The sequence below is a fragment of the Kogia breviceps genome, chromosome 14 (genome assembly GCF_026419965.1).
Source record: "Kogia breviceps isolate mKogBre1 chromosome 14, mKogBre1 haplotype 1, whole genome shotgun sequence".
In the NCBI taxonomy this organism is placed as follows: domain Eukaryota; kingdom Metazoa; phylum Chordata; class Mammalia; order Artiodactyla; family Physeteridae; genus Kogia; species Kogia breviceps.
In genome coordinates this window covers 52,023,004-52,167,182 of record NC_081323.1, presented here as the reverse complement: position 1 = coordinate 52,167,182, position 144,179 = coordinate 52,023,004, and the positions used below count along the sequence as shown (strand labels likewise).

Here is a 144,179-nt window from a genome sequence, read left to right as displayed (position 1 = left end):
CTAGTCTCTTCATGACATTTTTTTTTGCTTAGATTCCATATATATGTGTTAGCATACGGTATTTGTTTTTCTCCTTCTGACTTACTTCACTCTGTATGACAGACTCCAGATCTATCCACCTCATTACAAATAACTCAGTTTCATTTCTTGTTATGGCTGAGTAATATTCCATTGCATATATGTGCCACATCTTCTTTATCCATTCATCTGTTGATGGACACGTAGGTTGCTTCCATGTCCTGGCGATTGTAAATAGAGCTGCAATGAACATTGTGGTACATGACTCTTTTTGAATTATGGTTTTGTCCAGTAGTGGGATTGCGGGGTCGTATGGTAGTTCTAGTTGTAGTTTTTTAAGGAACCTCCATACTGTTCTACAGCCTTCTGTACTCTTTTCTCCTTCTTTTCTAACTTGTCTTGCTCTTCCCTTGCCTAGCTACATTCCTGAGTCAGTTTTAAGCTCTGTTCTCCTCTTTCCGCCTCCGGGGGGCTCCCAAACCCCTTCCCCAGCTGTGACATGAGGCTCCATCCTCCTGGCTGGTCCCCTCCACTTGAAGCCCTGTGGGCACGTCAAACTTGGGGTGTCTGGAACCTGACTCAGCCTCCTCCCCTCCTGGCTTCCGACCCTGGGAAGGGCTGATCCACCTCTTCACTGGGTCTGTGGGGCCAGGCCGGGTCCTCGGTACCCCCTCCTCCATCCCCGGCCCCAGCAGGGTTGGGCTGCAGTGTCTGCTGCGGCCACTTCCCTGGGCCTCAGTCTCTGACTTCCTCCTGTCAGTGCCTGCCTGCCTTCCACATCTGTTCAATTACTCTTTCTAACGACTTTGCGTGTGTCACCCCACCTATATCACATGCCGTTATTGTCCCTTTGGTGTCAGTGTCCCCTTGGTGCTCACCTTTCCACGTCCAAGGAGCTTCCCAAAACATCTGCAACTCTCTGCCCGAGGCCAGAGGTGCTGGGGAATCAAGGGTCCCCCAGCACCTTTGGCCAATGACTAATAGTATTTGATGGGTAAATACCCAGCTCTCAGCCCTCAGTTGGGATCTCTTTGTTATGTCTCTCACTGTCTCCCAGAGGTCCCCAGCTGAGGTCCAGTTGGGGTCAAGCTCTCACAGCCCACACCAGCAACCTGCCTGATTATTTTGGTTGCCTTTCCTTCCAGGCCTCACTTCCCTCTCTTTACAGTGTTTCCTGGAATCACCTCCCAAATTAACCATTTGCTTGGTTCCTCATCTCCGTGTCTGCTTCATGGGGAACCCCAAACAACTCACCCTCTTCTGTTTAAAAGTAAAACATCCATCTTCAGTGGCTTCAGTGGCTTACCCCAGTGGACCCATTGTCTCTGGGTCACAGAATTTTATGAAAGTGACAGCCTCTCTCCCCGGAGCCCATCTGTGGAGCCCCTATTTGAGAAGCCCTGGTCTCCAGGATGACATCCAAGCCTGGCCTTTAAGGCCCTCAATGCACTGACCCCACCACATGTGTCTGCCCTTCCACACTTTGCTCATGCTGTCCCCTCTGGTCTGAAATGATTGTCCTTTGCTTAATGAGTTGTACCCACCCTCAAGATTCAGCTCAAATCACCTCCTCCAGGAAGCCTTGCAGACTACATTAATCCCTGGAGTGTTCCCACAGCCCTCAGTGTCCGCTTCCTACTTGTGGCATAAATAGTGTCTTGAGTTTTACATGGTTTGTTTCTCCAGCAAATAGTTAGTTTAGCACTTTCTCTGAGAGCTGGGAGAGCCAAGACATGGAAGTGAATCAGCACAGACCCTCCCTTGAGGTCTGAACAATCCAGTGGAGAGGATGTACAGGAGATGGCATTCCAGGTAAGACCATCAACTCTAAGAAGAAAGGGACCATTTTTATACACCGTGAGAAATGCATGAATCATTTATTTTAGTGGCTTAAAGCAGGGGTTGGCAAACTATGGATCAGAGACTGAAACCAACCCACTACTTGTTATTATAAATAAAGTGTTATTGGAAAACAGCCACATTTATCTATGGCTGATTTTGCTCTCGAATGACAGAGTAGTAATGACAGTGACCACGTGGCCCACAAAGACTAAAATATTTACTATCTGGACTTTTCCGGAAAAAGTTCACTGACCCCTGGCTTAAAACACCAATAATTATTTATTATTTCACACAGTTCCTAAGGGCCAGGAACTTGCAAATGGCTTGGCTGGGTGGTTCTGGCTCAGGGTCTCTCAGGAGGTTGTTGTCCAGATGTCAGCTGGGACAGCACTCACCTGAGGATTTGGCTGGGACCAGAGGGTCTGCCTCCAAGGTGGCTCACTCACATAGCCAGCAAGCTGGTGCTGGCTGTCGGCTGGGCATCTCAGTTCCTCTCCACGTGGGCCCCTCTGCAGGGCTGCTTGAGTCTCCTTACTACATTGCAGCTGATTTCCCCGGTGAAGGGTTCCATGCTAAGCACTTTACACACAGTCTCGTTTAATCCCCACAACATCCTTAAGGGCCAAAAATGATTACTATCTACATTTCTCAGATGAGGAAACCAGAGTTCAGAGAGAGGAAGCAACTTCCTCAAGTCAAGGACAGAGCTAGGGCTCAACTTCAGGTCCCTCTGGCTCCAAAGCGCTACTCCTAACTACTGGGCTGCCTCTCTGAATCATCACAAAGTTCCAACAAATAATCCGTGGCTGGGGATCCAGGATCATTTTGGTTTGATTTAGATCTCCCCTTGCTGGGAGCATGGTCCCACTCTCCCTCCAGTTTCCAGCTCCGTTGTGGGCTCCACCCTTTATCAGACCTTCTGTTAAGTGAATCGCTGGTTCTACCCATCCTTCCTTCCCAATATTTTTGCCATATACTTCTCCTCTTTTCCAGCCCCACAACTTCATTCTTATCGTGGGTCATCTGGTCTCCCACGTGGAGACAAAGTCAGAAGAGACAATACTTTCTGCCGATGTTCCTTGCTTTTACCGACCCGATCCACCCTCAGCTCTCCTCTGCCCATTCTCTTAGAAGATAGAGGTCCAAAGGATGACCCCATAAGGCAGGATTCATTCTGTGTATTTTGCAGATACGGAAATAGAGGGTCAGCAGGCATGAGTAACTCAGCTAAGGTAACATAAGGAATGGGGAGAGGATTGGAACAAAACCCCAGGTCTGTCTTCTTCCAAACCCAGTGCTCTTTCCAATCTACTTATTGACCCATCAGCTCATCAACCCACCCTCCCATCCTCTCATTCATCCATTTCCTCATCCACCTATCAATCAATCAACCTACCCTCCCATCCTCTCATCCATCCATTTCCCCATCCACCTATCAATCAATCAACCCACCCTCCCATTCTCTCAGCCATCCATCCTCCCAGCCACCAATCCACCCGATAATCCCTATTTATTCGATAGTTACTGAGAGCCTACCATCCCGCAATCACTGTTCTAGGGTCTGAGGTTGACTTGGAGCTAGATAAAGTCCTGCCCCCTTGGACCTCATATTCTGGTTGTGGGAGGCAGACAAGAAACAAATCAATACACACTGTACATGAGGCATAAGTGCTGCAAAGAGAAGTAAAGCCGAGGAGCAATGTTGGGAGTAACTAAGGCAAGATGGAGGTCAGGGAAGTCCTCTCTGACAAGGTGACACTTGAGCAGAAGAAGCCTGAAGGAAGTGAGGAAGCGAGCCCTTGTGACAACTTTGGAGAAGAGCATTCCAGGCAGAGGGAACAATTGGGCAAAGCCCCTGAGGTGGGAACAAGCTTGATGGGGCTGAAGATCAGTGAGGCTGGTGTAGATGAAGCAGAACAAGGGAAGGAGAGAGAGAAGGTGAAGAGGCCTGTTGGGCTCGATGACATCAGCCTTTGTTGGTCACTATGAACACAGGTTTCCTCTGCTTTCTGAAAGTAGAGGGTTCCTATGAAAACTTTTGTATGCCAAAATGGTGTAGGGTGAAAAAACGATTGCCTTAGGACACATCTTGCTAATGGATATGCATGAAATAAATTGAGATGAAGCACAGATGCTCACAGCCACAGTTCAAAGCTAGGGCAGCTTGATGCTGAGATGCTGAGTGTAGTTCTGCGGAGGGGGGGGCGACGAGCTGGGTGGAGCCATTCTCACTGCTCAGGGGGTGCACTGCCTCTCTAAGGGCTCGCTGCAAAACAAACGCTGAATGCTATTTTCTGTCTTTGCTTTTCACCTTTTTAAATAAAAGTGTAAATCCTCTTCAAATTTCTTTTGGTTAGTGAAAACAGGTACTAATGTAGATGCTTCATAAAAGCAGAGTAGCGTAAAGCAAACTTTCAAAAAGAGGGGGATGCCGGTAAATACATTTTATTTGAGGTGAGTTAGCCAACAGAGTCTCCTCAAGAGCAGAGTGATTCCTCATCTGCCAGGGAAGGGGCCACAGAGCTGTGGGCCTCATTACTTCCTGATGTCTCCCTCAACCAACCAGCCAGTGCCTTTCACAACTGCCATTGGAGCTGGTGCCAGAGATGGGGGCCTACGAGGCTGAGACCTGTGCATTAGCTTCCACAGGAGACGAGTCTGTCCTTTGCCGGGTAATGAGAGGGAGGGGCCAACCATTCCTAAGCACTGTTCACATCCTTTAACCTGTTCCATCTTCACCACTTTCTGAAGCTGGCATCATCGAATCCATTTTACAGAAGAGGAAGTCGAGGCTCAGAGAGGTCATGAGCTTGCTTGAGGTCACATGGCCAGGAGGTGGCACCAAACTCGCCCATATTCTACCTTTTCAACTCTACTCAGTTAATTCTTTCAAAAAATTAGTTTGAGTTCTTACTGGGTGCTGGACTCAGCGTGAGAGACACTTGTAGGCTTACGGCCAATTCTGGAGGCGAACTCCACAACCACACGGCACAACCCACCATTCTCTTGATGGGGAAACAAGAGGCTCTGTGAAGGTACATCCTGCAGGTCACACAGCATAGAGAGGAGGGAGCTGGGATAGTAACATTCAGCTTATTTTACTACATCTCTGCATGGTAGGAAAGGGAAAGAGCCCATATTTTCCTCCACAATTTTAGTAACTTGACTTGGAGCTTGACAACAGATGTGTTCTCAGACTGTTGGCTGTAAAATGAACCAGCTTTACCCCCTGATTGTCATTGTGTTTTGGGAATAGAGCCTAGGACTTTGCTGTGTCCATACTGGATCAATAACTCTCCCAAATAAGCACATCTGGTAAAAATGGGAATTAATTCATCAATAAGTTTCTTAATTGATTGATCAATTGATTTCTATGTCTCTATTGTAGAAAGGGTTGGAGGCAGCTTAGGAAGAAAGCCAAGGGTGGAAATTGGTCATCTTCCGTGCTTCTTACATTCCACTCATCAAGGAATTAAAAAAAAAAAATCCAGCTGCTACATAGCTGGGGAACAAATTCTTGGTATGGAAGTAATTCTGCTAAGGCTAGCCTCCTCAGAGGACATTCCAAATACTTTTCCTATTTTCAAATTTAATGAGAAGACGTTTCTGTAGTGTGAGTCATCACTTAATAATGGGCGGTATTTATTAGGGAATGGGGGGGGGAGGGGACACGACCGTTGGACAAGTCAGATTCGAGCTCTGCGAGTCGCTCACTGGCTGTGTGATCTTGGGTGAACTACTTCACCTCTCTGAGCACCAGTTCCTTTTGTCTGTAAATTAAGATTTAAGTGGCAGAGATTTGGGGAGCTCTAAACTAGATGATACACATGAAAAATTCACTGTCTTCTCTTCCCATTTCTTTTCTCACTTAGTCTCCTAAACAATCTTGGGGACCACGGGAGGAGTGTTGTTTGCTTTCTTCAGCATGGACTACAGCCTTCCAGAGACCATTCAGCCAACCCTCTGAAATGGCATTTCAGGTCAAACTGGATGCACCTTCTTACACTGGTACATCTTTATCTCTCCCCAAAGAGCCAAGCACATAGTCATTGCTATAAAAATGTCTTTGGATGGGGTGGGAAGCTCAGAAAAGGGAGACATCTCCTGGGTTGGGGTCTTCAAGGAAGGATTCCTAGAAAAGAATTGCTAGGATTTGGTTAGGGGGTAAGAAGGGGGCATCTGGGAGGTGCAAACATCAAAAGCAAGCGTGTAGAGGCAGGACTGAGCTGAATGATGTTGTCGCTGATGGTGATGGTGGTAGATTACCATCAAAGAGAAAGAGCTCAAGAGCAGAAGGGGAAAATATGAGTTTCCCCTTTTAAAGAAAAACCAAAGGCATTCATTGGCTGATTCGTTCTTGGGGTGAGCATCTCTTTTCTCCATGCTGGGGAGATCTCTGTTTCTCTGGGACAATAGGCATTGGTCAGTGCAGAGTTTGCCCATCATACTTTCTTTCCCCCTTTCCTCTGTCTCTGGGGGAACTCCTCCCCAATTGCAGGAGTCTGGATGGAGCTGTCAATCAAGATGCCTGTCACTCTGGCTACAAGAGTTAGGCTTTCCACTTAGAATGGAACTGGAGCCAGTTAGAATCTCTTCTTTCTTTAGGAGCTGTAGGGGAGTGTCTCCCTCTTCAGGCTATCAGGATGCAGTCTTGGGACTGTGGTGTCATATTTATGCTACATGGAGTGAAGCTTGTCTAAAGCAGAAAAAGATGATGCTATCCAATAGAGATATAGAGAGAAGCAAAGCTAAGTGTGGCGGGAGGCCTGCCAATATTGCCCATGTGTCTGGATCCCACTACACCTGCAGCCAGTTGAATTTGACCTTTATGTGAATCAATAAATTCTCTTTGTTTGTTTAATGGGATTCTGTCATAGGCAACTGAAACAATTCTGATTAATATAGTAGGCAAATTGAGACAGGCCTCCTCTTTAGAAACAGCTAGAGCAGGGATGGAGCACACCAGACATGGGGAAGCTGAGTGAAAGTCTAAAGTTCTCTGCTGACTCACTGCAGCCTTGGCTCAAGTCACTGCCCCTCTCTGGGCCTCAGTTTCTTCATCTGTGAAACGGGCTGCTGTGAGCAGGAAATAAAATCATTTATTTATGCTTCACCTTGTTGCAAAAATGATTTAAGGCAGCTTACAGATATTATAAAACCAGAGGATAGGAAAAGAAATGGGTAATGAAATTGTGAGAAGAAAGGGAAAGAATGTGAACTCAAAGATGAGGTCTGGTTCCTAAATGCCAGCCGTGAGGTTCTGAAGCAATGTCAGAAGTGACCAAAAAAGTTTGTTCTGAGCTTTCCTGCAGCCAAAGCAAAGAGGGAGAAACACGGTTACATGGTTTTATGGGGGAAAAACCCCAAACCAGTTCCTGAGAAGAAGCCCAACTTTTCCTGGGATGAAAGCCTAGACTAAATTTTCTGTGGTCCGCATTATAAGGACTTTGTGAAACACCATGATCAGAGATAAAAGACAAGTAACAGGATGGAGAAAACAGTTGCAACATATATAAACCAGAAGATTAAAATCCATAATAAATCAAGAGCTCCTACAAGTCAGTAAGAAGACAAAGCACACCACCCTAAAACAGGCAAAGGAGAATAAAGACACAATTCACAACAGAAGAAACAGCTATCAAATCAGCAAAAACATCAAAAGAATGGACAACGCCAGTGTTGGTGAAAGTATGAGGAAATGGGCCTGCTCAGACACCTCTGTTTTCTTTTAGCACTTCTCATCATCTGAAATTTTACGTATTTATGTGTTTCTTTGGGGCTGTTTCCCCAACCAGACTCTTGAGTTCTATGAGAATAAGGATTATTGCCTTTTCACTGTTAAATCCCCAGCACCTAGAACAATATCCCAGCACAGAGTAGGTGCTCAATAAATATTTATCAAGGGCATGAGCGAGTGACATGAGTGAATGGACAGCATGTAAGTTGGCGTAACGTTTTTTGGTAGGTGATCTGGCAATATCCGCTCGAATTTTCAACCCACTCACTGATTCAGAAATTCCTTCTTTAGCCATCTGCTCAAGAGAAACATACAAATTCTCAAAGGAATGGGTAGAAGAATGTTCCTTATGGCATTGTTTAAATGGCAAAAGTTGGAAATAATCTAAATGCCCAAGAGCAAGGCACTGATTAAGTAAGTTATGGTACATCCCCACTATGGAATACTATGTGTACTTATTACAAAGACCAAGAACAGATCTATGATGCTCATGTAGCCTGATCTCTAAGACATATTACTAAAAGAAAATAGCCAGTCACAGAGCAACAGTATGTAATACCTATGGGAAAAACAAAAACTCTATCCAGCATCTATCTGTCTAGCATCTATCTATCTTCTGTCTATGTATCTATATATCTATTCATCCATCCACCCATTTATCATCTATCAATCTATCAATATAAACAAATAGAAAAGTATCTTGGAAGGAAACACCAAACTGTTCACAGTGGTAGCTTCTGGAGAAGAGAATAAAATGAGGAGGTGTGCAAAGGGCTATTTTTACTTTAAAATTTTATTTAAGTACAAAATACATTTAAAATGTGCACAGATAGGTATGAAAGTTGGTAACATTTCACAAACTCTACACACCCCTCTAACCAGAGCTCGGATAAAGAAAGAGAATATTGCCAGGACCCCAGGGGCCCTGCTCCTTAGCCTCTCGAGGATTATCACTATCCTTCTGTCACCTTTGCCACCTTAGATTCGTTTTGCCAATCTTTGAGCTTTATATAAATGGAATCATAAGGTGGATACAATTTTGTTTGGGCACACAACATTCTGTTTATGTGTTTCATTACTCTCACTTTTTAATTGATATATTTGTGTGCATTTCAACTATTTTCAAAGAGAATGTTCACCTGTACTCTACATATGTGAGTTGGATGATTATAATTTATTAATTAAAATGCATCAACACAGACAGGGTGCCAGCACCAACGATTTGCCTTCACCGTGTACAACAGGGAGTTACCCAAGGTAAAAAGAGAGAACTACCAGGTCACAGGCTGCTGTTTCAGACCCCTCCTCCCAGAGCAGGCAGCTGGGGTCCTGGAACCTGTTTTGTAGGCTTCCCTTGACTGTGGCTGAGGCTTTCATGGGAGTTAGAGGTTTGGCGGACGGTGCTCAAGTTCCATGATAACGCAGCTTCCCTGTGGCGATCCCACCTCATTGAGCAACAGCAGGGTCTGCTTAGGCTCGTACAAACCAGAAAGGAGATGGACCTTGGTGCGGTGCAGGCTGAACCCAGGTCTGCCTGGCTTCACATTCTGAACCAATATTTTACAGTTTGGTAGCGAAATAGGCAGCCAAGAAAACGATGAAGACGTGCTAACCAAGAGGCACGTGGCTGCACAGAAATCGACACCTCGGGAGGCTGGGTGGGCGTGGTGCTGTAGAGAATGGGATGCTGGGAGTTCTGGTACCCTGATGCAAAACGCAAAAGAAAAGCCTGCACGCTGGGTGGTGGCAGCTCGCGTGGGCGGAGGGCGTCTGTAGGCTGGGCGTTCCTCTGAGACCTTCTCGGCCTCTCTGGGTGCGAAAGGGCCAAAGCCTCCACCTTTGATCAGTGGGAAACAGATTGAATAGTCTCCTTTCGTCTGTCGTCTGTGATTCCTTATACGCATTTCCAACGTTGCAACCGGACAGCAGGTATAAGCGGACAATATTTGAAAAAAAATTTTTTAAATAATTTTTATTAACCATTCCCCTCCCTCCCTTCCTTCCTTCCTTCTCCTTTCCCTTCTTCCTCCTCTTCTTTCTTCTCTTCCTCTTCCTCCTTCTCCTTCTTTCTTCTTTTCTGACTAGGTAATAGACATATGCTGTACAAACACAGACAGTACAAAAGTGTATACTGGGGAAAGTGTACACCTGCCCCCGACCTGTCCCCCAGCCACCCAGTTCCCCTTCTAGGAAGTGGCAACTGTTTTCAGCTTCTTTCTTGTGTTTCCGCTCAGAAGTGGCTTATGCACTTGTGAGCATATGCCCATACATTCCCTCCTCCTTTCTTCTTTACCAAGTGGTACTGCGACACACCCTGGCCAGCATTCTTTAGCAGTACTTAGAGATCCGCCTTTTTTCTTTTTCACAGCTGCATGAATTCCATGGTTTAGATGTGCCATCACTTATTTAATTGGATGAATGTTTAAGTTGTTTCTTGTCGTTTGTTATTACCACAAGGCTGCAATGCCTGTCCTTATGCAGACATCATTTTGCAAATATCAGTATGTGCAGCATAAACTCCTAGAACTGGAATCAGTGGGGCAAAGGGGATATGTGTTTGTAACCTGCTAAATGTTGCCAAAAGGCCTGACACTCCATCCAGTGTAGCAGAATTCCTGTTCCCCACTGGCCAGTCTGTCACCCAGTACTTTTCATCTAATCTGCAGTCTGTATTCCAACTTTGTGAACTGTTCCGATAATGTCCTTTATAAATTTTTTTTTTCCGGTGCAAGGTGCAGCCATTACCCATTGGATTAGTTGTTGCGCCTCTTTAGTCTCCTTTAATCTGGAACAGTTTCTAACCTTTCTTAGTGTTTTATGACTTTGACATTTTTGAAGAATATAAATATGTTGTTTTATAGAATGTCACATCTCTCACTTTGGGTTTGTGCACTGTTCCTCATGACTAGACTCAGGTTATACCTTTGTGGCAGAATTGCCTTAGAAGTGGTGCTGTATCCCTTCCCGTGTATTACATCAGCAGACACATGGTGTCAATTTGTCCCCTTATTAGTGTTAACTTTGATCACTGGGTTAAGGTGGTATCATTTCTCCACCATAAAGGTATTACTTTTCCTTTTGTAATTAACTTTTAGGGATGTACTTTAATATCTTTATTAAATAGCTGTCCTTGTCAAATCCATTGTACATTTCAAATGTAAATTTCTTCATTGGGAGTGATGGGGAGTATTTGCTCCTGTATTTAGGAACCACTGGGTTTCCTTTTTATTAAATTTTGATGACGATTTTCTTTTCTTAAATTTAGATTTTATTTAATGTAAAATTTACTTTATTTATTCTATTTTATTTTTAAAAACTTCATGGTTTGAGCTTAGCCCTATAGCTCTTGATTCACGATGATAATAATAATTTATTTTATTTTTTTTGCAGTACGCGGGCCTCCCACTGTCGCGGCCTCTCCCGTTGCGGAGCCCAGGCTCCAGATGCGCAGGCCCAGCGGCCACAGCCCACGGACCCAGCCGCTCCGCGGCATGTGGGATCTTACCGGACCGGGGCACAAACCTGTGTCCCCTGCATCGGCAGGCGGACTCTCAACTACTGCGCCACCAGGGAAGCCCAATAATAATAATTTTTAAAAAATCCTTATTTCTCTAGCACATCCAAGTAGGATTGCTTTCCAAAATTCATCTGAGTCTCAGGCCAAGGGATGGGCCTGGCATGCCTTGCCCTTCCTGATGACAGCCAGAGGCAATCTTTGCTGCAGGAAGGGGCAGAGAAATGCCTCCTGCTGTTCCCAGGGACTGCAGCTGTCATAGGCTATAGGTCAGAGGTGGCCCCCGCCAAGGTTACAGCCTGCCCTGAGAGCCAGCCCTAGTCCTACAGTTATCACCCCCTAACCATCCTGTGATCCCCAGTCCAGGGAAAGTCCCTTTACCCATTGCATCCTCTGGATGCTGAACCTTGCTCCAGAATGGTGCCCCCCCCCCCAATGTTGTGCTGGCCTCAGGCTCCCAGTACTGTCCCTACTACTCCAGACTGTCCCATACCACCTTTCCCACCCAGGAGAAAGCCCAGGAGTGGCCCCAGGAGAGGAAAGTTTCCAAGACATTTTAGCCACAGATCTCTGCTCACATAAAATCCTACTCAAAACTCCAGCTCATTCAACATCTCAGGGTGGAGTTGAAAATCCTTTGTAGGTTCTGATTTTTTTCACTTTGCAAGCATTCCCAGGGGTGCATGCCAACTGCCATAAAGTCTAGACAATTGCGAATGAAATAACTTATTCATAGCCAGTAAAAGGTAAAAGATTTAAACTCTTTCAAGTTATGTTATGGCTAAAAATATATTTAGTGTAGGTACATTTTAGAATATTTGATTCAATTTGATTAAAAAAAAAGGATGCCAGGGGCCCATAGTGAGCCACCCTCTCTCTCACACCTCCCCCCTGCCAAATAAATCTGGTTTTGTCTGTCTCTACACTGTTCCCTTTAGTGTTATCCTCATTTCGCATGTTATTGATGGGACTAAGTTCTCTCCCCTTTGACTGTTAGCTCTGTGAGGCAGCCTGGTCCACCCTCGTCTCCCCAGCTCCAAGAATAGGGCCCTATCATAAAAGAAGAGATTGACACATTGGGCTACATTAAATTAAGAAGCTCCTTGAGGTAAGGTGCTCAAAAAATAGCTGTTGGATAGATGAGGGAATGAATGAATGAGTAAATGAATGAGTGAGTGAATCCGTGCTAGTTCCTCGTGAGGTCTGAGGGGTGTGACGCCTCATTTGTGCGGTGATTACAGAGTGTTTTCAGTGATTGGATCTGGAGGGAGAGGGGCTGCCCTTTGTCCCCACTTCTCATACCCCAGTGATGTGGGGAGCCACTCCCACGACTCTGTGGACACCCTGAAGCCACCTCATCCTTCCCTGGGGGGTGTTTATTTTGATGCTGTCTGGCAAAGTGACCAGTCACATCAGTGACTCTGCCAGACCCCACGGGACTGCACTGCCCTCTCTCCACCATAGCTCTGAGAGGGAGAGGAGGACGCCCTGTTTTTAAGGGGGCTAACCTGGGCTCCAGGGGTGGGGATGGGGGAGGCCTTCCTTGTGGCCGGCTGGTGTTTAATGGGAAGGTCCTGGGACCATGTCTGGACATCGGCTCCCATCACCTCTAGGGGTGCTCCTGCCGGGGACACTGCACAGCTCTGGGAGGGACCTGTCACGAGGAGATCTGACCTCTTCTCCCAAGCACTAGGGCAACCTCGGCCCTGGCTGCAGGCGGGCAGCTGGAGGGAATGGAGCTGAGTTGACACGCCCACTTTGTAGCCCTGTGACCTTGGGCAGGTGACTCCTCCTCTCTGGGTCACCCTGAATTTCCTCCTCAATAAAATGAGGATAATCATCCTTGCAGCCCTGCACCCACATAATGCCAACGTGAAGTTCAAACAAGAGTGGGTGTGAAAGGGCTTCGCAGGGAGCTCTGCACACACAGGGTAAACATTCTTATTAAGACGGAAATATACTTTTATTAAAGGAAAAATAAAATTCTAAAGAATGAGCTGCCCAGCATCTTTAAAAGAAGTGGCAAACAGGACAGTGCTTTTATTCCTGGCTCATTCCTGACCTCTTCACTCCTCCTCCACCTGGCAGGCTCCGGCACCTCTCTGAGGGGCAGTGTCTCCCCGAGAAAGCCCTGCCAGACTGCGCTGTCCTCCCATCATGCCTCCTCCATCACCGCCCTAACTTATGACTGTTTACCTGACAGTCTCCCCTACTGGCCTGGGAGTTTCTCTGAGTAAGATCTGCATCTGATTCATTTCAGAATTTCCAGCACTTAGCACAGAGCCTGGTGCATAGTAGGTACTCATAAATGGTTTAAGTCAGAGTGACTGGCTAGAATATAGCCAATGGTGGAATATCGGGGGCTGGAGTCTAAGGTTGGTGGAAATTTAAAGCAGGCAAGTTGACACTTCCTTCCTAGCAACTTATCTGGATGACTTTCTCCATCCAGGTTTGAGACAAGGTCTAGTCTACCCCTGACTTCAGGCCAAGTGAAAGCTCCTTGGCATAGGGTGACTGACATGTCCTGGTTTGCCCAGGACTTTCTCAGTTTTAGTTCTAAAAGTCTCATTTCCCAGGCGAACCAGGGCAATTGGTCACCCTACTTTGAGTTAACGGTCTGGGCCCTGTTTGCCACTGAATCTCTGTGGCAGATATTGTATTTGCTCACAGATCAGATATTAGAGAGCGATCAGAGAGATCAGAATCAGAAGTTCTCTCCTTCTCCCATGCTGGCAGAGCCCACCTCTCATGGTAGAGGCCAAAAATGCCAGATACTTTCCTAGCCTCCCTTGTAGTGAGGGTTGGTCATGTGACCCAGTGCCAATAAGGAAAAAGAAAGAGTCAGCTGAGAGCTTCTGGGAAAGGGTTTCTTCCCTCTACCTATACTTATCTCCCCCACTCCCCTTCTTCCTGCTTTTGGTTATTGTCATGTGAGAATAAGTTGCCTAGAGCTGTGGCAGCCATCTTGTGGCCATGAGGGAACATCCACACAATATACTGAAGGATCAAAGGAGCCCAAGACTTTGGTGATGAATCAACCCTGGGATCAGAGATTTCTTATTGTGTGTGATAATAATAAATCCCTTTCGGTCTAATGTATGTTTTCTAGAAGAAAACTTATTATAAAAATATTTTAATAATCTTGGCAATTGTCATGTACCTTACACAGAACACAAAAAGCATGATCACAAGAAAATTGACAAATTGGACTACACTAAAATTAAGAATTTTGTTTATCAGAATAATCATTAAGAGAACAAAAAGACAACCCATGTGCTTGGAGAAGATATTTGAAATATCTTTCCAACAAAGAACTCATCTGTATAATATATCAATGATAGATGAACAACCCAATTTTTAAAAAGTGGGGCAAAACTTGAATAAGAACCCCACAAAAGAGGAGATCCAAATTCCAATAAGCACATAAAAATGTGCTTAACTTCATTATTCATCAGGGGAATGCAAATTAAAACTACAATGTGATATAACCTCATACCCACCAGAATGGCTAAAATTGAAAAGACTGACAATACAAAGTATTGGTGAGGACATGGAATAACTGGAACTCTCATATTCTTGTGGTAGGAGTGTAAATTTGTACAATCACTTTTGAAAGTGTTGACCAGTAGTTACTAAAACTGAACACAAACTTACCCAGTGACCAGGTAACTTCATTCCTTGGTATTTTCCCAAGAGAAATGAATACATGTCCACCAAATGATTGTGTACATGTAGTTTTGTTCATAATAAAGATGTTCACAGTAGCTTTATTCATAATAGCAGAACACAAGAAACACCAATCAATGTCCATCAACAAGAGACTAGACAAATAAGTTGTGATATATCCATACTATTCCATACATAATGGAATATTACATAGCAGTAAAAAAGAATAAACTACTGATATATGCAGTAACAGGGATGAATCTTAAAATCATTACCTTGAGCAAAAGAAACTAGACATTAAAAAGTACATACTGTATGATTCTGTTTCTATGAAGCTCAAGAACTGGCAAAACTAATCTATGCTGTTAGAAGTCAGGTTAGTGGTTACCCTTTGCAGTGGTGGCAGATGGAGGGAGAATTAGCCATGAAAGGGAAATAAGGTTGGCTTCCTCTTTATGGGGTTCCAATAATGTTCTATATCTTGATCTGGGTGGTAGATACATCTGCAAAAATCACTGAACTGTATGGCTCAAGATTTATGCACTTTATTTATGCAATACACCAGTCTAAAAAGTTAAAAATAATAACATTTATGGTTTAAGTCACTTTAAATCAGGTATTCTGTTACTTGCAGCCAAAAGCACTCCAAGTAACACATTTCTTTAACACACCCTGGAGGCTCAGAAGATGTTTGTTGGGTGAGTGATGATAATGGGCATGCAGAGCTTTCTTACAGGGAATAGAGCACAGAGCACATTCACATCCAATGCCCATCATCCTCACCTCAATCCTAACAGGGAGAGTTTATTAATCCCATTTTACATATGTGGAAACTGAGGTCTAGAAAACTGAGGTCCAGAAAATGGACCTGCCCAAAGTCACACAGTGAGCTGGTCACTCTGAAATTTGGGCTCAAGATTGTTTCATTCTAAACCCACTGTTCTTTCTTCTACTTTTCTCTCACCCCTGGGCACATCCATCAACAAGCATTTATTAAGCTCCTATTGTGTACACTTCAGGGAAACCTTCTCTGGTCTCTACTTCCACTGAACTTATAGTCTAGTGTAAGATTTTCTCTTAGAGCAAGGATTTTCTCTAACAATAATAACTATGTATTTTTTAAGTAATAGCATTAAAACGACTTCCATTGGGCTTCCCTGGTGGCGCAGTGGTTGAGAGTCCGCCTGCCGATGTAGGGGACGCGCGTTCATGCCCGGATCCGGGAGGATCCCACGTGCCACGGAGCGGCTGGGCCCGCGAGCTGTGGCCACTGGGCCTGCGCGTCTGGAGCCTGTGCTCCGCAGCGCGAGAAGCCACAGTGGTGAGAGGCCCGCGTACCGCAAAAAAAACCAAAACAAACTACTTCCATTTAATAAGCACCTGCTGTGTCCAATGTCCAAGATCAGTGGTTTCCAAAGTGGAGGTCAATCACTGCAGTATACGTCATAGTGGGTTGCAGGAAAATAATTAGTAATTCTATGTGCATATTTTTATGTCATTAAAAATTTTTTTCATTATGGTGTATATCATATAATAAAGTAATGATATACTGGGACAGTGATACATGTTTTCACTTTATAAATAAGTAAAATATACGGGGGTGGGTCACCTGATGACATATACTGGGGTGGGTCACCTGATGACATATTGGGTCACCTGATGACATTTAAACCTCACAATACCCACAAGGACCAGCTGTGTTACCCCATGTTACAGATGAAGAAACTGAGTCTCAAAGAGGTCAGGGATCAAGGCCACACAGCCATGTAAGCAACAAAGCAGGGACTGGAATCAAGGTTGGTGGGCCCAGTACTCCTCTCTGTCAACTGCCCTGACGCCAAGGCCTCACTGTCCCCTTGATCAAATCCCTTCTCAGAGTTCCAGTCCCTTTGTGTAAAACTGAGGGGCAGACTAGATTCAATTTAGATGTACCCCAAAATATAGTCATGAGGATGTGACTGTCCTCCAGAAAACCCATGTGGGGGGCCATTGGGAGCCCAGGGGATGCCCCGAACTCCACTGGCCGGGGTGTCAGTGAAACTCTAGCACATGCCCTTCGGGTGGCTTGAAAAGTACGAGTGCTACACACAGAGGCGCAACCAGGAGCCTAGCGTCGTTACTGCCCTTGAGTGATGTAGTGAAATTCTAAGTTTACCTCCCCACCTTTCAGGGATGTAACCATTACCTCACCTGATCCAAAATGCATCTCCATATCTTTCAGTTGCGTCTTCTGGTATTGACTTCCATATTTCTGAATCTCACAAATGGATAGCTATTTCCTGATGCAGCAGTCTGCAACATTTTTGGCACCAGGGATTGGTTTCGTGGAAGACAATTTTTTCACGGAAGAAGTGGGGATGGTTCAGGCAGTAACGCGAGCGATGGGGAGCATCAGATGAAGCTTTGCTCGCTTGCCCGCCACTCACCTCCTTGTGGCCTGACTCCTAACAGCTGGTAGCGGTCCACAGCTGGGGGGTTGGGGACCCCTGTCTTGATGTACTCATTTTAGACATTAAATGTTGGTTTCCTGTTATAAAAGAGGAGGGATTTTAGCTCAATTACACCTGCTTCTTCTCTCACCTCTTCCCAATATCCATTTTTTGTTAATTTCAGATCAGTGTCTTCATTATTATGGTTATGAAAATATTGTTTCCTGCTGAATAAGTGCTGTATTATAATGACATATTCTCTTAAACTCCCAGCACTTTCGCCTTGAATTAATAATTGCTTATATTTATCTGTTTAGTTTTCTCTGAACATTTGACCCAAGCCTTCCCACATGCTGAAAACAGCTCTGTAAAACACCTCTCAGTGTAACTTCCTCGAAGTCAAACCCCTCCGATAATATAATGCTGCCATCTTTTTTCCAGGCTCTTTGACCCTTAGTACCCAGCTGGACTCATTTAGCTCAAGGCCTGGGGCAGCAGATACCCATGAGGAATTCCCTTGCCTCTCTCTGCAGTTCCCTATACCTCATATTGTCTAGGAGATTTATCAAATAAATCCCACAATTCCCCTCCTCCATTTGAACCCTGGCCCAAGCTCTACCCACACTGACACTGGGCTTAGTCATGTGACTTGCTTTGACGAATAGTATAATAGCAAATATGACACAAACAGAGGCTCCAAAAGTACTTGTACATGTGGGGTTTTGACCTCTTGCAGCTCTGAGGAACCCTGTAGCACCACCAGGCTGGTTTGCTGGAAGATGAGAGACCCGCGGCTACATCATCTCCATTACCCCAGCTGATGTCTGCGAGTATTGACCACGAGCTGACAGCAGACATAAGAGGGCACCCAGCCCATACTATTGAACCATAGGTTCATGAACAAATCAATGGTGACTGTTTTGAGCCGCTAAGTTTTGAGGCAGTTTGTTCCCCGGGAAAAGCTAAGTGATACAGGTTTTCCCAGTTCTTGGTTTGGTCCCTCTTTTTTTTTTTTTTTTTTTTTTTTTTTTGTGGTATGCGGGCCTCTCACTGTTGTGGCCTCTCCCGTTGCAGAGCACAGGCTCCGGACGCGCAGGCTCAGTGGCCATGGCTCACGGGCCCAGTTGCTCGGCGGCATGTGGGATCTTCCCGGACCAGGGCACAAACCCGTGTCCCCTGCATCGGCAGGTGGATTCTCAATCACTGCGCCACCAGGGAAGCCCTGGTCCCTCTTTTTGATGAAACATATCCTCCAGTAGCATGGCAGTTTTAAAATATGTCCAAAAATTATTTGATATCTGTCCCATCAGGAGATGGGATTTGGGACACACCTATATACCCACTTGAGTCTGGACTAGCTTTAGTAACACCACAAAAGTGATGCTACATAACTTCTGAGGCTAGGTCAGAAAAGTCATGCAGTTTCAATCTGGTTCTTTTGAGACACACACTCTAGGGGAAGCCAGCCCCCACAAGAGGTCCAGTTATCTCAGACCACCATGCTGGAAAGGCCACATGTAGCCATTCTAGGCAACAGTGCCAGCCGAACCCAGCTTTCCAGCCATTCCTGCCAAAGGCCGTTGACATGGAGCTGCCACCATCTTGGACCCCCAGAACAGCCCACCCACCAGCTGAAAACCACTGAGTGACCTCCATCAACACAAGGTAGAGGAAAATAATCATCCAACCCAGCCCTTGCTGAGTTTCTAACCCACAGAATTAGCCCACTAATTTTTGGGGTAGTTTGTTACACAGAAATAAATAACCAGAACAGACTCCATCTCCTGAGAGGCAAAGGGGCAGGCTTTCTGGGATGGAAGGAACTTGCAGCCACTTGTGCAGACTATCACACATTTAAAATTCTACTGTCTTACTCTGTTCTTTTTTAATAGCTTCCTGTTCGTGTTTTATGGATGCAATATCTTCATCTCTCAAAGGCTATGACTCTGGGATTTAAGTTTTCTCCTTTTCTCTGTCTTGTCTCTTTCTCTAAGTCCTTTTTCTCCACACCCTTATTTGCTTTGATCTCTTTCATGTTGGAAATTCCTTTAAATATGTAATTATCCTTAGCGGTCCATTCATATGAACAATCTGATTGGAAACTGTGGGTGGAGATGGTAGACTGGAGGGCTCCCCCCCCACCCCCGCAAATTGTCATCCATGTAGGTCTTAGTCTTAGAAGTGGTTTTCCAGATAATTTTCTGCCTGGAGTGTGAGGGGAGGGCATAAGGCCACCAATGACATTCTGGAACTAGACAGATGAATGGGACTGAGGATTTCATCTTCTCTGGACCTGGTGTCCCTACTTTTAGAATGTCTTTGGTTCCCTTTCTCCAAAGAATAAACCTCCCTTTGCTGGTCTGGATGTCAGAGGGGCAATTGGTTGGCTGGGCCGGGTGGGGTTCAGGGATGCAGGAGTTCAGGTTTCAGAAAGTACAGACTTCCAAACCACGACCCCCCCCCGCCCCAGCTTTCAACCCCCAGCTCATTAGCACCTTCTGGGATACCTAGCATCTCCAATTTGGGAGACTTTCAGGCAAACCAGCTTGTTTCTCTGCAGCAGTCCACCCACATAGCAACCACCCACCCCAGGCATTTAGCATGACGTTATTCCTCTTTGCTAAGTCACTGGCCATTTCTTCATCTACTTCCCTTCTCTGTATATTGTTGTTCAGGGTTACAGTGTCTTCCAGTTTTCTCAAAGACAGAGTTTGTGTTTCTGTTTATTGTTCTCCTCTTGGGGAGATTTTTTTTAACAAGAGAAGGAGAGTAGAAATGCCTTTTGTTCACCATCTTAAAATACCATTTCATTAGAGTTTTAAATATTAAAAGGACCATTATTCTGAGAAGTGTGTCAGCAATGTGGGTTTCAAGACTCTGGTTGGACAGCCTGTATTATAGCTCAGCTGGCTTCGTGTTCAGCTTTTACAAATGCATTTGATACAGTTAGTAAAATAGCAAATTATATGTTAAGGAAGATACAGATAAGTCATTGCTGGCCAGGCAGAAGGCAGTCCAGGAAGCCTTGGCAAAAGCCCAGAGGTAGAAAAGAGGGGTCGAGGTATGAGGCCAGTCTGTCCCTGCTATGGCAGAAGTGCCACTGTCCCCACAGCCCACCCCTTCCTCCCTGCTGGTCTCTGCTTAGACATCCCCTCAAAGAGAACTTCTGCCCACCATAATTTTTACCTACTACCTCTGCTTTATTTGTCCTTACCTCACTGCCTGGCAATGGATTAAATATTGCCTTATTCATCTTTAATGTCTCTCTAACCCACTAGAATGTGAGCTCCATGATGGCAGTTGTTTGCACTTCTGTATGCCCAGTGCCTAGCACAGGGCCTGGTATATTTAGTAGATGCTCAATAAAGAGCTGTTGAATGAACCAATGAATGAGTGACTGCATGAGTTCCAGGTTTCTATGAGAAGGTTGAAGCTCCGAGGACAGAGACAGAGGCCAAGGGGCAATGAGAGAGGCTTGTGGCCCAAGCAGTGAGGCTTGAGCTGGCTACCATGGTGGCCCCTGCTCTTGGGAAGCCACGGCTACCTCCTCTCTCTAGTAACTCCCTCCTTGGAAGCCAGGGGGTTATGAGAAAGAACACAAAGTCCCTTTATTCAAGGGAGTGGATTCCATCTTGAGACAAATTGTTACCTCCGAGGCCACCAGCCGCCCAGCCAGCCCAGCACCATGGCCTCCCTCTCAAGGATGTGGGCACAGGCTGGGCCAGAGCTGAAATTGCCCTGGAAAATAGTTTTCTCTTTAATTAACAGGGAGAGGGACCAAGCCTGCTAATGGGGTGGGGTATGGAGTGGGGGTAAGGGCAGGTTCATAAACTCCCCAAAGGATCAAGGCTTCCTTGTTTATTTTTCTGAAAATGTTCCCCTTTACCCAGAACAGGGTGGGGACCCGGCGGGCCGCAGGCAGGGAAAACGCTTTAACCTCCTGCCTGCTCAGCTCAGCACGTCACAATTTGACTTGCATTTTTGTAATAACTGCAAACTTAATGAAAAAATAACCTAACCCCCAGACACAGCAGGGACTCATGGCAGTTGGCGGGAGCCCCCGGCAGCTGTGAGGACAAGACGCAAAGGGTACAGAGGAGCCACTGGAAGATAGGGGACGCCCTTCATCTGGAGACTCCCTCTTTCCATAGCCAGCCTTGGCTCCCTATTGCCTTTTGTATCATGTCCAAATGTCTCAGCCTATTCTTAGAGCTGATTTTCCTTAGGCCCTACGTGGAGGACATGGAACCCAGAAGGGAAAGTTGTCAGGTGTGTGCATGTGAGAGCTGCAGCAGGTAGTGAAGTTGGTTGGGCTGACTTCACAGAAAGAGCTGGAGGGAAGTGAGAATACATCCGTGTTACAATCTGCGCCCCGGCTGGCTATGCCCAACATACCGGGCAGCTAGTCCTGGGAAGCAGGCAGTAGGATTACCCGTTTTTACATCCCAGGACTTGAGCCCAGGCCTGCCTGGTTTTACCCACAAATTAAGCGCTCTGAAGCGAGCAGGGGGTAGAAATCAAACAACAACAGCAGCAGCAGCAGCTTCAGTGGATTGCGGACTTGCTCAGTGCCAGACACTGAGCTGAGTTTTCACCATCACTGTCTTTGTTTCATCTTAACAGCAATCTTACATGGTAGGTGGTGCTATTGGCCCATTTTACAAATGCGGTACGGAGTGTTGATCCACAGTTCTGCAGTCAGGAAGTGTCCTATGCTCTTACCCCCCTGAGCTCAATGCTCTACAATGAGTGGGGCCAGAAATGAGTTTCATGATCTCCCAAGAGCAGACACCTTATCTGTTTTATTCATTTTGTGTCCCCAGGGCCGAGAACAGAGTTTAGCATATGGTAAATGCTTAATAAATATTTGTGGAGTGAACAAACGAATGAAGGTATGTGGACCTAGAAGTAACTTCCAAAAGAACCGTCTCGAATCTCCTGTCTCCACTGCAGATGACCTCAACTTACCTTGAACTGGACAAGGTAAAGAGGGGCTCCAAAAGCCAGGCTGAGTTACAGAACTTGATTTGAAAGGCATTGGGGAGCTATAGCAGGTTTTTGAGAGAAGAAGTTCCAAGTTATGGAGAGGGGGTAGATAGCTGTCTTCCTGTGTCCCATGGATTTCAGGAATTAGTCAAGGTCAGTGAACCTTTGGCCAGAAGGTCAAGTAATCTCCAGGGCCATGTGTGCGTTGAGGGCAGAAGAGGACACTCCTCAGAGTTTGCAGATCCCAAGCTCGTCATTCTCTTTGGGTTGGTGGCTGAGAGTGCCAGGTTCAAGCCAATCAGCCAGGCTCCTCAGCTTGCCCTGGTAAATCCTGATCCTGGGGCAGGGACATCAAAACACATACGCCCACAGCCAGCCTCCAGAATCAGTGCATCACTGAATTTTTGAACAATGAATTCTTTTTTTTTTTTTTTTTGCGGTACGCGGGCCTCGCACTGTTGTGGCCTCTCCCGTTGCGGAGCACAGGCTCCGGACGCGCAGGCCTAGCGGCCATGGCTCACGGACCCAGCCGCTCCGCGGCACGCGGGATCCTCCCGGACCTGGGCACGAACCCGTGTCTCCTGCATCGGCAGGCGGATTCTCAAGCACTGAGCCACCAGGGAAGCCCACAATGAATTCTTTAAAACGTTCAAACTTGGAAGCTTGGAGACAGAAGCAGCCATCTCAGACTCTGAGGCTGTAGAAACTTTCCAGTCTAGAAAAATGGCAGGAGCAAAACACTGAGTTCTTACTGTGATCCAGGCACTCTTTACAAATATTAACTCATTTCGTCCTCACAACCCCTCCATGAGGTCATAACTACTGTGCTCCTTACTTTACAGATATGGAAACTGAAGCATCAGAAGGTCAAGGATTTTGCCCAAAGTCACCCAGTTAGTGGGAGTGGGGCTGGCCGTAGATGAACCCAGGCCATCTGGCTGTAGAGTCCACTGCACTGCCTCAGGTACTTAAAATCACTGAGACTCAGAATCTCAGGTTTTTAGAATCATAGAAATTTTCATGGGCAGGGACTTATAGCCACTGAAATTTAAAATCGTAGCATTTTAGAACTACCATTGTTGACTTGTCAAATTCTGCAGTCAAAAAATCTGGGCATTTTATAATCCTGGAATTCTAGGCTCTTGGGGGCTTTGAGTTGGCGAGGTTTGGATTCTGGTGTATTAGACCGACAGAAAGGAACTTGGGTTACAGGCCCTCTCCCATGGCAGACAGGGATACTGAGGACCACAGAGGGGAAGGGAGGTGTCCAAGAGAGGCAGAGTCTGGCGGACTGGGTGTTGGTGTTTAGAGAGAGAAATCCGAGTGAACAAAGCAAGGCCCTGGGCGGGCAGGGATCTGTTTGTGATTAGCTGTGGGTTTTAATGCTGCAGAGGAATGTGCCCACAGTACCACTACCCTGCAGGTTGCTGCCTCCTTTCTTCCCCATCAGATGTTTTCCTCGGAGCCTGCCTTCACCAGCCTCAATATCCTGTTTATACTGCTGACAAATTGAATTTTCAGAAGTTGGCCTCCTAGAAGCGTTGGAGGTTTTCTTTGCCTGCATGCTGTTTCTTGGTGAGATGCCTACTCTCCAGAAGCCCAGAGGGAGCCCATAGAGATTTTGAACACTCAAATCAGCAGCCCAGGATAGAGGCGGGGCAGGAACCATGGGGCAGGTGATACGGGACATGGAAAGACAGGGCAGGAGGAGAGAGGGAGTGTCCCCAGGCAGGGGGTGATAGGCCTTCACAGACTCCATGCTGCTCAGGCCACACCTGGGAAAGTAGTTCCTAACTAGAGGCCCTTGATCTTTCAATGACATCAACCAAATGGGGCTTGTCCAGTGGAGGGATGGGGAGAGGTGAGTGGGAAGCCCATGCACTGGGAGGTCTTTAGCCTGGAGCAGTGTCCTGAATTCTAAAGCTTAGCCTCCCAGGTGCTGCCTCCTTGAAGTCAGGGGAGAGACAGGTGGAGTTCTCTGGGGCAGACCTAACACCAAAGTATAGAAACCATCTGGATATTTTGGTTCCATCAAAAGCAATGGTTCCCAAAGTACAGTCTGGAATCTCTGGGGTCCTGAGACCATTCCAGGGGGTCCATAACGTCAAAATTATTTTTACAACACTGAGACATCATTTGCCCTTATCACTCTTAGTGGAATTTTCCAAAGTTGATGTGACACATGATAGCACTATCGTTTCAAAAACAATGAAAAAAAATTAATGCAAAAAAAATTCATGAGCAAAATATCAATTTTCAATAAAGATCAGTATTACTGATTTTTTCTTTTCCTTTTGCCTCAGGCTCCAATGTGGATTTTTCAAAATATTGCATTAAAATATTTATCGTGATTATTGAGATTTTTGGCACCCTTTAAATTTTATGCTTATTTAACTCCCTGTGGTCCTGGCTCTAGATATAATCCACATGAACAGAAGCTCTTTGGAGTCTTCAACTTTTAAGGGTATAAAGGGAGCTCAAGACGAAAATGTTTGAGAGTCACTGATCAAAGAGACCATGTTCCTTTAGCTCAAACTACCCTACAATGAAAGGGATTATGTTCCAAGGTACTGAGTTTCCAGTACAAGGTGTATGCAAACAAAGTGATTAAAGCATCAGGTGTGGGGAAAAGAGACAAGTGTCCAGCATCTCTTGTCCAGATGCCTAGGGCAGCTGCCCCTCTGGCTATCCCATGGCCCCCGGCAGCCAAAGGATCTTCTCATTTTCCCACTTCACAATTCCCAATAGTTTCCCATCACACTCAAAGTGAAAACCAAACTCTTGACTATGGCCTGCAAGGCCCTGTTTGCCCTGACCCCATCTCCCGCTTTTAACCCCTAGCTGGCTCCACTGTCACCACACTGGCCTCTTTCCAGTTCCAGACATGTCAAATCCTTTCCCACCTCAAGGCTTTGCACATAATGTTCCCTCTGCCTGGAACACCCTTCTCTTCACTCTTCCTCACAGCCGTTCCTTCATCTTCTTCAGCTTGATGGTCACTTCCTCTAGGGAGCCTTCCCTGACTACCCCAAAGAAATCAGGATTCCTCTAACATCATCTCTCACCCTCTTGTTTGCTCTCTTCACAGATGTCACACCATCTATTTTACCTTTATTGTCAGCATGGATTGTTTTCATCTGATCGCTGTGGAGCTGTGGACCGTGAGCTCCTCCAGTGCAGGAAGCCTGTCCTGATGTTGGGTACCAGCATCTGACCTGGCATGGAGGAGGCCCTTGAGAAATATTTGTTGAGCAAATAAACAAATTCATTATGAAAGAACAGATGAACAGATTAAATAAGTAAGTGGTGAAAACAGTTGCCTGCTGATGCCTTGGCACTCACCAGGAAGCCCAAGGCAACACAGATTGCTGGAAACATAAGTAACTAATGCTGAATGGTGTGTGTTAAAGTAATAAGTGTTATGTGTTTGCCCCTCAGCATTAATCAAGTGGGAGGAGAGAGAGATCAGCCTGCCTGGAGAAATCAGCTAGAACTTGGATGAGTTGGGGCTTGAATACAAACCTCTAGGCCTTTGCTAAGGCAGTTGCCCCTGTCTGGAATGCCTTCCTATCTTTCTCTGATGATTCATATTCTATTCACTGTCAGGGCTCAGCTCAAACAGCCCTGCCTCATAAATCCCTCCTCTGACTCTCCTTGGGTCAGAACGAATCACTCTTTGCTCCGAGCATTCTTTTATTAGGACAACAAACCTTGTCTATTGCACTGACTTGAAAACATTAGCTAATAGAAATGTCCAGACAGCCTAGATGTCATTGTCCCATTTTAGAGACAAGTAAAGGCCCAAGAAACATTTACATTCCATGGAAGAGACTCATCCGAGGCAAAATAAACAGATCCATATTATATGGGGAGTGATAAGAGCTATGGTGAAAATATTGCAGGGGAAGGGGATGAGGGAGGCCTCTCTGAGGGCTCAAATAGATGTGGGTTCAAATTCTAGCTCAGAATATCAGCTAAAATTCAGTTAGCTGTTATTCTAGTTAGCCTTTACTTCCAGGACATCTGCCCCATGGGGACAGGAACTGTGTCTGTTTATTCACTGCTCTGCTCCCAGCACCTAGACCAGTACCTAGCCCATGGTAGGTGCTCAGAGTATGGTGTAGGGTGAATAAAAAATATGCACCAGGCATTATACGTGTATTATCTTATTTAATCTCAATGGTCAGTGAAATAGGGTTGGGTACCAACCTATTATTATCATCCCCATTTTATAAATAAAGAAACTGGGGCACAGCAAAGTTAAAGACTAATTTACCCAAGAACACACCGCTAATAAAGGTGGAGCCAGAGACCATGGATTCTACTCCAGTCCGGTCTGCCTTGCATCTTAGCCATTACCCAACATGGCCTTACTCTACTTGCTTGCTGTGTGATCATATTGCCTAATCTCTCTGAGCCTCAGTTTCTTTATCTTTTAATATAATACCCATATCACAAGGTTACTGTGAAAGTTCAATTCCTACAGAGCTCTTAGACCCCTGCCTGGCACACAGTAACACCTCAGTTCCAGCGAGCCATTCTCATTTGATATTCTATCAGCTATTATGGAACAAAAGGGCATAGAATGAAACTTTCCAAATGGACAAACCATCTGTGATTTCTGGAAAGCCTTAAGAAACTTGGTCAGTTATGGAGGTTTCAGAGAAGAAAGGCTTAGGGGGGAAATGTGAAAATGGCGAACCTGCCCAGGCAGGTTGATTTGTAAACTGCCTTCGGAGGGATTGCATAGGAGGTAGCATTTATGCTCTCTGCCCCCCAGGCACTGTGCTAAGAGCTCTGTAGTGCCCCTTGTTGATTTTCCTCCCCAGACCCATTATACACTTGGCACCACTGAGGCCTGAAGAAGTGAAAGGACTTGCCCAAAGTTCCACAGAGGGTCAGAAACAGCATTGGGACTCAAACTCAAACTCAAGAGAGGGCCCCAAAGCCAGCACCCCCAACCACTGTGATCAGCCAGCAAGGAACAAGGCGGACCATGAAGACAAGGGCAGGAGGAAGGTTGGAATGTTCCAGAGACCCAGGACGGGGCCACCTGGCTTTTCCCGGCCAGGGCCCTACCCTCTTCTTCTGGCCTTCCTTTCCGTCTCCACCCTCCCGGGTTCCTGCCCTGGAACTCCTGCCACACCTGTGCTCTTCCATTGGTTCCCGAGATGGAGGTCAGTGTTCAGGGGTTTATTCACGAGAGCTCTCAGGACTACCTGTGAGACAGCGGGGAAGACAGGACTGCGGGGACAGAAAGCTGACACATGGTGGAGTTGCGACAGAAATCTCCACCGATCCCACAAGGAGCTCTGGAGTTGAGATGGCCCTTCAGGGGTGCCCCCAGCTGAGGGGTGTAGCTGAGTATTTGCGATACAAATCACCAAATACAAATTTGGTGATTTGTATTCTACATCACCGGGGGCCGCGCCCCGGAAAGGATATGTCCTTGGGCAGGGCAGTTCCCAGCTGGGAGCCATCAGCAGCCGATATTCCCATCAGCCGGAATGGGTGGCTGAGGGGATACGGGCAGAGACCCCAGCGACCACTCCACCTGCCCAGTTGTTACGTAACCATGACTGTGATACAGAGGCTCCCGCTGACCAGGCACCGTCTACCTCTCAGGAGCCTCCCTCCATGTGTCATGTGGACTCCCTCATTTCATCCTTGAAGTGGACACGATTATCTCCCGCTTCACAGATGTGTTAACTGAAGCTCCATGAGATGAAGAGCTTGCTCGGAGTTATATGACTGGAAAATGCTGCAGCTGGGATTCTACCCCAAGCTGTGGGACCTCAGGATCCTACTTTTGTCCCTTATAAGAACTCCTTCCTTTAATCCAACTCAGCACTGGGTCTCTGGAATCAAAGTTTCTGCCTTCAAGGAACTTACAGTCCAGACAACTGATGTCTTGTAATAAATGTTGTGATGAGATGCAATCTGAGGGTGAGGGATGGGGGCATCCTGCCCAGGAAGCCAGGGAAGAGAAGCAAGGTCAGCCAGATGGAGAGGCTCCAGCCACAGGGCGCTCCATGACACAGTCTCTGCCCCTCGGGAATATTTGCTGAGTGAACGAGTGCATGAACGGTCAGATGGGTGAATGGATGGCTGCTGGTGGCGCGTGGACTGGAAGATCAGACAGGAGGCAGGGAGACCAGTGAGGCATCTAGAGCAAATGTCCAAGTGGGAGAGAGTGGGCCCTAACCCTGCAAGGAATACGGGGATTGGCAATAAGAGAGATAGGAGGTGGACCCTACAGGATTCTGTGCCTTAGAGCCTCTATCACTCAAAACCCCACCCATGTTCCCATCTCCACGTCCTGCACTGTGCCGGATCCCTTTCCTTTCCTCTCTGCATCGCCAAGTGCTGCCCATTTTCCCCAGCTGTCCCAGCTCTGCTTCCTCTGGGAAGGCTTCCCGTCACTGCATCTCTCCCTCAGTCACCCTGTGGCGACGCTTCTCATTCCCCTCACAGTTTAACCTTCCATTTGTAGAGGCCTGTGTTCAAATCCCAACTCTGCATCCCTTGAATGCCAGGCCAATAAGGAACTACTGAATGCCCCTGGGCAGGGGTGGAACAGGAGTGTGGAGCCACATACCCAGCACAGTGGGATCTCTCTGCCCCCGTATCACCTGCTCACCAGCCCTCTAGAGGCAGCACCTGAAGGTAGAAGTCAGAGCTTGGAATATGGATCATTGAAAAGAGGACCATCTCTGGGGATGGTCCCTAAATTCTCATGGAGCAAAAAGCACAACTCTTCGCAGAGGGGCTTGCAAAAGCCCTTAATTAAAAGGTGCCATGAGAGCAAAACCTCTCCAAAGCAAAAGAGTTTGGATCCAATCAGAGCCCTTAGTCCAGGGAACCAGGCCTGTCCGAGTGTGCAGCACAAACCAAATGAAGCCTGAGGAAGAAAAAGCACGTTGCCCATGTGAGGGACCCTCATGTCTATATCTGTATGAGTTGACTCCTTTGGTTGCCAGCAAACTGGCTCACTCAGAAGGGGATCTACTGGACTGGAAAGCCCAGGCATGAGCTCCAGGTGGGAAGGGTCTAACAGTTCCAATGATGTCATCAGGGTGAGTTTCCATTTTTTTGCCCAGCATCCTTTAGAGTTGGCTTCATGCCCAGGTCCCTGTGGAGGCATAATGGCATTAGGAGTGTCTGCTTGGACCGGTTTGGTCATACACCCGGAACCAATAGCTGTGGCCAAAGAGTGCAACACTCTGATTGGCCAAGGCCTGGGGGATGCCCCACATTACACAGACTAAAGAGCAGGAAAGGGTTCCCGAAACAGAAATCAGAAGAAGGGGGGATGGACTCTGGGGAGGTAAGTAACCAACGTTTACCATAAGGACCTACTATACACCAGGTAGCTGTTGTTTGCTCTGCTATCTATAGATGAGGAAACAGCCTCAGAGAGACGAAGCCACGTTCACAGTTCAGAAGGGCCAATGGCAGGCTTCCATCTGGCACCAGAGCCTGAACTCTTAAGGACTCCAGCATCCTGTTCCTAGGCAACATCTGCCAGAACTTGGGCTTGGGGCAGGGTGATTAGGAGGAGGATGACACTCCCAGGAGGCCTTCCTGGACACCCTCTCAGACAGCCTGACACCTGACAGTATTGGCTTTAATTAAAACCACACTCAGAGCAAACCCATCTGGGACTATCTTGGGGGATAGAAGAGCTGGGAGGCAGCAGCCACAGCCTGTGTGTATGACCTTGGACTCGCCAGGCTTGGAGGAAGAAAAGGCTCCATCCTCACAGGGTTCTGTGGGGTTATTCTGAATAATGGTAAGTAACATTTTTTGAGCACTTTTTTCGTGACAGGCACAATTCTAGATCCTTTGCATGTCTTAACTTCTATAATCTTTTCAGCAACTCTGTGAAGTTGATGCTGTTATTGATTCCCATTGTTGAATTATGGAAACTGAGTCACCATGTGGCCTCAGCTTGGAGGAAGTGCTCAGTAAGTGCCACTGTTTATTGGTATATCAGAGGATCTTTAAATCTTGGATCCTGTGGGTTTCTCTAGGACTCAGTTTCCCCATCTGCAGCTCTTGCCATCTCTCAAAGACTGAGTTTCTACCAAATCATGAAACCAGTATGTCTATTCCCTTTCTCTCCTGCCCTCTCTCCACTCAAAGCACCGAGTCATTCTAAGGGTCATTCTGCCCTTAGACTTGAGAGAATGCACCCCAGTCACCAGGGGGAAGGTCCAGTTAGGTGCCAAAGAACAGAATTGTTCTAGAAAGATTGCTGACTTTGGAGCCAGCCAGATCTGAATCCAATTCTGATACTGTTTCCATAGACTATGGTGTAAAAGATGCCTCCAAGAGCTGTGCAGTGTGCGACCTTCACAGCCTCGTGTGGCAGCCCAGCAAGATGTCTGTGTCTATAAAGTAAGTAGGGAGCTGCCTCAAAGAGCCGCTGAAAGAACTGAATGGGCCAACATTTGTAAAGTGTTGAGCATGAGGCCTACATATAGCAGCTGCTCAAAAATAATGTTGGCATGAAATTGTCTAAGGTCACTAAGTCTGTAAAAGCAGAGCTCAGATTCAATCCCAAGTCTGCTAGCCAGCAAAGTAATACTTTTCACTATGTACTTTTCATCATGTGACATAAAGGCTGGGGGGAATGGAATGAATGATTTGCTCATCTCTATTTTAGTCGAAGGCACAAAATTAATGCTAGTTAGATCTTGGATCACCCTGCCTTGGAAGGACAGATAGATGGGTGTGTGTGTAGATGGATGAAGGGATAGACAGAGGATTGAATGAATGGGGAGTAGATGAGTGGGTAGGTAGAAGGACGGATGGAAAAGGTGGAAGGTTGCATGGATGCTGGATTATTGGCTGGGTGGAAGAGTAACTTGGTAGATGGTTAGGTGGAAGGATGGACATGTGAACAGGTGGGCAGATACTTGAATTCCTGGGTGGGTAAATGAATGGGTAAGTGGAAGGACAGATGGAAGGCCAAGTAGGTAGCTAGATGGGAAGACAAATAGAATAATCCTGACAAAAGCACAGGTGAGCGTCTCTGGCCTCCTGGCTACCTCTTCCTGGCTGCCTTTTCCAGTGGAAAATTGAAAATCATGGGCCCTGAGAAGACATTTCCCTGTGTGGTCTGTTAACAGAGGCCCAGAAAGGCCAGATGAGGCTGAAAGCTCACCCCCCAACCAGGACCCTGTCATTAGCCATGCTCCCCTACCCTGCCCTTGGGTGAAAGTATGAGCTGGTGGCCACTGAGGGTCTGGGCCCAGCCAGGGCCCCTCATTAAGCCTTATTAAGCCTGTAGACAGGGAGGAAGAAGAGGAGGAGACCTTTATCCCAAAGGTCAGCTGTTGGAAAAAGAAGGTACAGATGGACTCTGGGGGTGGTTGTCTACTCTCAAGACCTGAGGAATGTGGAAGTTTGCCTGACCCAACTTGCTCCACCCCAATCTTGCAAGCTGGGAAACCAAGGCCCAGACAGGAGAGAAGAAGGGCACACACAGAAGTCAGCACAGACTCAGACTCAAACCCAAGCCTCTTGACTCACAGACCACAGCCTAGCCTTTCCTTGAAATCTGCAGCCTCAAGATTGACATTGGAGAAGGAAAAGAATTAACATGAACAGGGCCCCTACATAGGCCGAGCCCTGGGGACAAGCATTTTCTGCCCTTGAAGTCACTGGTTTCCTCGTGTCCCCACTGGTAAAATGGAAATTATTTGTCCTTTCATTGATTCAACACCTATTTACTAAATATCTACTGTGGACAAAGCACTGATCGAGGTGCTAGGAATATGGCATTAACTAGCTAAACAAGGTTTTCACCCTAGAGCTTACCTTCTAGAAGGGGATAGAAACAATAAACTAGCAGGTAAATAAAATGTACTATGAAGAAAATCAAATAGGGATATGAGATGTATGGTAATGGAAGGGACATTCTTTGGGTGGGATGATTGGGGTGGGAGTGCCTCTCTGAGAAGGTGACCGTGGCCAAGGTAGTCAATTTTCCATCAGATCCATGCTCCACTTTGTGGGTATATGGCTGGAGCTGACAAGTGCTTCCCAAGCAGGGGCAATGTTTCCCAGCCCTCTCTCACCTCTCCAGGTGTGGCCATGTGAGCAGCTCTTGCCAATGGGATGGGAGTGCCACTTCTAAAGCTAGGCTTTCAGAAGTGGGTGAGCTTCCTTCATGCTCTTTCTTTGCCCCTGGTGGAGTGCAAGTGACAGCAAGGATGGAAAATCCTGGATCCCTGCATCACCACGTGGAGGAGAGCTACCTACTGCATCAGCACATCCATTACATGAGTGAGAGACACACTTCTGCTGCGTTTGAGCCATTGCACATTCCAGGGCCTTTTTGTTTCAGTGCTTTAGCAGAGTTGAGGCATACCATGATGTTTGAACGGAGACCTGAAAGACATGTGATGAGCTGGGTTAGGGCATCGCAGACAGAGGAAATAGAAAGTGAAAAGGCCTCAAGGCAGGACTAAGGAACAGTGGCATATCAGAGGGACAGAAAGGATACCAGTGTGGCCAGAATGAATGGCACAAAAGGTGAAACACACAGACAGGGCCTCAGTCAGGAGTCCAGACTTTAGGGGAGGCCACTGTGGGTTTGGGCCACAAGCAGTGGAAAAAATACAGACTGATTCACATTTTGTAAAGGTCCCTCCAGCTGCTGTGCAGAGATGAGCCGGAGGAGGTGGGAGTGGATGTGGGACCAGGAAGAGCTGGTGCAGACATCCTGGCTGGAGGTGATGGTGGCCTGGATGAGGCTAGGGGGTTAAAGGGAGTAAAGTGAATCAATTCAGGGTATATTTTGGAGGACTTGCTAACGGGTTGTTTGTGGAGGGCAGGAGAAACTAAACGAGCCAAACAAAATCTAATGCAGGAGCCAATACATATTAATAGACAGTTTGGGGGTATCTTTCCAGCTCATAACTGGAGAACCTCCCACCAATGGAAACTCTGCTTAGCTCACAACCTGGGCCCTCCCCTGTTGCTGAATGGACCAGGAATGGGCTCCTGATTGGAGCTCAGCCAGTCAGATCATCCTGTCTGTCAGAGGTGAGGCTGAAGTGGGAATGGGACCAGGTCCAGGGCTCTCTCCTTGATAGAGACCCCAAGGAGATGGGCCTAGAAGCAGAGGAAGAATGAATCCTGCCAGGGTCATTCACCCATCCCTTAGGAGAGGAAGCTTGTAGCTGCAAATGGAGTCAATCCCCTTCAACCACAGCTGGAAACGCCACCAGCCAAGCAAGGAGAGCCCTCCTGGATGGCAGGGCAGGAGTGGGTCTCCCAGGGCAGAGGACAGATGAGGCGGGCTAGACCTTGTGCCCCAGGCTGGGAGGCCTGACCACTGGGGTCTGTCCATGTGTGACCTCCCCGTCTGTCAGGTGGCTGAGTGGAGTAGATTGTGCTTTCTAAAAATGGCCACATTTTCATTCCCATGCTCTTCAAGAACCTTGGCACTCTCTTTCATCAAGAGGGGAGTCTATTTCACCTACCCTGGGTCCTGGGCAGAACTTGGGACTGACATTGAACACAGTGCAGCAGAGGTGACACTGTGGAGCTTTCAAGGCTGGGATAGCAAAGATGATACAGCTTCACCCTGCCTCTGTCTTGGGACACACCCTTGGAACCCAGTTTCCACATTGTAAGGAAGCCCAGGCTCCAAGGAGAAGTCAGATATAGATGATCAGGCTAACAGCCCAGCAAGGTTAAGTGTGCAGGTCCTGGAGTCTAACTGGGTTCAAATCCATGACCCTCAGGAGTTCTTTCACCTCATTTCTTCATCCGTAAAACGAGGATGACAATAATAGTACCTCCCTCCAATTGTTTTGTCAGGATCACAAGAGTTAATCAATTTAAGCACTTAGAACAATGGCAGGTAAGGTGAGCTAGTTATAAAGTGGTATCAACAGCTGCAGAGTCCTCCACCAGTGCATGGGCGTGGCACATGGTAGGTACTCAGTAAATGGAAGGGACCTTTCTTCCATTTCTCTTACTCTGTATCATGGATCACCACCCAGCATGGTATTTATCTGCTTACTGGATTTTTTTTTTTTTTTTTTTTTTGTGGTACGCGGGCCTCTCACTGTTGTGGCCTCTCCCATTGCGGAGCGTAGGCTCCGGACGCGCAGGCTCAGCGGCCATGGCTCACAGGCCCAGACGCTCTGCGGCATGTGGGATCTTCCCGGACCGGGGCACGAACCCGTGTCCCCTGCACCGGCAGGCGGATTCTCAACCACTGCGCCACCAGGGAAGCCCTGCTTACTGGATTTTTGTCCCTGTTCTCCACCAGCATGTGAACACCATGAGGGCAGGGATTCTCTTCTATTCTCTGCTTCATCCCCAGAGCCCAGAACAGTGGCTAGCACATTGTAGGTGCTCAATAAATTTTTGTTAAATGAATGCATTTTTATTCTAGTTTTTAGTTCCATGCTTAGCAAGTACTCAATAAATGCTGATCCTCATCACCCCTACCACCTTCTCCATCCTGCCAGCCCTGTGTCAACCTGCTCCAGGAAACCCTCCTGGGCTTTGCAGCATCCACAGGTGGTCCTAGGGTCTTAGCCGCCCCAGGCCAAGTTCCCCACTGACCACCTGAGCCCACCTCGCACATGCTTCACCTTCCTGTTGAGCAAACACTCATCTTGTTTCCCCAGCCCTCCTGCCTGGCATGTGTGTCATGCCAGGACTTGGGGACCAGAACCAGCCCAGAGAGGAACCCCTACTTCCCTGTCCACCTCTAATCCCAGCCCAGACACACTCCTGTCCCCAGACAGACCACAGAGATTTTCCACATTGCTGAGGGCCCCATGGTCAGATGCCACCAGGCCCTCCCCTCTGCCACCCCTTCTGGCTGCAAGAACTGCAGTCCCAGGGCGGGCCATAGCCATCCCCCATGCATGACTCCAATATCTGTAATACTTTCCCTTCTCCTCGTAGACCTCCTCCTCCAAATTCCTCCCACTTCATTATTAGTATATATAAAAATTTTAAAAATTAAGCTGTCTTATCATTTTCCACGGTAGCTGACAGCCGGCTCCCATATGCCTGGGAGTGAGACCCTTCCTCCTGTGCTCCCATCTGCTTTTCCAAAATAACTAACACCAAAAAAAACCCCAGTTGTCAAAACTCCTCAGTCTTGGAGCCTCCACAGCCCTGTCTCCTCAGAGTCCCGTCTGGCTGGCGTGGCCTGAGTCAGAAGCAAAGGGTGGAGGTTCTCTTATGTCCCCAGCAAGCACAGAGCTCAGGCCTGGGCTGATAATGGTTCAAATCCCATCATCATCACTCACATTTTTCCTTTGTCTGTTTTGTCTAGCCCAGGCCCAGAAAAGTAAAAGGTACGAATTCTAGAGCAAACAGATCTGAATTCAAACTCCAGTTCTGTCATTTACCAGCTGTGCAACCTTGGGCCAGTCACTTAACCTCTCTGAGCCTCAGTTTCCTCAACTGTAAAATGGCAGAAACAATAGCACCAACTTCTCAGTGCTGCGATGAGGTGTCAGGAACACCATGAACAATATCCAGTGAGCCCTGCTGCATGCCAGGCACTGAGCCAGGCCCCTACCTTCATCCTCTCATTTAATCTACACTACAAGCAGCTTTACAGAGAACAGAGGGCCTAAGAGATTGGAAATCTCCCCTGAGGACAAGCAGCAGGGAGGTAGAGGAGTTGGATTCTAACCTAGGTTTCTTGACCCCAGCCTCCACGTGTTCAGGACCCACCCTGGTGCTGGCCTTCTAGAAGTAATCTGTAAGTGCTGGCCTCCCTCCCACTCAGGCTTCACCTTGGTCTTTCCTTCTCTCTTGGCCTTGAACCTGGGCACCAGGAATTGGCAGCTCTGCTGTGTCTGCCCCCACTACCCCCACCCCCTCATTGCTAGGCTGTGGGCATGAGGAGGTAGGAAAGGGCCTGTGGCCCATGCATGGCTGACTCAGGCCGGCCCAGCTCCACTCTGGTTGTTCATCAGAATCACCTGGGGCACCTGTGTTCCATCCCTGGGGTTGAAGAAACAGAGGCTCTGGACTGAATTTGAACGGAATGTGAAGTCCCAAGCCAGGAGATACATTATTTCTCTAGACCTCAAACTTAAAGACTATTTTTGTTTTTGCTTAATTGACTTTTTTTGCAAACTAATTTTTTTCTTTACCAAAAAAGTGAGTCAGTTCATAATAGAAGCCCCCAATATATCTCCTAGAATTTCCCAAATAGAGCTTGGCTAAAATAGCCACCGCTTCTTAGAATATTTATATTGATATTGATATGTCATAGAGACTTTTTTTTTTTCCCATTACGTGGGCCTCTCACTGTTGTGGCCTCTCCCGTTGCGGAACACAGGCTCCGGAAGCGCAGGCTCAGGGGCCATGGCTCACGGGCCCAGCCGCTCCGCAGCATGTGGAATCTTCCCGGACCAGGGCACGAACCCATGTCCCCTACATCGGCAGGCGGACTCTCAACCACTGCGCCACCAGGGAAGCCCCATAGAGACTTCTAATACTTCCTATACACCCTTGATCCAAACCCCAGTGGTTTTAGTTCTCTATGTTAAGTATTCTTTGTGAGCCATGCACTTTCTTTATACAATAATTTCTCATCCTTCCTACAGCCCTTTGAGGGTGGTATCATTTATCTCCATTTTAAAGATGAGGAAATTGAGGCTCAAAGTGGTTAAATGATCTGTAAGAACCATGAGCTGGATTTGAACCCAAGTTCCAGCTGCAGAGCCATGTTAGTGTTAACAGGGCCTCCACATGATTCTCCAGGAAGCCCCTGGCCCCACCAAGAAACAACCCCTTCCCACAGCCCTGACCCCATAGTCCACGAACCTCCCTCCTTAGACCAGACTGGCCTCTGCCCTGCGAGGCAGCATCAAGTCCAGCTGCCTGGGCTCAAATCCCAGCTCAGCCTCTTACTAACCATGACCAAGGGGACAAGTCCTTTACCTCCTCAGCTTCTATAGTCCTCCTGTATTCAGCAGAAATATGATCCCTCACCTTTTAGGGCTGTAGTATGGAATGAGCAATCACGTACCTAAAGTGCTAGCCCAGAGTAGCTAGAATGCTTACTTGACTTCTAAGTCCGTAAGTGGGGTGTGTAGAATAGGTGCTTGAGAATTACTCATTGATAGTGAAAGGAAGACTTAGAACAACAAAAACAAGGGACTAGGAATATTACAAGGTGCTGGCAATAGATCCCTCTGGGAATGAGATTATGGGTGATTTTGTTGTCATCTTTGTGATTTTTTTCCCCCCATACTCTCAGCTTGAAGAATATTACACCATGTTTCTCTAATTCTATGACATTGTAAACTGTGAGATGTACCACCAACTTAACAGCATTTTTTCCGAGGAAAAAAGGAAATCTGACCGGATGTTATGGTAAGACTTCTCCCAATTTTAGAAAAGTTAAAATCTATGGGGGAAGGTGTCTTAGAGTCAAGGAAATATGTTTGTAATCAAGTAACCAAGGTGGTGGTCTGCAGGGGAGAATGATATTTATTTATTTATTCATTTTTGATTTTGCATTTTTATTTTATTTATTTATTATTGAGGCATAGTTGATTTACAATATTGTGTTAGTTTCAGGTATGCAGCAAAGTGATTCAGAATAAATAAATAAATAAATATATATATACACACATATATATTCTTTTTCAGATTCTTTTCCATTATAGGTTATTACAAGATAATGAATATAGTTCCCTGTGCTGTACAGTAAATCCTTGCTGTTTATTTTATATACAGTACCGTGTAACTGTTAATCCCATACTCCTAATTTATCTCCCTCCACCTTTTCCTTTGGTAACCATAGGTTTGTTTTCTATGTCTGTGAGCCTGTTTCTGCTTTGCAAATAAGTTCATTTGTATTAGATAAAATTTATTTTTTTAAAAAAAGAAGAGCATACAATGAAAGTTTCATCGCTTTGTAGAACCCTGGAACATCAATTTAACCCTGCTGCACACACCTGAATGACCCGGAGCACTTGAAAGTAAATACGGTATCCAGGGTGGCCCAGGTCCTAATAACCCAGCATCTCTGGGCTGGGACCTGCGGGTCTGGGTTTTAAGCTGACCGGGAAGATGCTGGGAACCGTGTTGGAAACAAACCTCCTCCTCCACTTTGTCTCCGTCTTACAGATGAGAAGTCTGAGGTCTCCGAGGCAGGTCACTAGGACCGTCCTGCTTGAGTGGTATAAGCAGCAATCTCCTCCTTCAGCCCAAGGGTCTTTCTCACCCTCAGCCCCAGTCCTTCTCCTCCTCCCTGCTCTGTCCGCCTGGAGGTGTTTTTTCCCTAAGGGAGTGTCCCCTGTTCTTCATTAAGAAGTCTCTGGGTACTTCCACTTCCTACCCCCCATCCTAATTGGAAGTCAGGTGCAGAGAGTTAAGTTAATCATATGCTTTCCTCCAGCCACATTTTGTTACTAGTCAGAGGGAAACCCTTCCTTGTTTTATTATTTGTCCCTTTCACACCTCCTTTCACACCCCAGTCTGGCTGCCATCCTTCCTCCACCTCGTCATCCCCTCAGACACATCTGGTATGTGTCTTTAAACATGCACATGCCCTTGGAAAATGTACAATGTTGTTTTCTGTGTGCATGTTTTAAATTTACATAAATGCTATTAATATCGTTTCCTACCTTTTTCACTCAACACTGTTTTAAGATCTAGGCTCTGTGTGAATGCACAACCACCATTTCTAACTCCTGAGTAGTTCACAATGGGCATCCTCCATGCTTTACCTGCCTATTCCCTGGTGTTGGAGGCCTAGGTTGCCTCTAATCGCCCACAAGAAACCTCTAGACCACTTGTCATGCAAGAGGACTTAACAGCTTCTGATTATTGCATAAGCCCTTCATTGTTTAATGATAAGTGGCAGGTGCCTAACTCAAGCTGGTTTACACAAAGGATAGAGTGTAGATTTGGATGTTCAGTAGTGGCCGCTGCTAATTAAATGCCACTCTCTCTCCATCTTGGCAATTCCACACTCCCAGCCTCCCACCTTTAGCAGCTGCAGGGTAAGGAGAGCTCCTGCAGAGTGGCAGCAGGTGACTGCCAGGACCACAGTCTCTGCCCACCTCCTTGATGATGGGGCCTGGTTTTGTCCTGTCTTCAGCTCCCTCCCCAGATGCATATGTTTCAGAGGAGGCAGTCTCCAGGCTCAGGAAGTGAACCTTGGTCTAAGGCAGTGATTCCTCAACCTCTTTTTCCCCATTATCATCTCCCTAAGGAGCCCTTTAAGACATTCTTTCTCCTAATTGTACCCCCATGAAATTTTAACGCCGCAGATACATACCTGTTTATATGCTATGGCCCTTTGGAGAGCCACAGATTGTTGTAATATCTAAGATTTTTTTTCCATCACCCTCCACTAAACAAATTTTTATCTCCTTGGGGGAGATATTGCTCCCATTGAGAATGCATCAACAGAGGCAATTTCTCTGGCCTGTGATTGGTTAGAATATGGGCTGGTGAGACCAATGTAGATGATAGATGTGAGAACCACAAAGGAGGAAACAGTCCCTTTTCCACTTTTGGTCTTTAACATGGCTGGACGTGATACCTGGAACTGCAGCAGCCATCTTGTGACTGTAAGGACAAGGTTGATGTGCTTCTGGTGGCCAAACAGGAGATAGAACCTAAGCCACTGATCATATTGTTGAATAACTAAACTAACCATTCCTGAAGGTGCCCTGACCATAAACTTCTCATTATGTGAAATAATGCATTTTCTATTTTTAAGCCTGTTCAGCTGTTTTATTGGTATTTGTAATTGCAGCTGAAGGCATCCTAACAGATTTTGTTCTTTTTCCTAAACGTTCTAGCAAATGTACCAAAGCAGAGGTTCATGGGCATTGATGGGCCTGTAGGCCAAGAGCCCATCCCCAAACCAATCATGTGGGAGGCTTGTGGCTTAGGGGTACAAAGGGGTCAACTCCACCTGGACTGAGAGTGGGGGCCTCTCCTCAGAAGACGACCAGGGAAGTATTTCCCAGAGGGATCCTGAATGCTGGGAAGGTAGAAATTACAGCTGGGCTCCACACTCACACTGTCCCTTCTGCATGAAGCATCTCGGCCCGCATCCCCAACCCTACATACTCAGCCTAGTGCAGCATACATCTTCCTCCACTGGAAGCTCTCCCCAGGGACCAGCTGAAGTTTATCCTTCTCCTTTGGTGGTGCCCAGGAAGTATATACAGTCTACCCACGCTCCTGAGTGGCCAATCTTCATGGTGTGAACCACCTACCCACCCATCATTAACTAGCACTTTTCTGTGGCCATCCCCAGGCCTTGGGGTACCAAGAAAGAATAAGACATAATTCCCATCCTCAAGGATTTCACAGTCCAGGGAAAGAAGCAAGACTTATAGGCATTCATTCAATACACATTTTTTAGAGCCTTCTCCAAGCCAGTTCCCAGGTTACAGGGGTGAGATATCCTTATCCTCAGAGAAAGCAGGAGCTCTTTAGCTAATGGGGTAAGCAGACTCAGAACAAATAAGTAAAATGTATAATGAGGTCACAGAAGCCACTCTCCATCACTCCGACTAGGAAGAAACAATGAGATGCCTTAGACAGCACTGGCTGTGAAGATGCCGGGCAAGTTGGCACCATTTCCAGGGGTTGGTACAGTGGATGCCTTTGTGGCCTGACCTAGGTGACCCTTCACCTCAATCCCAGGTTTGCCAAGCTCATGCCTGGGGCACCTGCTTGTGTAAAGGCACCTGGATCTTATGGGAAGAAGAGGTGGAGGAGACAACGCCTGACCTCTGGGAATCAGAACTAGCGCTGTAGGAGATGAGGTCTATGCAGGCAGAGGCTAAGAGCTTGGAATGGAAGGTGATTTTTTAAGGAATCAACATCTATGGAAGGAAAGGGGAGGAAGTAGGGCTGAGCAGCAGGTTTAGTAGAGCTTTGAGCAACCTGGCGAGGAAGTTGGGAGCAAGAATAGCCCTTCAAACTGTCTCAAATGAGGACCAGGTTTCTGGACCTTTACCTCTGTCCCTGCTCATTCATCAGATAGAGGCTGCCCCGGGAAAGCACGACCTCCATCCAAGCAGACACCCTGATGGGGCTGACACTGAGATGCTCTGCCTTCAGTAGTCCTTCAGGATTAGCCTCAGTGACTACCATTTAGTCAGGAGGAGTTGGGGTGGCCCAAATTAAGGTCTAGAGGGAAGGACCCCCTGAAAAAAACAAGTTGTTTTGCACGATTAGCTTTTTGAAGCATGGAGCTAAATCTTCAAGTTTGAGGCTGCCCGAGAGACCTTTGATAGAAAACTTCATAGACAAGGAAAGCAGAGGGGGTGCACGTAATGACTGCTAATGCCCCACCGCCATCAAAAAGAATGAGGAGGAACTACGTGTGCTGATGTGAAAGGTTCCGACATTTTTTGGTCTCATGGCAAAGGGCATGGATACTGGAAAAGGTGAGAAATTTGGAAGAATAATGTAATCTACCATGGTATTTCTGGTGAATGACAACCCCTCCAACTTCATCCCATCATGACCCTTACTTACCTCACTGGCCCACCATGCTCAAGGTCAATTCCTCTAACCTTCAGTCCTTTGCAGCCTTTCTGTCTTTTGGACACACTGTACCTTTTGCCTAAAATACTCCTTCCTCCCCCGCGTCCCCATCCAGATCTCAGCTGAAAAGTCGCTTCCTTAAAGAGTCCTTGGGTCTGTGCCAAGAGATTTGCATGGACACCAGCTTTGCCTCGGGGAGGTAGTAATCCCAGGAACAGGCATGAATGGGTGAGCCCAGAAGTCCAAATCTAACCGGAGCCCCACCTCTCATGGCCGTGAAACCCTGGGAAAGCCTCGTCTCCTTTCTGTACCTCCATTTTCCCTTCTGCTGAAAGTAGACAAGAATACCTTCCTATATCAGGTAAGAAGGCTCTCAGCTGCAAATAGCAGAAACCCCAAGTAATAGTTGCTTAAACAATATCTGACAAACAAGAAGCCCAGAAGCAGGAAGCACCAGGGCTGGTTTACCTGCACAGTGATGTGATTAAGGACCCAAGTGCTCACTCACACTCTCTCCCCTCTTCCCTCCCCTTCTCACTCTTTCCATTCTATTTGCACTCTGCCATCTATCAATCATTTGCCCTTTGTCTGCAAGCTGTTGCCTCATGGTTACAAGATGTCTGCCACAGCGCCAAGCATCTAGAAGAAAGCTTTGAAAGGAGGGCTGGCATCTATGAATTCTGCTCACATGCCTGTCTCTTTTACCAGGAAAGAAAATATCTTTCCCAGAACCCACCCAGCAGCTTACCCTAACAACCCGCTGGGCAGACATGGGCCACATGGCCACTCTAGTAGGTAAGGAAAATGGGAATGCCAGTATTAGGCTTTTACCTTCAGCCTCCCTAGTGGGAGGCAGCAAAGGAAGAGAAGGTAAGACTTGGCTCCTGCAACCAAGCCACAGAGTCTATCTTTCTACCTCAGAGTTTTTGTGAAAACTTGGATTTGCTGGTAGCACTCTGAAGGGTACAGTCTACTTTTATTGTTATTCACGACCTATTAAGAGAAATCAATATTGGAAGAGAAACATAATACTTTGCATTTGTTCAACAACAGACTTTTCAAAGGTGGAGAGAAAAGCTATTACTGACTAAGCACAGCCCAGGTCCCCAAGACCATGCTGAGTGCCTGACCTGCAAGCCCATTTCCTCCCCCGGTGACCTCTTCAGTCAGACTGAAGCAGCCTCTGCTAAACCACCCAGGGTCTCCATGCTGCGAAATCCTGTGTTCATTTTCCTGCTGTTACATTGATTTGAATCCCCCTAAACATTCATGTTATTTTATTGACCAGTTCATTGCTCTCCCCTTGATACATGATCCTATTTGGGCTTCTGTAGTCTCACAGGCCTGCCTGCTTCTCCTCCACCAGGTCTCTCAATTCAGACCGACTCAGGACTCACATGTGCGCTCTTCTCCTTTTACTCCCCAACTCCACCCCATCTATCCCAGGGCTTCTCAGATCCTAGCTTGGATCAGCCTCACCTGGAGGGCTTGTTAACACACAGGGCACTGGGTGTCAGCCCCGCAGTGTCTGATTCCATAGGTCTGTGGTGAAACCCGGACGTTTGTATTTCTAACCAGTTCCAGGTGATGGTGCTGATGGTGGTGCTGGGACTACACCTGGAGAACCACTCACTGTCTCAGCCAGGATTCAGAGCCATGGTTCTCAGCCTCGGCTACATATTGGAATCACCTGGGGAGCCTGAAAATTCTGATGCCTGGGTCCCAATCGCACAGAGATTCTGATTTTAATAGACTGTGTTGTATCTTGAGCACCTGGAGTTTATAAACCTCCCTTTGGTGATCCCACTGTGCAGCCAAAGTTGAGAACCACTGGTTCGGATACTACCTAAATGCTGATGATTCCCAGCTTTATTTCCGCTTCCCAGACTTGCCCTTGAGTTTCAGCCCCGCATACCCAACTAACTCACGCAAAACCTCCACTTGGATGACTCACAAATGTCTCAGCATTAACACATCCAAAGTGGAAGTCTGAATCTTTACTTCCAAACATGCTACTTCTCTATCTTCTCCATCTCAGCAGACAGCAATTACATCCCTCTTATTGCTCAGGCTAAAAATCTTGGAGTTATCCTTGATTTATCTCACCCCTTTAGGTCCCGAAGTGCAATCTTTCAGCATACCCTGCTGGTTTCACCTCCACAGCATCTCCCCCAGTTCTCCTCCTCCTCCACCTGCACTGCTAACACCTGGGTGAGGATATTGTCAACTCTTTCTTGGGTTGTCTTTGCAGCATCCTGGCCATACCCCTACTTCCTCTCTTCACTCCCTCACCAATGCATCCTCCACATAGCAATCAGAATGATCTCTGAAAATCATAAACCAGACCATGACATACCCCCTATTTAAAGTCCTACAACACATCTTCCCCTTGACATAAAATATCAGCTCTTGTCCCCCTCTCAAACTGATTTATTCCACTCTTTCCCTGGCTTACAGGCTCCAACCGTACTGGCCTTCCTTCTGTTCCTTAAACACATGCAGTCATTTCTTGCATTTGCTGTTCCATTTGTATTTGTTGTTCTGTTCACCTGGACTTCTATTTCCCTGGGTCTCTGCTTGGCCAGCTTCTTCTCATCATTCAGGTCGAAGCATCATATATCCGGAAAGAATAACCCTGAGCCATCTGTTATTCTTTTTCTTTTTAAAGTCTTTTTTCAGCTTTATTGAGGTATAAATGACAAAAATTGTATATATTTAAGGTACACAATGTGATGATTTCATATAAATATACACTGTAACATGATCACCGCAATCAAGCTAATTGCCATTCATTACCTCACATAATTACCTTTTTCCACCTTTTAATCCTCCCTCCCTACTCTCCTCTGGCAGCCGCATTTGTCCTCTATGAGTCTATTTCTGTTTTTTTGTGTGTTTGTTCATTTGTTCTGTTTTTTAGATTCCACATATAAGTGAAATCATATAGTATTTGTCTTTCTCCGTCTCATCATGCTATTTCAGTTAGCATGATGCCCTCGAGGTCCATCTGTTTTGTTGCATATGACAAGATTTCATTATTTTTTATGGCTGAGTAATATTACATTGTGTATATATAGCACATCTTTATCCGTTCATCTGTTGATGGACACTTATGTTGCTTCCATATCTTGACTATTGTAAATAATGCTGCAATGAACATAGGGGTGCACGTATCTTTTTGCATTAGTGTTTTGGTTTTCTTTCATCAGTGCCTTACAGTTTTCCAAGTACAGGTCTTTTACCTCCTTTGTTATATTTATTCCTAGGTATTTTATTCTTTTTGATGCAATCATAAATGAATTGGTTTTCTTAATTTCTCTTTCTGGTAGTATATTGTTAGTGTATAGAAACAAAACAGGTTTCTGTATATTAACTTTGTATCCTGAAACTTTACTGAATTCATTTATTAATTCTAATAGGTTTTTGGTGGTATCTTTAGGATTTTCTATATATAGTCTTATGTTATCTGCAGACAGTGACAGTTTTACTTCTTCCTTTGCAATTTGGATTCCTTTTATTTCTTCTTCTTGTCTAATTGTTCTGGCTGGGACTTCCAATACTATGTTGAATAAAATTGGCAACAGTGGATATCCTTGTCTTGTCTTGTTCCTGATCTTAGAAGAAGTGCTTTCAGCTTTTCACTGTTGAGTATGTATGGGCTTGCCATACATGGCCTTTATTACATTGAGGCATGTTCCCTCTATAACCACTTTATTGAGAGTTTTTTTAAAGCATAAATCGATGTTGAACATTGTCAAAAGCTTTTTCTGCATCTATCGAGGTGATCATATAATTTTTATTCTTCAATTTGTTAATGTGGTGTATCACATTGATTGATTTTTGGATATTGAAACTCCTTACATCCCTGGGATAAATCCCACTGGTCATGGTGTATGATCCTTTTATGGTATTCTTGAATTTGGTTTGCTAATATTTTGTTGAGGATTTTTGCATCTATGCTCATCCCTGATGTTGATATTTTTTGTTGTTCATTTTCTTTTTTGTGGTATCCTTGTCAGGTTTTGGTATCAGAGTAATGCTGGCCTCATAGAATGAGTTAGGAAGCATTCCTCATTTTGCAGTTTTTTGGAATAGTTTGAGAAGGATGGGTATTAACTCTTCTTTAAATGTTTGGTGGTATTCACCTGTGAAGCCATCTAGTCCTGGACTTTTGTTTGTTGGGAGTTTTTAAAAAAATTACTGATTCGATTTCATTATTGTTAATTGGTCTATTCATATTTTATCTTTCTTTCTGATTCAGTCTTGTGAGATTATACATTTCTAGAAATTTGTCCATTTCTTCTAGGCTATCCATTTTATTGGCATTTAAATGTTCATAGTAATCTCTTATGATTCTTCTATGATATTTCTATGGTGTCAGTTGTAACTTCTCCTCCTTCATTTCTGATTTTATTAATTTGGGTCCTCTCTCTTTTTTTCATGATGAGCCTGGCTAAAGATTAATCAACTTTTTAAAGATTTTCAAAGAATCAGCTCTTAGTTTCGATTTTTCTTTTTTCTTGAGGCAGGCTTGTATTGCTATAAACTTTCCTCTTACAACTGCTTTTGCTGCATCCCATAGATTTTGGATTGTTGTGTTTTAATTTTCACCTGTCTCCAGGTATTTTTTAATTTCCTCTTTGATTTATTCAGTGACTCACTGGTTGTTTAGTAGCATATTGTTTAGCCATCACATGTTTGTGTGTTCTGCAATTTTTTTCTTGTAGTTGATTTATAGTCTCATACCACTGTGGTCAGAAAAGATCTTGATATGATTTCAATCTTCTTAAATTTGTTGAGACTTGTTTTATGGTCTAACATGTGATCTGTCCTGGAGAATGTTCCATGTGCACTTGAAAATAATATGTATTCTGCTGTTTTTGGATGGAATGTTCTATAGATATCTATTAAGTCCATTTGACCTAATATGTCATTTAAGGCCAGTGTTTCCTTGTTGATTTTCTGTCTGGATGATCTGTCCAATGATGTCAGTGAGGTGTTAAAGACCCCTAATTTTATTGTGTTACTGTCATTTTCTCCCTTCATGTTTGATAGTATTTACTTTATGTATTTAGGTGCTCCTATGTTGGGTGCATATATATTTACAATTGTTATATCGTCTTGTTGGATCAATCCCTTTATCATTATGTAATGTCTTTCTTTGTCTCTTGTTACAGTCTTTGTTTGAAAGTCTATTTTGTCTTATGTAAGTATGCTACCCTAGCTTACTTTTCACTTCCATTTGCATAGAATATCTTTTTCCATCCCCTCACTTTCAGTTTGTGTATGTCTTTAAACCTGAATGAAGCATATATATGCATCTTGTTTTTATCCATTCAGCCACTCTGTCTTTTTTTTTTAACACCTTTATTGGAGTATAATTGCTTTACAATGGTGTGTTAGTTTCTGCTCTATAACAAAGTGAATCAGTTATACATATACATATGTCCTCATATCTCTTCCCTCTTGTATCTCCCTCCCTCCCACCCTCCCTATCTCACCCCTCTAGGTGGTCACAAAGCACAGAGCTGATCTCCCTGTGCTATGCGGCTGCTTCCCACTAGCTATCTATTATATGTTTGGTAGTGTATATTTGTCCATGCGACTCTCTCACTTTGTCACAGCTTACCCTTCCCCCTCCCCATATCCTCAAGTCCATTCTCTAGTAGGTCTGTGTCTTTATTCCAGTCTTACCCCTAGGTTCTTCATGACATTATTTTTTCTTATATTCCATATATATGTGTTAGAATACGGTATTTGTCTTTCTTTTTCTGACTTACTTCACTCTGTATGACAGACTCTAGGTCCATCCACCTCACTACAAATAACTCAATTTCGTTTCTTTTTATGGCTGAGTAATATTCCATTGTATATATGTGCCACATCTTCTTTATCCATTCATCTGATGTTGGACACTTAGGTTGCTTCCATTTCCGAGCTATTGTAAATAGAGCTGCAATGAACATTTTGGTACATGACTCTTTTTGAATTCTGATTTTCTCAGGGTATATGCCCAGTAGCAGGATTGCTGGGTCATTTGGTAGTTCTATTTGTAGTTTTTTAAGGAACCTCCATACTCTTCTCCATAATGGCTGTACCAATTCACATTCCCAGCAGCAGTGCAAGAGTGTTCCTTTTCTCCACACCCTCTCCAGCATTTATTGTTTCGAGATTTTTTGATGATGGTCATTCTGACCAGTGTGAGATGATATCTCATTGTAGTTTTGATTTGCATTTCTCTAATGATTAATGATGTTGAGCGTTCTTTCATGTGTTTGTTGGCAATCTGTATATCTTCTTTGGAGAAATGTCTATTTAGGTCTTCTGCCCATTTTTGGATTGGGTTGTTTGTTTTTTTGTTATTGAGCTGCATGAGCTGCTTGTAAATTTTGGAGATTAATCCTTTGTCAGTTGCTTCATTTGCAAATATTTTCTCCCATTCTGAGGGTTGTCTTTTGGTCTTGTTTATGGTTTCCTTTTCTGTGCAAAAGCTTTTAAGTTTCATTAGGTCCCATTTGTTTATTTTTGTTTTTACTTCCATTTCTCTAGGAGATGGGTCAAAAAGGATCTTGCTGTGATTTATGTCGTAGTGTTCTGCCTATGTTTTCCTCTAAGAGTTTGATAGTTTCTGGCCTTACATTTAGGTCTTTAATCCATTTGGAGCTTATTTTTGTGTATGGTGATAGGGAGTGTTCTAATCTCATACTTTTACATGTACCTGTCCAGTTTTCCCAGCACCACTTATTGAAGAGGCTCTCCTTTCTCCACTGTACATTCCTGCCTCCTTTATCAAAGATAAGGTGACCATATGTGAGTGGGTTTTTCTCTGGGCTTTCTATCCTGTTCCATTGATCTATATTTCTGTTTTTATGCCAGTACCATACTGTCTTGATTACTGTAGCTTTGTAGTATAGTCTGCCACTCTGTCTTTTTATTGGAGCATTTAATCCATTTACATTTAAAGTAATTATCAATAGACATGTACTTATTGCCATTTTGTTCATTGTTTTCTGGTTGTTTTTATATTTCTTCTTTGTTCCTTTTTCTTCTTTTACTCTTTTCCCTTGTGACTTGATGACTATCTTACTGTTATGTTTGGATTCCTTTCTCTTTGGGATGTGTGTGTGTGTGTGTGTGTGTGTGTGTGTGTGTGTGTGTGTGTTTGTGTGTGTGTGTTATAGATTTTTGATTTGTGCTTACCATGAGGTTCATATATAGCAACCTGTATATATGGGATTCTGTTAAGTTGATGACCTCTTAAGTATGAACACATTCTAACAACCCTGCATTTTTCTCCTTCCCCCAATGTTTAATGTTTTTGAGATCATATATTATATCTTTTTGTTTTGTGTATCCCTTAACTGCTTATTGTGGATAAGATGATTTTACTACTTTTGTCTTTTAACCTTCCTATGAGCTTTATAAGTCATTGATCTACTACCTTTACTATATATTTGCCTTTACCAATTAGATTTTTGTTTTCATAATTTTCGTATTTCTAGTTTTGGTCTTTTCTTTTCCACTTAGAGAGTCCCTTTAACATTACTTGTAAAGCTGGCTATTGGTGCTGAATTCTTCTAGCTTTTGTTTATCTGTAAAACTCTTTATCTCTCCTTCAAATCTGAATGATAGCCTTGCCAGGTAGAGTATTCTTGGTTGTAGGTTTTTTCCTTTCACCACTTAAAATATATTATGCCCCCCTTTCTGGCACACAAAATTTCTGCTAAAAACTCCCTGATAGTCTTATGAGAGTTTCCATGTATATAAATAATTTCTTTCCCCTTGTTGCTTTTAGAGTCTCTCTTTAACTTTTGCCATTTTAATTACAATGTGTCTTGGCGTGGATCTTTTTGGGTTCATCTTGAGCTTCCTGGACTTGGATGTCTGTTTCCTTTCCAGGTTGGGGAGGTTTTCTGCTATTGTTTCTTCAAATAAGTTCTCTGCACCTTCCTCTTTCTCTTCTCCTTCTAGGGCCCCTATAATGCAAATGTTAGTATGCTTGATATTGCCCCAGAGCTCTCTTAAACTAATCTCATTTTTAAAAATTCTTTTTCCTTTTTTCTTTTCAGCTTGGCTGTTTTCCACTACTCTGTCTTCCAGTTTGCTGATCTGTTCCTCTGTATCATCTAATCTACTGTTGATTACTTCTAGTGTATTTTAAAATTTCAGTTATTGTATTCTTCAGCTCTGTTGATTCTTTATATTTTCTAGCTCTTTGTTAATCTTCTCACTGTGTTCATCCATTCTACTCCTGAGTTCATTAAGCATCTTTATGATCATTAGCTTGAACTCTTTATCAGGTAGATTGCTTAGGTACTCTGCACTTAGCTCTTCTTCTGGGGTTTTGTCTTGTTCCTTCATTTGGAACATATTCTTCTGTTGCTTCATTTTGCCTTATTCTCTGGTTTTATTGCTATGCATTAGGTAGGTTGGTTACATTTCCCAATCTTGGAAAAGTGGCCTTGTTTGGGAGATATCCTATGGGGTGCAGCAGCATTCTCCCCCTGCTCACCAGAGCTATATGCTCTAGAGGTGCCCCCCTATGTGGGCTGTGTGGGCCCTTCTGTTGTGGCAGGGCCAACTACTGTGGTCATGCTGGTAGGTGGGGCTATCCATTGGTCTTGTTGGCTGCCAGGCCTTGCCTCATGTGGAGGCTACTGGCTTACTGGTGGGCAGGGCCAAGTCCCTGGGTAGCTGGCTGGGTTACCCATGGGGGCCTTGGGGCTGTTGCCAGGTGCTTATGAGCAGATCAGTGTTCCTGAATGGCTGGATGGTCACCCTGGGGGGCAGGTAAGTCCCTGGCACTAGTCAGCTAGAGGGAGGACTCCAAAATGGTGCTTCTAAGCACCAGTGTCCTCATGGTAGAATGGGCTCCCCAAAATGACTGCCACCAGTGTCTATGTCCCCAGGGGGAGTCTAAGATGCCTCCTGCCTCTCCAGGAGTCTCTCCAAGATCAGCTAGTGGGTCTGGCCTAGGCTGCTTCCAAATTACTGCCTCCACACTGGGTCTCAGAGCAAGTGAGATTTTGCATGCACCCTCTAAGGATGGAGTCTCTGTTTCCTACAACCCTCCAGCTTTCCTGTACACTATCCCTGCTGGCCTTCAAATCAAGACATTATGGGGGGCTCACCTTCCCAGTATAGGACCCCCAGGCTGGGGAGCCCAATGAGGGGCTTGGACCCCTTGCTCCTCAGGAAAACCCTTACAATTGTGATTATCCTCCCAGTTTTGAGTTGCCTACCCAGAATTGTGGGTATTTACTATACCACATCTCTGCCTCTCTTACCTGTCTTGTTGTGGTTCCTTCTTTTTGTCTTTAGTTGTGGAAAATTTTTTCTGCTAGTCTTCAGGTCATTCTCATCAATAGTTGCTCTGTAAACAGTTGTAATATTGGTGCGCCTGTTGGAGGAGGTAAGCTCAGCATCTTCCTACTCCACCATCTTGGCCACCTGTTATTCTTTATCATTACACTTTATATCCTTCTCAGCCCCTAAGAGTCTGCAATTATTTGATTTGTAAATTTACTGGTTCATTGTCTTTTCAGCTAGACTATGAGCTCCTTGAGGGCAGGAACCATGTCTGTCTTGTTCAAGGCTAGAGCCTCAGTACCCAGAAGAGGGAATGAGACTTATCAAAAAATATTTGGGGAGGGAGGAAGGGAGGGGAAAAAAGGGAGGGCAGAGAAGGAGAGAGAGAGAAATGGGGGGAAGGAGAAAGGAAGGTCTGGCAATTCTCAGAGCCCATGAACTACCCACTACACCTCCCTTGCTTCCACCCAAGAGATGGTTCAGATCAGAGATTAGATCTCAAGTCTCCAACTTGGTAGCTCAGAACTGCTTTTACTAGAGAAACAGAATATACAGGTAGCAGAGGCAAAATGTGTAAATGCCTGTAAGTTCTCTGAAAGCAGTGACCACAGTTTGTCTTTTTTCACTGGTATGCTGGTGTTTGCACAGACCCTGACCCTGAGTGGGTGTTCAATACATGTTCCATGAATGATTTGAATGGCTTTTACCTGAAGGAACTCTAAGATGGTCTTGTCTTGGTTTCCCCATTAAATGAGGCAAGCAGTTCTGATATCCACTTCCACAGGACTGTTGCCAACCTTAGAAATTCATCCTGGAATAAAGGACTGGCAGTCACTTCCAGCTGATGGGGATTCTCAGCTGCCCTGGCTACACCTGCAGCCCTGACCTTCCTAGGTGACCCCAGTGGGCTGGCCTCTCCCAGAAGCTGGAGCATATCCTTAGTTATGAGCACTCTGCAGGAAGATGTCTAACTGCCCTTGCTAGCACATAGTTAATCCTCCAGGGGGCTTCCTCTAATTAAAACCCAAACTGCAATTATAGCTGTGCTAAAGCATATGTACATGGTGCTGCTTAAAAGGGACAGATTTACAAGGTGTTAACAACTCCAGAGGCAGCCCTGTCCCAGCACCGGGTGCTACAAATCATCAAAATTGGAACCAAATGAGTCACTGGGGCTCAAGATACAATATGCTAAATATACTCCTGCCACAGGGCCTTTGCACTTATGATATATACTTAAATCATGGATTTAAGTATGATTTGTGATTTTTAATCCATTGCATTTTTATCTTAATTGACCCTCAAATTGTCTCATCTTTGGCCAGTAGGAACCTCTTGGCTCCTGTGTCCTTTTGACATATCTCCATTAGTTTTATATGTAGTAAAACATTTATGTAGTAAAACATCTATGTAGTATGACCAAATATTCCAGGCATTTGATGTCCTCACTTCTTACCTCAGACCCAGAATAGCCATTTCTCCAAGGAGTCCTGGTTTCTTTCAATGGGAAATGGTAGTTCAAGACCACAATCTGAATGCTGGGAATGCTCATTGCTACTGGGCTGGTCATTATTTCTAGACCTTGTCAGTGGACAGAGCTATAATAGCTCATGAGTTCATACTGGTACTTTCAATTCTAACTTAAAACTCAGGTTGTTTATTCAACTTCTTTATATTTGTATCTTTTTTCTTATGGACTGAGAATTCTAGTTCTTAATGTCACAGAGGATGATAGCAATAGTCCGTAATTAGTCATTTTCTTGATCCCATGCTATACACACAGCAATATTAGATTAATAATACTAACACTATTACCATTAATTATAATTACTGAGAAGAGATTTAAAATTTTTGCATAGGTGATCCCATTCCCTTCCCCATTTTAACTTTACATTATTAGATAATAAATGTTTTAATACTACATTCTCTTCTTCTCAACCATCACCTATCTTGAGTCTACAAGTAAATATATATTAATGTTCACCACCAGTCTTTATTTTGACATCTCTCCACCATGTTCATTTTTTTTTCCGTATTAAAGTTTTCTTTATTTAAAAAAAGAAAACCAGGATTGCAAAGACAAGGCCTTAGGGAAATTGGCTACCAATAAAAGTTGAAAAGAAAACTTAAATAATCATTTCAGAAATGGTTAACAATCTAAGTCTGGCAATGGTGTAGAAAATGAGCCGTTTCATAACTTGTTAACGGGAATGAAAATTGTTACAGCATCTCTGAAGAAAAATGTGGCAACACATTACTAGTGTATTTGAACTTGCATACCTCTTGACTCAGCAGTTCTCCCTCCGGAATCAATCAAAGGGGAAGGGGCCTTTAGGCATACAAAGATATACCATGTTCATATTTGTTGTCTGAAGCTCATTTTCTAATAGATTCTTCAGGAAAGACTCATGGAAACAATATTCTCCAAGTTCCTGTGTGTGGAAAATAGTTTGTGTCCTTTGCATTTGAAAGTCAGTTTTGATGGATACAAAATCCTTGGTTATCATTTTCTTTCCTCCAGTACCTTAAATATGTTGCTCTGTTTCATTTGACCATAAAGCAGTGCTTTCAAAAAAAATATGATGACAACCTTATGTTTTTTCTTTATGTAAGGACTCTTTTTGCCTGATACCCAATTTTTCTTTATTTTTCTTTAAAGTCTAGGAATTTTATTGCAACATGTCTTTGTCAGTTGAGGTCAATATTGTCAAGTATGTAATGTTCTCTTTCAATATATAATTTCAAATAAAAATTTTTTTTGCTTCAGGAAAGTTTTCTTGAATTGTAGTTTTTAGTATTTATTCTCTTTAGGCTTTCTTTTTCTTTTTTCACTTGATTTTCTCTTTTAGTTACTCCTATTATCCATATGATGTATCATCTTTGCCTACCAATATATGTCATTTTCTCTTGAAATGTTTTATGCTTTTCTTCATATCTTTTTTTTGCGGTACGCGGGCCTCTCACTGTTGTGGCCTCTCCCGTTGTGGAGCACAGGCTCCGGACGCGCAGGCTCAGTGGCCATGGCTCACGGGCCTACATGCTCCTCGGCATGTGGGATCTTCCCGGACCGGGGCACGAACTCGTGTCCCCTGCATCGCTAGGCGGACTCTCAACCACTGCACCACCAGGGAAGCCCTTCATATTTTTTTGATTGTTTAGGAACTTTCTCCCTTCTCTCAAGGTATTATTTATTGTGTTGATTCACTCTATTCCTTCTGGTTAAGACTTTATTTTTTAATGGTGTTTCTTTTACTTCTAAATATAATTTCTGAGTTTTTCCTAATTCTTTTAGGTCATTTGGAAATAGTACATTGCATTTCTAATCTACTTTATAAATATGTTTCTCTGGAATGCTTTCATTATCTGTAGGGATGTTATTGTCCATATTCCTTTTTATTTTAAAAAAATTATTAATTTTTTTCTAAACAATAATTTTCTATGGGATTTGACCTTCACCTTGATAGTTTTCTGAGGCTCATTTTTATGTTAAATGAGTTTACCTGAACATTTGGAAGGAGGCCATTTAGAATATACTCACAGTTCAGGGGCACTTTTCTAAATCCTTAGAGCTCCCTTTTTTGTTGTTTTTAATGTCCAGAAACATGGTTGCTTTCTGAGATATTCTGGCTCGATTGCCCTCTCCTGCTTTAGTCAGGGCCTTCTTTTTCCTTCATCTCAATCATCTCTGTCCTGCTCAATTGTGAATACCTGTTGGTTCTGGGGTTTATCCCCTTTTCAGGTCTGTCAGACACAGGCTGCCTAATTTGGCTTCCTCTGGCACAGACTTGATATCCATAAATTTTGTGACTGTTGATGGTTTCCCCACAGTGTACTTAGAGTTAAAGGGAACACTTTGTTACTTAGTTTTGCTCTACATGTTGTCCATGGGTTTTGGCTTGCTATCTATCTGCTCTATTTTCAGGTGGGAGTTTAGGAAAATCCAAAGATGAACTGTGCTTCTATCATTACTGCCATCTTCCCAGAATTTTCCAAGAAACTTTCAATTTAGATTGGATCGAATTCACTAGGCTGTAAGGTAAGCACAAAAAACAGGAGGCAGAGGAGGAGGTGGTGGTGGTGTTTGCTATTGCTGCTGTTGTTGCTATTGTTTTTAAATATAGAATTTTAAATGTTTTCAAGTTGTCAACATTTAACAATGGCAAGATTTCAACTACATGTTCAGATTTCTGACTTCTCTAGAAAAACCAAAGTTCTGGATACAGTGGGCCTACATTTCAACATGGCAACACTGGACTGGATGGCACAATGCTGACCCCATTCAGAGGGTATGTGTGCTCTCCAGCTTGCTGCAGCCCCATTCCAGCTTGCTTCACTTACTTATGTTATGTGTTTGGCCCCATAGGCTTTTGAGTTTACAACCTCTGTACTATGGGGACTCTGGGTGTATTCATTTCTTACAGCTGCTTGTAACAAAGTACTACAAACTGGGTGGCTTAGAACAACAGAAGTTTATTGTCTCACATTCTGGAGACCAGAGGTCTGAAAGCAATGTGTCAGCAGAGTCATGCTCCCTTTGAAGGTGCTAAGGAAAAATCTGTTCTAGTCTTCTCTTGTAGATTCTGGCAGTTCCTTGGCTTGTGACAGCAAACTCCAATCTTCACATGGTGTTCTACCTGTGTGCATGTTCTACCTTTGTCCAAATTGCCATTTTTGTAAGAACACTTACATATTGGATAGGGGCCCACCCTACTCTAGCAATTCTCTTAGAACAGGTTTGCTGGCTATGAGTCCTCTTAGTTTTCTTTCACTTGAGACTGACTTTATTTCACCTTCATTCCTGAAGTGTATTTTTGCTACATACAGAATTCTGAGTTGACAGTTCTTTTCCTTCAGCATTTTAAACATGTTACCCCACTTCCTTCTCATCTTCATGGCTTCTGCTGTCAAATCTTCAGCCAAAATGTAGGGGAAAAGTATTATAGGGGGTGTCAGTTAATAAAAATAGTGTGCTATTTTTCTGGATCTTGTATTGCTTATGGTATTTGTCAGCTTTTAAAAATGTGTGGTTTGGGCTTCCCTGGTGGCGCAGTGGTTGAGAGTCCGCCTGCTGACGCAGGGGACACAGGTTCGTGCTCCGGTCGGGGAAGATCCCACATGCTGCGGAGCGGCTAGGCCCTTGATCCATGGCCGCTGACCCTGCGCATTGGGAGCCTGTGCATCGCAACGGGAGAGGCCACGATGGTGAGAGGCCCGCATACTGCAAAAACAAAGAAAAAATTGTGGTTTATTTTCATTTTCTTCTCTCATTCTAAATAAATATTCACATTTATGCCTAAATGTATATTCATAATTTTTTCTTTTTCTTAAAGAGGGTCATCTTTATACCATCTTTCTTAAAGATGGTATAAACTTTAGACTTCACAAAAACTAGATCCTGTCCTGCTTCCACCCTCCATCTTTGCCCTTGATCCCTTCAAGGAGATGTCAAGGTGAAAAAAAGGCACTGGCTGAGTCCCAGCTAGATTCCTCCTTCTTGGCCCAGTTCAGGAACTGAAAAATTCTGCAGGAGGTGCCTAGGCAGACAGGTCTGAGTAGCCTCCTGCAGATTTCTGCAGGTCAGAGAATCAAGGTGAGACAGACACCTGACGCTGGCACAGGTGAGGCATCAAAAGCCAACAGTCTCAGCTGAAAATCAAAATGAGGAGGTCATAGCAGGAGCAGCCAGTGTGGCTGCAGGACTAGATATGTGAGATGTAGGACTAGATGCTCCCTCCATCTTGGGATTGTGTGATGCCCCTCTAGATTTAAACATAACCCAGCAGGGAAGAAGAATATTAAACTGAGATTTCAATCTCAGTCTCTGCGCCTCCTCCCTTCTCCCATCTCTGCCCAGCCATCCAGGTATCCCTACTGTTTCTCCCAGGACAGGCCAAGCACACTCCAGCCCAGCCTCAGGGCCTTTGGACTTCCCATTCCCTCATTCAGATGGACCCTTCTATCTGAGTCTTCACGGGCCTCACTCCTTCACATCTTCTAGGTCTCCGTATGAAGGTTACCTCATCAGGACACTTTCTCTGATCACCCTCTATAAAATAACACTCCTTCTCCATCACTACCTATCCCTTCCCTCTGCTGGATTTTTCATCAGAGCACTTATCACCACTTATGACATTCTATCATATATTTGTTTTTTTGTTTTTAATCCATCTCTTACCCTGGAATGCAAATTAAACTTAATGGTGGCAGAAGTTTTTATCCGACATAGCATGGTAATATTCCTACCCCCTAATAAAAAGGAAAATACCTAGTACATAGAGGACTTTGATGAACACTTGTTGAATAAATTAATTAAGTGTCTCCTACCTGTGTGAATGGAAGCTAATAAATTCAGTTTGTGCAAGGAAAAATAAAGTTATAGTTCCTGGAATTTGTACCTGGCTCGTCTATGCTTGGTGCTAAGATAGATTGACTTTTAAGAGTCTTGTTGGGTATAAGAGTCTATAATCTGCCCTGTTTTTGTTTCTGAGTTTCTATAATGTTATGATTCTCTGTGTCTCTGTCAAGGATCTTGGAAATCCTGGCCTCAGTGGCTCTGGACACCTCACCCTGAAATATAGAGCCATATCTTAATGACTCCAAGATGTACAGGATAAGCCAAGGGCACCCAGCTTGATTTCACATAGCATTTCCAGCTTGGAGGGATAATTGGAAAGATTATCACCAGGAAATTGTTTACAGGACAAGCAAACTCCAGACACAGTCATCACCACCTCCAGCCCCTGCCTGGTTTTAATTTCACATAAATGGTTTTCTGAGCAGACAATAGGGTAGAACCCTGCATGATTTGGTGGGTTTATGGGACAAAAAGAGGGTTCCCACAGACATCAGGGATGTCCCAGCCATCAAGGGAAAGGAAAAGGTTCTGAGACAATGGGCATGCCCCAAGGCAATAGGATGGTTCAGTCCCAGGGCCAGCCCACCCACATGCCCACTGAGACCAGGCAGGTGACCTAAACAAGCAAAGACAGCCAGATGGAGGCCAAGGTAGACAGGACATCTGTATCACTTCTCAAGAGCGCGACTCTGACTAATTTTTACCAATCAGGCATGCCAGTGTGGCCAGATTTTCTGATTTCTCTTTAAAAGCCCAAAACCCAATTTTGTACATGGAATCTCCCAATTTTAAATGTTGGTAACAGAATCAAAAATGTTGAAAGCACGATTTTCTAGTTAATATTTCCACCTAACAAGTAACTCCAAATTCAGTGACGTAAAGCAACCATTTCATTACTTCCATGTATCCTTTGTGTCAAAAGTCTGGACAGGGCACTGTGGGGACAACTTGACTTTGCTCCACGGTGTCTGGGGGTTCAGCTAGGAAGATTCAAATGGTTGGGGCTAGAATCATCTGGAGGCTTCTCTGCTGGTGCCTGGGCTGGGATAACTCAAAGGCTGGGACTGTCCACTGGAGCGAGTGCCTACGTGTGGCTTCTCCATATGGCCCGGGCTTCTCACAGCATGTGGTTGGGTTCCAAGACAGAGTATCCGGAGAGTGAGCACTGCAGGAGAGCCAGGTGGAAGCTGCATGACCTTGTATGATTTAGCCTCTAGTCCCATAGCGTTATTTCCAAGATACTCTACTGGACTGGTCAAAGCAGCCACAGACCCACCTGGATTCAAGGGAAGGGGTATACAGACCCTACCTCTTGAGGGAAGGAGTATCAAAGAATTTGCAGCCATTTATAAAAACACCATACACCTGTGGTCTTGCCAAATGGGTCTGCAGGCTGGGTTTGGACAGCCAAAGGGCAGAAGTGAATAAAAGATCCAGCTCACACAGTGAGGTGAAGACCAGCAGTGACATCCCAGGGCACAGATGTGAGCGTGGAGTCAAGAGCAGAGGGGTGCCTGCCTGGGTGGGCTTCCCCTGCAAAGCACAGCCACCTGAGACCTCTGCTCCAGACCCCAATCCATGCACCATCATAGTGTCTGCTTACGGCCACCCTTTCCCCTGTCCACAGACTTGGGCTGATCTCAAGCCACTGCCTGACCCCAGAACGCACCCTTGGCATGACCAAGGCGTCCACTTCCTCATGGACCCAGAACCCCAAACCTTTCCCCTTCCTCTTCCTCTCTAGGAGGATCTTTCTTTAAGCCCTTGGACATAAAAGACTGATCCTACCCTTTTCCTGAGCAATCTGACTTAAGTGCCTGCTGTGGGCCCAAGTTCTCCCGAGGGGAAATACCTTCATTACCATCCTCTCAAAGGCAGTCCCCAGAGGGGTGCATGGAAGTGGGTGTGCAAGGGAGGAGGGAGCATGGACTTTCTGCCAAGCACTGTGCTGGCCTCTTTACACCAGTTCTTTCCTGTAATACTCACAATGACCTTGTGAAGCAATTGTTCCCATTTAAGAGATGAGCAAACCAAGGTTCACAGAAAGTACATAACATGTCCAGGGTCACCTAGGCAAGTGGGTGGGTTCATACCAGTTGGAACCATGGGATTGACTCTGAAGCACAGGAATGCAGGACAAGAGAAGACCAGCCTATTTAGAATGGAGGAGGTGGGTTAGGGAGGAATGAGGTAGGCCAGGTGGGACCAGACTATGAAGAGCCTTGGAAGCCCCACAAAGAATCCTCAACTTGATGAATCAGGCAGCAGGGAACCATTCAAAGTTCTTGAGCTGAGGGGTGACTCTACTAATTAAGGCCAATGATGACGCAAGCAATTCCTTACAAAGTGTTTTATTTTGCAGATCTTTTTTCTGTGCATTTCCTCATTTGATTCCCACCCATGTGGTTGGGCTCCCCATTTGCCATTTAAGCAAAGTAAGAGTCCTAGAAATTATAATATGCCAGAAGTGCTAGTGGCAAAGCCAAAACCAGAATGTAGGTCTCCTGTCTCCATACCCTAGTCAGTGAGGGGCAGTGGGGACTGTGTTGTACTGTGGAACATCTGCCATTCTGGCCACCTAGCATCACTTCCCCTTAGCCGCTCCTTCCCTTTTGGAATCTCTCCCTTCCACCTCTCACTCCAAGTGATTCTAGTGGGGCTGTCAATAGTGTGGTCCTATAGTGGGTGGGCACAAGGTCAGGCTGACCAATCAGAATCCTTCCCAAGGATTAGCATAGATGCTAAGGGAGGGATAGTTTCAATGTTTTCTCTAGGGCTGGCAACAGTAAGGATCACAAAAGTCAGGAGTCTCTGGCAACTGTCTTTACTGTCATCTGGGGAATGCCTGCTTGAGAAGGAAGACAGCAGAGAGGACAGCTGGGCTGAGATGTAGAGGGTTGGAGACGGCCCCAGTGACACCAGTGAGAGCCCCCAGGTTCAGCCATGCCTGGCCTCTCAATTGTCAGAGCTACTCTGACTACTTTTCTTTCACTTGTACCTGAAGCAGCCCTGACACACAGATTTAGGAGTAAGACAGACTTGGGTTCTCTCTGAACCTCATTTTCTCCATCTGTAAAATGGGAATAATCAAACTAACAGACTTCCTGGAGAATGAAATATACTTCATAAACTATAAGGTTAAAAAAAGGAAAGAAAACAGAAGGAGAGAAAGGCATAAAGGAAAAGTATAATAGGAATGAAAGAAGTTACTGCCATTTGCAAGTAATATAATTATCCTCAAAGAAATTTTAATCTGCAGACATTATAATAGAACTCGATAATCCATATTCAGAAGCCAATAGTGTTTCTATATTCCAGCAATGACAAATTTTAAAATATAATTTGTTAAAACAACTCGTTCACTCTAGCCACAAAAATCTATGATTCCCAGGAATAAATCTAACAGGAGATGTGCCAAACCACTATGGAGAAACCTGTAAGTCTATATTGAAGGACATGAAAGAGGGCCTAAATAAATGGTGGAATATGCCAAATTCACAGATGGGAAGGCCCAATATTATAAATATGGCAGGTGTTCCCCCAATTTAATTTATAGATATAATACAATTTTTGCCAAAGTCCTAATAGGGTTTTTCATTGAATTTGAAAATTTGAATCCTAAAATTTATGTTGGAGAATAAGTGATCAGAAATACAAACCCTAAAAAAAGAGGACTTATCCTATAAGACATCAAAATCCACTCACTCTAAGGTTGTAGTGATGAAACCATGAAATACCAAACACAGATTTGTTATGTCCCACTGTTAAGGAATGCCTTTTTGGATTAGCTAACAATCCAAATCAGGCAGTATTTTAAAACAGTGCGGCTACTTTCAAAATGACAGAGTGGACAGTATTTTTTATTCACAGAGCTCTCTCTCCTATAAGAGGATTATACTTTCTGTGCCATTGACATCAGGCCTGGCCACGTGACTTACTTTGGCCAAAGATCTATGAGGTTGAATGATGTAATGCCACTTCTGAGCAGACGCTTTAAGAACCATCACATTCTACCATGGTTTTTTTCCCCCCTTCCACCAGAGCAGCATATCCCAAATAGGGTCACTGGGTCCCAGAAGGAACCAGCTGGGTCCTAGAAGGAAGATTCTTTGGAGAGAGCTGCAGCCAATCCTGGTGTAGGGTGAGAAAGAAATAAATATTTGTTGTTTTAAACCAGTGAGATTTGACATTTGTTACCTCTGCATAACTTAGAGAAGCTGACTGATACAGAAATATAACCAATGAATTGATAAAATTTTTCTTCTTTGTTAGAGTATAAATGGCAACCTTTTATAAGTAGTACATTGATGCTTTACATTGGTTTCTCGTCGTTCTAATAAACAGAAGCATTCCCTCCAAATATTTATAAGGATTTATATTTTTAAACAAGTTTGAGGAAATGCCACTGTCTTCCACAATGAAATCCATCCTTCATTTTAAGATATTAAAGACTGCAAAGTCCTGCAATGAGGAAAACTTCATTAACTCAGTGTTTCCCCAAATCACTTGGTGACAGAATCTGCCATTTAATGTATCATGAGAGTTTGGGACACAGGTTTTTCTCAAAATGATTTTTTTTTCTTTGCTGTTAGGTGGTAACCACTAGGTGCTTTACATGTATTACATCATTTAAATATTATAACAAACTCTTTTATTTTAGTTTTATTTATTTTTGGCTGTGTTGGGTCTTTTCGTTGTGGCACACAGCCTTCTCTCTAGTTGTGGCACGCGGGTTTTCTCTTCTCTAGTTGTGGTGCGTAGGCTCCAGGGCATGTGGACTCTGTAGTTTGTGGCATGCGAGCTCTCTAGTTGAGGCGCACAAGCTCAGTAGTTGAGGCACGCGGACTTAGTAGCTCCGAGGTATGTGGGATCTTAGTTTCCTGACCAGGGATGGAACCCGCGTCCCCTGCATTGTAAGGCAGATTCTTTACCACTGGACCGCCAGGGAAGTCCCTATAACAACCTCTTTGAGAGAGGCAACATTATTCCTATTTTACAGTTGAGGAAATGAAGGCTTAGAGAGACAAATGACTTGCTCAGAGAAACCACAGGAAGAAAAACATGGCAGAGGCAGGGATTGAATCCAGGTCTGGAAACAAAGACTGAGCTCTTAACCCACCTAACTTCCTCTTGCCTCCAAAATCACCTCCCGGCTCTGGAGCTAATGGTTGATGCTGCAGTATCCACTGAATCCAGTCCTCTCCAATTTACTCCTGACCACATCTCCTCATACCACCTTCGTGACCATCCCCTTCTCACTCAGGGCTTCCTTCCTGCTACCATCCTTACACTTCTTCTCCATCCTTAAGCCTTCTTTGAGGCTTAGTTCATGACCCCTCCTCCAAGAAGCCTTCTGTGACTACTTCTCTCCACAGTGAACTCTCTCTGACTTTATACAAATAGATAGTGGAGCAGAACGTTTCCCTGAGATGTAAATTCTCAGACAGCCCCTTAGAACTACTGAATCAAAAACTCCAGGGATAGGGTCCAGCTGTCTGGGTTTTAACAAGTCCTCCTGGTAAGATACCAATGCACTTCAAGTTTGAGAACCACCAGTCTAAGCCGACAACTTTGGTTCCTTTCCCCTGACCAGCAGTTAATGTAGGAGACATTGGACAAAATTCTGGACATGTGAGATGAGTCTGTAGGGAGGGGGCTTATGGGAAATTTCCTCATTCTTAATAAGAGAAATAGAATGAAAGACTCTACTCATTAAGATCCTTTTGTTTCAAACCGTGGAAAATCCAGCTAACAGGAGCTTAAATGAATAGGGGTTTTATTCTTCTCACTTTCAAAAAATCTAGAGCTAAGCAGTGGCTAGTGTTGGCTTGATGGCTCAGCAATATCTGTGATTCTCTTGGCTTTTCCCTCTGAACACAGAATGGCTGCCACAGATCAAGTGCAACATCATATTCTAGGCAGAGAGAATAAGTGAGGAAGGCTGCTGCAAGCCACGTCTGTCCCTCTTATAGGGGAAAGTAGAGGCTTCCCAGAAGCCCCCAGGAGACTTCCATGTATGTCGCACTGGCCAGAATTGGCCATGGGGGCACCTCTGGCAGCTAGGGAGACTGGTTAAGTGGGTATTTGGGTTTTCCAACCTCTATAATGAAGGCAGGCAAAGAAGGGCTGGGAATGATGTGGGGTGAGCAAATCCACAGTGTCTTCCTCGCTGAGTTAAGGTCTAGCTACTTACAGCTGAAAAAGTTCCTGACAGGAAGTGGTACCTGTAGGTGGAGGGATCAGTAAAATGGTGCAGAAGTCAGGCCCAGGGTCGGTGTGCAAACTAATGATGCTCCACCACAGTAGGTACAGATTTCTCCAACATGCCTTTCTGCTTCTCCTCTCTTACTGTCTGTTTTCCACATAATCATTCCTCCTGGGATATCAGAGGAATGGGCCCTCAGAATTTACCAAAAGATGCAGATAGGGTAGAGCAGTTCGGGATCTGAGGTGGGAGAGACCCCGGGCTAACTTCTGCTCTGTCACTTCCATGCTGTGTGACTTTGGGCAAGTGGCTCCACCTCTCTGAGTGTCAGTTTCTTCATCTGTGAAATGGAGCCAATGAGACCCCCTGTCTCCCCTCAGGGAGGTATAAGGATAAAATGAGATCACCTACATAAAGCAACGAGCTCTGTGCCTAGTACTAAGGTAAGTGCTCAGTGAACTGGTATCTATTGTCACTATTATCAATTATTTTAGCACAATCCTGCTGTGGTGGAGTTGAAGATGTTGCTGTTTAGACATCAGGCCACGGAAAATTAGTGGGCAGGATTCTTATTATACCTCCTTTGAGGACTGCCTTAATGAAATACAGAACGAAATTCTTATTAGCACATCAGTCATTTCTGTGTAAATGAGTGTCATCCTAAGCATGAAAGTGGTACCCTTGAGTTTAGGGGGAACAAGATGCCAACCCCTTTAGCCCCTTTATCAGCAGCTCAAGCCTAGTGGGGGGAGGGGAGGTCAGTGACTGTCCCCCTCCCAGGACGGAGGTGGCCGGCATTCTGAGCTACCCTCCATACTTCCTGACATTTGTGGTTTAATCAAGGCCCATTAATCCCTCCAAGTTTCAAAGCCCAGCACAGGAACCACAAACTCCTACGGCCTCTGACGGGAATCGTGTGGCTAAAGCCAACGGGAACTCTTTGAAAGGTAATTAGTGTCCTTTGAATCCAGGGCCCCTTGATTTTGCTTCCTGTCTTTAAATGGTCACAGGAGATTTTGCAGCAAGGGGGAAAACAAAAAGGCAGCAGCAAGAGCTCCTTCCACTGGGCTTTCTGCTGCCCTGTCAAGTCGCGTCGTGGCCTGAGAGAGGATGCTTGCGAACGTGGTCAAGGGTGGATGAGTTGTTGAGGAGCTGTTTATTTATTCATTTATTCATTCATTCATTCAGGCTCATACTCTGTGCCAGGCACCACGCTAAGCAGTTTTCATTGATGTGCAGTTTTCATTGATCACTCATTCATTTTTAATATCTCTGTGTCAGACACCAAGCTAGGCCCCACAGCCCTAAGCTTGTTGTTTAGTGGAGCACGCACACAATAAACAGGTAAATAAATAAAAATAATTGCTTTGAGAATACAGTACCGAGAACTAAATAATATTCCTTCAGCTAAGAATGAAGGAGAGTCTTTACAATGGGGAGTTAGGGAAGGCCACTCTGAGGAGAGAACGGTACCAGGAGGCACCAGGAGGCACCATGATACATATAAGCCAGTTATTTAATACAGGGCTGTAGGGGATAAGGGATTGATAGAGGGTTGTACTGGTTGCCATGGAAACCCATGGGTCATGATCAGCTCTGTTTGAGGAAAGCTTAAGGATGCTTTCTTAGGACAGGAGTCAACACAGGCTAGGTAATGCTGTTGTAAAAAACCCTAGAATCTTAAACCACAAAGGTGGGTCTTTTGCTCAACACATCTAGTGTGGCATGGCTGTGGCCCTGCTCACACCATAATCCTCAGTCCAGGACCCATTTGCTGTGGCAGAAGGAAGAGAGAATTCTAGAGAGTCTTGAACCTGCTCTTCAGTGCTCCAGCCTGGAAGAGATAGGTGTTATTTGTAACCACAACTCATTGGCCAGATCTTGTCACAAGGTCCCAACCCAACCACGAGGGGACCAAGAAGTACTACCCCACAACACGCCCAGGAGAACAAGATGTGTTTGGTGAACAGCGTTAAGGACAACCTTAGAGGGTGACTGTGGACTGAGCCTTGCAACAGAGAAGCAGGACATGTAAATTGCAGACAGAGGGAGAAGAATGTGCAAAGGCACGGAGGCCTAAAACAGTCTGGAACGTTCAGGTAGCTAGAGTGCTGGTAGGACAGGAAATAGAGCTGGAAATGTAGTCACAAAACGCTATGTGATGGGTACCATTATTATCTCCATTTTTGAGATGAGAAAATTGAGGGCACAACTGATGAGGGGTGGAGCTGATATATGAACCCATATGGTCTGATCCCAATGTCTGAACTCTAAATCTCTATGCCACATTGTCTTTAAGGTAGGGAAGGGCCAGATTACAAAAGATCCTCACTGCCAAACTAAGGATATTGGCCTCCACAGGCCAGGCAGTAACATTTACAAGCTTCAGTGGTTGTATTTGTTTAAAATACATAAGCCAAACTAAGGATATTGGCCTCCACAGGCCAGGCAGTAATATTTACAAGCTGCAGTGGTTGTATTTGTTTAAAATACATATACTTTATGTGCATATTACAGATACAGGGATATTCTCCTCTCCTAAAAGAAATGTGGTCCCTCTAATTCTTCTTCTTCTTCTTTTTTTTTTTTTTTTTTTTGTGGTATGCGGGCCTCTCACTGTTGTGGCCTCTCCCATTGTGGAGTGCAGGCTCAGCGGCCACGGTTCACGGGCCCAGCCGCTCTGCGGCATGTGGGATCTTCCCAGACCGGGGCACGAACCTGTGTCCCCTGCATCGGCAGGCGGATTCTCAACCACTGCACCACCAGGGAAGCCCTCTAATTCTTCTTAAACTGGGAGGCCTTCTTTATGCATCTTTCCTTTGCCATCTTTTAGTATAGATGAGGTTGAAGAGAAGTATTTCTTTCAAGTAAGGACACAGCCCAGGAGTGATTATTAATTATCACTAAAATTCAGTTTCCCTGTCAGGGATCAATAAAGAATGGTGGCAAATGTGGCAAACTAGAAAGAATCATGTCCCATGTAAAAAGGGCAGCTGCTGGTCACTGCCATCCTATTGTTACATGTGGAAATGTGGGACATTTTTAGATATTTTAGATATTTTGTGAAATCTCCAAATTTAAAGCTAATGACTTAAAGCATGGTGAAAATCTAAGAAAACACATCTATAGATCAAAATACTCATGGGAGCGTGAGTTTGCATCCTCCATATGATAGATAGCCTCTAAGATGGCCCCAATGATTCCACCTCCTGGTATTTATTCTCTTGTGGCATCCTTTCCTACACTGAGTCAGGGCCAGCCCGTGTGATCAATAGAATATGGCAGAAGTGACAGTGTGTGGCTTCTGAATCTAGCTCACAAAGGCATTGAGATTCTACCTTGTTCTCTTGAATCACTCACTCTGGGGACAGCAGCCATGCCATGAGGACACTGAAGCCATCCTGTGTTGAGACCCATGTGAAGAGGAACTGAGGCCCCCCACCAACTGGACAGCCATGTGAGTAAATCTTCTTGGATAAGAATTCTTCAGCCCCAGTCAACTCTTCAGGTAAGTGCAGTTCCTGCCAATACCTAACTGGAACCTCATGAAAGACCCTAAGCCAGAACTGCCTGGCTGAACTGCTCCCAAATTCCTGACCCATAGAAACTATGAGGGATAATAGATGATTACTGTTGTGTCAATCCAAGGGTGACAAACTTTTTCTATAAAGGGCCCAGTAGTAAATATTTCAGTCTGTATGGACCATATAGTCTATGTTAAAAGTATTCAACTCTGGGGCTTCCCTGGTGGTGCAGTGGTTGAGAGTTCGCCTGCCTATTCAGGGGACACGGGTTCGTGCCCCGGTCCGGGAAGATCCCACATGCCGTGGAGCGGCTGGGCCCGTGAGCCATGGCCGCTGAGCCTGCGCGTCTGGAGCCTGTGCTCCGCAACGGGAGAGGCCACAACAGTGAGAGGCCCGCGTACCACCAAAAAAAATAAATAAATAAATAATAAATAAAATAAAAAAATTTTTTAAAAAGTATTCAACTCTGAAATCAAAGTAGCCATAGATCATACATAAATGAATGGGTATGGCTGTGTACCAATAAAACTTCATTTACTGACAACAAGTGGTGGACCAGATTTGGCTTGAGGACCAGTCTGCAAATCTCTACTTTAAGCCACTTTGTTTTGTGATTTGTTATGTAGCACTATATAACTAACCCACTCCCTGAATTTGTGGAGTGACCGGAATACCTCACATTTCTGACAAAGCACACTGTTGGTGGTTTGGAGGCTGTATCAGATGCTGCTGGTACTACAAGCAGCGAGGGACAGTGATCCCAGGAAGAGACAATGAGCTCAGGCTTGGGCAAAGAGATGTATGGACCCAGGTGGTGGCATAGATGCCTTTTGTTCTTCTTACTAATCAGCATCACAAGAATGATTTTACTGCCATAATGGAGACCATTTCCTCTAATTCTCCCTGTACAGTCTGGTGCTGACTGTGAACTGTCTCTAGAATGAGCAAATGGGACAGATAAGGAGGAAGCCTTCTCCCTCCCCCAGTGCTGTGAAAACTACACAGAGCCAGCAAGGGGCAAGCTCCTAAGCTGGTAACAAGGCTGAGCCTTAAGCCTTGAGCCCAGAACAAAGCAACTCCCTGTGGAGGGTTCTAGGAACACTGCCTCTTGCCTAGTCTCTCTGCTCCTTCCATGTGCCCTATGCAGCCTGTTCCTCACAGCCCCCTCTGAGGACCCAGTTCCCACTCCTCTGGAGTCAAGGTTATGGCTGGGCCAGAGCACAACCTGGCACAGACCTGAGCCTGAAACACAAATGTCCGCATATGTGGTGAGTGAGGCCGCAGCAGGAGCAAGGTGTTCAGGAGCTGGGGAGGTGGAGGAAGAGAGACAAGGGGCAGAGAAATAAAAAGAGGAAGAGAAACAGGAGGAAAGGGCCAGGAAGAGAGAATCAAATCATCCAGAAGAGGCTGGATACAGGGTTCAAACTATGTCACCAGAATCTTGCCTCTCTCTTGATCCATCTGTGTGAATCCTGTTCTCCAGCGACCTAGGTAGCTCCAGCTTTTGGATTCTAAAGCTGCACAAAGAAGTGACGGTAGCAATCCCAGCAGCAGTTTTGGGATACACTCTAATTGACTCTCAGGTCACGTGCCCGCATGCCGTAACCAATCACTGCGTCCAGGGAGCGCCTAAGTCAGACTGGCTTGGGTTCAGTGCTCCTCCCCCATCCCTCCTGGACTGGAAGAAGAGAAAACCAGGGCGTTTACTAGACGAAAGGGGAATGTTTAGGCTTAGGGCAGGATAGGGTCACAAACCATAAATGCCTCCTTTAGAGTTTACTGGCTGATTGAAAATTTCCTTTCCAATCCCTTCCTTGTACAAAAGGGGAGATCAAACTCCAAGAGGAGAAGGATGTGGCTATGGTCACACAGCTTGTCAGTGGTGCTCTGCACTGAAGGTTTGTGTCCTTCCAGAATTCATATGTTGAAGCCCCAGGGCTTCCCTGGTGGCGCAGTGGTTGAGAGTCCGCCTGCCGATGCAGGGGACACGGGTTCGTGCCCTGGTCCGGGAAGATCCCACATGCCGCGGAGCGGCTGGGCCCGTGAGCCATGGCCGCTGAGCCTGTGCGTCCGGAGCCTGTGCTCCGCAACGGGAGGGGCCACAACAGTGAGAGGCCCGCATACCGCAAAAAAAAAAAAAAAAAAAAAAAAAAAAAAGAAGCCCCAATTCCCATTGTGATGGTATTTGGAGGTGGGGCCTTTGGGTGGTAGTTAGGTTTAGATGAGGTCATGATGGTGGAGCCCCTATAATGGGAATAGTGCTCCTGTAAGAAGAGGAAGAGAGCAGAGGCACCAACCTCCCTGCCATGTGAGGGTACAGCCAGAAGGTAGCCATCTGCAAACCAAGAAGAGGGCCCTCAGCAGACACCAAATGTACCAGTACCTTGATTTTGGATTTCCCAGCTTCCAGAACTGTGAGAAATAAAATGTTTGTTTGTAAGCCACCCAGTCTATGGTGTTTTGTTACAGGAGTCCAAGTGGACTGAGACAGTGACAAAACCCAGGCATGATTCTGGGCCTTGCTCTCTGGCAACTCTCTCCTCAGGGGCAAGGCCAAATGAGCCAGGAACCAAGGGAGCCGATGGGGTTCTGAGGCCAGCTGGGAAGATTTATGGTTGCAGGAGGTGTCAAGGTCTTTGAGCGAGGGCTTGAAGGGTGGGCAGAGTTTCTAGGCACGGAGGGCAGGGAGGAGGACTGGGCTTCCCCCAAAGGGTCTTCTCTCACTCTGGCTCTCTTCCTCTGAGGACCTAACCATCTGGTGGGAGAATAAGACATGGGGACCAGCGGTTGCTACAGAGTGTGACCAGGACCTTATAGGAGAAAGCATTATAGAGGGGGGTGGGGGCCCAGGCACAGGCCTTTGTCCAGCTGGAGGAGGTCAAGGAGGCTTCCTGGGAGCAGTGATGTTTGAGCTGAATTTTTAAAGATGAGCGCAAGTTAGCTAGAAGGAGAGAAAAGGCCTTCCCAGTGATGGGACATCATATACAAAAGCACAGAAGTACAATAGCTCACGATGTGGTTGTAGAACAGTAAATAGTTCCGTATGCTGGATGTGCCAGAGAAAGGGAAGCACTGAGGCTGGGGGTGTCAACAGGCCCTGATGGCACAGCCTCGTGTCTGAAGCTGACCAGAGCCCTGACTTTATTTCTCTAGCTCGGGGGGACTGAGGGAGGGCATGGGAGGATGTAAGATGGGCAGTGACCACTTGTAAATATGCAAGTGACTTTGATCTTGGGAGGGATGGAGGTGGCACAGGTTGTAGGGGGCAGAAGGTGGCCAACTCAAACCACCTTGACCAAAAGAGCAGTTCAGGAAGGATCCTGGGGTGACTTGTGTTATCATTTCAAGTTTTGTGAAACATCTATGGGGAGATAACCATGAAACTTGGTGCTTTCTTTCTGGAAGACAGCTGGGCAAAATGAGCTAAAGCCTAAAACATGCTTATTCTTCAACCTAGAAGTTCTACTTCTAGGAATTTATCCTAAGAAAATCAGTAAAGGTGAGAGCAAAGATTGAGCTTCAAGGATGTTCATTGCCACACTCTTTATATAGGAAATAACTGGAGATGAACTGAATATCCAAAAACAGGAGGCTGGTCTAATGACTAGAAATCTGATGATGGACTCTTCTTTAGTCATTCGACCTGCTGCTGTGGTAAAGATCAATGATTCCCAGACATTTGTCCGTGGGCCAAGGCTGCTCTGTGAAAAAGTTGTTACTAGTCTATGGCAAAATCAGAAAAATAGAGACAACAAAAAGATGTTCATAAAACTTTTTTTGTGTGTGTAACATTATCTCCATTCTACTTCTTTGGCTTAATGGTGAGAAGGGTCGTTAACTTTTTTCTTCTTTCTAGTCTGCACATAACAAAAAATACAATTAACAGAGGCATAAACATGTAGGGGCATATTTTTTTTCACATTAAGAGAGAAGTCTGGAAGTAGCAACCACTGGGGAAGTTTCAGTGCTTACCAATGCTGGGCAAGTAGGGGTCTCTGTGATTCTCTTACCCTTTCCCTCATGGTCCCAAGAAGGCTGCCACTGCTCTTGACAAGTTATATTCAAGGTAGGAAGAGTGGGGATGAGATGGTGTCATGACGTTTTCCCTTTTACAGGAAAGCAAAAGCTTTCCTAGAAGTCTCCAGCAGACTTCCTCTTATGTTTCATTGGCTAAATTAGGTTACAGGGCTACCCTCAGCTGCAAGGGAGTCTAGGAAATCAAGAATCTGGCAAAAGAAAATGGAATTTCCATGTTGGGTTTACTACTGATGATTAATTGGCAGGACAGGATACACAGTCCCCTTAAACAAAACCAAGAAAGAAAGGGGTACGGTGGTAGGAAATGGCTGTCGAGAGGGCAGCTAGCCATGCCTGCCACACTAGATGGAAAGAAAATTGGCAACGTGAGCTCAGTCTCCCCTAATTCTTTGGGTGAAATTTACTAGTTCATGAAATGCTGAAGACTAGGAACTACTGGAATAGATGACTGGTTTTCAAACCAGATTCCTATGTTGCCTAGAGTTATTTGGGGCTTCTGTTAGGGTGAGAAGGTGGGGAGAAAGGTGGAAGTACTAGCCCCTAATCATCCTTCAACCCAATCATTTCCACTTTTGTCTGAATATTATCTTGAGCATCCACATGAAATTCCACTGGATGTATGTGGAGGTATGTGTGTTTTCCTGTATATATGTATGTGTATATGTTGTATATCTTCATATATCTACATGTTTATTCATGAGAGGAGGTGAGTTCCACGTCCAAAGACTCTGCCATCTTGATTCTCCCCTCCTATCTACATATTTATACATATATATGTATTTGAGAGAGAGCGAGAGAGATCTAGAAAGATACACAGCAGGAGTTTCAAACTGGTGACCTCTGGTGCCTCAGTCAGTATTTAAAATCTCTTTGACTTTTGAGTGTCCTCATACTAGCCACAGACTCTCAATTACTCCAAAATTCAAACATCCTGACATTTTTAATATCACAATTCACATATTTATATTAATTTTCATATAAATCAATTCACCCTCACACATTTATACTAATTTTAATACCACTTGATTCACACATATTTATTCATTTTAATACCATCCAATTCACATTTACGTTAACTGCCTGGCCCCCCTGTGCATTTGGTTTGTGACCCCTGAATACACCAGGGCATTAACAATGGGTCTCTCTAGGTCATGGGTCATTTTTAATTTTTTCTTTTTCCTGGTCTGGCCTAATTTTGCTAAAATAAACAGACATGGCTTTTGTAATAAGGGGGAAAGATGCCATTTAATTAAAAAGTAAGAACAATGTGGCCTGTGACCCTGTGAGCTGTTGGGCCATGCTCCATCGACCCTCGCAGAGCCTGGCTCTTCTGCGCTGCCCCTGCGTCCCCAGCCTGCCTCAAATGTGCTGCCAAGTGAGCGGCTGGGGTCCCAGCCTTGCCCTATGAGTGAGGTTCTCCCCAGAGGTGTGAGTGGGAGACGGGGGCTGGACAACCTAGGAAGAGCGGGCCCTTCCTGGAAGAGTTTAGACACCCAGTTGGGGTCTAAGGCTCTTCCAAACACTGAACTCCAGTGTGGGGACATGGTCCCTGCAAATGCCAACTGCTTTACTCTGACTCGGGCTGTGGATAGACATATTGCTTCAAGCTAATGTGGTGTCATCCCAGCACAGCTCCACTCTCGGCTACTGCAAGTCATCAGGACAGCATCTAGTTTGAATCTTTTCTCCTTATGACCTAAAAAAATATAAGCTGAAATCTAAGCCACTCCTTTAACACTCTGTATCTCGTCTTCCTTTATTCCTCTCCCTTTCTTTTCCCCTTTCTCTCTCTCTTTTTCTCTTGCACTCCAGAAACTTCAAGCCAGGTGTAAGAATTTGGAAATTGTCCAATCTAAGTGACTTTCTGTCGTTTCTTTACAGGTGGAGACATTGAGGCTCAGGGAGGAGTGGTGACTATATCACAAACCTTCTTACTGACCGGCTAAGTAGCCTGTGGCAAGCAACTTGAGTGCCTCAGTCTCCTTTTCTACAAGGCAGGGTGGTGTTGACATCTCCCAACCCTTCATATCCAAAGGTCCCCTGCAAGCAGCAGACGGGAGACTGGGCAGGAAGTGCTGGATGATCAGCAAAACAGTTGTCCCTTCACTCAAGGGCTTATAATTAACTGGTGGCTAACTTAGGTTTTTCTAGAACTCAGATCCTCTGATTTCTAATTGTAGCATCCTCTACAATTTATTTGGGAAGGACTGGGAAGAGAGTAACAGTAGTACCTTTTGACATACTAGGTGCTACATTCCGTGCTTTAGGAATAGTGTAGCATCAGAGAAAAGAACAAAATTCTGCAGTCAAGCTATGGCCTCAAGCAAGCACATCACTCTCTCTATCTCAGTTTCCACATGTGATCAATGGGGCGATAATAGTGTATACCTAATCAGCTAGATATGAGGATGAAACAAGAGCATGTTCGTGTGTGGTTAGACATTACCATGGCGAGCAGATATGCACAAGTGATGGAGCCTTTGCTTTCTCTAACTGATCTCTTTGCCGCTCTGGATGTTTGATAGCAGCCCACCTTGCGTTGCACTGTGTGTATGTGTGTATGTGAATAAAAGGAGCTCCCAGGAATCTTGCTTCCTCTCTCTACTTCTTTTTCCCTGACTTCTCTCTCTAGTCCCTGATCTTCCTTCCTAGGCAAAAGGGACATCCCTAAACAACTTAGATATTTTTCTACCTGTGGTTTATGGTCAAGGTCCATCTTCCTACCCATCAGGTCAAAGTCAGGCTTTTCATGTACTGATGAAACCCCAGGAATTGAGAAAACTTGTTTCTCTCTGAATAATTCCGGTTTTCAAGACTATTTCCTTGAGAGGGACTCAGAAATCCTATTTTGAGAGTCCAAAGCTGAATATTAACTTTTTCCCTTGAGCTTCTTCTGTAACAATCCTGACCCCCTGAAGGCAAATGGATGCCTCTGGCTGCCTCTGGGAAGGTGAGGTGCAAGGAAAGGGAAAGGAGAAAAGTACATGGAAATATTTCAATATTTTAAGCCTCATTACACTTCTGTGAGGCATTTACTCTGCACCTGACTTAAATAGAGCTCAATAGTCTTAGCCAATTTATTATTATTATTATTACTATTTATTCCCCATAATATCAGGTACTATCATTATAATCACTTCTGAACATAAGTAATTTCACTCAAGTATAACTTATATGCTTACATACTTACATACTTTGTATGACACATACAAAGTGAACATACCGTTTAACTGTCACCCTTGGGCTCCCTCTCAGACATTCCCTCTTCTCTGCTCCAAAGAGTATCCCCCTTCATAACTTCTAACAACATGGACTCGTTTTGCCTGGTTTTGAACTTGTACATGGAATAATGAAGTATGTGTCTATTGTGTCTGTCTTCTTTCACTCAAAATTATGATTGTGAGATTCATCCATCTTGTCACATGAAGTAAAAACCATTCATTTTTATAGCTCTTTAGTTTTCTACTGCATAAATATACCATAATTTATTTATTCATTCCCCAGTCAATGAACATTTGAGTTGTTCCCAGTTTGGGGCTATTACAGATAATTCTACAAACCCTTTTTGTATATCTTCCGGTACTCATTTAGACTAATTTCTATTGGGTATAAACCTGAGAGCGAAACTGCTGGCCATAGAGTGTGCATATATTTGGCTTACTAGACACCATCAGTTTTCAAAAGTGGCTGTACCGATTTTAAACCAAGATATGAAAAAGTTTGAGTTGCTCCACATCCTTGCCTACATTTGGTAGTGTCAAACTTCTTTTTAGCCATTCTGATGAGTGTGTAGAGGTATCTCATTTAGGCTGAAAATTTCATTTCCCTGATAACCAGTGAGCTTGAGCATGTGCCTTATTCACTATTTGAATATTCTCTTGTGAAATGCTTGTCTGTCTGTGTTTTCCTTTTTTTAAGTTGATTTGTATTTTTCTTAATGAGTGGAGGTGCTCTTCATATGTTCTGGTTAACAAGTCCTTTATCGGTTTTTCATACAGCAAATATTTTCTCTTCCTCTGTGGCTTACCTTTTAACTATCTGAGTAGTGTCTTTGGATGAACAGACATTACTAATTTTAGTAAATTCAATTTATTAGTCTTTTCCTTTATGGTTAATGTTTTGCTGAACTGTTTAAGGAACCTTTGCTTAACCCAAGGCCTTGAAGATATTTACCTATTGTTTTAGTATTTAGTTTTAATTTTCACATTTAATTCTCACATTTAACTTTCAAATTTAATTTCACAAACCACTTGGATTTTTTTCTTTGTGTGTGTGAGGTAGGGAATCAAGATTCATTTTTTCCCCCCCAACTGGATATCCAATTGTCCTACCACCATTTATGGGAAAGCGTATCCTGTCCTCACTGTACTACATTGTCAATTCTTTCCTAAATCAAGTATCACAAACATTTGGGTCTGATTCCAGCCTCTCTGTCCATTCCATTTGTGTCTTTTGCTGATATTACATCATCTTAATTACTGGTTTAACAATACATCCTGATATTTGCTAGAGTAAATTTTCCTAACTTTCTTCAAGATTTTAGTGGTAACTCTCAGCTGTTTTGGATTTTCATGTAAATTTTAGAATCAGCTTGACTTTTTTCACAAACAAAAGGGGAGGGGAGAGAGAGAGACAGAATGGAAGGAAGAAAGAAAGAAAGAAAAATTTCCTGGAATTTTGATTGAGATTACATTGAATTTGTAGATCAAATCAGGGAGAATTGATATCATTGCAATGAACAAACATGAACGTGTATTGTACCTACTTTAGAGGTGAGAAAATGGAATTTCAGGTCCAGAATGGAGAGGTGTGACCCAGTCGTCTCTGAAACAGGAGGATCACAAACACCTGAGGGGACACACTGTCAGGAATAACTCCTTGGGGATCACTGGAGGGGCTGAGAACCAGGCAAAAGGAGTCTTACACTCTGTCACTTTGGGAAGAGAAACCTCCTTGGCCAGAGGAAGTACCACTGAGGGCAGAGGGAGAGGAACTTTTCATGTCCCGATACCTTGGCAGAGCAGAAGTGCTTTAGACTCATCACCTGCCCTCACGGAGCCTCAGTTTCCTAACTCTGTGGAGCTAATAAACCTAGACTAACTTTACAGTGTTGGTTTCCATTTCAAGTGAGATCCTGGGGGTATTCTTTCATTCATTCATTCATTCATCCATTCACACAACAAACAGGTATTGAGTGTGACAGGAAGTACCAGATGAACTAGACAAAGTATCTGCTCACCTAGAGAGGGAGAGACAAAAATAATGAGATGATGAATAAATAATCACAGTAATGGCCAAGGGTCATAACTGCCTTGTGGTGGGTAGGACAGCCTCTTTGGAAAAAGATTTGGGAATACTTTGTAAACTAAAAGGGCTGCACACACTTGAGAGTCATTTTTATTCTGCTTATTTCCCCCTGCTTTTTCTTCTCTAATAAGTAGAAGTCAATACAGGACAAATTATAGTTAATTTATTCCGCCATCCAACTAAGCCTAGTAAAATTTTTAAAAAATAATTACGGCTAATATTTAATGAGCTTACCTTGTGTCTGGCACTGTTCTAAAACTTTTTAATTAACAGATAATTCACATATCATAAAATTCACCCTTTTTAAAGTGTACAGTTCCGTGGTTTATACAAGCATTGCTACTGTCTAATTCCAGAAAATCACCCTAAAAAGAAACCTTCCACCAAGGGTGAACCCTGATGTAAGCTATGGCCTTTGGGTGATGATGATGTGTCAGTGTAGGTTCTTTAATTGTAACACGTGTACCACTCTAGTGTGGGATTTTGATGGTGGGCGAGGCTGTGTGTATGTGGGGGCATGTGGTATATGGGAAATCTCTGTACCTTCTGTTCAATTTTGCTGTGAACCTAAAACTGCTCTAAAAATACAGTCTATTTCAAAAAAGGAAAAAGAAAGACACTCCATACTCATTAGCAGTCATTCCCCAGTCCCTCTCTTCCCAGCCCCTGGCAATCACTAATCTGCTTTCTGTTTCTAAGGATTTGACTATTCTGGGTATTTCTTATAAGTAGAATCACACAGTATGTGGCTTTTTCAAACTGGCTTCTTTCACTTAGCTCAATGTTTTCAAGGTTCATCCATGTTGTAGCATGTATCAGCACTTCATTCTTCGATGATTGAATAATATTCTATTGTATAGACATCACACATTTATTTATCCATTTATCAGTTGCTATGGACATTCATGTACAAGTTTTCAATCGAATATGTTTTTGGCTCTTTTGAGAATATACCCAGGATAGGAATTCATGTGTTATATGGTAACTGTAAATTTAACTTTTTGAAGAACTGCCAAATCATTTTCCAAAGGAAAGAATACATTTGGAAATGGTGTGGTGTGTGATGGGGGCCAGGTGATGCTGTTAAATAGCAGCTTCCAGAGGCCTTGGCAGGTTGCTCAATTACAAGGGAGTGAGGCTGCAATGTTACAGTTGGCCGTGACTTTGACCCCTCCAAATCCTGAAGAATAGTCCAGGCCTATGCACTGGCCCCCTCTGTCCTTTCCTATATCTCCCCACTGAGGAGGTTGCCCAAGGTCGAACAGTTTGTAAATGTTGGACCCTAGACTTGAACCCAGGAAGTCCAACCTTTCATGCTGAGTCTTTAAGACCTGGACTTGAGCCCAAGTTTTTACTTCTCAACAGTGTGTGACCCTGGGCAAGTTATTTAACCTCTCTGAGCTACTTAATCTCTCATGAAGTAGTTAAGATAATTGAATTAGATAATGTAAGCCAAGTGCCAGAAACATGGTAAATCACCAATAAATAGTGCTATTTCCCAAGGCCTCATTATCTCAAATAATGAGCCACCACTTAGGACCCCTGCCATGTGCCAGGCGCTGTGGGAGGTGCTTTGGTGACATCATCTCCAGGAATCCTCCCAGCAACCCTTGGGGAGAGACAATTTGATGCCATTTGTGCCCAAAGTTACACAGAGAGTAAGCAATAAGGTTGAGATATAAACCAGGTTGCCTGACTCCAAGACCTAGACACTTTTCCACTCTATGCATTCATTAATTCATTTGATTCAACAAGTATTTATTGGGCATCTACTATGTGTGCAAGGCACCGTTCTAGAAGGTAGAGATAGATACAGCAGTGAACCAAACAGACACACATCCCTTTGCTCATGAAACCGACGTTCTAGTTACAGGAGCATCAAGAAAAGCTTCTGGGCTTTCAAGGTGAGGCTGGTCACCCATCCCACCTGCTTGACCAAGGTGGGGCAAGTACCTGATTGGAGTTGGAGTTGAAGCTGGACATGGCTAGGGTAGTGGGCAGGGGAAAGGATCAGGACCAAAACTATGAAAAGATGAATACAAAGCTGTCTGCTGAGAGAAGTGGGGAATGGCCTCAGAAACAACGGAGCAGAACCTCAGTGCCCCTGGGCCTTGGATTCCCCGAGGACTGTATTTTTCTCTGAGGTCAACAATGCCCAGAACTAAAAGCAGGTATTTCCATGCATGAAGACTCTGCCTACACTGTGGACAGAGCTTGCTTTGGGGCCCCCAATCTAGGGCTCCCCGAACCTCCAGGTAGAAAGGATCAGGATGAAGGTGATACATACACCTGACTCTGCACGGCTGCCTTCGGTGGATATTTGGGTGGGCCCAGGCGCCCTCTTGTGGCTCCCCTTGTCTATGCATGGACCCTTCATGTGTCCCTGTGGTTGGAGGGGCTGCCCGTGCCTAGACCATTTCTCTGTTTCCAGCCTGGACCCTTTCCCCTATTCCCAGCTTTTCCTGCCTCCAGCTGAGGCCTAAAAAACTTACTCAGTTTTCTCATCTTTTACTGTGTAGACCTTGGAACACAAAACTTGGGTGCCTGCAGCCCTTTGATGCTATCAGCGGGCACAGCCATGTGGTGGTGTAGCACATAGGCACACCATTTGGTTCAAATGCTGACTGTATCCAACACTTAGGAGCAATTGTACAGCCTTGCTGGGCCTTACTTTTCTCATTTTAAAAATGAAGGTCATAATAGTTTCTACCTTAAAGAGCTATGAGAATTAAATGCGATAATACTCATTGGCCAATTTATCTGTTAAAGCCACAGTACCATTCCTGTCCTACACACACACACACACACACACACACACACACACACACACAAATGCTATGCCTCTCCCCTATATTGCAGGGGCCTGAAGCCTGACTTGCCATCAGAGTTCCAGGTTAGATTCAGCCAATGGGAGGCAGCAAAGGCACATTATTGCTTCTCCAACAGCAGTAGGAGAATCTCTAGTTTCGAGATTCAGTTTTACAGACACCTCCGCAGGCTTTTCCCTGAACACAGCCTCAGGATAGGAGGCAGCTGTGATCATTGCCAGTGGTTTCCTGCAGTTCCTGCAACTTCCAGACTCTCTGAAAGCTGTCTCCAGCCTAATCTTTATATTTTAAGCTATCTAATGGTTTTGTAAGCTCCCAGTTTTTCATATTAAATCCATTCCTGCTGGATGCAGAGCAACTAGGGCTCTCATTCATTGTTCTGGAAGTATAGTATGGCACACCCACCTTGGAAATCCATTTGGCAGTTTCTTATAACATACACTACTACCACATGACCCAGAAATCCCACTCTAGGAATATACCCAAGACTAATGAAAACATATGTCCACACCAAGACCTGTACGTGAATGTTAATAGTAGCATTACTCATAATTACTCCAACATGGAAATAATTAAAACATCCATCAATAAGATAAACTGTGGTACAGCCATAGAGCAGAATATTATTCAGAAATAAAAAGGAAGGAACTGATACATAGAACAACATGGATGCACCTCAGACATGACGAGTGACGAAAAGCCAGGCACAAAAGAGTGTATATTTTATGTGTCAGCCATGGACGTGTGCCAGTCTCTCTTCAAGAAAGAAACTGCAAATCAGCTGTGAGGAGTGAAGCTCTCCGATAGCCCACAGCTGTAGCAACTTTGATAATACTAAGGCCGTGCTCTTCACGGCAGCTCACCCAGTGACAGGTCACAGAGAGAGTACAGAGGGATGCCCAGCTGTTTCAGCCCAACATGGGACTCTGGGAATCTTCGTTCTGGGCTGGCTGAGATTTTCTAAGAAGTGCACCGAAGCCTGAGGCTCCTCCTGTCCAGTTTTCATTTCTTCCCCCTCTTCTTTCACAGGTGTTAGACCTGCATCATAGTATGAAAATCCTTTTCACCTACTCCTGTTCCTGTTCTCCTTTTTCTTTCACAAGCCCTATCTGCAGTAGATCTCTAGAACCGCTAACTCCATTCTGACATCTGCTTCCCAGGACCCCAAACTGACATTCTTTTTTATGAAATTTTAAGAGGGGCCAAATTAATCTGTAGAGACAGAAAGCAGGTCAGTAGTTGCCTGAGCCAGAGGTTGGAGAGACAGACTGCAGAGGGGCATGAGGAAACTTTTTGGAGTAATATAAATGTTGTATATCTTGATTATCATGGTGGTTACACTGGTGTATACATTTGTCAAAACTCATTGAAGTGCACAATTAAGTCAGTGATTTTATTGTATACAAATTATACTTCAATAAGAATTTTTGTTTAATCTCTGCTTTTGAGAAATATCTAGAGTGTGTGTGGTGGTTATAGGACTGTGCACATTTGTCAAAACATAGACTTGTACACTAAAAAGGAGGATTTCTTTTATGTATGAGTTATACTTTCATGAAAAAAAGAATGAATCAGGAAAATAATTTTTACTGATTATCTCAAGTGATGATATGTATGGGGGGGTGGAATGCTCCATTGGAGGAATCATACTACCTGATTTCAAAAATTACTACAAATCTACAGTAATCAAAAGATTGTAGTACAGGCATAAAGACAGACATATAGCCCAATTGAACAGAATAGACAGCCCAGAAATAAACCCTTGCATATATGTCAGATGATTTTTGACAAGGATGCCAAGACCATTCACAGGGGAAGTACAGTCTTTATAACAAATGGTGCTAGGTAAACTGGATATCCATATGCAAAAGAATGAAGATGAACCCCTACCTCACACTATACACAAAAATTAACTCAAATTGGATCAAAGTCCTAAATGTAAGACCTAAAACTATAAAACTCTTAGAAGAAAACGGTAAAAGCTTCATGATATTGGATTTGGCAATGATTTTCTGGATCTGATACCAGAAGCACAGGCAACAACAACAAAAATAAACAAATTGGACTTCATGAAAATTTAAAACTTTTGTATATTCGAAGACACTATCAACAGAGTAAAAAGCAACCCACAGAATGAGAGAAAGATATTTGCAAATTATATGTCTGATAAGGGATTAATATCCAGAATATATAAAGAGTTTTAAAAATTCTAACACACACACACACAAACACACACACACACACAAACTCACACACACAAAATCCCAATTCAAGATCTATATCAGGGAAACTACAAACAACTCTGATGAAACAAATCAAAGAAGAACTAAATAGAGAGATATTCCATGTTCACAGATAGGAAGACTCAATATTATTAAGACGTCAGGTCTTTCAAACTTTATCTATAGATTCAATGCAGTCCCAATCAAAACCCCAACAAGCTACTTTGTGGATATCAACTTATTCTAAAGTTTATGTAGAGAGGCAAAAAACCCAGCATAGTGAACACTATATTGAAGGAGAACAATTACCCGACTTCAAGACTTACTATAAAGCTACAGTAATCAAGACAGTGTGGTATTGGTGAAAACAGACAAATAAATAGATCAGTGGAACATAAAAGAGAGCTTAGAAATAGACCCAAATAGATACAGTCAACCGATCTTTCACAAAGGAGCAAAGGCAATATAATGGAAAAATGATTGTCTTTTCAACAAATGGTCCTGGAACAGCTAGACATCTACATGCAAACAAACAAAAGAATCTGGACACTGACCTTACATCCTTCACAAAAATTAACTCAAAATGAATCACAGACCTAAATCTAAAATGCAAAACTATAAAACTCCTAGAGGATAACATAGGAGATGTTATCTAGATCAGTGGTCCCCAAACATTTTTTGGCACCAGGGACCGGTTTTGTGGAAGACAATATTTCCACGGACTGGGGGTGGGGGGGATGGTTTGGGGATGATTCAAATGCATTAAATTTATTGTGCACTTTATTTCTATTATTATTACATTGTAATATATAATGAAATAATTATACAACTCACCATAATGCAGAATCTGTGGGAGCCGTGAGCTTGTTTTCCTGCAACTAGATGGTCCCATCTCGGGGTGATGGGAGACAGTGACACCCGAAGTGTGTTGTTGCTTATGTCCAGTCTACTCTGTAATCTCATTTGGTTGCTGTCGCTGCAGAAAACCCTGCCTCACAAAGATAGGATTCTGGAAATGGAAGCAGGCTTTTCAGTGCTTTTGTGGCAACCTCAGGATATTCTGCCTTGACTTTAATCCAGAACATATGGAGATTTGAAGTTGTCTCAAACATACGTTTAAGGCCACCATCATTTGCGATCTCAAGCAGTTGATCCTCTTCTAGCACGGACAAAACTTTCAACTGATTCACCTGGCTTATTCACAAATGGGTCACGGATCCATTCCTTCCCACTTCGGGGGTCTTTGTGGTTAGGAAGTAATGCTCAAACTCTTTTGAAAGCTGAGATAGGTGATCATGCACCAGCTGGGAGGAAGAAGGCCCTGGCTCAGTCTCTTTCAAAATCTCTGCCAATGTTTGAAACATGTCCCAAACCCCAATGTTCACTCGTCGCCCCCATAATTCCAGTTTGGCTTTGAATGCATCCACTTTATATGCCGACTTGAACACAGCTGTCGTTCCCCCCCTGAAGTGACAGACTGAGTTGCTTGAGCAGGTTGGTTGACCACGTTGAATCACACAAGTAAGCAAGTTTTGCAACCCATTCTGTGTCACTGAAATGTGCTACCAGTGGTGACTGTTTTTCTAAAAGAAATTTCTGGAGCGGCTCTCGTTAACTCAGAAACTCTGGCCAGTGATCTACCTTTAGAAAGCCATCTCACTTCTGTGTATAAGAGAAGACATCTGTGCTCTGTGTCCATCTCCTCACAAAGCTGCACGAATAGACGTGAGTTAAGGGCATGTACTTTAATGTGGGTGGTAATTTTAATCACATCCTGCAAAACGTTGTTAAGTCCAGGTGACAGTTTTCAGCTAGCCAGCATTTCTCTTTGGATGACACAGTGCATCGACTCACATTCAGAAGCGACCTCTTTGACCCGAGTAGTGAAACCAGAAAGCCGTGCAGTCATGGCAGCTGCTCCGTCGCATGTATACCAACACAAAATGACCAATTCAGTTTTCCTGATATGTAATCATTCAAATACTTGAATAGTTCTGTAGCTGTGGTGTTCCCTGTCAACAAAAGTGCACATAACATATCCTCCTGAAAAATGTATCTCACAAAAACAAGCATTGCTGCCTTGTTGTCTCATCAACCTGGACTCATCAACCTGGATTGCGTACCACGGTGACTCATTAATCCTAACAATTGTGCCTCAATATCCTCTGCTACTGCATCAATTCGTCTAGTTATGGTGCTAGCCAAAAGAGCAACACGTGCCACTACTGAACTGCAGCCTCTCCTAATAGTTCACAACAAATGTCCTTAGCAGCAGGCAGGATCAACTCTTCACCAATAGTAAAGGGCTTCTTAGCTTTAGCAGTGCAGTTAGCCACTAAGAATGATGCTCTCAGTGCAGATGCATTTGATGAAGTAGTGGCCTTCAATAATTGCTTCTGTTCCTCGTGTTCACATTTTTTCTTTTGAAAAACTCCAAAGGCTTGTCTTTTTTTTTGCGGTAGGCAGGCCTCTCACTGTTGTGGCGTCTCCCATTGCGGAGCACAGGCTCCGGATGCGCAGGCTCAGCAGCCACAGCTCACGGGCCCAGCCGCTCCACGGCACGTGGGATCTTCCCGGACCGGGGCACGAACCCATGTCCCCGGCATCGGCAGGCGGATTCTCAATCACGGCACCACCAGGGAAGCCCCAAAGGCTTGTCTTTTAATGCAGGGTGCTTGGTCTCCATGTAGTGAAGCAGTTTTGAAGGCTTCATGGCTTCGTTGGATAGCGGGTCGCCACATATTATACACAGCGGGCTTGGAGAATGTGAATCACCTGCTGCAATGAACCCATAATTTAAGTAGGACTCTTGGTATTTTCTTTTAAATGCAGCTTTCTTTTTTGTTGGCAGTCTTAGAGTCTTCTGCTGTCTCATCATTGGATCTTTCCCCCTTTTCAAAGAAGCTCTCCAGTGATGCTTGGTTTTTACTCATTTTGGCTAGAGTTAACTTGTGGGCTTACCAAAACTGTGACCGAGACAAGTACGCAGTGTGGGAAAGAGGCACGGACAGAAGTGGTAAATAAAATAATGGGTGGGGAGTCACATGCAGACTAAAATAAGTGTCGGATTCTGTCTTAAAACCTGCCACCAGATGCAGCTGTACAACTGAAGTACATCAACTCACTTGCCACTTTAAAGCCTGCCACTAGATGCAGCTTGTCACTTGCCACTCACTGATAAGGTTTTGATATGAGTCTGCGAGCAATTGATTTATTATGGCCTCTGTGCAGTCAAACCTCTCTGCTAATGATAATCTGTATTTGCAGCCGCTTCCCAGCGCTAGCATCACCGCCTCAGCTCTACCTCAGATCATCAGGCGTTAGATTCTCATAAGGAGCGCGCAACCTAGATCCCTCGCATGCGCAGTTCACAGTAGGGTTCCCACTCTTATGAGAATCTAATGCCGCCACTTATCTGACAGGAGGTGGAGCTCAAGCGGTAATGTGACCGATGGGGAGCGGCTGTAAATACAGATGAAGCTTTGCTGGCTTACCCGCCGCTCACCTCCTTCTGTGTGGGCCCGTTCCTAGCAGGCCACGGACCGGTACTGGTTTGTGGCCTGGGGGTTGGGAACCCCTGATCTAGATGACCTACAGTCTGGCAATAACTTTTTAGATACAATACCAAAGGCACAATTCATGAAATAAAGAATCAATAAGCTGGATTTCATTAAAATTTAAAAAGTCTCCTCTGCTAAAGACACTGTCAAGAGAATAAAATGACAAGCCATAGACTGGGAGAAAGTATTTGCAAAAGTCATATCTGATAAAGGACTTTAATCCAAAATATACAAAGAATTCTTAACAACAATAAGAGTTGTTCAACAATAAGAAAATAACCTTGATTGAAAATTGGGCCAAAGACCTGAACAGACACCTCGTCAAAGAAGATACACAGATGGCAAATAAGCATACGAAAAGATGCCCCACATCATATATCATCAGGGAAATGCAAATGAAAGCAATGAGATACCACTATACACCTATTAGAATGGCCAAAATTCTGAACACTGACAACATGAAATGCTGGTGAGAATATGAAGCAACAGGAACTCATTGCTTGTGGGAATGCAAAATGGTACAGCAACTTTGGAAGACAATTTGGCAGTTTCTTACAAAACTAAACATACTCTTACCATACTATTCAGGAATTATGTTCCTTGGTATTTACCCAAAGGAATTGAAAACTTATATTCACACAAACGCCTGCACATGTATGTTTATAACAGCTTTACTTACAATCGCTAAAACTTGGAAACAACCAAGATGTCCTTCAGTAGGTGAATGGGTAAACTGTGGTACATCCAGATAGTGGAATGTTATGCAATGCTTAAAACCAAAAACAAACAGAAAACCAGACCAAAAAAAAAAGCTATCAAGCCATGAAACATATGGAAGAATCGTAAATGCGTATTACTAAGTGAAAGAAGCCAGTCTGAAAAGACTACATACTGTATGATTCCAGCTCTATGATATTTTGGAAAAGGCAAAACTATGAAGACTAAAAAGAACGGTGCTTACCAAGGATTAGGAGGAAGGAAGGGATGAATAGGTGGAGAGCAGAGGATTTTTAGGGCAGTGAAATTAAATTTCTCTGTATGAAACTATAATGGTGGAAACATGTCATTATACATTTGTCCAAACCCATAGAATGTACAACACCTAGAGTGAACCCTAATGTAAACTATGAACTGTGGTAATAACGATGTGTCAATGTAAGTTCACCAATTATAAAAAATGTACTATGCTGTGGGGGATATTGATAAAGGGAGAGGCTGCGCATGTGTTGGGGGAGAGGGTATGTGGGAAATCTCTGTCCTTCCTCCCAGTTTTTGCTGTGAATATGAAACTGCTCTAAAAATAATGCCTATTTGAAAACAACTTAATTCAAAAATGGGCAAAGGATTTGCACAGACAGTTCTTCAAAGAAGATATACAAATGGTCCATAAGCACGTGGATAGATGCTCAACGTCACTAATCATTAGGGAAATGCAAATCAAAACCACAATGAGATACCGCCTCATACCCATTAGGATGGCCACTATCAAAAATCAAAACCAGAAACAACAAGCGTTGGCAATGATGTAGAGAAATGTGAACCGTTGTGCACTGTTGGGAATGTAAAATGTTATAGACTCAGTGGAAAACAGTATGGCAATTCCTCATAAAATTAAAAATAGAATTACCATTGGTTCAGCGATTCTACTCCTGGGTATATATTCAAAACAATTGAAATCAAGGTCTTAAAGAAATATGTGTACACACATGTTCATAGAAGCATTATTCATAATAGTCAAAAGATGGAAGAGACCTAAGTGTCCACCAACAGAGGAGTGGATAAGCAAAATGTGACAGGTATAGATATTCCATTAGATAGATAGATAGATAAATAGATATATAGATATATATCTATGATACAGATACATACATGGAATATTATTCAGCCTTAATAAGGAAAGAAATTCTGAGACGTGCTACAACATGGATGAAAGTTGAAGACATTAAGCTGTGAAATAAGCCAGTTACAAAAAGACAATACTGTATGATTCCACTTGAATGAGGGAGCTAGAGTAGTCAAATCCTTAGAGAAATCATTCTACTTTCTGTAGAATGATTGTCAGGGATTGGGTAGAGAGGGGGAGTTAAGGTTTAATGGATACAAAGTTTCAGTTTTGCAAGATAAAATGAGCTCTGAAGATGAATGTTGGGAGATTGCACAACAATATGTATGTACTTAATATCACTGAACTGTACACTTCTAAATCATTGAGATAGTTAAATTTTGTCATGTGTATTTTACCACAATAAAAAACTTTCAAAAAACTAAGTTATATTAAAATTATATACATAATTTTATTGAAGAATTATCTCCTCCAGGTGTCAAATATGCTGGGCACCCCATCGACAAGGGGAATGGGAAGTTCAGATACTATTGAACAGCATTAATCATGGAGGGCTTCTCGGAGGAGGTGTAGTGGTTGGGCTGATGCTAGGCCAAAGGGGCAGGATTCCAGTCCACCTCAGTGTTCATCTGGATCCTGCTTGTCAGCTCACTGCTTCAGTTTCCAGGGAGATAGTTTCCAGAGAACTTGGAATACCCATGTTGCTGTCACTTGGCAACCAAGAACTGGTAGCTGCAGCAACATGCCATGTTCTTTCCATCATCCTGGGCCCTCGTGTCTGGCATGGGCTCTGCACAGCCCAGGCACCGGGGGCCCAGCTAGGGAGGTACCTTCCACCTGCTTTCCTCTCAGCCACTCACAGGCCTCACAGGGACAACTGAGACTCTTGTTGATGGAGGTAAGTCCACAGAAAGTGCTAGATGGACTGGGGACAGGACACAGACAATCTCCAGCCCCAGAGGATTCTCCCATTTGCTTCCATCCATGGAGGACCCTGGGGTCCAGTGTGGATGGAACACAGTCCTGATCTCAAGGGACTCACAGCCTAGTGCAAGAGACAGAGCTCACTTCATTCTTTCAATACCCAGATGCTAGTGCCTACTCCATGCTGGCTGCTGACCCATAGACCAGGGTGCGGGGGATGCGGCACATAGCAGGCTCCATCGTGCTCCACTCACTCCTCAGCAGGCACCTCTAAGAACCACAGGCTTCTTTCTTTAAACTTCGCAATTCTCTGCCTGAGGGCTTTTCATGCCCCCAGAAGCAGCCCTTGACCTGTGGCAGATGGGAGTCAGTGAACAAAACACACCAGTTCCCCCGCCTTCAATTGAAACAACTCTGAGACATGTCCTACACTGTTTGCCAGAGTTGCCTGGCAGGACTGAGCTCCAGGTGCCCAGAGCTCCTGGCTTGAGCACATAACATACATTGGCTGCCTTCCATCCCGTCTCACTTCTCTACTCCCTATTTGCTGTCTCTTGGAATCAGCTCCCCAATAAACCACTCAAATCCGCATCTCAAATTAGCTTCTGAGGGAACCCAAGCTAACAGGGATGATGTATAACAAGGAACCAAAGTTCTGTGAGATGTGAGCTCTAACCAATTGCACGCAAAGCAGTGGCTGAACCAAGGGGAGCTGTCTGCCCAGGGCAGGCAATAGTGGTAGGGGGGACATTGTCTTTAAAAACTTAAAAGCAGTAATAACATGGACCAACAGCCAGTCTACTTTTTATTATCATCATGAACCAGTCATTCTAACCAACTTCAGTGATAAAATTCCCCTCCCCACGGAAGCTGATAGATCTCACTGTCCCGTGCCTGCTCCTTGGCACTCCACTGAGGCCAGCTGCACTGAGGAGAGAGTCATTGAGGGCAGAGGAGATGGGGGAAGGCCTCAGTTTGTAGCAGTGACCTTCTAATCACCCAGTACCAGCTGCCTGGTATAGTCCTCCAAGTGCCCCTCCGCCATGGCAGTTTTCACTAGGTTACCTCTATCTGTAATTTTTTTAAACCACTAGACAGTGAGCTCCATAGAGGCAGGAACTACAGCTTGGTCATCTGGGCCTTGCTCATAGTAGACACTTAGGAATGGGGCTGCTACTGGTTGGGTACTTTTGTGCAGTGGAGGTTTAGTGAATTAGTGAACGAATGAATGAGTAGGTGAGAACTTTCAATAGTGGGGACAGACATTGCAAGCAGAAGGGACAGAGCAAGCAAAAGTAGGAAGCTTGCAAATGCAAAGCTTCTCAGTGGAAAGGGCAAATAGCTTTACGTCACAGGCAGTACATCTCAGGAGTTCCATAGCCACCAGCTTTAGCATCACAGAGTGTGGTCAACATACCTGCACTCCACCTCAGAAATGCTCAGGCAGAATCTCTGCAGATGAGGTTCAAGAATCTGGGCATCCCAGGGGAACCCCAAGAACACAAAATTTGGAAGAGTACAGGGCCAGCTAACAAAGTGAGTGGTGGACTGCAAAGCGGTGAGACTGGCCCAACTGGCCTGAGCCCAGGCCAATAATTCATTCATTCAGCATTCATTCATTCAATAAGTATATATTGAGCCAGGAAGGCATTCAGGTATATACCTGTGCACAAGACAGACATGGTCCCTTCTCCCTTGGCACAGTTTAGTGGGAAGACAGTCATTAAATAATTAAGCAAATAAATATCTAATATAGTGTCAGCTTATGAGTAATGCTTTGCAGGAAAGAAAGCAAGGTAAGGGGTTAAGAATAGAAGGTTATTTGGGATGGGATGTCAGGGAAGCCCTCTGCTGAGACTAATAGGAGGTGAGGGAAGGAGTCATTTAAAATGAAAGGGCAAACCATGCAGATGTTTGGGGAAAGAGCAATCCAGGCAGAGGAAGTATATGCAAAGGCCTAGAGAATAGAACATGTGGAAGAGGGAGACTGGTTAGGAAGCTTCTGCAATAGTCCAAGTATGAGATGCCAGAGGCTCAGACCAGGGTGGAGGCAGTGGAGGTGGGTGGAAGTGGTCCGATTCAGAATATATTTTGAGGGTTAAGTTGACTAACTTTGCTGTTGGATCAGATGTGGGTGTGAAAGAAGAGGGGAGTCAAGGTTATTGCAGTCAAGAGTGCAGGGAAATTGGAGGAGGTGATGTTAGAGAGAGACATTGGGGTGGGGAGCACAGACCACAGGAAGGTTCCTGCAGACAATAGGAAGGACTTACTTTTCTTTTGAGTGTGATGGAAGCCCTGGGAGGGTTTTGAGGAGAGAAGGAATGTGATCTGGCATGTGTTCTAACAGCATCTCTAGTTGCAGAGTGTAGAACAGACTTTAGGGAGACAGAGATGGAGTATGGCAGTTTAGAGGCTGGTGCAGACATCCAAGCGAGAGATGATGATGGCTTGCAGGGTGCTGACTGGGATGGGAAAACTAAATTTATTTGAGTAAAAACAGTCAGTGGTAAAAATCATGAAGGAGACAGACAAATAAATGACTAACATTTGGTAGTGGATCAGGAGCGCCAGCTCTCCAGTCAGCAGCTGCGTCAACTTGGGGGAAGCGGCTTCCATTCTCCAAGCTGGTGACAAATCTGCAAAATGGGAATGAATGATCATGGAACATACCTCATAGAGTTTTTGATAGGGTGATGTGAATGTTTTGACACAGGATCTAGCACACAGTAAACATTTAATAAATGTTATCCAAGGAGCCAGACTGTTAGATTGAAGTACCATCTCTGCCACTCACTCATCTTTGTGAAATTTACCCCTCTGTGTGTCTGTTTACCCATCAGTAAAATGTAACTATCAAATACCAACTTTATGGGGTTGGGTGGTGAGGATTAAATAAATGAATACAAGTAAAGCATTTAGAATAATGTTCCATGGAGCAAGCACCGCATAAGTGTCAATTATTATTCTGAATATATTTTAGCCCTATTTCATTACCTCTTCTCCCACCAGCATACGTCCACCACATTCTGCAGATGGGAGGTCTGTGGCTCAGAACAAGGTAACCTCTCTTCCAACGATGCCACAACCTACGTGTAGCGGACCTGCCCGCTGCGGGAAAGACGGAGAGTCCAGCTTTTAAGGACCTTGTTCCCAGCGGTCCTGTCCCGCCCACGCGCTGCCTGTCGGAACCTTTTAGCGTCTCCCTTCTGTTTCCACCCGGGCGCGCTGGCTCAGCAGCGCCGGAGCTGCAAGTTACTTCCGGTGGCCACACCCAAACACCGAGCGTCTCCATTTTGGCGGCGCAGGTGGAGACTCGACGAGAACCCGCCGAGTAGCGGAGCGGAGTCAGCAGAAGTGTGAGAGCCGAATCGGCTCACCGCACTTTCTCCCTTACTTCCTCCGCCCGCAGAAGCCGGGGGCTCTCATGGCGGGCTTGGAGGTACTGTTCGCGTCGGCGGCGCCGGCCATCACCTGCGCGCAGGACGCGCTCGTCTGCTTCCTGCACTGGGAGGTGGTTACGCATGGCTACTACGGCTTGGGTGCCGGCGACCAGGTACGCCACGGAGCTGGCCCGGGCCAGTGTGGAGGCGGTAAGGTGTCTTCTGCCCAAACCCAGAGGGCCGGAGGCTCTGTCCAAAGTGCCTGACCTTCCCTCCTCCCAGGTCTGGGTCCTAGGAGTCATGACACCATTGGTACCTTTCATCTACGGGTCGGGGAGGTGCTCTGTTGTCCCAGCCTAGCTGGCGTAACACGATTTGAAAACCCAATGACAGAAACTCGCTGCAGCACAGGCTGGCAGTCTCCGAGGCCGGGATTGTGCGGCTCTGGCAGCGAGACGGGTTACTGAGTACTCCTCACCTACCCGAACTTCGCCAAGCTCCTTCCCACGCTGCTGGGTGGGGTGGGGCTGTACTCAGAACTGCCCTCCTCATACTGTAGTCGAGCGCCCACCAGATATCTGGATCCAGGCACAGGTATGGGGGGAGGTTGGGCCGACTTAGCTCCAGTCAAGGGCCCCTAGAGCTCAGACACCCTTCACGCTTTACTGAAGGGCCTGGTGCACCCCACTCACCGTTATGGTCTTCACTCAGGCTCCGGGGGAACAACCACCTCCCCCACACGTACAGACATGTACCCTGGGTGTAGGGCCAAGTAAGTTTCCTCCCCAACAGCTGTCCCATCCTCAGGCTCTGCCTCTTATAGCAGGGGGCCCTGTGGTCATCCCCACAGAGCCCCAGGACTGGCGGGCCCAGCCGGCCTCACTCATTCTTTGCGGTAGCATTCTCCCATCTTCCCTGCCCCTTCCCTGTGACTCTCCCCCTATACATCATTGTACACACCAGCTTCCTGTGAGAACTGGGCCTGGGCCCCTTACTGCCCCTTCATTTCCCTTCTGCTCCATCCGAGAAAATATCCTCCCATACACACGCTCAGGACTCACTGCCTGCCCCTCACTGTCACTCTCTTCTCGCTCTCAGAACCTAGACCAGCTCTGGGGAGTAGGGCGCTTCACTCCTTTCATCTCTTAAGTGAGATTTTAACCTCACTCTCATTTCTAACTGCTTTAGTTCTCAAATTCCCTAATCCTTTTTTACTTTCTCAGCTATACATCCAGCGTCTTAATCTTTCGGCTTCTGACACAGAGCTTTAGGGATCCCTCCTCAGACACAGTTTACACATCCTGGGCTCCTAGAGCCAGGTTCGCCCCCCCCACCCCCACTGCTCCATTTCTGTGTCCGTTAGAACTCGTGACCAAGACTATCACACACCCCCCTTGCTTTACCCTCACCAACAGGAATAAGAAACACAAGAACTGTCATGGATTTCTGGCTCTTTTTTCCCCGCTTCAGACCGTGTCTCACTGGGACCCCACATACACACAGTAAACTTCTCCTCCACCACCTCCAGGCTCACGGGTAAAGAAGAACCAGCCTGACACACAGACACACAGACACACACACACACGGGAAAAGAAGGACCAGCCTGACACACACACACACACACCCACACACACCCGGACACACACACACACACATCCGGAAGCAGGAACCATTCTCCCTCCCAGATGGCCTTTTCTGTTCACCTTTTGCTTCCTTCCACTTACCTTGCCTTTCAACATTTCAAACCTTGCGATCAGGTAGAGGCAGGGCCCAGTAATCACCCCAAAAGAAACCTTATGTCTCCTCACTTGCCTCATTCCAGCTTTCTAATCTTTAACAGTTCTTTCACTTGCCCCAGGCATTTCATTTCATCTTTTCCTGGGACATTCTCCCAGAAAGCTGATGTGTAGGATGGTGCAAGGGACAATGGAATTGGAGAGGGGGTAAGACTTGTTCCTGACCTTGGGGCTCCCCTATCGGCTCTCAGCGCTGCCCCTCCCACCCCTCCCTGCCCCTTGCCCTGTCCTGCAGATCTAACAGGTTTGCCCTGCTTCCTCCCCTCCTCATATACCTCACTCTCTGTATTTTACTCTCAGCTAGCTACAGCTGCCCTGACACACTGTTAGAACCTCTCCCCTCAGGAAGAGGAACTTGTTACAGAGAGCCTGTGTGACTCCCTTCTCTTCTTCGCCTTCCACACACACGCATCAACCCTGCAGATCTGCTCCCACCACTCGTCCCCTCACAAATCCTGTCAGCACCTCTGTCTGAGTCACTTTGACAGCTTAGGGACATCAGTTCATGTGGATCATTGCCTCCTCCTAACTGGCACCATCCCCTTTCCATGTACTCCAGGCTTCCAAATTTCAAAAAGAACACAGTCTCATTTCAATACTGGTCTAAAAAAATAAATAAGAGCTACTTAACTGAATCCCAAAGGTCCATCTAATTCCACTCTGTTTACGATGCCACATGTCGAGTTCATGGAAGCCAGAAAAAGATGCTGGCTCCAGACATCTTAGGGGAGGCCTGGGGGAGTGTGGATGGGGGTTTAGAAGGTGTTGCCCACTGTCCATCTGTCCACCCCAGTGCTAAATCAAGCATGTTCCCCCATGTGGGGGGTATGGGCATTTGTTCTACGCACTAGAACATAGTGTGTTTTTGCATCTCTCTGCCCCTTAAGTGCCACTGGAGTTCAGCTTGTACTTGTCCTCCTCTCACTTCTGCTGAGTTTACTTTCATTCAGAGTAGAAACCTTTTGGAGGCGCATCTTTCCTATTAGTTTATTTAAGAGAGGTTTTAGTTTTCCACCGTGGGGCCAGCAGTCTCTGAGACCAGTAGTATTTGCCAAGTTCAAAGGATGTTTATGTTGCCTCTCCAGCTTCCCACCCTTCTGGGGGTGATAAGAGAGAGAGGAAGGTCCTGAAATTGTGTACTTGATCATTTAATATGTTGACAGTTAAATAGAAAGCTAAATTGTCTGCTTTTCTCTTTGGTTTTGTGTCCTCTGGTACAGGGGAATTGTGTACATGAAACTTGATAAGAAGAGTAATACAGCTTCAATAAAAAATCCAATATTTGAATTTGGATTTCTTTCTTGAAGTCAGCATGGCTCCTCATAAGAGCTTTACACCTGTGTCAGGTGGTTTAAATAGCAAGGGAAGGGGCTTCCCTGGTGGTGCAGTGGTTGAGAGTCCGCCTGCTGATGCAGGGGACACGGGTTCATGCCCCAGTCCGGGAGGATCCCACATGCTGCGAAGTGGCTGGGCCCGTGAGCCGTGGCCGCTGAGCCTGCGCGTCCAGAGCCTGTGCTCCGCAACGGGAGAGGCCACAGCAGTGAGAGGCCCGCATACCACACACACACAAAAAAAAGTAGCAAGGGAATAGAGATGGCCATAGACTTAATTTTAAGAATATTGTTTTCTGTTGTAGGAATCTAAAGATTATGACAAAAGAGAGAAAATGCCCCAAATGATCTTCTTTGGGTGCATTTTAACCCAGGGACACTGGAATGAACTCATGGCCATTAAAGAATGCTTCCAGGGCTTCCCTGGTGGCGCAGTGGTTGAGAATCCGCCTGCCGATGCAGGGGATACGGGTTCGTGCCCCGGTCCGGGAAGATCCCACATGCCGCGGAGCGGCAGGGCCCGTGAGCCATGGCCGCTGAGCCTGCGCGTCCAGAGCCTGCGCTCCACAACGGGAGAGGCCACAACAGTGAGAGGCCCGCGTACCACACACACACACACACACAAAAAAGAATGCTTCCAGCCCCAGGATTTTGCCTAAGGGGACAACTGTCTTTACTTTTGGCGGGGCCATCTGGGGAACCTGGCTGGGAAAAATCTCCAGCCATATCGTGGGCAGTCAGGAGCTCTGAATGACAAACCCAGCTCTGCACTTGACTTACCATGACCTTGGGCAGTTTTCAGCCCCCCTTAGATTTTTTTTCATCTGAACCAGTTAAACTACACAACCATGTACTTTGGCTGCTTTCCAATCGTAGCTCTTTGGGAGGTCTGATATTTGATGTCCCGCTCTAGAGGGCAGTTGAATGCCATGTTTGGCTTGATATCACCAAGGCCAGTCTCTTTCAGTCCCACCTGTTTTCCCATATCAGGGCAGCCCTTGAGCTGCAGAACATTGGTTCCACTGCAGTGAGAGGTATCAGCCTCACCAGGCCCTAGGATTCTCTCTTGCCCTGGAAGCCTGAGGTTATGGGAGAGTGAGCAGGCTGAATTATTTATACTCCAAGAAGAAATTTTGGTGGGTAGAATGCTGTACATGGAGGGTATTAAATATAAATTCAAAGGCCCTTGATAGAACAAAGACATGGCATGTCATCACATTCTTGGCTTCCAAAGTAAACCTTAAATCCAGGACACTAAACATGTTATAGGAAATTTACCCAGTTGAGGGTGAGGGGATAGTTTCTCTTTCTCTTAGCAGAGTGGGCTGGTTAGTTTCACTTTTGTTTTCTGTCACTCATTTCTCTGTTTCAGGCCTGTGAGTTTCCTTGTCATTTAGCCAGGTTTGAAACCATGCCAGTTGCAATGTCTTGAATTTTATTTGGGACCACTTTCCCAGTTTGATTCCTGAGCCCCAGAGGTGACCAAAGTGGAGAGGCCCACGATCTCCATTCTTGGCCTTCCGTTGTCCTTGGTGAGCTGTGAGGTCTGTGTTGCTGGATCTTTGTCTTTTGTTGTTGTTTTTCATCTTTGGTCCCACTCCCTCCCACCATAGTCTTATGAATACAGATCTTCCCAGTCCACTTGCTACGTGTTTAGCTGTAGAACTATGCATCTATGAAAACAATATATAGATTTTTTTGTGTGTTTTAAAATTTTTTACATAAGTGGTACCTGGCTGTAAATCTTATTTTTAAAAGACTTTTCTTTGTCGCATTGTTTACTTTTATCTATAATACTGCAATTAGATCTAGTTTGTTCCTTCTAACTGCTATACAGTATTCCACTGTGAACATATTTTGCATTTTAACTCCCATTTGGTTCCTCCATCTGGGTTGTGATGAAGATCCCTTGTCATACTCCCTGTGCCTCTGTGCACAGAATTTCTTCCAGGGGTGAAGGTTTTGGGTCACGGGGTGTCGGCTTATGTAATTGCACTGAATATTACCAGATTGCTCTCCAAAGGGGTTGTAAGAGTGTGAACGGCCACCAGCAGCGCCTGGAGGTTGCCATTCTCCCCACACCCACACAAACACTGGCAAAAAAATAGATAACAGCAGTCTGATGGGTGGATCCTGGTATCTCATATTTCAGCCTATGTATGTCTGAGTGCTAGTAAAGTTGAATAATCCTTTTTACACTGTTAGCTGCTCTTATCTTTTGCTTGTTCATACATTTTTCAAGTGGGTTCCCAATTTTTATTGTTCATTTTCCAGGCATTCCCTTTTTGTACTAGTTATTAGTTCTTTTCTTTTGCAGCCACGGCACATAGCTCATCCTATCCCGTGACTGCCTGTTAACTTTGTCTGTAGTATCTGTTGTTGATCTGGAGCTTTAAATTATGAGCAGTGTCAAAGACAGCACTTTTTTTCTTTTGTGGACTCATTTATGAAATCTTTCCCCACCTGGAAATCACTGTATTAGTTTTTACTATAGAGGTAGTTTGAGAACTATTTCTCAAACGTTAGTATGTAAAATGAAAGTCCTAGGGTTATTTTTTTAAATAAATGAGGCCATCACAACTCACAGTGATGCATTTTTACACCCATTAGGTTGGCAAATTTTTTTTTTTTTTTTTGTGATACGCGGACCTCTCACTGTTGTGGCCTCTCCCGTTGCGGAGCACAGGCTCTGGACGCGCGCAGGCTCAGCGGCCATGGCTCATGGGCCTAGCCGCTCCGCAGCATGTGGGATCTTCCTGGACCGGGGCACGAACCCGTGTCCCCTGCATCGGCAGGCGGACTCTCAACCACTACGCGACCAGGGAAGCCCGGCAAAAATTTTTAAATTGGACAGTAGCAATGTTGCTGACCACGTGGAACAAGAACTCTCATACATTGCTCATGGGAGTGTAAATCCATACTTCTTTTGAAAACAATTTGACTTTATCTTATAAATTAAAAGGTCTTCCCCTAGAGATACTCTACAGGAGTTCGTCCATATGTGTACTAGGAGATGTGTACAAGAATGTTCATAGCAGCATTGTTTATAATAGCAAAACAAATAAACTGGAAGCACTCCACATATCCATCAACAAGTGAGTGTGTAACTTGCAGCACATTCATGCAATGATGGGCTATATGGCTGTGAACTATATAGCAAAAATGGAATGCTGTACAGTGAGTCAGCTATAGTTAAATGCATTGACATGGATGAATCTCAAAACAGTATCGATTGAAAACGGCAGATGATAGAAGTGATGCTATTTATATAAAATTCAAAAACATTTGAAACAGTATATTTTTAGGATTTGTGTATAGTAACACATCTATAAGGAAAAGTAAATAAATTTTAAAAACAGCCTAATGATTACCCGTGAGGAAGGAGGAGGGAGATTCATTTGGGGATACGCTACTCAAGGCTTGAGCAGGATTGGCCACGTTCTGTTTCTTAAGCTGGCTGTAGATACATAGGTGTCCATTTTATAATTCTTTTTTTATCTTGTACATGTGCTATATTTTGTTTGTATGAAAGTTGTTCATAAGTTTTGTTAAGACACTACAGTAGTCTGGAGAGCTGTACATTAGCATCTGTAGTTTTAGTCAACACTTTTGTGATCCCTTTGCAGATGGCCTGAATTCCAAACTTCGAGAAACACTGTCTTAGAATTTCACAGTATCCCTTTAGGTGACTGGCCTTATTTTTGACAGGGGGATAGAGAAGAGATTGTTAAACCAAGTCTACAGATTCTTGACAGGTTCTAGTGCTGTGTCACAAAGGCAGTCAGATATGAGGGAGGATCACTAGAGCAAGAGTCCAGAGACCCCAGACCTCTAATTTGCTGTAGGACCTTGTACATTTTACTTCTCCTGACCTCCGTGTCTTCATCAGTGAAGTGAGGGAGTGGGATTAGATTATCTGTGAGGTCCTTTTTAGGTCTGAGGTCATGATCTTTCACCTCTCTTCTCTGGTGTCTTCTCAGCCGGGTCCCAATGATAAGAAATCAGAACTGCTGCCAGCGGAATGGAACAACAATAAAGACCTGTATATCCTCCGGTATGAGTCAAAGGATGGGTCCAGAAAGCTCCTTGTGAAGGCTGTCACTGTGGAGAACAGCATGATCATCAATGTGCTGGTGAGTCCCTAGGACACAGAGGGGTCCACTGATGGGAGTAGACCTTGGGTTCACCTTTTTGAAACCCATTTAAGAACCCTCAATATTCGTGAAGCCTTTACTCAGTGATCCTACTTCCAGAACTTTATTCTGAGGCTAGGACTCTAAATGTAGAAATGCTTTGTGTTCAAAGATGTTCCCTGCCTATTGCTGTAAGAGGAAGGACTTACCATCACAGAGGAATAGTTAAGTAAATTAAGGTAAATCCATTCAGAGACAGCTTGGGAGAAAAAAGCTTATTGTAGCCCCGGGGGCTAATTTTAGTTCTTTAGATAAGCTTAGCTTTCTGCTGCCTTGGAGCCTGTATACTTCTTGTTTCCTATGCTGGAAAGCTCTTCCTCTGCACTGTTGCGGCCTCACACAGATACACACCCTCCACCCTTCCTTTAGCCTGACTGACTCCCTCTTGTTTTTCACTTACTCAAAAAGTTCAGTCCTGACTACTTACTCTTGTCTGCCAGAAAAATCTAAATTATGCCTCTGCTTCATCATTTTATTTTCCTGCCTAGTACTTAACACAGTTTGTAATTAGTGTACTTATTTATGCTTTGGTGTAATATTTGTATTCTACCACTATAGCAGAATATTCTGTAGTCTATGTAATGTAGACTGTAAGCACCCTGAGGGCAGTGACTCTTTTTCTAAGTTTGGCCTGGTTGTCTGTATTTATACAAAAGTATCATGCAATCTGTATTGTGCTGCACTTTGCTTTTTTTCCCTCAGTATGTTTTGGAGGTCTTTACATGGGAATGCATATAGCTATACCTTATTCATTTTAGCCACTATGTAGTATGCCATAATACCATAATTTGTTTATCCCTCTCCCTTTTGATGAACGTTTAGATTTTGTATCACACAGCGTTCTTAGTTATAAACAACAGAATCCCCTCAGGTTTGTTTAAACAGTCAGGTTTATTAAAAGAACTGGGATAACTCACTGAATTGTCGGGAGGGCTGGAGAAACAGTTTTAAGGCTGGGCTTCCAGGGCATTGCTCCAAACCGTGCCATGGAAACCATTGCTGCTGCCACCACCCCAGGGCATTAGGTACTGGCTGACTGCCAACCCAGGTGCCCCTTCTCAGGAGCCACTGATGTTGTGACCCCCTGCTCCCTCTGCTGCCACCCTCGATAGCAAGACGTCTGCCCCTTACTCAGCCTGTTTATCCATGGTGCTCACCTCCAAGTTGAAGTCGTGCATCCATTTGGCACCTCAGTTACATGCCTGTGTCCAAGCTGCAAAAGAGCCTGGGCTCTGCCCAGGTTTTTCTGGGCTCTGCCTCAGAAAGGCATTATTCCTAGATCAGAGAAGTCCCCAAGCATGAGAAATGTATTTCATCTATTACAAACAGCCCTTATATATGTCTCTTTGTGCCCATATGTATTTCTTTAGGTTGAGTATTAAATTGTTCCTCTCCACCCCCACCCCGCCACTTACTCATTAGACCAGAAATACCCCCGTCTCTCATTTTCTATTTTCATTTTTCTAGGAACATGGCTCACAGCAAGTGTCAGACTTGACCCTGAACTTGAATGATTATATCGATTCAGAACACCTGGTTGACTTCCACAGGTATTTCTAAGGGTTGGCCTTTCCCTGGGAAAAAGAGAGAACCAGTGGCCAGATATAAGGAATGAACTTGAGGTGTCAGAGAATGGAGGAAGGTTAACAGAAGGATCTTTCTCTCTTGGGCACAGTCACTTCTCATTTCTCTTTTCTGTTTATTTGAAGCGAAGATTCACGTGGGAAATGACACTTGAAGTAAAATGATGCAATCAAGAGTCCACAAGTCTACAGGGTAGAGAGGGGCCTAGCCAGTGCAGTCAGTCAGAGTGAGTTCCTAGGAGGAAAAAGTGTACCTAATCTGGTACCCTCCATCCCCCAATTTTTAAAATAGACTTCATTTTTTACAGCAGTTTTAGGTTCACAGCAAAATTGAGCGGTAAGTGCAGAGAGTTTCCTTGAACTTCCCCCCTGCCCCGCACTCTCACAGTCCTGTACCAGAGTAGTGCATTTGTTATCGTTGATGAACCTATGCTGGCACACATTATCACCCAGATTCCATTCTTGGTGGTGTTGGAATGTGTTTACTTTTGTAAGTAACTGCCAAACTGTCTTCCAAAGTGGCTGTACCATTTTGCATTCCCACCAGCAATGAATGAGAGTTCCTGTTGCTCCACATCCTTGTCAGTGTTTCAGATTTTGGTCATTCTAATAGGTGTGTAGTGGTATCTCATTTTAATTTTAATTTGCGGTTCCCTGGTGACATATGATGTTGAGCATCTTTTCATATGCTTATTTGCCATCTGTATATCTTTTTTGGTGAGGTGTCCAGGTCTTTGGCCCATTTTTTTTTTTTTTTTTTTTTTTTTTTTTCTGGTACGCGGGCCTCTCACTGTTGTGGCCTCTCCCGTTGTGGAACACAGGCTCCGGACGCGCAGACTCAGCGGCCATGGCTCACGGGCCCAACCGCTCTGCGGCATGTGGGATCCTTCCAGACCGGGGCACAAACACGCGTGCCCTGCATCGGCAGGCGGACTCCCAACAACTGCGCCACCAGGGAAGCCCTGGCCCATTTTTTAATTGAGTTGTTTTCTTATGGTTGAGTTTTAGGAGTTCTTTGTATATTTTGGGTAACAGTCATTAGTCATATATGTGTTTTGCAATTATTTTCTTCGAGTCTGACTTGTCTTGACTTTTTATTTTGAAATTTGCAACCCCACAGAAAAGAGGGTTTGCAAAAATATTACAATGAACACCCATATACCCATCACCTAGGTTCACCAATTTTTAACCTTTTGCCACTTTTGCTTAGTTAGTTTTTCTGTATGTTTTGTTCTTTTTTTTTTTTTTTTTTTTTTTTTTTTTTTTTTTTTTTTTTTGCGGTACGCGGGCCTCTCACTGTTGTGGCCTCTCCCATTGCGGAGCACAGGCTCCAGATGTGCAGGCTCAGCGGCCATGGCTCATGGGCCCAGCTGCTCCACGGCATGTGGGATCTTCCCAGATCGGGGCACAAACCCCTGTCCCCTGCATCAGCAGGCGGACTCTCAACCACCGCGCCACCAGGGAAGCCCGTTTTTTTTTTTCTTGAACCATCTGAGAATTATTTCCAGACGTTATATACCTTAACCCCTAAATATTTCATCATGTATCTCCTTGTTCTTACACAGACATCCTCCTGTTACCACAATCAGGAAATGTAGGATTGATGCATTAATGTCATTTAATACACAGTCCATGTTCAGATTTCTGTAGTCATCCCAGCAGTGTCCTTTTTAGCTAGTCTTTTGGTTTTAGGTTTGAGGTATTTTTTTTCTTATCCAACCAAACATCACACATTGCATTTATTTTCATGTCTTTTCAATTACCTTTCATCTAGAACAGTTTCCTAGACTTTTGTTATTCTTAGCATTGGTATTTTTGAAGACTTGAGGTCAGTTGTTTTGTAGAACATTCAGATTGTTTCCTCATCATTTGATTCAGGTTGAACATTTTCAACAAGAACACTGTGTAAGGGAAGCTGTGTTCTCCTAAGTGTTTTACATCAGGCATGTGACATCTGTTTTATTGTTGGTTTTGTTCAATTTGATCATTTGGTTATGACAGTATCTGCCACCTTTCTCTCCAGTAAAGGCATCTGTTTTCCTTTGTGTTTAATAAGTGATCTGTGGTATTATATTAGCAGACTGTGAATATTCTGCCTCCCAATAGTCTTTTACCCAGTGGTTTTAGCATCTGTTGATGATTCTTTCATGAATCAACTATTACTGTGATGATTATAAAACAGTAATTTTCTAAGTTTATAATTCTTTCTACATTTATTAGTTAGATTTTTTAAAAGCTTTCTCTGTCCCCCTTATTTTTAATTTTTTAAATTTTTAAATTTATTTTTGGCTGCGTTGGGTCTTAATTGCTGTGCATGAGCTTTCTCTAGTTGAGGCAAGCAGGGGCTACTCTTAGTTGCGGTGCACGGGCTTCTCATTGCCGTGGCTTCTCTTGTTGCAGAGCACGGTCTCTAGGCACGTGGGCTTCTGTAGTTGTGGTGCATGGGCTTAGTTGCTCCATGGCATGTGGGATCTTCCCGGACCAGGGCTCGAACCCACGTCACTTGCGTCGGCAGGTGGATTCTTAACCACTGCGCCACCGGGGATGTCCCTATTTTTAAAATATCAAAATAGACTCCTGGGTTATTTTTTATTCAAAGTTATATTCCATTTCTGTCATTCTTTGAATGCTTGACTTGTTCCAGAGTTGACCAGTAGGAATTCTCTCAAGCTACCTCACCTGTCTTTTTGACATGTCACCATGTCAAGAGCGTTTTCACACTTCTTGGCACAATAAGGTGTTCTGCCCTTACCTTGTACTTGACTTGCCCCTGCCTTGAAACCAGGGATTTTTCTAAGGAAACATGATTTCTGTTGGTGGGTAATAGTTTCCAAAATCTGGGCTCTGAGTGTGCTCATTAATATGAAGGATGTTATTGCTTTCAGGCTTTTTCAGAGAACAGAGCTGGGAAACTTTCCTGGAGTTTTTTTTTTTTCCTTAACAGTTCATACTGATACTTTTGTTTTTAATCTAACACTGCAGGATTTGTATTCTCTTATTCTGTACTTGTAACTCCCTTCTGTGTTGAGAACCCTGATGCCCAACAGCCTCAAAATATTTACTCATTTGTTTGATTCTAAAACACACACAGATAGTTTTTGAACTGCTACATCAGTGCTGACCAAGAACAGATCTACTACGTAAAGTCACAAATACAATTTCTTTCCAGTTCTTTTTGTCCTTTGACTGTGTCCCACTGAACATGTATATCATCAGGGTATTGTGTTCAAAATGTACTTAGATTTAATGCTTGTTGGTACATCAGTGTAATGAAATTATCTGTTTGATAGACAGTTGGGCCCATTTGTTTCCACTTTATTCCATTTTGGGGACTTTATCCCCATCCTCATTGACCTCTTCAGGGTTTTGGAGGAAGCCTGGCATCACTATAAATTCAGTCATGAGAACTGCCTAGAAACCGTGTTGGATTTAATTACATCTAATCAGCGATAACCGTCTTTAACCCGCTCCACTTCTCTCAGACTTCAGACAACCTGCCCGCATCATTCTGGCCACCCCTCTTTGTCTCCATCCTTCTTTCATGCATCCTCTATGTGAGGAGATCCCAACTTCCACTCCTGGTCATCACCCTCCAGTCAGTTTCCCACACAGCAGTTGGACCAGCGTTTTTAAAACACAGATCAGGTTATGATTAAAAGTCTTGCTTGAAATCCCTCAGTGATACCACCTCACACATGTTAGGATGGCTACTATCAAAAAAACAAAATAACAACTATTAGTAAGGATGTGGAGAAATTGGAACCCTTGTACACTGTTGGTGAAAATGTAAAATGGTACAGCAACTGTGAAAAATGGTGTGGCGGTTCCTCAGAAAATTAATTAGCATATGATTCAGCAATTCCACTTCTAGATATATACCCAGTAGAACTGGGTATATATCTAGAAGTGGGTATATATACCCAGGGTCTCAAAGAGATAATTGTGCACCCACATTCATAGAAGCATTTTTCATAGTAGCCAAAAGGTGGAAGCAGTGTAAGTGCCCATGAATACCTAGGACAGATGAACAGATAAGCAAAATGTATATACAGACAATGGAATATTACTCAGCTTTAAAAGGAAGGAAATGCTAACAAATGCTTCAGCATGGGTAAACCTTGAGGACATTGTGCTAAGTAAAGTAAGCCAATCACAAGACAAATTCTATATGATTCTACGTATATGAGGTACCTAGAATAGTCAAACTCATAGAGACAGAAAGTAAAATAGTGGTTGCCAGGGATTGGAAGAGGGGAGAATAGGGAATTATTGTTTAATGGGTACAGAGTTTCAGTTTTGTAAGAGGAAGCGTTTTGAAGATAGGTGGTGGTGGTGATAGCACAACAATGTGAATATACTTAATACTACTGAACTGTACACTTAAACTGGTTACAGAGTTGGTAAATTTTTTACAAATTAAATCTAAAAAAGAAACCCTAAACCCTTCAGTGAGTGTTCATTTCTCCAAGGATGAAGAACAGACTCCTTGATGAGGCCTAAAGCCTAGGGCCCAGCCCCTCTAACCTCATCTTTTGCCACTTCCCACTTAGTTCCTGTGTCTCAGCTGTAGTGCATGTGCCTCCTCCCTCTTCAGAGCTCTCCCCTTGGCCGAGAGTGCTCTCCCCAGCCTCTTCCCACAGCCAACTTATTCTTCTTCCTTCAGTTTCCATTTAAACGTCAGCTCCTCAGAGAAGCTTCCCCTGCTCCCCCCATGTTTGAACCTTTTAAGCATTTAATAAGTGGGTATTTTATGATTAACTGCCTACTAGCCTGTGATCTCCTTGAGGGCAGGATCTGGGTCTTTTGCACACAGTAGACAAAGGAATGAAGGAGTGAAGTGAGGCCAGGCCTGGCCTTGGCAGGTGCCCACACCATGACCCTACCTCACCCCTTAAGAGGGTAAAGGGAAGGACACTGAGAGTGTGGTCTCTCTCTTGACTTTTTCATTCTGGAATTCCATTGGGAGAGAAATTGACAAAACCTCTGGAAAAGCCCAGGCCTGTACATCAGGCTGTTCATGCTCCTTAGAGCATTTAGTCCCCTCAGCAATACTGAGAGAGAAATGGTGATAATATCTCCATTTTGTTTTTTAAAAAATAACATTTGTTGTTGGAGTTTTGTGTGTGTTTGTGTGGGGGGGGGGTGTTTTAATTGCTGTAAAATGACACAGTAGGACTACTTCCGAGTGTTCTGAGAATGAGATGAGATGTCAGCACAGAGTGCTTAGTGCTGGGCCCAGCCCTTCATGAATATGCAGATGGAAAGAAATCTGATCACAAGGAATCATCTCCATGGAAACTGAGACTCAGAGAGCTGGGTATGTATCTCTCTCCTGATCATAAGGCCCTCCCTCTCTCCTCTGCCTTTCTGGCAGCAGCGCTGAGCTGCCTGCTTCTGGCCCCCTTCCACCATCTGGCCCTCCTTGTTAGGTCGTCATGGCATGGCATGTCTGTTCTAGGTAGAAATCTGTGCCCCTAGTTGAGCAAACTGATTTGCTAAGGAGTATAAACCTGTTCCTTTCTGTCATGCCTCTACTATGTTAGGATGACAGGCTGTCTTTTGCTACTACCAAAATGGCAGTTCTCCTAAGGCTTAGAAATCATGTGAGAACATCTCCTTCGGGACTTAGTAGTTTTTTAATCAGACCTGAGTTCTACAGGTAGACCTTTTGCATAGGGAGATCAGAGGGCTTCCACCTGTATCACACACAGCTCATCTGACTGAAAGGAAAGAGGAGTTAGATTTATCCCTGCTACCCAGCTTGGTCAGGGAAGCAGCGTGGTGTACAAAGTTCTGTGTTCTAAGTAGGAACCTGATCTTTGTAGGGATGTATGGACCACAGACCCTTAGAACTTCTAAACCATTGCAGGTGTCACACTTTTTAGTCGTGGAACTCTTTATTCAAGCATGTGTAATATTCCACTGTGTATTTACCATATTTTGTTTATCTGTTCATCTGTCCTAGGTATTCATGGCCACTTACATTGCTTCTACCTTTTGGCTACTTTGAATAATGCTTCTTTGAACATGCGTGTACAGTTCTCTCTTCATGTTCTTTAGGATTCTGGAGGAAAGAGTAGGGACAGCAAATGGAGGTCCTTGTGCCCTATCCACTTGGCTTTCTCCATTGCCCTTCCTGGGCCCCCTTCCATGCCAGAGAAGCCCTGAAACCACTAATCTAGTCTAATCTCAGTGATTTTATGGTTATGGTTATGTAATAAGTGATTTTTTTTTTTTTTTTTTTTTTTTTTTTTTGCGGTACGCGGGCCTCTCACTGTAGATAAGTACCATTTTTTTAGATTCCACATATAAGTGATATCATATGATATTTGTCTTTGTCTGACTTACTTCACTCAGTATGACAATCTTTGGGTCCATCCATGTTGCTGCAAATGGCATTATTTTGTTCTTTTTTATGGCTGAGTAATATTCTGTTGTATATGTGTGCCACATCTTCTTTATCCATTCCTCTGTTGATGGACATTTAGGTTGCTTCCATGTAAATAGTGCTGCAGTGAATATAGGGATGCATGTGTCTTTTTTTTTTTTTTTTTTTTTTTTTTTTTTTTTGCGGTACACGGGCCTCTCACCGTTGTGGCCTCTCCCGTTGCGGAGCGCAGGCTCCGGACGCACAGGCTCAGCGGCCATGGCTCACGGGCCCAGCCGCTCCACGGCATGTGGGATCTTCCCGGACCGGGGCACGAACCCGTGTCCCCTGCATCGGCAGGCGGACTCTCAACCACTGCGCCACCAGGGAAGCCCCGCATGTGTCTTTTTGAGTTATGGTTTTCTCTGGATATATACCCACAGAGGGATTGCTGGATCATATGGTAGCTCTATTTTTAGTTTTTAAAGGAAGTTCCATACTGTTCTCCATAGTGGCTATACCAATTTACATTCCCACCAACAGTGTAGGAGGGTTCCCTTTTCTCCACACCCTTTCCAGCATTTATTGTTTATAGATTTTATTTATTTATTTTTTGTGGTACGCAGGCCTCTCACTGCCGTGACCTCTCCCGTTGCGGAGCACAGGCTCCAGACACACAGGCTCAGCGGCCATGGCTCACGGGCCTAGCCGCTCCGCGGCATGTGGGATCTTCCCGGACCGGGGCACGAACCCGTGTCCCCTGCATCGTCAGGTGGACTCTCAACCACTGCGCCACCAGGGAAGCCCTGTAGATTTTTTGATGATGGTCATTCTGACCCGTGTGAGGCGATACCCTTATTGTACTTTTGATTTGTGTTTCTGTAATGATTAGTGATGTTGAGCATCTCTTCATGTGCTTTTTAGCCATCTGTATGTCTTCTTTGGAGAAATGTCTGTTTAGATCTTCCACCTGTTTTTTGATTGAGGTTTTTTTTTGATATTGAGCTGCATGAGCTGTTTGTATACTTTGGAGATTAAACCCTTGGTGGTCTATTCATTTGCAAATATTTTCTCCTATTCTGAGGGTTGTCTTTTTGTTTTGTTTATGATTCCTTTGCTGTGGAAAAGCTTTTAAGTTTAATTAGGTCCTACTTGTTTATTTTTGTTTTTATTTTTATTACTCTAGGAGGTGGATCAAAAAAGATCTTGCTGCAATTTATGTCAGAGTGTGTTCTGCCTATGTTTTCCTCTAAGCGTTTTATAGTATCCAGCCTTATATTTAGGTCTTTATTCCATTTTGAGTTTGTTTTTGTGTATGGTGTTAGGGAGTGTTCAAAAATGTTATATAAATGGAATCATACAGTATGTAACTTTCGGGATTGGCCTTTCTCACTCAGCCTAATACCCTTGTGATCCATCTGAGTTGTTGCATGCATCACTGGTTTGTCCCTTTGTCTTGCTGAGTAGTATTTCATGGTATCGCAGGCATGGCATTTCACAGTTGGTTTAACCATTCACTAGTTGAAGGACATCTGAGTTGTTTCATTTTTTGCTATTATGAATAAAAGTGCTATGAACATACATGTACAGGCTTTTGTGTGGACATATTTATTTCTCTACAATAAGTGCCAAGAGTTCAATCTAGTTTTTTAAGAAGCTGCCAAACAGTTTTCCATAGTGTCTGTACCATTTTACATATCCACTACCAGTGTATGAGTGCTAATTTCTCTGTATCTTCACCAGTTTCTGGTGTTATCACTATTTTTCATTTTAGTTATTCTGATGTATAGTAGTAGTTCATTGTGGTTTCAATTTGCGTTTCCCTGATGGCTAATGACAGTTCCTTGTATACTTCAGATGCAATTCCTTTGTTGGATGTTGGTTTATAAATGTTTTCTCCCAGCCTGTAGTTTGTTTTTTCATTCACTTAACCAGGTCTTTTGCAAAGCATAAGTTTTTAATTGATAATAGCTATTTGATAAAGTTTTGCTTTTATGGATCAAGCTTTTGGTGTCAAGTGTAAGAACTCTTTGCCTAGTTCTAGATCTCAAAGTTTTTCTCCTATTTTTTTTTCTAAACATTTTATAGTTTTATGTTTTACATTTAAGTCTGTGGTCTATTTTAAAGTAATTTTTGTATAAGTTGTGTGGCTTAGGGAGAGGTTCATTTTCTTGCCTATGGATGTCCAGTTGCTCCAGCACCATTTGTCATTGAATTGCTTTTGCAACAGTGTCAGAAATCAGTTGTCTGTACTTGTGTTGGTTTATTTCTGGGTTCTCTTTTTTTTCCCATTGATCTTTGTGTCTGTTTTTCTGCCAGTGTCACACAGTATCTATTAGTGTAACCATTTATCAGTAGTACACCTGAATATTGAGTAGAGCGATTCAAGATCACCCAGTTCTTCTTTGTCAAGATAGTTTTCACTATTCTTGAGTCTATGCCTTTCTGTATAAACTTTAGAGTAAACTTCTCTTTGTCCATAAAAAACCTTGCTGGGATTTTGATAGGACTTGCATTAAACTTACAGATCATTAAACCTAAAATGGGAAAAATTGACATTTTAACTATGAACGTGGTATGTCTCTCCATTTATTTAGGTCTTGCTGTATTTCTTTCATCATCATTTTATAATTTTCAGAATATAGGTCCTGGACAAATTTTTTGTTCATTTGGGGTGTGAGAGGTGATTATAAATGGTGTTCCATTCTTGGTTTTGATTTTCAAATGTCCATTGTTAATGTATAGAAAAGCAGTTTATTTTTGTGTGTTGATCTTATATCCTGTCACCTTGCTGAATTCATAGTGTTCTTGGAAGGGTTTTTTGGGTAAATTCCTTGGGAATATCAAGGTAGACTGGCATGTCATCTGCAAATAGGAGCAGTTTCATTCCTTGTTTTCTAATCTGTGTGCATTTTTTTTCTTGCCTTACTGAAGTGGCTGGAACTTCCAGTATTATGTTAAATAAGAGTGGTTAGAGAGAAGAACATCCTTACCTTGTTCCCAGTCTTAAAGACAAAGTACTCAGTCTTTCATTACTAAGTATACTGTTAGCTGTAGTTTTTTTGTAGATGCTCTGTATCATGTTGAGGAAGTAAGTTCTCTTCTATTCCTGGTTTGTTGAGAGTTTTTATCATGAATGGATTTATTGTGTTGGATTTTGTCAAAAACCTTTTCTGTATCAATGGATACAACCATATCATTTTTATTAGCTTATTGATATGGTAGGGATTTGTAACTATTGAACCAGCCTTGCATACAATAAATCCTAGGGTATGTAATTGTTATATATATATATTTGTGTGTGTGTGTGCGTGGTACGTGGACCTCTCACTGTTGTGGCCTCTCCCGTTGTGGAGCACAGGCTCAGTGGCCATGGCTCACGGGCCCAGCCGCTCCACAGCATGTGGAATCTTCCTGGACCGGGGCACGAACCCGTGTCCCTTGCATTGGCAGGTGGATTCTCAACCACTGCACCACCAGGGAAGCCCTCTTTTATATATTTTTGAATTTAATTGGTTAATATTTTGTTGAGCATTTTTGCATCCAAGTTCATGGGAAATAGTGGTCTGTAGTTTTTTTTGTACTGTCTTTGTCTGGATTTGATATCAGCATAATACTGGCCTTATAAAAATGAATTGGGAAATGTTCCCTTTTCTTGTATTTTCTGGAAGTGACTGTAAATTGGTGTTAATTCTTTAAATGTTTGGTAGCCTCCTCCACTGAAATCATCTGAACCTGGATATTTCTTTTGGGGGGTGCTTAAGTATGGATTGTGTTACTTTAATAGAACTATTCAGATTATCTATTTTATTTTGCCTAAGTTGTTATAGTTCATGGTTTTTGAAGAATTAGTCTATTCTAAGTTGTTCAATTATGTTGTTATTAGTATTCTCTTATCCTATCAATGGCAACAAATTTGTTATAATATCCCATTGCATTCTTGATATTTGTGATTTGTGTCTTCTCTCTTTTTATGTTTGCTGCTCTTGCTGGAAGTTTATCAATTTTGTTCATTTTTTGGAAGAACCAGCTTTTTGTTTTTTTAATTTTCTCATGTTTTTCTGTTTTCTCACTTATTTATTTTTATTTATTATTTCCTTATTTCTGCTTGCTTTTGGTTTAATTTGCTCTTCTTTTTCTAGGTTCTTGAGATTAGAATTTAAATTGTTGATTTCTTTCCTCTTTTCCAATGTAAACATTTATAGTGCTATAAAGTTTCCTCGCAACACTGTTTAGCTATAATCTCACATAATATGTTGTACTTTTATTATTATTCAGTACTTTGTATTTTTTTTTAAGACTTCCTCTGATCCATGGATTATCTAGAATTGTATTGCTTAACGCCATGTATTTAGAGACTTCCTTCCAGTTTTGATGCTTACTATGATTCAATATGGTCAAAGAACATACTCTGTATGTTTTCAGTTTTTTTTTACATTTATGAGGTTTGCTTTTTTTTAACTTATTTTTTATTGAAATACAGTTGAATTACAATGTTGTGTTAATTACTGCTGTACAGTAAAGTGATTCAGTTATACATGTACATACATTCTTTGTCATATTCTTTTCCATTATGGTTTATCACAGGATATTGAATGTAGTTCCCTGTGCTATACAGTAGGACCTTGTTTATTCATTTTATATATATTAGTTTGTATCTGTTAATCCAAACTCCCAATCCAACCCTCTCCCACCCCCCTTCCCCTTGGCAACCACCAGTCTACTCTCTATGTCCCTGATTTATAAGGTTTGCTTTTTGACCCCGGAATATGGCTCATTTTAAAACACCAGATTTTTAGGAACTCTGTGGAGTCCTGCCCACTCCCTGTTACCTCAGTCTGCCTCAACACTTCAACTATAGGTAACATTGCTTGTCTCTCACCAGCAGAGAAAAGAGGCCTAGAGCAGCCTTCCAAGGGCCCCTGAGTTAGTGACAGAATTGGACATTAAGCCCTGAGAGCCCTGCCTACTTGGACTGTGAACCTGGTTCATCCTCCCCATGGAGTCTTTGCCTTCCATGACCCTTCCCATGACATGTGATGAACACACAATGAGGCTGGGGGTGGGGTGGGGTGGGGTGGGGTGGGCAGGGCACAGAGGAGTAGCCAGTCTAGTCTCTGCGACCCTACACCCTCACCGACCCTACACCCTCACTGCTTTCTAATGGGGTGGTAAACGAGGAGGGGCAATTCAGATGCCTAAGAAGCTTAGGCCCAAATCTCGGAGACAACGCCAGGCTGTTACTGCCCCCCTCACCCAGGTCCGCCGGGCGGCCCGTTCACACCCTTGCAAACAGTCCAAGCGTGACGCCAAGAGCTATCAGGGTCACCGCCGCCATTGCCGCTGCCGCCGCCGCCAAAATACTGTACACAGGGTTGCCAACCAGCTGCAAGCAGTTGACACTTCGTCTCCTTCCTGCAGGGTCTACAAGAAGAGTGAGGAACTTCGGTCTCGTCTTGTGTCTGGGATCATCACACCTATCCATGAGCATTGGGTCAAGGCTAGCGTGAGTCCCCACCAGGAGTTTCCCCCTGCCACTGCCAGAGAGGTGGACCCACTCGGGATTCATCCACACCACCCACATACCAGCCGGCAGCCTCCCTGGTGAGTACAGAGCCCACAGTGGCAGCCCATGCCTCTGCAGAAGGATTCCAACCATGACCATCTTGCCACTTGACCCCCCTCTGGCCCCCGTGTGTCTTCAACAGAATTGTCAGTCTAGGTATATGGAGATAGAAAGTGGAGATGTAAGTGGAGCAGTGAGTTCTTGTGCTGCTACTAGTCACCCCAACAACCCAGCATCCTAAGGCTGCTTGCCTCCTTTCTAGAGGCCACACACAGCCTCTGAGTCTGCCCAAGGGTCAGTGCCTCTGAGGAGTGTGTGTAGTCCTCCAGAGTTGCTGCCAGGTAGTTCAGTTTTTTATTCCAGAACTCTTTGTCTGTGCAGGACCCTGGACCAGGCTTTTGGGGAAAATGTAGAAATACTGGAAGTTCCTGGAGGGAGTATGTTCCCAATGTTCCCTTTCTTTGCCTTTCACTTCATTGTAGTCCCCTGATCTCTTTTACAACTTGAAAACTATGCCAAAACAGCATGAGGTATGAGCAAGTCACATACAAGGTCTTTGCAGATTAGGATGGCAGCACTTAGGACTGGAGACTTCTGCTCTGAGGGAGAAGACAAGGACCAGGGACACCTTAGTCTCTAGTTGAGATGGCACGTCCCAGTTTGGAGTCCACAGTATGGTAGTAACGGTGGGGTTGGCGGGGTTGTGGGGGAGGGCTCACTGTGCAGCCATAATAAGCACTCAATGAGTGTTAGCTGCTGTTGTTAAAAATAACTCTGTTTTGCAATTATATACCTTTGGTTAATTAAATAGGACATTTGTTTAATTACTATAATAAGTAATAATTGGCAAGTCTGGCAATCTTTGGAAATATTGGGTTCTGTGAGGAGAGTGGAGGATAATAAAAAGTGGTTGAAAGGTTGGGAAAAGCTTGTGTGATCTAACCTCTTTATTTAAGATGACCTGCCTAAGGTCACCAGCCACTAATAAAGAGACAGAGCCAGGGCTGGCAGTCCAGTTGTCCTCATTCCAGCACAGTGATCTGTTGTGATGCAACCAGAATATGGTGGGAAGATTTAAGGATAAGCCCTGGACAGCAATCAAATTGGGGGAGACTTTTAGACCTTAAGTAGATAGTAATTCTCAGGTCTCTCAGATTCACTTCCTATTTCAAAACAAATATTCTCTGAAGTCTCCTTCATTGTCTCAAAATGGAATTCATAGGTGATCTAACTTACCAAATGAACAGTTTCAAAAAGGATCAGTATAAAGTCCTGACTGTAATATAAATGAGAAATAAAAAGTAATTAATAAGATAATGTGTATTTCATTGTGTAGATGCCTGAGCATGATTACACTGGAAAAGATAGGCATTTGCACTTGTATATGGAATTATTTTGAATTTGAGAGTAACAAAAGCAGGCATGTGCTATGTTATAGTTACATTTCTGGAAAAATTTTTATTGAAACAGTATAAAAATACTTTGTGTTCACATATAAAATGGGCTTAGACTAACTTATGGTAGGTAATTTTATGTAGGCTTTACATCTCTATGAATGTCTAATAAGACTTTGGCAAGTTGTGTAGGATGTAGATTATTCATTATGTGGAGCTCTACTGTGGATTATAGATATAGCATGAAGCATCTCTGGTCTTTGCCTATAAATGCTGTAAGCATTCTCCAATCACTGTGACAAAGAAAAACACCCCCGGCGCTTACACAAAAACACCTCCAGGGCACCTGGAGACTCTGCCATCCTAATTGGGAATCATAGACCTGAATCTGGAGTTCTGAAGGTAAGAAATCCTAGCCTTGGAAGAACAGAAAGAATGAGAAAACCACCATATTGCAGCTTCTACTGAAATAATGTAGTGACTAGGCACAAATTGTCAATGGTTGCTAAAACCATTAGGTGAAAGGTTGATGAGCAACTTTATAATGGATGAATCAGACTGATAGCACCTGAACCCATAGGTCAATCTTAACACTAAAAGTGGTACAGTCAAACTTTGTGTATTCTAATATAATGCAATAGTAGGTTCACAACAACATGAATCTAGATTGAACTCCCAGTTTAAAAGAAGCATGAGAGGTAGAAGAATGAGTTAAAGTTGTATGGAACATGAAAAATTTTTTACAGGATTAATTGATCTTGTTTTGTTTTCATCAAATAATGGCATGGGGAGAAAAGGGAGAGGGGGCTTGTTAATTAGTCTTATCAGCTAAATCCGGTGTTGGACTTTGTTTTGATCTTGATTCAAATACTAATTCTAAAATTATTTTTGAGATATTTGGGGAAATTTGAACAGGGACCAGGTATTTGATAATGTTACTGTTAATTTTCTTAGGTGAAATAATTAAATTCTGGTTATGTTAAAAAAAAAGAAGGCTTTGTCTATTGTGTATATATAATTTTATTAACTGAAGTATTTAAGGGTGAAATGATATGTCTGGGATTTGCTTTAAAATAATTTCACCCCCTAAAAGAGTGAGACATTGGGAAATGAGTGTAGGTGAAATAAGAATGGTAGAATATTTTGTTTTTTAATTAATTTATTTATTTTTGGCTGCTTTGGTTCTTTGCTCTGTGCAGCTTTCTCTAATTGCAGCGAGCAGGGGCTACTCTTTGGTGCAGTGCGTGGGCTTCTCATCATGGTGGCTTCTATTGTTGCAGAGCACAGTCTCTAGGCACGTGGGCTTCAGTAGTTGTGGCACATGGGCTCAGTAATTGTGGCTTGTGGCCTCAGTAGTTGTGGCTCGCGGGCTCTGGAGCACAGGCTCAGTAGTTGTGGTGCATGGGCTTAGTTGCTCTGCAGCATGTGGGATCTCCCAAGGCCAGGGCTCGAACCTTTGTCCCCTGCATTGGCAGGTGGATTCTTAACCACTGTGCCACCAGGGAAGCCCAGAATGGTAGAATATTGATAATTATTGAAACTGAATGGAAAGGTACATGGGTGTACAAGGTCACAAGGGTGACCTTGTACTATTTTTTGGTCCCTTTGAAAATTTCCTTAATAATGAGTTTTTTATTGATACCCATCCTTCAAAAATTCTTCCAAAAAATAGAAGAGGGAGGAACACTTCCCAACTCATTCTGTGAGGCCAGTATTACCCTGATACCAAAACCAAAGACATCACAAGAAAAGTACAAACCAGTATCCCTTATGAATATAAATGTAAAAATCCTCAACAAAATACTAGCAAAAGAAATCCAGCAACATATAAAAAGGGTTATACACCATGACCAAATGAAATTTATTCCAGGAATGTTTGGTTTAACATCTTAAAATAAATCAGTGTAATATACCATATTAATAGAACAATAGAAAAAAAACACATGTTCATCTCAACAGAGAGAAAGCATTTGACAAAATCTAACACCCTTTCATAATAAAAGCATTCAACAATAGAAGGAGACTTTCTCAACTTCCAAAGCACACAGCTAACATCCTACTTAATGGAGAAAGATGGAATGCTTTCCCCGTAAGGTCAGGAACAAGACAAGGATATCTGCTATTGCTACTTTTCTACAACATGGTACTTGAAATTCTAGCCAGTGTAATCACTCAAGAAAAAGAAATAAAAGGTATCCTGATTACAAAGTGAGAAGGAAAGCTATCTTTATTTGCCAGTGACATGGGATCCTGTATATAGAAAATCCTAGGGAATCCTTTTTAAAAATCTTCTAGAGCTAATGAATGAGTTCAGCAGTGTGACATGTAAGATATAAGATATAAGATCAGTAAACAAAAATCAACTGCATTTTCTATATACCAGTAGTGAACAATCTGAAAATGAAATTAAGGAAATAATCTTATTTGTAATAACCCCCAAAGGTATAAAATACTTAAGAATAAACTTAACAAAAGAAGTACAAGACTTGTATACTGAAAACTACAAAATGTTGCTGAAAGAAGTAGGAAGATTTAAACAAAAAGATATCCAGTGTTTCATACATAGGGAGACAGTATTTGGCAATACTCCCCAAATTGATCTGCATACTCAGTGCAATCCCAATCAAAATCCCAGTGTTTTTTTGTTGGGTATGGGGTAGGGCGGTTGGGGGAGGCTTGTGTGTGTGGGTTTTTTCTGGGGTTTTCTGGTAGAAATTGGCAGGCTGATCCTAAAATTCATATGGAAATGCAAGGGAACCAGAATAACGAAAACAATCTTAAAAAAACAAAGTTGGAGGACTCACAGTTCCCAACTTCAAAACTTATTACAAAGATACAGTAATTAAGACAGTGTGCTACTGGCATAAGGATAGATATGTAAAGCAAGGGAGTAGAATTGAGAGTCCAGAAATGACCCATACATTCATGGGCAATTGATTTCAACAAGGGTGCCAAGGCAGTTCATTGGGGAAACAGTCTTTTCAAATGCTGCTGGGTCACTGGATAGCCACATGAAAAAGAATGAAGTTGGACCCATTCTTCAAACTATACACAAAAAATTGACTCAAAATGGATCATAGACCTAAGTGTAAGAGCTAGATAGAACTATAAAACTCCTAGAAGAAAACTTAAGAATAAATCTTCATGACCTTGTATGAGAGGTGGTTTCTTAGATACAACACCAAAAGCACAAGCTACAAAAGAAAACATAGATGAATTAGACTTCGTCAAAAATAAAACCTTTTGTTGCATGAAAGAACAGTATCGAGAAAGTGAAAAGATGGCCCACCGAATAGGAGAAAGCATTTACAAATCATATATCTGACAAGAGACTTGTATCCAGAATACATCGAGAACTCTTGCATCTCAGTAATGAAAAGACAACCCAATTTTAAAAAGGTTCAAGGATTTAAATAAACATTTCTCCGAGTAATATGTACAGGTGGCCCATAAACATGTGAAAAGATGTTCATCATTAATCATTAAGGAAGTGGAAATCCAAACTACAATGATATACTACTTGTTTGTGCACATATTCATGTACAACTTTTATACATGAATATTTATAGCAGCATTATTCATAATAGCCAAAAAGTGGAAACAACCTAAATGTCCATCAACTGATGAATGGATAAAGAAATGTGATACATGCATATGATGGAATATCTCAGCAATAAAAAAAGGATGAAGTACTGATACTGATACACGTCACAATGCGTGTGAACCTTGAAAACATTATGCTAAGTGAAAAAAGCCATTTATGTGAAATGTCCAGAATGGGCAGATCCATAGAAACAGAAAGTAGATTAGTGGTTGCCAGGAGCTGAGGTAGAAGGATTAGAGAGCATGAATGGGGAATGACTAATGGGTACAAGGTGTCTTTTTAGGGCGCAGAAAATGTTCTAAAATTAGAATACTTGCACACTGTGAACATCTAAAAACCGTTGTTAAGTGGCTGAATTTTATGATACATGAAATATCCCAATAAAGATGTAAAAAAAAAAAAATTCAAAGGTCCTAACCTTGGCTTAATTGGAAATGTGAATATATAACAATAGAAATGAGGCTCCCAGGATCAAACTATAAGAGAACTAATAATAATCGCCCATGATTGAGACTTTTGTATTTTTCCTTCTCCTAGAGAGTGGTTTGGTCATACCTAAACAATATTTTATGGGACCAACATTATATAAGCAAAAGGATTCTTTCCCCCTGAGAAACAAGGCAAGGATATCCACTCTCACCAGTCTTATTCAGCATAGTGCTGAAAGTTTTGCGTTTGTCTTTGTCTTTCTTAAGGCAAGAAAAAGAAAAGGCATATAGGTAAGAAAGGAAAAAATAAAAGTTTATATTCACAGATGACATAATGGTCTATATGGAAAATCTCAAGGAATCTACCCCCCAAAATAATAGCAATGTTGCAGGATCCCAGTTCAACATTCAGAAGTCAATTATATTTCACTATATTAGCAGTAAACATGTGGAAACAGACATTTAAGATACAATACCATTTACAATCACTGAAAAAAATACTTAGGTATAAATCTAACAAAACATGTTTAAGACTTTTATGCTGAAAACTAATCAAAGAAGACCTAAATAAATGGAGAGACATAACATGTTCAAGGATGGAAGACTCAACATAGTAATGATGTCAGATACTCCACAAATTGACTTACTAGTTTAATTGAATTCCTATCAAAATCCCAACAAAAATTTCTGTAGATAGAGCAAGATTATTCCGAAGTTATCTGGGAACGCAAAGGAATTTGGAGTAGCTAAAACAATTTTGAAAATGAATAAAGAGGGAGAAATCACTCTACCCAATGTTCAGGCTTATTATATAGCTACATTAGATGGATGGACTCATAGATCAATAGAACAGAATAGAGAACCCAGAAATAGGCCCACAGACGTATAGCCAGTTGACTTTTGACTAGGGTGCACAAGCAAATCAGTGGAGCGATTGGATACTCACAAGCAAAAATAAGAGCCTTGACCTAAACCTCACACCTTATATACAGTTTAACTCAAATTGGATCATAGATTTAAGTGTAAAACTTAATATTACAACACTTTTAGAAGAACTCAAAGGAGAAAATCTTAAGGATCCAGGGGTTGGTGAAGAGTTCTTAGATATGACTCTAAAAGCACAATCTATAACAGAAAAAAAAAATTGATAAATTGGACTTCATTGAAATTAAAAACTTTTGTTCTGTGAAAGACCCTGTTAGGATAAAAACATAACCTACAGATTGGGAAAGAATGTTTGCAAACCACATATCTGGTAAAGGAATTGTATCTAGAAAGATAATCTTAAAACTCAACAGGTTAAAAAAACGAACAATCCAATTAGAAAATGAGCAAAGGATATGAAGAGATGTTACACTGAAAAGGATATACAGATGGCAAATAAGCACAGGAAAATGTGTTCAGCGTTACTGGCCATTGGGGAAATGCAAATTAAACCACAGTGAGATACTTCACACCTATTAGAAAAGCTGAAATGAAAGTAGTGATACCAAATGCTGGAGAGGCTACAGAGAACTGGGATCTCTCATGCATTGCTGGTGGAACATAAAATGGTACAACTACTCTGGAAAATTGTTTGGCAGTTTTTTAAACTAAACATACACTTAATGGTAAGACCCAGGAATCACACTTCTAGGCATTTATCAGATATAAAAATTATGCCACACAAAAACCTATCCACAAATCTTCATAAGCAGCTTTATTTGTAATAGCCAAAAACTGAAAACAACCTGGATGTCCTTCAATTGGTGAATGATTAAACAAACATCCATTCCGTGGAATACTACTCAGCAATATAAAGGAATGAATTGTTGATACACACAACAGTTAGATGGATCTCAAGGTCATCAGGCTGAGTGAAAAAAGCCATTCCAAAAGGTCACGTACTGTATGATTCCATTTATATAATATTTTTTGCAATAACAAAATTATAGAGGTACTAAACAGACTAGTGTTACCAGAGGTTATGGATGGGACAGGGCTGTGGGTGTGTTAATACAAGGGGATAGCATGAGGGAGATCTTTGTGGTGGTGTAACTATTGGGGAAAACTGGGTGAGGGTACACAGGATTTCTCTGTACTATTTTTCCAACTTCCTGTGAATCTTTAATTATTTCAAGGTAAAAAGTATTTTAAAGTTTAGATGCTGAGGAGTCACGTAGGTTCTTAAGTCCACTGTATTTACTGAGCTCACTATGTGCAGGGCACTAGATCTCCCGCTGGGTGCTTCACAAAGGCCAGAGATGCGATTCATGCTCCTGCTCTTACCTCATCTCATGGGGGTGAACAGCCTACCTGGGAGCACATAGGAAGAGGAACCTGAACCACGCTTGGTGTTCAGGGAAGGCTTCCCTAAGAAGGGACTCACCTCCAAGCAGGAGGAGATGTTAGCCAGGCAAAGAGTAGGGTAGAATGGGTGCTCCATCCTGAAAGCCTGTCCTGTGCAGGGCCCTGGAAGAACAGGTGGTGTGGTTAGAGCCAGGCAGGGGTACAGTGGTGGTGCTGAGTCGGTTGCTGAGCCCAGGGCAGGCTTCCCCACTTAGTGGGGAGGGGAAGGGTACAGTACTTTCTACCCAGCGATGGTTTTGGGCCTTATTTCAGGGAACCTTTACTGTGCCAAGGCTCTAAGTCTTTGGGTCGAGAAAGGCCTTGGGACATATGTGGGCATTGTTCTAGGCCTAGAAGATGGGAAAATAGAGTCTGGGAATAGTGCCAGCCAAGCCCAGGCCTGCTGCAGGCACAGCCAGTCTTGCCCCATCCTACCCTTCATGTTCCTTTGGTTGGCTAAAACTCCTGGCCCACTCGCCCTGGCATTCACCCCATCTTTGACAATACTACCACTCAGTTATTTTTTGTCTAATTGCAAGATTATTGGCTTTTTTCAAGTGCATATCCCCTTTACTCTACTTTTTCACCTCTTTGTATCTCCATCACCTGGACCTATGCCTTGCACATTTTTGGTGAATTCTATGTTCAGCAACTGTTCCCCTCTGGGTTCAGCGATCCCTGGGCCTGGGCCCCTACTCTTGAGGCATGTGCTCTCCCTCTGATGTGGGAGACAGGTGAGTAAATAAGAGTGCCGTTGCAGAGGTTAGCACAGAGATCCTTCATAGGTAACCTAGGAAAGGCTTCTTGGGGGAGGTGCTGCCTGAGCTGTGTCTTCACGGGGAAGAGAACTATTCCTTAAGCTCCTTTTCTTTTTTCCTTTTCATGTGTCTGAATTATTTCCTAAGATTCCTTTCATGGGGAGGTTGTTCCAGGTTGTGAGACCAGCAGGCCAGAGGCATCAAGGTCTGAAAGCATGGGACTGTCCCTGAATCTTGTCTAGAGAAAGAATTCATGTCGGAATCCTAGGATATAACAGCTGTGAAGGAAAGGACCGTGATGCCAAGTACTTGAATCTCCCCCATGGGCAGTTGGAAACCATGGAAGGATGCTGATGAGAGAGGGTGTTAGTGTCTTTGGCTCAGGATCCTGGTGGATTGGAGGGAGTGAGGCAGAGGGCCAAGCCTCCTCACTCCTGTATACCACTCTTAACAGATGGGACTTGTTTCCTTCTTTCTGCTACCTCACCCACCTCCCATGTCAAGAAGAGAGCATTATATGGCAGTTAGCACAGGCTTTGGAGGTTGATCAGCTGGGTTCAAACCCTGACCTTGTAGCTTTGCCTGTCTCTCAGTGAGCAGTTAGCCTTGGTTTTTTCATCTGCACCTTGGGAATTATTATACCTGTCTCAGGTTTCTTCGCATGGAATATGATGATGTCACGTATTGAGCTCATTGCTCAAAATATAGTAGATGCTCAAGAAATACTCCATGGATCCTATTCAGGTATCAAGCAGAGATGAGAATAAGACTGAAGGTATAATGACAAGAGGGTTCCCTGAAAGAGAGAACCTTCTTTTATTTTTTAAAAATACATAGTCTGTTCCTCCTAGAAAAGGATTTGATGCTGTGGAACCACTTAGGTGTGAGAGTATCGACCCAGAGGGTGTGCTGGGCGACTACATTTAGGCCCAGGACCTTTATGGACATTGTTTCCTCTGTCATCACGTTGGCCACCACTTATCGAAGATAGGAGAAACTGCCATCTCTTGGCTGTCCACCATGTGTTGACCACCATACCAAGTGTTTTCATTTATGGCTGCTCATCTTCCAGGCGGTCCTACATGGAAATCAGCAGCATCCCTACTTTTACAGAGGGGTATACAGTGGATAAGGGAGGTAGCATAACTTCCCAGAACTATCTAACTGGGAGAGTTAAGACTGAGGTTTGCCCCTACATGGGACTCAGAAACTTATGCTTTCCCCATTGCACCCTTCAGTGTTAGTTCATGTAATCAATTTGTGTACAAGTTCAGTGTAGTGAGTACACACTGATTATGGAGAAAAATCCATCCCCTAACCCTCCTCAGTTAGATCTTTCTCAGGCAAGCTTGTCTCCCTGGACTGGGACACTGAACTAGAAGAGGAGGTGGAGTGTTTAGGAGGCTTTTTGTCAGCCACTAGCGAATTGATAGGTCTTGCCTCTGTAGTCCCCTTCACTCTCCACCCCCACCCATTGCCAGCCCCCTTCCTCTGTCAGCACAGATGCCTATAATGATGACTTCTTTGTGAGAGCCTCATCACTACCATGTTGCTGGGCAACCAGCCACTCACACTTTCACCTTTTTGTTTTTCCCACAAATGCCAGATTTAAGGGTGGGGCCTTAGGGCAGGAAAAAGGGAAAGGAGAGCAGAGGGCCCATCTGGCTGCTGCAGGTTGTTAATTACCCTATCACTGAACAGCCTTGCCTTATATTCTGAGTAGGAAACAATAGCCACTGCCCCTTCCCATAGGATACAGTTCTGTGTCTCACCCCTCACTTTCCACACCATATTGCCTATCCCACACCTGGAAACCTCCAGATGCTAACTGAAGTTGGGATGTCTTCCTTCACTAAGTGTGTGGTGATGTGTGTCCAGACCTTGTCAGAGGCTACTGGTGTGATGCTGGTATAGATGGAGAGGACATTCCATTGTGATAGAGAATTGAGAGTGAAAATTAGGTCTGTTCTACTCCTGAGATCTCTAGGGAAGAAATACTGAAAACAAGCCATCTCTAAGGGAAGTTTTATTCATCTAAGCCTAACTTTTTGTTGTTGTCATTACAATTCTAACCCATTTCCCTTTGCTCCATCTGTCCTCAGTCAGGAGACTCTATGCCCCAAATCTTGTTCTTTGTTTTGAAAAATCAAAATTTCCTATGCTTAACCAGCTTTGCTAAAATTAATCCTTAGATATAAAGCTCTTATTTATGTCATTCAGAATTCATTTTTAATCCCATTCAGTCTATATCTTTACATATTTTCTAAATGTTCCCAATATTTGTGTTCCACATTTTCTTTTTAAAATTTTGAATTCTGTTTACTAAGGTGGTAAACATATATTCTTTAGAATCTGATATTTTATTCTACTAATACATGCTGTAGTTTGCCTAACCTCCACAGGGAATTTCAAGAATGTCCAATTTTTCATTTTAAATAGTACACTGTGAATATCTGTATATAAATTTTTTCTTTTATTTCCTGGAGTTATATTTTCTATGCTGGCAGATCTCAAGCTTTTTTGTCTCAGGAACTCTCTTGCATTCCCCCAAATTATTTAGGACCCCAAAAGAGCTCTTGTTTGTTTGAGTTGCATCTATCAATACACACCATATTATAAATTATAGCTGAAATTTTTAATTAAAAAATTTAAATTTAAATATACATTTATTCATTCATTTAAAAATAATAATAAACCTGTTGTGTGTTAACCTAAATAACAAGTTTTATGAAAATAACTTTTCCAATTCAAAAACTTAATGAGAAGAGTGACATTGTTTTCATTGTTGCAGATCTCTTTAATACTGGCATAGAAGACAGCTAGATTCTCATTTCTGCTTCTGCATTTAGCTTGTAGGTGATAATGTTTTTGTTTAAGCCTTAACATAGGTTGTTGGAAAAGAGAGTAGTAGTAATTGTGGATATTCTTTGCATTACACCAAAACTTGATAAGTGATAGTTTCTTTAAGGTGTTAAGGTAAAACAATAAAATAGCCAGTTATTACCAACGAAACAGCGAAGAATTGCAGTTTGGGACATGCAGCTGTGGTTCACCACATGCAAGTCTGGTAAAGCAAAGGAGAAGTTCTTTTATAGAGAATAAGGGGAACTTGGGAGGGGCTGTTATAAACCTAAAGTCCATTGGAGAAAACTGAGAGTTTGCAGTATAATGGCTTTTCATTGGCTGAGTTGTTGCCAGACAAGGAGAAAATCAATCTCTCTCTTCCTGGCAATGGTAAAGTAGTATTACTTCCTGCGGGAGATGTAAGGTACTCTTTTCCTGCTGGGGTCTGTGATGATGTAAAGTGATTTGTGCATGAAGGCTCTGCTCTCCCTTCTGGCTTCTTGATTCCATTTTAGTTAGTTTCCCTTTATTAATTTTCACAAAGGGTTAGTTGCTATGTAGAATCTGAATCTATATCAGTGAACTTTTTGTACATTATTACATTAAAATCCACTGCTCTATCATGCCCTTTTAATGAATCTTTTACCAGTGCATGCTATTGGGAGATCATGAATTGGTTATTTGGAAACTGTTGGTCCACTGAGATGTGCAGATTCACTAAACGTTGACACATTTTATTACACAATATTTAAAAAAATCACATTCATCAATATTACCAATCTCATCAGCATCAATATGGGAGAGCCGTCAAGCTAGTGGTGAATACAAATTTCCAAATTGCTAATTTTCACTTGAAAGCTTGAATTTTATCATTGGTAACATATACTGTCAGTTATTTTCCTTGAAGCAACGGGTTCACGTGGTTTTCAAGAAAGTATCAACTGTGTGTAGCCCAGTCTTGAATAACCATGGTTTGTTTGTCTGTCAGTCATTGTTTTGTGTAAAAATGGTTTTCCATGAAAAAAACGGCTACTTCAGCTAGCAACTTAAACAACTGCACGAGTACTTCTCTTTGGGACAACTGTTGTATTTCTACATGCAACAGAAGTACTTATGCATATTTCCCATTTCATCACACAGAATATTAAAAAGAGGTGTACTCAGAGATCGAGAGTTTAGAACACTTGGGTAATTTTTAACGATTCTTTAAGGACATTCTGAAGCAAAACTGGATGGGGGTGGGAGTGGTTGGAGTGGCTGGTGAGGGAGGTTACAGTGACTGCTAGTTGAATGCTTCTGCTTTGATTCATGCTAAGGCATCAACTGTTTTACCCACCATTGCTTTTGCACCATCAGTGCAAATATCAACATGGTGAAAAAAGCAAATAGCTTCTAAGATGAAATAGTTTTGACCTCATGGACCCTCCCCTGAAATGAGAGTCTCAGGAACCCCCCCAGGGGTCCATGGACCACATTTTGAATCTTTTTTTTTTTTTTTTTTAATGTTTACAGGCCCATTTGAATTTACTCTTTTGTGAAGAATCTATTCAGATCACTCTGCTTATTTTTCTGTTGGGTTGTCTTGTCTATTTATGATTTGAGGTATTGTTTATATAGTCTGTATTTAAGTACTTTGTCAGATACATGTATTACAAATATCTTCCCTCTTGTAGTTTGTCTTTTCACTCTGTTAATGGTGTTTTTTAAATTAAAACATTCTTAATATTTTATGTAGTTTGGCTTATCAGTACTTTCCCTTTATATGTGATGCTTTTTTGATCTGTTTGAGAAATTTTTGCCCCACCCCAAGGTCATGTAGGATTTCTCATATTTTCTAGAAGCTTTGTTGTTTCACTTTTTTTTTTTTGTGGTACGCGGGCCTCTCACTGTTGTGGCCTCTCTCTTTGCGGAGCACAGGCTCAGGACGTGCAGGCTTAGCAGCCATGGCTCAAGGGCCCAGCTGCTCCGTGGCACGTGGGATCCTTCCAGACTGGGGCACGAACCCTTGTCCCCCGCATCAGCAGGCGGACTCTCAACCACTGCACCACCAGGGAAGCCCTGTTGTTTCACTTTTTATATGTAGATAATCCATTTGAAATTAATTTTTATGTGTGTTGTGAGATAGATTCATATTTTAGCTTTGATCTGGCACCATATTTTGAAAAGAATTATCCTCTACCTATGCCACCTCAATAATTTTCATTTTTCATTACTTGTGAAACAATAATAGTTGCCCTCATTCTTTTCCTTGGAATGGAAGAAATCTTTATCCCTTTGATCTTTTTCCCATGGATGGCAAAGCTAGTTCAGTAGTATTTATATGGCTACTTTTTATTGAATGCCAATTATTGCAGATAACATACTAGTCATTTCATCCACATGCTTTTATTTAATACTCTCAACTCCATGAGATCAGTAAGGGCTATCCTCCTTTTACAGTTTACATGAAAGTGAGGTTCATGTGTAAATAACTTGACCACAACTATTAAGGAGCAGAAGTTGTGTTATAATAATAGAATATTGGGTACTACTTATTAAACTCTTTATTGTGTACCAGGTGCTAAGCTCTTGTAAACATTCTCATTTAATCCTTATAACAACCCTGAGAAATAGATACTATTGTCTGTATTTTACAGGGGAGAAAACTAAGGCTTAGAGATTTCATGATTTGCCCTAGGTCAGACAGCTGTTAAATGAAGTCAGAATTTGAACTTGGGTCTAACTCTGAAACCTTTGCTTTAATCCTCTACACAATTTCTTAGCCCCAAGTGGGTCTAAGTGTCAATTATGTGTCAGATACTGTGCGAGGCACTGGGAATACATGATGAGGTATGGACCTAACCTTCAAGGAGTTCACAGTCGATTAGGGCTGATTGCCCCTTTTATTCCAGACCGTAACTCTTTTTAAAATCGTGAAAGAAGTATGTCTGAGGTCTTCGGCTCAGAGAAGGTTGATTATTCTGAAGGACTGAGTTGAGATAGGATATAGAAGGAAGGGCTTCACTGATATAATGCATGATGAACTAAATTTTAAAGGACTAATAAAAAATCAGTAGTATTGGGAGTAATTGGCATTTGTGGCCAGGGGAACAGTGGGTACAAATGGGGCTATGAAATCATCTTATCATCGTGTGTGTGTGTGTGTGTGTGTATAGACAGGGGAGGGATCAGGGGGTTATATATTGTGCTGCCATGTGAAGGGAGAATAGGTAAACATGGGGGCCACATCACAAGGGGCCTTATGTACTAAGGAGCTGGGTTGGATCCTGGGGTAATGGAAGCCATCAAAATGTTTTGGTTAGAAAGTGATCCATTTGGAACCCCTTTAACCATTGACTTTTTTTTTTTTTTTTAAGGACTCCTACTTAGATTCTGGCAACTAACATAGGTAATATTTATTGAGCCTTTACTGTGTGCTGAGCTATTACGTTAAGTATAAAATATAATCTCTTTTAACCTTCATTAACAAGAGAATGAGAGATAGGTGCTAGTGTTATCCCCATTTTATAGAAAAGAAGACTGAGACACAGAGAGGTTAATCAACTTGCCCAAAGAAACACAACTCATAAACATTGGCGTGGGATTCAAAGGGGTATTTTCTCCTTTTGGCACCTATATCAGCAGTTGCTTCAAAAGAAACTGTCTTGGTTTGGATTATTCCAAGAACAAAGAGAAAGCTAGTATGGTTGGAGCATGGTGCGGAAGAGTGATGGGAGATGACACTGTAGGAGTAAGCAAAGGACAGTTTGTGTAGACCCTTGGGGTCATTGTCAGGAGTGGTGGGAAGCCACTAGGTGTATTTAGCAAGAGAGGGACTTGATATTATTTACCTTTTTTTTTTTTTTTTTAAATTCCTCTGGCTCCTTTGTAGAGAATGGATCAGAGAAGGACAAGAGTAGAAACAGAAAGACTAGGTAAGGGGCTGACACAGGCACCCAGGCAAGAAATAATGATGGTAGGTGGTAGGTGGTGGCAGATATGCAGATGATCTGGGATATATTTGGAAGTATACTATACAGGACTTGCTTATGGGTTGGCCTGATGATGGGAGGAAAAAGCAAGGATGATGCAAGCGGTTTTTTTTATTTTTAGCCTAAGTCATTTCTAATTTGGGGCTACCATAGGTAATGCTTCAGGGAACATACTTTTCGTGCAACTTAGAACACATCTGAATATTTCCTTAGCATGCATTCCTGACAGTAGAATTAATATATTAAGGACTAAGCCTCTTAAAGATTTTGATACGTATTGCCCAGTTGCCTCCCTAAACAGTAGTACTGATTCGCATTCCCCCTATATTTTGGTGTCATTTCCTCATCCTTTTCACTGCTGGAGTTAGTCTCCTTTTCCTTTTAAATTATTTAGAAAGGCATCATCCCCAAAACATTTGTAAGCTAATTGAACCCAAATTCAGTTTCTTGTTACCCCATTCCTCTCTGGCTATTGGCTGGAGGCCTCTCTCTCTCTCACCTCCTTAAACCTCTTGCATTTCTTCTCACGTGGCTGCCTCCATATTTAAAGCCGACAGCAGTGTGTCAGGTTCTTCTCATGTTTCAAATCTTCCCTTTCACCTTTACTTCTGCCACCAGCTAGAGAAAGTTCTCTGCTTATAAAGGTTCATATGATTAGATTAGCCCACCCAGATAATCCCCCCCTTTTTGAGGTCAACTGTGCCATAAAACAAATGCAGGAGTGATTTCTCATCATACTCACAGATTCTGGGGATTAAGGAGTGTGGAATCTTGAGAGGAGGACATTTCTACCAAAGGCAAAATACATTTCCCCTCCCCCAGGGTTCTGAGGAGTCTTTTGCCTTACTGTATCAGCTCAGCCTAAAATCTTATCTACATCTCATCAGCTTAAAGGACCTAAATCTAACCTTCTAAATCATCTAAATCAGGTACAGTTGAAGCTCCTGAGTACAACTGCTTTCTGTCTCTTGACCAGAGAAATACGTTGTCTGTTTCCATCATACAGTGGTCGGATGGGCAAAGAATAATAGTTATCAATTTCTAACCTGGAAAAAAATATGAGCATGAAAGTTATAAATTACAGCATTATTTATAGTTACACACACCACAAACAATACACCAATACCTATAGTAGAAGATTAAGTAAATTTTAAAAATTTGCTCACTTGAGTGACTATTATTTGGCCATTAAAAATGTTAATAGCAAAGACAAACATGAGAAATATAGGACACAAGTGGAGGAAAACAGTGAGATCTAAAATTATATTTATTATAATATAATTGTCTAAAAATATGCTTATGAAAAGACTAGGAAAGAATAGCAGAAATAGTCATTGTGTTAGAGTCAGATGATGGGTGACATTTTTCTTATAATTTTTTAGTATATGCATATGTTTTCTTTCTCTTTCTTTTGAAAATCTTTGTTCACTTAGCCTAAATGCAGTATTTTCCAACCATTCTCAGTCCCCAGTTCACCTTTGAACTCATAGGATATCCTATCCTATGAGTTCATTTAGGGGTGGGGAAAAGGAAAGGTGTAGTGCCCTGCTTGCTCAGAGCACATAACGGGTGCTCTCCTTGTTTATGTGCACACACTGTTGTCTATTGCTATCAGCATTTCCATTTTCCCAGTCCTAAGTTTCCACACTTGGCAGGACAAAGCAAATAAACCCAGACCACAAAAATTCCCCAGCTGAACTTGTACCCTCGCTGGGAAGCAGCCTAGCCGTTGATGGTCCCCAGACCAGCAATGCCAGATCATGTGGGAGCTTTCAGAAAATGAAGTATCTCAGGTCCCATCCCTGATCTTCTGAATTAAAACCTGCATTTTACCAAGATACTCCCACTGATTCATGTGCACATTACAATTTGAACAGAACTAGCCTAGGTGGCTCAAACAATGCCATGAAAACCGACTCAGGGATCAGGGTCTGGAAATCTTCAGGTAATTGCTGCTGGATGCACTGTGAAAGCACAGCCGGCACTCCTAAAGAACTCTGATGTGCAGATGGAGAGCTTTGCGTTTACGCCTGGTGATCACCAGTGAGTGCAGACCAGCAGCTGTGCTGAAAGCAGCCATATTGATGTTCTGTACTGGTTAAGAGCCTAGGTTTGGAAGACTCTGGTTCTGGAATAAGCACACTCCTTCCTGACTTTCCCATTGACTGCAGCTATATAGAATGCATGGAGCAATTATTTGAGGATGCTGAAAAGTAGTAGCAGATAGATTGGGAAAGAAGACCAGAGGTTGAAATAACACCATACTGGCCTCCAGTATGAACTCAAGGATGCCCAAAACAAGGAATTAGATATTGGCATGGAAAGAGAGCACTCCAGGACAGCCCTCCATTCTGGCTAAAGGAGTAGGAATGGGGTGTAGTGCTCAAGAGAGAATGGGGAAAATCTCCCATGTTTCTTCTTCCTTTTCTCCATTGTTTTACACCCCAGCATGTGACAGTCCACAAACTTAAAACTGAAGAAGAAGACCCTTCCTTTCCAATACGACTTGTGTGTCAAGAGTATGGAGTGAACCACTTGCTTTTTTTTCTTTCTTTCTTCTCCCTCCATTTGATACAGGCATGTGGACACAGGCACTGTCAGGGGGAGTACATGGCAGAGCAAGGTAAGCAATGTCCCAGCTTTCTGGCCAGAGGACCAAAAGAGGAGCCCCAGGGAACTGGAAGGTACCAAGGAGATAGATCACAGAAACGGAAGAGTTCAGAAAGCAACTCCATAAAGTTGTGGACTCCAGGCCTTACCTGCAAACTGTACATAAGTGGATCTGATTGTAAATAGCACACCAAAGACTTTGAGAACAGAACTACAGGGTAGCCCACTGCCAGGTCTCAGACTGACCACTGGTTAGCACATACATGGTACACAACTGGATAGCACTGCAAAGGCTTTCCAAACAGACCTGACATTGAAACCTGAACTTGGATCCCAAACCCATCTGGGTTAATTGCCTGCTAAGACAAAAATACCAGGATTCTCCCCAAACCTCATAACAAAATGTTCAAAATTATTGGGCATACAAAGAATCAAGAAAATTTCAGCTCACAAAAAGACAATCAACAGATGCCAATATTCCAACGTGATGTAAATGTTGGAATAATGTGACAGAGATATAAAGCAGCTATTATTAAAATGCTTAGAGAAGTGAGGGCAGTCTAGAAACAAATGGAATGATAGAAAATCTCAGCAAAGAAACAAGGTACAAAAAAGAACCCAATGGAAATTTTAGAACTGAAAAATAATAATTCAGTAATCAAAATAATTTCACTGGATGAATCAGTAGCAGAATAGAGTTAACAGAGGAGAGATTAAGTACTTGAGATAGATCAGTAGAAATTATCTGAAAAATAGAAAAAATATTTTAAAATAAAGTTTCAAAAACCTGTGGGACAATTATAAAAGAGCTGACACTGTGGTCATGAAAGTCTTAGGAGGAGAGGAGAAAGAGTATAGTACAGAAAAATTATTTGAAGAAAATAATGGCTGAAAACTTCTCAGATTTGGCAAAAGACATAAACCTACAGATTTAAAAAGCTCAGCAAATCCTAAGTAGGATAAACCCAAAGAAGGCCATGCTCAAATATAATCAAATTGCTAAAAGTGAAAGGCATGAAAGCAACTAGAGAAAAATACACATTGCTTATAGAGGAATAAGAATTTGAATGATTATGGATCTCTCATCAGAATACGTAGAAACCAGAAATAAGTAGACCACCATTCTTAAAGTATGGAGAAAAAAGGATTGTCAGACCCAGAATTCTATATCCAGCAAATACGTCATCTTTATTTCTGAAGGATTTTAAGATATTCTTAGTAAAAGGATACGAAGAGAATTCATAGTCAACAGATCTTCTCAAAAGGAATTGCTAATGAAAGTTCTTCAGACAGAGGGAAGGGATACCAGATAGACACTTGGAACATCAGGAATAAAGGAAGAGCAATAAGAATGGTAAATATCTAGATAAACATAATAGACTGTTCTCTTGAATTCTCTAAAACATGTTTTAAAATTGAAAGCAAAAATTAGAACAAATTCATTGTAAGTTATAATATATATGTCATATAATATGACAATATTGTATGTTATATAAGACAAGGAAGGTGAATGAAAGGACTTACTTATGCTGATAAGGTTTTTACCTTCTACTTGAAATGGTAATATACTATTTCTCAGTAGACTGAAAAGTTACATCTGTTTATTGTAATCCCTCAAGCAACCACTGAAAAAACTACAAAGAGATCTAGTCATAAACTCTGAAGTTGAATTAAAAAGAGAGAAAATAGAGGAAAAAAAGAGAACAATTGGAAAAGCAATAATAAAATGGCAGATCTAAATGTAAACATATCGCATTAAATGTAATTGGTCTCAACACACCAATTAAAAGGTCATGGCTTTTGAAGTTGGGTAAACCTAGTGTGAATTCATTCTTGGCCATTTAACTACCCATCTGGCCTTGTGTAAGAAAACTTGCTTCTCTGAGCCTCAGTTTCCTCATTTGTAAAATAGGAAAAAAAATTGTACTTCCTCAGAGGGCTATTGCAAATATAAAATAAGGTAATGTTTATAAGGAGCTCAGCACATCCATCTGTTTAAAAAGTAGAGGAAATGCATATTTGCCTCATATATGCAAAGTATCTTTGGAAGAACATACAAGAAACTGATGTCATTAGTTGTCTGTGGGTAGCCTGGAGGACAGGGCTAAGAGGGAGATTTTTTTACTTGTACAGGTCCATAGTATCTTATCTTACAACTCTGAAATCAAAAGAGCTCTGAAAACCAGGTGTTGTTGATTTTTTTGTTTTATTTTGTTTTGTTTTTTTCATAAGATTGGTGCCGCACCTTGTTTGGTAGCAAAACCTGAACTGAAGTGGCATGAAGCTCCTTATATGTTCATTTTGTGTGAATTCTCATTCATTTTGCAGAAATATTAGGGTATTGGTTATAGGGTACTACACAATAATATGTTAGGTATATTCATCTGACCTTTCTGAAACATGAAAAATTCTGAATTCCAAAACATCCAGCCTAAGATTATGGATCTATCTATCCTTTGAATTTTGAATTCAATCTGTGTATTGTTTTGAATTTTGAAACTGGTGAAGGCATTACCTATTCAGAAAATTAAATTTTAGAAACTAAATTTAGCATGGTGCCTGACACAAAGCAAGCTGTCAGTAAATATCGGCAGCTGCTATTATTCCATTCTTCCAGGCCTTTCCTGTCAACAGATCTGTTCATGTCCAATACTATGTTTCACCATGACAGCAGACTCTTTGAGTGTTACGACTTAGATTTTCCATTGTAAAAGACTGAGGTGCAAAGGTTTTGTGACAGACCCCTGCCAACCAGCCAGACAATCCCCCACCCAGAGTCCTGAGGTTTTTCCTGTTCACCAGACCACCTCAGCCATAAGAATGGCGTCAACAGGATTTGTGTGCCCAAGAGAGGCGTGTTGTTTTTATCTAAGAGGAGAGGAGAGCACATAAGGAGGAATTGTGTGTGGTCAGGATCACCCCCAAATCCCAAAGGGCCTTCAAAGGGCCCCAATCCCAAATGGCCCCTTTTGAAGCTGGGCCTTACTGTCCAGTGGGCCCAGCTAGGCAGTTGCGCCTACAGCATTTAGTGTACAGCACTCTCTTTCAGTTGATTACCAGATGAAGTTTTAGGGGCTTGATTCTAGAGACCATTTACAAAAATTAGCTTTTTTTTTTTTTAATCCCGAGAGCCTCATTCAGCATATCCAGTACTGAGACTATTTTATAATAGGATCTGGGCATGTATATAATGAGCTCACAGAAGTGTGCATGTGTTGCAGTTAGACTGTGTTGAGTGTGAGCCTAAAGGATATGCCGTGACAATTGCAAGAATGCAAATTGTTGGGGTGGGCCTGGCAGCTGCCTTTCTAGCCTCCATTATTCTCTATCACTTCTTTCCTCCCCACGCTCTGTGGCCTAGGAGAGAAAAACAGAGATGGCTCCATGTTTCAGGAGCCATCAGGGCTCTGTTTTCCAAGTCATTTTTATAGCCACTAGAAGCTCCTTCTGTTTGCTCCTCTGTAGGGGGCAGTTTGTGGAGGTAAGTGTAAAATGCTTGCTGCCCTCTGCACCACTTGGTCTGTCCAGTGAGTTAGGTTGTTGGGAGGCCACCAGAAAGTTTTAACTGCCAGCTCCATGAACCATGGCTTGGAAACAATAACCTAGGTCAGGAAAAATTGCTTCCCTTGGAAGTCATGTCCACCTAAATCATGGTGTCCTTTCCAGCTCATAAGGTAGAACTGACTGGAGGAGCACCTACTTTTGGATTATTTTCCAAGTTGCTTAATTAATGGCTTCTTACCTGTAAGCTTTGATTAGTTGCTATTTCCCAGGCTTTTCTGAGGTCTCCCATGCCCCAGAACTGCCAGGTTTGTGTTGCTCACCGGGGCTCCAAGCAGATTCCAAAGCACACTTTTTCAAATACCAAATCTTCTTTGTTTTACTATATCCATAGCCATATCCTATATGGAAAAAATAGGAAAGTATAAAGAAGAAACTTCTCCCAGCTGTAACTGTCACTGTTTATATTTTCAGTTATGCTTCTTTCTAGTTTTATTTATACACACACACACACACACACACACACACATACACACACACATACATACATTTTTCATAGTTGATTTCCTAGGCTATTTATAATTCCCTTTTCTCCCACAGTTAACACTGGAGCATAAACATTTTTCCACATCATTTTAAAACATTCTAAGAACATTGTTTCCTTGGCTGCATTACCGTGATCTGCCTAATTGGTCCCCATTTACAGCCAATCCTGTTCCCTTGGTTAAAGTCTTTATGATGATATTTTCATTTGAATTATGTATTATTATTTTTTAGAAGATGTTGTGGGTAGGAGTTTATTAATTAATTAATTTATTTTTGCTGTGTTGGGTCTTCGTTTCTGTGCGAGGGGTTTCTCCAGCTGTGGCAAGCGGGGGCCACTCTTCATCACGGTGTGCGGGCCTCTCACTATCGTGGCCTCTCTTGTTGCGGAGCACAGGCTCCAAACGCGCAGGCTCAGTAGTTGTGGCTCATGGGCCTAGTTGCTCCGCAGCATGTGGGATCCTCCCAGACCAGGGCTCGAACCCATGTCCCCTGCATTAGCAGGCAGATTCTCAACCACTGTGCCACGCCACCAGGGAAGCCCTATGTATTATTTTTTTAAGATGGATACCTAGGCATAAAATTATCAGATCACAGAATGTAAAGATACAGAAGGCTTTTGAGAAGCAGATACATTTTGCGTGTATGTATATATTAGTATAGACTTGGTCTCCACAAAGCACGCACTGATTTATGCTCCTGGCTCCTGCAGTCTCAGTGTGGGCAAAAATTGGTTCTTGGTTGGGGGGGTGAAAAAAAATCTTAGAAATTACAATGGTTTGTGGCTATCCAGTGCAGTATCTGTGATATTAATATTTCATGCAGGGGCCATAATGAGAAGAAGGTTGAGAAGCACAGTGCTAGTTGTATATGAGCACCCATCTCACTCCATCCTTTGACGCTTTTAAATCTGAGCTTTTGGTTTGGGGTTTTAGAATAGTATTTTTCTGATCTAAATGTTCTTGGTTCTTTGTACAAACTTTAGGAGCCTGAGAAAGGTATGAATAAAATAAAATTTATCTGGTTACCACTGTTCATATTTGTATCTTTCTACTTTATTGGGATCCTCCATGTTTCTAGTTTTATGTCCAGCTTTTTTCGCGTAATTGCCATTGTAATAATTTGAGTGTTAGTCTGTGCCAAGGACCACTTTGAAATGTCCCTTGTGTTCTGGTCTCATGCAGGGGCTTCCCCTGTCCTCCATGCCTGGGAGTACATTTGTGTCCCCAAAGGCATCAGGTTTGGACCTCTGGGAGCCCAGGTGCCAGGCTGCTCTGGGACTTCAGTAATTGTCCCTTGTTTGTTTCAGGTGTGATCCTCTGGTCCCATTTGCTGTTGGGGGAGAGGACCTAGACCCCTTTGGGTGAGTACTGCTGGGGAGGTGACAGCAACACGACTTGCTCTTATGGCCATTCAGCCCAAGCTCATCTTCTAATTTTAGAGCTTTTCATCAGTCTTCCTTTGTGGTGAAGGAAGCAGTTGTTGCTGAGTGGCTGAGAAAGCATTGCCGCTGTTCTGCTCTGCCATACCTGGAGCAGTGCAGGAGGGCTCTGAGTGTTGGGGAGTGGCTGAGCAAGCCCAGTGGGCAGCTCCTCTGTTGTTTTCTGGCCCTGCTTGTTTTGGTGGAAGACAGCGGCTATCCCTTGGATGGAAGGATACCATGGGGATCTATCAGGTGCAGACTGAAGAACACACAGTGGGCTACGGACCTGAGGGCAGTTCAGGGCTATTCAGAGGTCACCTCACTTGGTAAGGGGAGTCTCTGATCCCCATTAGACTCTGGTGTGGTTCTTGTCAAGTCCCCAACAAAGTTATTTCAGCCTCAGCTAGGCACTGTCTTCTCTGAATGCTTTTAGATTTTAACCTCTGCTGCAAAGTGTCCCCAGCTTGCGTGTCTCGCTTTTAGACCATGGGGAAATCATATAAGTTGGCAGTTAAGCTTGAACAGTGACTTCGAAGTTTGGGGAACGTCAGCTTATTCATCCTAGTTTGAGCCATGAGGTCGGATCCATGGAACTCCATGAGGGACAGATGCTGTCAGGAGCCAGACTTGGGCAACCAAATTATGGATTGCCCTGAGACCCTTTAAGGAAACAAAGCAAAAAAGCTAGCATCATGAATTGTCTCAATTCATTAGTCCTTAGACCTAAAGTAGTAACCTGCAGAGCCTTGTGATGGTTCTGCATTGACCTTGACAAGTTCTGGCCCATGTTCTGTATCAAATTGTCCCCCTTGGGTGCAGGAGATGGCAGGGATCTCAATTTTGTGGGTTCAGGGAGCCTGTAGAGCTGAAAGTACAGGCCAGGATTGCCAGAGAAGGTGCGCTCTTTGTGTGGTTGCTCTTGCCACTTCCTGCTGGTACTCAGGCAGCCATCCACGTGTGTCTGCTAGAACCATCCAGAGTTGATGTCCCAGTCATTTTTAGTCCATTCTCACCACCTTCACTCCTTCTCCAACAGCTGCTTGCCACATTTGCTTACCCATCGTTCCTTCTTGCCTCAGATGTCGGAGAGGTGGCATGATCGTGGATCCCCTGAGATCCGGCTTCCCGAGAGCACTTATTGACCCATCATCGGGCCTCCCAAACCGGCTTCCTCCAGGCGCTGTGCCCCCGGGAGCACGCTTTGACCCCTTTGGACCCATTGGGACCAGCCCATCTGGGTAGGTATTCAGTCAGGTATGCTGAGAAGTAGGACCTGATGGCAGCTCAGCTCAGCATTGCAGGAATGAAGGCGTCTGATGCCAGGTGCAGAGTCACCACTAACTCTGTCCCCTGCTGCCAAGAGAGTGGAGCCTCCTCCAGGCACCTGCCTGATGCCTCCCTGGAGCCTTCCAGGAGCTTCCCATTCCTCAGTGCATCCATCCCTTCCCCAGCTCCAGTCAGGGAGGACTCAGAGGAGTGGTTGCTAGTCACACTTAATGGACTTTTTGTATGTGTCAGGAACTCATTGGATCCTTATGTCAACACTTGTGGGTAGATATTACTGTCCACATTTCATAGATGCAGAAATCAAGACCCTGAAAGATGAAGTAACTTATCCAAGGTGGGAGAATAAGAATTCAGACCCAACTCTAGAGTGCATGCTCTTGAACTGCACAAACCACCACATCATTCTGGAGGCAGGCTCCCTCCATTCAGGACCCTGTGTGCCCCCTGGCTCTCCATCGCCCCAACTCACCAGCCCCTCTTTCCATTCCAGACCTGACCCAGACCATCTCCTCCCGCCGGGCTACGATGACATGTACCTGTGAAAGCCTCAAGAATGTAACATCCCAGCCTTCCCTCTACTCTCCTGGAGCTGCCACTGCTGGCCCCATCAGCAACCATTTTCTTGTGGGTTGGGGGCAAGGGACTCTGCCCATGTGTTTGCAGGCCAGCTGGGATTGCCTCCCCACCCCCTACCAGGGCCAAGGTACCTGCTGCAGCTGTCCACCTGGCTGCATATAGGTCCCAAAGAGAAATCAGTGTCTCTCAGCACCAGCTCCTCCCCACTTCCCAGGGGAGACTCCGGCAACATATACCCTCGCCCGATGCAGTCCCAGTTGCAGCACTGTAAGAACAGAACACATTTTGGATGTTATTATTAAGAACCAAATGTCAATACAAAAATCATGTTGCCAGTCTTCCACTCTTCTTTGCTGCTCAGTTCCTTCTATTTATGAGACTTGAGAGTTTGAATCTGAGGGGCTAAATGACTCTTTTTTCCTACCCAGGGCCTGTTCTTGCTTCTCAGGCACCTTCCTTTCATAAATTGCTCTTGCTCCTGACGCCCCTAAGATGTGTCCCAGTCTGGCTTCATGGATGAAAATGAGTGACTGGAAACCCCGTAGGCCACAAGGATGACTTTCACAGGGACAGGCACATTGTGGAAAGACTAAATCATTCTGAAAAGGGCAAAATCTTCCAGTTCTGCTTGTCTGAGCCAGTCCTCTGGGTCCCTCTGTGCCTGGGCAATGGCAGCCTATGAACAGAGGAATAAACAGAACAGACCTGAAGGCTAATCTCTTTTTTGCCACTAACTTACTGAGTGACCCTAAGCAGGTCCCGTCACTTCCCAGGGCCATCGTGTCTACCAACGAAATCTGAGGTGTGCCTTTCTTGCTCTAAAACATTCTGATGTCTGATTCTATGTCTGATGACCCCTGGGAACTGGGGCAAAAGGGAAAGAATAAAGGTTCAAGGCTTTGTGTGGTACTTACCTACAGAGTCTGCAACTGTGTGCCTCTCACCCCTCTTGCGGCCCAGACACAAGCATAGCAGCGTGGTGCTGAACTCAGGACAAGCAGGGAGCCTGGTCTCTGAAAGCCAGTGGCAGGGGGCGGGTTGGGGGGAGTGTGTGATAGGGGTGAATGAAGGAGCTAGTGATGCAAGAAACAACCTAGGAAGGCATTTCACCCCCAGGGAGCCCCAACCTCTGGAAACCTGTGCCCTCTGTCCAGGCCCACTTGACCTTTGGTGTTCTCCAGATCCTTTTCGGCCTGAGGCCTGACAGATGTGGTCAGTGATGAACCCCTGTGCTGGAGTGGAAAGAGCACTCTAGAGCACCAGACTCGGAGGCAAGAGATCAAGGCACTAGTCACTTTCACTCCCTAACTAGCATTTCAGCCATAGGCGGGTCCTTAAACTTCTCAGCTCCTTGGATTCCTTCGCCTAAATTAGGATGTATTATTTATCTGTGGGCAGAGGGCTACCATAGCCTTCCTGAGGCATCTGCTAATATGCTGTAGCCTGAATTGCCTGTCTGCTGTGCCTGAGAGTGGGTTAGGAGTAAACTACATAGGCATATGTGCCCAGGGTCAATCCAAGATGGAGGCTGGGACTAGGTGGGGAGGCTAGCATGAGCTATTTTCTGGGCATTTCTGGCAGACCCCATTTCAAGCACTGATTTAGTAAAAGACCACCTTGAAGCTTTTAGAACAGCTCTGCTCTGGAGAAAGACCCATAGGTCAGGCAGAGCTACAAATGCAGTCATTAATAGTCTTCTTCCTCAAGAGCCAGCTAATGGGTGGAACGTTTTTGTTTTGAAACTGGATCATACCTTCAACCAGAAGGACTTGGGGCAATTTGCTCATAAAAGCATCTTTTATTATAAAACGAAGCATTTAAAGGAACATCAGACAGGTGGGAGAAGTAGATAACTTTTAGGACCCTGATTCAAGGAAAGGACAAGTTTGAAACAAATTCGCCACTTAGATTTTCTGATATCAAAAGTGGAAAGGATAGCCATAAATATAATTCTGTTTTCTGAAAATAGAAACTTCAGTGATCCACCTGCAGAATCAGCAGGTTTTTTGAGTGGGTCTCCTTGCATCAGGGACAGTGAGGAACACAGACTATGTCTTAGTTATGTGGGGGAAGGTGAATGGGGCCTTCAGGAACTTCCAAGTCAGGCTGTTGGTATGTGTGTATATCTGTGCCACTTCCTTCCTTGCAGCCAAGCAGCCAAAGGGAATGGTTCAGGTATATGTTTTGTGGAACCCAAAAGGTTGGAGCCTTAGCAATAAATGTCAGCACTTAATAACCTGTTCCTCTTTTTTTAAAATACAGCTTTATTGAGATATAATTCACATACCCATAAAGTTGACGTTTTTTTAAAGTGTGCAATTCAGTGTTTTTAGTATATTCACAGTGTTGTGCACCCATCACCATATCTGATTCCTGAATGTTTTCATCACCCCAGAAAGAAAACCCATACCCATTAACAGTCACTCCCCATTCCCTCCTCCCAGCCCCAGGTAACCACTATAATATTCTGTCTCTGAAGATGTGCCTATTTTGGACAGTTCTTACACGTGGAAATCACACAATATGTGGCCTTTCATGTCTGGCTTAATGTTCTCAGGGTTCATCCATGTTGTAGCATGTATCAGTAATTCATTCCTTTTAATGGCTAAATAATATTCCACACTTTCTTTATCCATTTATCAGCTGATGGACAGTTAGGTGTTTCCCACTTTTTGGCTATTATGAATTAGGCTTCTGTGAACATTTACGTACAAGTTTTTGTGTGGTCATATGTTTTCGGTTCTCTTGGGTATATCACTTAGGAGTGGAGTTGCTGGATCATATGGTAACTCTCATTTTTTTGAGGAACTGCCAGACTGTTTCCCAAAGTGACTGCACCATTTTACATTCCCGCCAGCAGAGTGTGAGGGTTCTGATTTCTCCACAGAAACTACTTTAGCTTTTTTAAACAAACAGAATTTTGACCTAGGTCAAGCAAAACAGAGACCAGAGACAGTCACCCCTGGGGAGCAGACTATGGCTTTGGTAATAGCCACCTTGGGATGACCACAGCTGGTGAGCTACAGACGAGTTTGGGTTTGACTTTTGGGGAAGTTTCAGGGCTGGATGTGATATAGGAAAGGTCCTGTCTGTAGGGAAGTTGCCATGACCTTTCCGGGTCTAGCGCGATTCATGGCATCACTTTTGCTTGGTTTGAAATTTCTTTGTTGATCCAGTGGCTTACAAGTAAAATAAAAGTGTGGTTCTAAATCTTTGTCTTTCAGTGAAGTGCCATAGACCATGTGTACCATCTCTGGCAGCCCCTACATTCCCACCTTCTCTTCCTTGCCTTGTCTCTATCCTAATTCTTAGAGCTGGCTGTGTTTTTCATTGCATTGCATTTATCTACTTAGTCATGAGCTTCTGTCAGCCTCCATGGTGAAATCATTGGTCTCAAGACCCTGACTCTAAGAATGCATTATGTTCAAAACAGAGATTTAATATTCCTGTGCTGGATGGTCAGTACCTGTTGACATGTAGTTAGAAAGTGGGTAGCAAGCCCCATAACAACCTCATTCTTTGAAATACAGCTTCCTTCATGGCCTCCCTTTCTACTCTCATTAATGACATTCTATTACTGATCCATGCCTCTTCACAGAAGAAAAATTAGAATCTGTGGAGCAGTGAATATCTGTCACCTTATAATCTTGTCTACTTTGGGCAGTTCCAATGAGACAGGTCCCACCACCAAGGAGAGGAACTATCCCTCATGCATATCCTCAGCTTTGTCTTTTATAAAACTTAACATGCTTATGGACCACTATTGACTTTTTGCACCAAAAGAGAGATTCAAAGGCAAGCATCCAAGCCCCCAGCTCTTGCTTGTCCTTGGGATGCCACAAGGCACACACTAAGTCACTCCAGCTGTGCTGAACCTGACCCAGCGGATGTGTCACAAGTAGAAGTGGCAGGCAGTGAGTGTGGTGGCCAGAGAGGAGTGGCAAGACCCAGGTGACTAAAGATAGACTCTAGAGTGCAGAGAGCAGCAATGACATGAGGTTGGAACACCTCACTAGTGGCAGGGCCTGTCTCTGCTTAGGCTGATAGTACAGTCTAATAGAGGAGATTGGATGACCATGAGGAAAGGCCGTGTTCCATATTAGCCACATAAGGTGAGTGTTGTGAGTATGACAGGGGTTCTGAGAGAGAAAACAGTGGGAGGGCTGCAGGAAACTACTTTAGCTTTTTTAAACAAGATTTGGATGCAGACATCAAGATCACATCATCATTGCCTTGATCCGGGGATCAGGAAACTCCAGAGCCTCACAGCAACTGCCTAGATCTGTGCCTGAAAGTAAATCCCCTCATACTGCCACCTTGACCACCCCCACTCTCAGCTCAGTTCCAAGTGCAAGGCTCAACTGCATGCATCTGATAGTTGGAACCGACATCACCTCTCAAACCATAGCTGCAAGGGAGCCTGGGAAAATGTTCTTGTTTCCTGTTCCTCCCTGTCCCTTCAGGAAGGCACATTTGGAACAGAGGTCTGATGAACCAATCTCTCATGTCTGTCTGCAGCATGAGATAAGCACCACAGCCATGCTTCTCCAGCTTGCCCAGGCCTACCAGTCTCCTAAGATGCTTGCTTGAAGGACACAGTACATCCTGGGCCCCAACCCAGACCTGGATCCAAATCACTAGGCAAGGGCCTTTAAGTCCATTTTTTACAAGTTCCTCAGGTGATTCATGTGACGAGACCAGTTTGAGAATTCCTGAGAAGGGAAGGCTACATCCTTGCTACTCAAACCAGCAGCACCAAGAGCATCATCTACAAACTTGCTAGAAATGTGGAATCTCAGGCCCCACCCAGGCTTATTAAATGCAAATCTGCATTTTAACAAGTTGCCCAGATGATTCGTTTGCACTTTAAAGTTTGAAATTCTCTAGTGTACAAACCTTGTATCTTTTTCCTTTACCTGGATATCAGGTGAAAATAAGTCAGTCTTCTCGGTTCATGGCATACTATGACTAACGCATGCAAGAACCTCTGCATTTCTTTTCCATTTTACCCCCTGTAACCTCTCCATTCTTTTCTCCCAATCACTCAAATGTGTTTCATATATGTTTTAAAATATGCATGTACCCTTGTAAAATAGCATACATTATATCTTTAAATCATAACAACCATAATGAAATACTATCCCCATTTTCTAGGCCAGAAAAAGAGGGTTTGGAAAGGTCTAGTAGTTTGCTCAAAGCCAAGCAGGGCTCTCAGAATCAATCAGGAGTGGGTGCGACTTCCAGCCCTCCCTTTGCTGGTATGTGGCTTTATCTGCAAAATGAGCATCACCTCTACCTTCAGGCTTGTTGCAGGGTCCAACCAAATAATGTGTCTTATAAACAGATAGCAGGAGCTCAGTGGCTACCAGCTATCATTACTGAAGCCACATGGGTAGATAAGACTGAGGGTCATTGACAAGAGGAAGGGAACCGTAGGCTGCTATCCAACAAAGAAAACAAGCTTGTGTCTGGTGCCCCCAGTGTGCTAGGCTTTTCCTTGTCTCATGTAATACACCTGGCTACTCCCAAAGTAAACACTGTTAGCAGCATTATTTGAAGTGGCGCTGGGTTTGCTCTTTTAGGGGTGGCAGGACCATGATGGGACCTGAGTCAGCTGGTTCTAAAGCCAGTGCTCTTTTTAGAAAAACTGCTGTACCGAGACCTCACATCTTATCCAGATGAGGAGTATGGGCAAAACCCACTCCTGAAGCTGGAAAACAAGTCAGGTCTTGTATGAGAAAGGAACAATGCTGCATAATTCCCAAGATGGTCTAAGACTCCTAAGTCAGTCCTGTTTGCAAAGTGTATCTCATGTTTCTGAGCACTTCCGCCTATAGCCACAGCACCCAAGCACCCAGGTTAGGAGCATCTGAAAACACCCAGCCCAACCCCTATCCCACAGAGGAAGAAACAGGCCCACAAAGCCTCTCTGTAAGGGTGACCTCCTGAGAGGCTTCACTGGGCCCCAGAAATGGCCCTGGACTCTGTGCTCTGACCGCAAGTGATGTGCACCCCAGCCTTCTGAGTTTGGTAGGATGGGAGCTACTCTCCCCATTGAACAGATGAAAAAGCAGGTCCAGAGCAGTTGAGTGACCTTCCCTATGCCACAAAGCCCACAGACACCCCAGCCCAAGGCGCTCCTACTAAACGCTACCCAGACCAGTCATGTTGGTCTCTGAGGGACAAAAATATGAGAATCCCCTTCCCTCCCTCTTCCTTTTCTCCCCTCAGCAAGGCTGTAAGAGGAAGGGGCCATACAGGTTCAGCACCCTGGTCAGCGCCCACCTATGCGCAGCTGCAAGAGGTGGCCTTTGGGCCAGGGTGAGCTTGTGTCTGCTGCTCCCCAATCCAGGATGGCCCTCCCCTGGGGACAGGCAGGCATCCCTAAGAGAAGAAGACCTGAACCTAGGTATCCTGCCTCCAAGACAGAGCCCCGCCTTCCCTCTCTCCTTCAGGTTAGAGCCACAGGAGCACCGTTTCATCCTGGAGGCTTCCTGATTCCTAGGACATAAATTCACATAAGAAGCCTAGGAAGAAGAGAGGTGGCCTGAGCCATGGGGCCCCTGGGCAAGTTCCACCCCTCTTTTTGGTTTTCCCCAGTAGTAAAATGGGGATAAAGGTGGGCTTGACTGCCTCCAAGATCCTGCTCAGCTGTGAGATTCCATGATTTAAGTAGGCCATGGGCCTGCCCAAGTGCAGTGCTCCCCCAACTGTCCCCTCCTCCCCCCAACAGAGCTTCCCAACTCATGTCTAAACCACGAGCCTCGAAGTGGCAGCCCACAGCCCAGATCCACAAACATGCTCTGACTGGCCTGCATGCTATTAAATTTGAGTCTTGACTCTGCTGTTTACCAGCTGTGTGACC

At 43.8% G+C, this 144,179-nt stretch overlaps 1 protein-coding gene and 1 long non-coding RNA gene across 4 annotated transcripts; one reads left to right on the top strand and one right to left on the bottom strand.

The window, feature by feature from the left end:
• Window positions 1-32,543: 32,543 nt before the first annotated feature.
• On the bottom strand, window positions 32,544-90,975 carry LOC136792588 (uncharacterized). Its single transcript, XR_010836579.1, has 3 exons — window positions 90,826-90,975; window positions 90,377-90,467; window positions 32,544-32,590 (listed from the first exon to the last, which is right to left on the bottom strand). It is a non-coding gene; the product is annotated as an uncharacterized lncRNA (long non-coding RNA).
• Window positions 90,976-91,069: 94 nt separating this feature from the next.
• Window positions 91,070-137,652, top strand: PSMF1 (proteasome inhibitor subunit 1). 3 transcript variants are annotated; one of them, XR_010836597.1, is made up of 8 exons: window positions 91,077-91,384; window positions 98,319-98,471; window positions 99,999-100,081; window positions 111,903-112,085; window positions 129,952-131,338; window positions 135,338-135,391; window positions 136,531-136,689; window positions 137,229-137,652. XR_010836597.1 is itself a non-coding variant. In XM_059037188.2 (7 exons), exons 1-7 carry the CDS (start codon window positions 91,256-91,258, stop codon window positions 137,278-137,280), a joined length of 813 nt encoding a protein of 270 aa, XP_058893171.1. In that variant the 5' UTR covers window positions 91,070-91,255; the 3' UTR covers window positions 137,281-137,652. The 3 variants fall into 3 exon arrangements, 1 of the variants encoding a protein (XP_058893171.1); XM_059037188.2 differs by lacking the exon at window positions 129,952-131,338 and having other exon boundaries at window positions 91,070-91,384; XR_010836598.1 differs by lacking the exon at window positions 129,952-131,338 and having other exon boundaries at window positions 91,092-91,384; window positions 136,488-136,689.
• Window positions 137,653-144,179: the final 6,527 nt, after the last annotated feature.

Bases quoted from the DNA above. Each gene is read 5' to 3' on its own strand.
- PSMF1 (XM_059037188.2), top strand. From the start codon at position 91,256: ATGGCGGGCTTGGAGGTACTGTTCGCGTCGGCGGCGCCGGCCATCACC. The intron at 112,086-135,337 runs GTGAGTACAGAG...TGTTTGTTTCAG, and splicing joins ACCAGCCGGCAGCCTCCCTG to GTGTGATCCTCTGGTCCCAT. The intron at 135,392-136,530 runs GTGAGTACTGCT...TTCTTGCCTCAG, and splicing joins GAGGACCTAGACCCCTTTGG to ATGTCGGAGAGGTGGCATGA.